General features: G+C 37.5%; 2 protein-coding genes and 1 pseudogene across 2 annotated transcripts; 2 read left to right on the forward strand and 1 right to left on the reverse strand.

Annotated features, from left to right (window-relative positions):
- Nucleotides 1–3475: 3475 nt before the first annotated feature.
- LOC148124318 (vomeronasal type-2 receptor 26-like) lies at nucleotides 3476–12311 on the reverse strand. The gene is made up of 5 exons (XM_087916938.1): nucleotides 12042–12311; nucleotides 11060–11911; nucleotides 9827–10054; nucleotides 9317–9443; nucleotides 3476–4380 (listed from the first exon to the last, which is right to left on the reverse strand). The coding sequence occupies exons 1-5, from the start codon at nucleotides 12201–12203 to the stop codon at nucleotides 3476–3478; spliced, it is 2274 nt and encodes a 757-aa protein (XP_087773064.1). The 5' UTR covers nucleotides 12204–12311.
- A 41924-nt stretch (nucleotides 12312–54235) lies between these two features.
- Nucleotides 54236–71980, forward strand: LOC148124319 (vomeronasal type-2 receptor 26-like). Its single transcript, XM_087916765.1, has 5 exons — nucleotides 54236–54520; nucleotides 55029–55886; nucleotides 58055–58282; nucleotides 61944–62070; nucleotides 71079–71980. The coding sequence occupies exons 1-5, from the start codon at nucleotides 54359–54361 to the stop codon at nucleotides 71978–71980; spliced, it is 2277 nt and encodes a 758-aa protein (XP_087772891.1). The 5' UTR covers nucleotides 54236–54358.
- Nucleotides 71981–98996: 27016 nt separating this feature from the next.
- LOC113452181 (vomeronasal type-2 receptor 26-like) lies at nucleotides 98997–111034 on the forward strand (annotated as a pseudogene).
- Nucleotides 111035–144179: the final 33145 nt, after the last annotated feature.

The raw sequence follows: 144179 nt of genomic DNA on the forward strand, positions 1-144179 counted from the left end.
ACTATATATTTAAAGAAAACTTTAGGTCTCAAAAATGATAATACTGATAATAACAATTGCTGGAAATTGAAAAAGAGTATGGTTTGAAACAATCAGGATATGAGTGGAACCAATGTATAGTTAAAGAATTGACTAAAATAGGCTTTGTAGCTGGCATGGCTGATCCATGTTTGTTTAAAAGAGAAAGTAATGGTGTAATGTCATTATTGTTATTATTTACTGATGACATAGCATTAATCACCAAAACTGAACAGGAAGCTACTGAGATAATTTCACTATTGGAAAAGAAATTTAAGATAAAACAGTTAGGAGAAATCAAACAGTATCTTGGTTTAGAGATAGATAGAATATCACAGAACAGGTAAACAGACAGATAAAATTAACCAATTACTAAAAAGTTTTAAAATGGAACTTTGTAAACTGGCTAAAACACCGATGAGCCAGGAGTTTAGCCATAGTGATGTTCAAAGTCCTGTTTTTGATAACAACATTTATCAGTCCTTGATTGGTAGTTTATCTTATCTCAGTAATTGGTCAAGGCCAGATATTGCATACTATGTTAATCAATTAGCGAGATTTAACGCTGAGCTCACTCAAAGGCACTGGCAAGCTGCTAAACATGTGTTAAGATATCTAAAACAAACAATGCACTATGCATTGTATTTGGAGCCTAAAGATGAACTGAATTTGACTGCATATGCTGATGCAAGTTTTGCTACAGACATAAATACATGAAAATCTACATCGGGTACTGCTGTATTATTGGGAAAAGCATTGATTGGATGGAGATCTATTAGACAGAAACATCTAAGTTTGTCAACAATGGTGGCTGAATTCTCATGTTTGTCTTTACTATGTACAGATTTAGTTTTGTATAAGCAATTATTAATTGATATGGGAATTAATGTAACAGATCCTATTGTTATTTACAAAGATAACCAATCAGCAATACAGATGGTTTCAAATATTGCTGTTAAAACAAGAACGAAACACACAGATTTAAGATACTTAAATGTGAGACAATGTGTGCAAAGTAAGATGATTAAGCTGGAATACTGTATGTCAGAAAACAATATAGCAGATCATTTTACAAAGGCCCAAGGCTCTATAAAGCATAAGGCATGCTGTGAAGATTATGGACTTAGAATGTAAGGTTGTATATATTATCTTACCCAAAAGGGGAGAATGTTAGGAATATGAGTCACTTACTGGCTATTTGGGCTAGAAATATATAAACCAGGATAGACATTTTAATACTGTCCCTTTAAGAGCATGCTAAAAACTGTAATTAGGTGTGGTTTCTCAAACAGCCATAAGATGGAGCCAGAAACCTGGTTTGTCTTAGTCTTAGTCTCAGAAGAGAGTGTGTCTGAGTGAGTATCTCTGTTTCCTTCTGTTGGAAAGTATTGCCGTTTCTCCATTTCTTCTAATTGACTGATATTACTGGATTAATGTAAGTCTGATACTGAACTATTTTTTGACACTGGACTTTGATATTTGGATTATCCCTGGTTTGAAAAATGGACTGATTTACCTTTGAATGACTTTGGATTGCTTATCTTGGACTTTGCTTAAATGTTTATTGGAAGTAAAAACCTGCATTAACTGTACAGTGTATCTGTGTGCTGTGTGTATATTATTCTTCACTACTCTCAAATACGTTTCCCTGTATGCGTTCATTCTCCTAACATGGATTTACCCCAACGGACAACATCTTCATTCTATTGTTATGGAGAAAATGTCTGGCTCTCTCAGTCAAAGAGAAGTTCTGCCAGATAAAACAGGAGGAAGAGAATCTGTGGAAATTAACCTCATGGAGCAACCCCTTTGTGCCCTCAGGTGGCTCTAGAAGTAATTGTATAGGTTGTTTCTCAATTCCTATTCCCTTCTGCTGACAACCTTTGATTGTTTTGCCTAAATGGATAGTAGAGTGATTTCAGCTATTTGTAAGGTATATAATTATATTTGAAACATTGGCAAGCTGGCATTTTTTCTTTCCATAGCTGATCAACATCTTTCTTTCTTTTGGGTCACCTAATAAGTGAATGATGGTTAACCAGTTTTAAAAATATTTGAAGAAGTAGAATTGGGAAGATATTTTGAAGATTTTTTTTTTACTTTTCCCTAGTTCTTCAAATTTATTCAGTAAAAAGTTATACATTCTTTTCTTGGAGGTTTTAATCCCTACTTCTGGAGACTTTAATTTATATGAGTATTTATCCACTTTTTTCATGATGTTCTATATTAGAGAATAACCTGGCAAAAAAAATTTTGGACTCATACTGCCTTCTAACTTTCTGTCTCCAATATGGCAGCAGTGCCTCCCTAATCTTCAGCTTCTGCTTTAACAAAATATAGTGAGCCATTTCAACATAATTATTTCTTTTTAAATAGCTGTGTTTTCAACCCAGTTCAAATTTCCAACCACAGATGACAATTAACAAATACTAGGGGATGCTCTGTAAGTTTCAGTACACCATCAGATCATATATTTTATGAGAAAGTAAGGAAGTGATTATCATACCTCTGCCATCATTCTTCTACAATTATCTCCAAATTTCTCCAATGGTTGTGATTTTCTCACAGTGTATTTGCAGATGATGTTGGATGGCAGCTTGTAGCAGCCAATTATTTTTTAAAAAAAGACATCAACTCTCTCATCATCTCACCTAATGATCCCACATTTTCCTTCATGCTGCAGACATTGTTAAGAGCCCAAATTTTGCTCATTGCACTGTAATTGCTTCTCCCAAAATTTTTGTTGTTGGGACAAGGAAAAACCACAAGAGGTTCTAGTCCTTTAAATTTGGCTTCAGGCCACAAAATGTATTCAGCTCCTGTGTGACTACAAGCATTAGTCTTGTAGATTCACCACTGACCAGGGAATTAATCTTATTAGCCACCATTAGGCATGGCGGCCTAGATGTGATGTTCTAGCATCAAAATAAATAAAGGTGTGAGTTTGATCCTAGGTAGAGACATATATATATTTTTCTAGTAGCATAGGGAAAATATCTGCTATGAGCTCTGTAGAGACAGAAGGAAGGGCATCCAGCCAGTAAATTCCCAACTCTACCCAATGCAAGGGATTACAGGATTCTTAAAACAAAATGACCAGGGCAAAATAAATAATATCAATAGTAATAGGCACTTTGGTTGTAATCCGAAAACATCTGAAGTTTCACGTGAACAACATCAGCATTGACAAATTCACCACTAGTCAATTGCATAAGACAGCATTATTTAGAACAGCTTACACTCTATAAATACCAGTAAAAATTATTCCAGGTCTCTGGAAAGAATTTGATGTGTGAAAAAAAAATCTGCCAAATTGACTCTGAACACTTAACCTGTGTGATGAACCATAACTAAAATAAACCATATGTCTTAAAATGAAAACTACATGATTCCTGTAAAGAGCAAATGTATCATTTATTTTTTATTTTTGTCAACCTTTTGTCAAAACCACATGGTACTAATTTCTTTTTATGAGTTGTTTCTTGAGGTTAAGGTCAGGGCAAAAAACCATGATGTAGCACTTTGGCAGGAATATGCATCCCAGTAATGTAGCACTGGAAGCCAAAATGGAGAAGACCTCCACAGCTACCATGGCTTTTCCTTTTGTGCTCAGATAGGCTGGAAAGAAGGAGATCCACACACTGCAAAAGGCCAACATGCTGAAGGTGATGAACTTGGCTTCATTAAAGCTGTCAGGTAATTTACGGGCAAGGAAAGCCACAATAAAGCTGGCAATGGCCAAGATACCTATGTCACCCAAGACACAGTAGAAGAAGAAAGCTGAGCCCTCATTGCACTGTAAAATCATTTCTTGGAGCTCTGAGTGCATGTCCATCTCAGGGAATGGGGGATGGATGGATGTTGACAACCAAATTATACATATACAGACTTGGAAAACAAAGCAGGAAAGGACAATAGAAAAAGCCAATCTTTTCCCCACCCATCTCCTCATCTGAGATCCTGGTTTAGTGGCCACGAAAGCCACAACCACAGTGATGGTTTTGGCCAGTACACTAGAAATGGCCACTGAGAAGGTGATGCTAAAAGTTGGTTGTCGGAGAAGGCAGGTCACTTTGCCAGGTTGACTGAGGAACAACAAAGTGGAGAGAAAACAGAGCAGAAGAGAGACAAGCCGAGTGTAGCTGAGGGACTGGTTGTTGGCTTTGACAATGGGAGTATCCCTCTGCTTAACAAATGTTCCAAGTACCCAAGATGTCACAAAAAAGAAACAAAGAGCAATCGAGGCCAAACCAATTCCTAAAGTATCTTCAAAAGTTAGAAAGACCAGCAATTTATGGAGACATTCTTTCTTTTCTTTATTTGGATAATAGTCTTGAGAACATTCAAAACAATGATCCATATCTGGAAGAAAAGTGAAGAAGTTGTCATCTATGCTATCCATGCTTTTGAAAATCATAGTGGATCACCTTTATGATTCATTTTGACTTTTCTCCATTAAGCACTAGTATGATTATTTGTCTGAGAAAATTCAGTTTTTCCTCTGCTGTATGATTTAGAATTCGCAAGTAAAGTGAAAAGGGCAATTATACTTTGAAATTATTAAAGACCATGTTTGTTTTATTAATTTTTCCAAAGGATAGAGAAAATTGTTATGGTGATAAGAGGAGAAGTACTAACTCTGAAGTATAAATTTAAATAATCTATTTAACCTCTTCTAGACTTTATGTTCTAAAATGTGAGGAAGCTAAAGAAACACTAGTCTTTTTATGTGAAAATTAAAGGTTGGGTCGTACCAACAAAATGAATCACCTACATTTACTACCAAACCAAGGTATTAGTCTGAACTCTGATCTAATCGTTAGTGTGCTTTGTGTTCCATAGGGAAAGTATTAATTGTTCTACAAACACACATGCTATATCCCTTTGAGATTGGAATATCTAACCCATTCACAAATCATTATTTGTTTGCTGAAGCTCCTTTCCTTTCTCTTACTTTCAGGTTTTTGTGGAAGAAAAGGTCTAGAAAATGGCAGATCAATAGGAAAAATGTCTTAGTTCCCTCATGGTTAAATGGACCTCAGCTGATGAAATGGTTGTTGTGGAATTTTACATTATCATTTGTAAAAAAAAAAATGCTGTCATTGTTTATTTAAATTTGAAGTGGAGGTTGTCTTTGAAGAGTGGAGAGTAGTAGTCCTTTAATCATGTTTTAATATGGGCCAGAACAAGGAGGAAGAGGACGAAGAGGAGGAGGATATGGAGGAGGAGGAGGAGGAGTTGGAACTTTTCAATTAAATCAATGCCCATAGCCTCAAATGATATGTTCATGTGAGATTTTCTGCTAATTATAATCCTCCTCAAAGAATATATAATTCCTCAAAGAAAGTTTTGACAATATATTTTTTTCTTTACTGTATTGTACTGTACCGTCGGCATCTTTCAACTGTTGGATTGATCCTCTCTCCTTTTCTTTCTTTAATTTATAGGTTAGCCACCTTTTCAGCTTGTTCTTGTGTTCAAAGTAATTTTGTTTCATCTTTCTCATATTTGTATCCATTCTTCCTATATCAGCATATTCAGTTTATGTTTAATCATAACTCTTTCTTCATTTATTACTTTATTATGTGGTTCTTTTTGTAGTATTTTTTCTAATTCCATGAGTGTTTTTTGCAACCTGGTTTGTTTTTCTTTTTTTTATTTACATCTTTGTGCAGTGTATGAAATTGCTAAACCTCTTATGTATACCTTTGTGGAGTCCCATAGGTTCTGAACTGATGTTTGTTGTTTTTTAATTTTCTCTTAGGAAGTTCTCTAATTCCCTTTCCATCATCCTAACACATCCTTTTTCATTTAGAATTTCCTGATTTAACATCCATCTTCTCTTTTTCAACCCTTTCCAACTTATTTTAATAGGGTCTGCCCATGTATTTATGTCAATTTCTACTTCCTCTATATTTTGCTCTATTTCCACATTCATCCATATCGTATCCAATCAGGATCATCATTTATGTGGTATCGAATAGTAAGTATGTTGTTTTTTTGTCTGGGTTCATTTCCCTCCTTATGTCTCTTAGTCCCAATTCATTTATCATTTGATATAATATTTTCAGTACTGTTTTCCTTTTTTTTCTTGTTTATGCTGTTACTAACATAATCTTTTTGGGAGGTTCACTATTGCATTGAAATCGCCTACCAGACATATGTTTTCATACTCCAATTCTAATAATTTCCTATATAATATATTATAAAATCCTTCCTGTTTCTCCTTCAGTGCATATATGACTGTTAATAATACTTTCTTATAGTTTACAAATATTTCCAGCATTAGAATTCTACCCTCCTCATCTGCATAGACCTGTTTAAATTGTGGCTGCTTTCTAACATATACCACTATGCTCCCCCCCTGGTTTTTTTGTTGAGCCAGACATTCATATAATTCCCCCAGTTTTGTTGATTCCAATAATTTGCTATGGTGTGCTTGTATATGCATTTCCTGAAGGCATATAATATCTATATTTTGTTTCTGTAATTTAATTAACATTTTTGCCTTTTTATTGGTGAGTTTTAAGCCAGTGGTGGCTAACCTTTCCCCTGTGTCAAAAATTGTGCATGTGCTTGCATGCTTGTGCTTGCATGTCAGCACCCAGAAGGCAATGTGCATCCCCCCATTCCCCCTACACATGTGCACGCAATCCCAACCCCCACTCCACCACCCCCTTACATGTGCCTCACCTCACAGCTGATTTTCTTCAGGTTTGAGGCCTTTTTTGGCCTCTGAAAGGTTTGAAAAAGGCTTCTTCAGGCTTCTACAAACTTTGTAGGCCAAAATCTAGTTCCGTTTTGTCACTTTCGATTTTTTCATAAAAAGAGGAAATGATGAAACAGGGCTAGATTTTGGCCTACAAAGCTTGTAAAAGCCTGAAGAAGCCTTTCTCAAGCCTTTGGCAGGCCAAAAAAGGCCTCAAACCAGCCAAAAAACAGCTGTGAGGCACACACATGTGCAGTGAGAAAAGTTTGCCTGCAGCTCACATGCTGGCACAAATGGCTCTGTGTGCCACTTGTGGCATGTGTGTCATAGGTTCACCATCATTGGTTTAAGCCATTGACATTAATGGAGATTAATTTAATTCCTTCTTCCATCCTACTTTGTGTGTATGTCTCTTTGCTCTTGTTTCTCTTTATTGCCTTGTTCTTACACCCTATCTTTTTGATCTTTCAGTTTCTTCTTGTTCCCTTTCCTCTTGCTTTACTTCTCTTCCCTCCAAATGTTGTTCTTCCTGGCTCCTACTTTCAACTTCTTCTTTATAGCTTGAACTTCTTCTGATATTACATAGAGATTGAAAACTTCCCTTTCCTTGATGCAGGATTCATCTTCTTACAGCTCAGGATACCCTCAATTGAGCATTGTCTTGCTGGTGATGCTGTTGTCGGTGTTGAGTTGGACACCGTTTTCTTCCCAATTTTGGTAACAGTTGTGATAGTACATATCTTAAGACTTCCAAATTTCCCAAAGTTTCTGAAAAGATCTTTCAATATTATTATCAATTTTATCAGCTGACCTCCAGAAAATATCAAACTATGCCAGTTTTTTCAATCTAACTATCATAAACTAATCACTATAGTTCAGGTATGTATTAGTTATTAAGTATCTAAAAAATTTTTTAAAGTATTTGAGGAATATAAAAATATTATCCAAGTCAATCTTACTACTATGCCTTTCTGTATATTATATCTCCCTTTGTCTTTGTTTAGCTGTATAATTCTATCATAAATTTAAGGAAGACCATAAATTTAAGGTACTTACATATAACTTTCCTTATATAAATATAAAAAGTATAAATATAAATGTATTTGTATAAATATAAATATAACTGTAATTTATAACAAATTATCAATTGAATAATAAGGAAAAATAGACAATGTATTTCTATTAACTATCTTATTTGACTATTAAGATTGTAATTAATAATTTAACATATATAATAAATAGGGTAGAATAAATAAAGAATTTATTTATATAAATAAATGTGTGTTTGTGTGTGTATGTCTGTATGCATGTATATGTATTCACTTCAATGGCACCAAAACCCTAGCCACAATGGAAAACCCCAGCTACAGAATTATCAGAAGTGCCATAAAGATTGAAAAATGACCTTACAGCATGAATAAAATAAATCACTCCACCAGACTGTCAATTATCTGGAAGCCTGCACTTACAAACAAACAAAATCTCTACACCACAAACCAAGCAAGCACCTGGGCACAAACAGGCACCCCCTGATACCTCCAGCTCAAACACACCCCAACCAGCCACCCAGATGAAACCTAGCTTCTTAATAAACGACATTCACCTGAAGCCAAGCCACACTAAAAGCCCCCAATACACGAAACACAATGTTGCCAGCTAATCAAAACAAAAAATGCTACAAAACAGATATTAAAAACACCAATCAAGCAGAAAGCCAACTCCAAGACCAATAAACACAGAGCAAGACTCCCAACCAATCAGGATGAAGAAAAAACCATTCTGGCACAGCAGTAGGCTAGCCCCAAATTTAAAACAGAAATGGCTGTGAAAGTCTGTCTCACAGACGAACACTATACAGAAGCCTGATGATGGCAGATGAGATTCTTCCGAAACGTTGCTACAACTTTAAAAGCACAACTATAATGACGTGGGAAAATACCCGAACAAAGCTGAATACCATTCATGTACCTGCGAAAACTTAAGAACACATACACACACACACATAAGTTTAAGTGTAAATAATTATCCTATATAAATTGTATGTCTAATAGATAAATCAATTCATTGAGTATAAATATAGAAAACAGAATATATGGTATAAAATAGATACTGGTACAGATATTTATATATACTTTTTAAATATTTAAGTACTTAATTAATCTGCAGATATTAGTCAATTCCCACTTCTTCTTCCTACTCCTTGTCCAACTGGCTGTCATGGCTTCGGACCCACCGTAGATCCTTGCATGTATTTCCTGCATGCTGGTTTCAAGGGATTTCCTCTCATCGTAGCAAAAGGTTGCCTTTCTCCTCACTACCCTTAAGGCTCCCCATCTATTTTGTGCTTCTCTCCAGGATCCACAATGCCCCAAATAGCTCCCAAGCATGAAAAATCAGGCACAGAAGAATGGAGTTCACTCTCCTTGCTCCGCACCACCATGACGTCACCACCAGAATATCCACTACTGAACATTAATCCACAGTACAGAAATGTATACCAATTTGTGAAACAATTATATGTATGCGAAAGTAATGCATTACAATTGGCTTAAATCTATTTAATAAAACTTAATGGAATGTCTAACTTACCATTTTGATTTGAAATCTTCCCTTCTGGACATGGAACACAGTTGTAGCAACAGAATAGTTTTCCTTCCATCCCTTTTTTCCAATATCCAGGGGAGCAATGCTCATTACATAGAGAAATTGGAAGTACCTAGTCAGAAATACAAAAGGTTTTGCAAAGAGATATTTTTAAAAAGAGTTTCTAATTCTTCTTCAATATGGCAGGAAGCTATATTTGACTTCTCAATAGGCTACTGAATTTTATCAAACTTTATATAAATTATGTAGAATTAACCTCTTTTCAATTGATAATTGCAACCCAAATATGAAATGTTTTCTCATTGATAGTTTTGTAAATGCCTAAATATGGAGAGTATTTTTTCCAGAATATGCCTTTCTTCTTTCAAAAACAAAAATTAGATTTATAAATTATATAGATTCATACAGAGACAATGTTTAATATGGCTTTACAGGCAAAGACATATTCATGATATCATAATAAATCACTATATAGTCCATTCAATGTGTCCATACCTGGTTAAAAGCAGAATGCCAGATAATCATATCTTCATCAATGAATAATTCATTTCCTTTTGGAGCCTGTAGATCCATCTCTCCAACTCTAACTCTTTGAAAGGATCTGTTTGGAAAAGTAATCATGTTGGTGATGTCAAATCCCCCTGTTGTTTCCCCTTTCTCATTCAGGAACACTCTCTCCCCAGCTGAATTGTTAAAAGAAATGCCTTGAAGAAATGGATGGAGCTACTTCAAGGGAAAAAAAAAAGAGAGTGTATATAGAACAATATAATAAGAGACGAGACAGTCATATTCAAGTTTCATTCACTCATTCTTCCCATTCCTACGGTAATGCTCAAATAGCTACCTTGAGAAACTCAATAGTCTATATTATACAGAACTGTATAGATTTTCTTTATTAATGATTTTAAGGAAAGATAGGAAAAAATGTCTATCAATAAAAACAAATTGAAAATACTTTATTTTGAATATGATTTAGATTTACATTCACTATATAAACAATCAACCAAACCCATAATCATATCCTCCACATATCTTTCTTCATTGCTGCAAAGCTATTTGAAAGCATAGGATATGATAAATTTCCTTTAACCAACTTTTAGAATCTGAGACTCAAGAGGGTCTTCACAGACTTATATGGAGCAAAAGTATTCTGTCCCCCCTCATCTGTCTGTTTGAATGTCTGTCTGTCTGTCTAGATCTATCTATCTATCTATCTATCTATCTATCTATCTATCTATCTATCTATCTAATATGACCCAATCTGAACTGATTTGCAAATAATAAAGGTATAATAACAAAAGTCTTCATAAATTTCAAGTCCCCAGTCTATAAGCCCTGACTTAAGTAAATTGCAAAAAAAAACTATTAAGAAGAGTGAAACATTCATATTTCAGAACAAACAAGCAAAAGAAAGAAAAAAGATTGCTTTCAGAAATATTTTCATTGAATTCTTCTTGGAACGAGGCTGAAGAAATCTAAAAGAGAGGACAATTCTACATACAAATAAAATGGTTATTTATGGAAACAAGGATGATATAAAACCCCTATTGACGAGACTGAAATATGCAAAAGCATTTTATTTTCATCTCCTTTACTCTGTAACACCAAATGACCTCTTAAATTAATAACACTTTTTCTTTCATATCTGTAGCAAACAAGTCATATGATAATGTGGATGACAATGTCTATATATTGAAAGACAATATAGTTGTGGTATGGATGAATCACCTGCCAAGGCTGCAGGGCTTGAAATTCAAACCTTTGGATTTCTCTGTGTGGGGCTCTTGATCTCACTGCCTCGTGCAAAGAATGTGCCACTGCATAAACTGCATTGTAGATAGTGTAGCTTTGACCACTCATCTGCAACTCAAACAGAGGTGCAGGCAGAGTCTCCAAATTCTCTTCTCCACTACAAATGTCATTGATCATTGAGGGTGATTCTTCATTTGAAAATGAACAATCAAACAATTGCTCCCAAATCTCTTGAATAAATCCATCTTTGTGGGTTGAAGGTTTGATGACTTGAAGAAATTCTTTGAAGTCTTGAACTTCTCTTGAGTGCACTGTAAAGGAAAGAGCCCCATGGAACAATAGGAGATCCCAAGCCCTTTGAAGTCCTGTCAATATGAAATCAATTGGAAACATCAGGATCCAAACCTTTCTAAATGATACACTCTCTTTGTTTCCAAAATTATGGAGAAATACAACATTTCTGAGCCACAGAATTGTGAATGAGTCACCATAGACAAGAAAAACATTGGCTTTCTGATCGATCAGTATATTAAAAAGAGTTGAGATTAGATCAAAGAATTCTGATAGTTTTTCAAATAGGGCTTGTGGTGGAATCTTTTGGATGAAGGCTGAACAAATCCCATTTTGGGAAAGCAACAGATGCATTTTCTCTAAGAAATGTTCTCCTTTATTCTTAGCAAAAGTAAAGACTCCAATCCATGTCCATCCAAAATGGAGAAGAAGCTGTATAATTCCAGTGTATTGATGCTCCTCTTTTGGAACCATGCAATAAAGTGAAGATAACTTAGTAGCCTGCAACTCTTCTTGGGAAAAAGAGCCATAGGTCAACTGAAGAAAAAACAAAGAGAAACAAACTTATTATTCATGATAATGAAGGGAAAAATATGGAAACTGAATTATCTCCAATGTTCACTACAAAAGAAGACCAATTTATCTCTTACTGCTCTGCCCAAATTACCTGTGGAATCTTGAAGAGATTTATACTTTCTGCCATATAGGAAGATGTAGAGGCATCTAATCCTCCAATAATGGCCATGAGATTCTTTTGGTTATCGCATTTGTAGTTTGGAAAAAATCCCTTAGATCTGAAAAGCAGGTCCAGAGTGGTGCGGTAGGTCATCCTTGGATTGTAGTAACTGTCATGGATGTGGAACCCAAGGGTGATGTTAGGTAAGATCTGGGAGTCTTCATTGATCTTCTTCACAGCGAAGGCCAAGGCAAGGACATGTTGATACAATTTGGTGACTGCACTGCCAATAAGTTTTTTAAAAAATCCTATTGATTAATACTTTTAAACATTGTTAAAATTTGGCATCATTTCTAAATGTTATTCTAAATGAATAACAAACCTTTCTGTTTCTGATGGAAGTAGGATTTTGAGAATTGCAAATAATAAAATACTAGAGTAATTTGGTAGAATGTTTCCATGTATTTCTATGCTTTACAATAAAAAAGTGGATGGATTACACCTCAAGGTTCTGAAGGAACTGGCAGACAAGATCTCAGAATCACTGAACTATATCTTTGAAAGATCCTGGAGCACCGAGGAACTGCCAGAGGACTGGAAAAGAGCTCATGCAGTTCCCATCTTCAAAAAGGGGAAAAAAATAGATCCAGGAGACTATAGACCTATCAGCCTAATCTCAATACCAGGGAAGATTCTGGAAAAAAATAATCAAGAACAAATCACTGAAAACCTAGAAGCAACAAAGTAATAATCAAAAGCCAAAATGGTTTTGTTAACAAAGATGTTAGCCTCTAGAAAGAGTGCAGAGAAGAGCAACAAAGATGATTTGGGGACTGGAGGCTAAAACATATGAAGAACGGTTACAGAAACTGGGTATGTCTAGTCTAATGAAAAGAAGGACTGGGGGAGACATGATAACAGTGTTCTAATACCTCAGGAGCTGCCACAAAGAAGAGGGAGTCAAGCATCTATTCTGTTCTGTTCTGTTCTGTTCTATTCTATTCTATTCTATACTATGCATTATAGGAAAGAGAATAATGACTTTTTTCCAAGGTACTACTTTTATTGTCTTTCAGCTTAGCATAAAACAAAATATGAACAGCTTCAGCATTCATTTACTGCTTGCATGTTTTGTGAGGAATCATAATGCAGACCTATTTTTTTAATAAAAAAAATACATTCAGTTCACTGAAGATTCTTCAAAAAAAAAAAACTTCTTTTGGTGAACATTTAATGTGTCACTGAAAAAGATTGTAAGACATTAAAGTATTTTCATGAGAGATTAACTTAAAGAAAATATTTCTTCTCCCACAACTAGATACACGCAAAAGACAAAGAAATTACATTAATTTGCAATACACTCATACAGATTTAATCATATAAGAAATATTTGGGGAGTTCAGTAAAATTGGAGAACACATCTAAAGGAAAAAATAATATTACATTGGCAAGGGATAAGGTTTTAGAGAAGGAGGGTCCTTAAATTCAATTTCACAGAAGTTGTAATATATTTGAGACACCATCCCACCAATGACGAGATCTCCAGGCTGGAACCATTCATGTGGAACAGGGAAAGTAGGACTTGCAGGGCAGCTCAGAGTAATGGCTTTGGGAACTAAGAACATCAGAATGGACAACATCTTCATTCTATTGTTATGGAGAAAATGTCTGGCTCTTTCAGTCAAGGAGAAGTTCTGCCAGATAAAACAGGAGGAAGAGAATCTGTGGAAATTAACCTCATGGAGCAACCCCTTTGTGCCCTCAGGTGGCTCTAGAAGTAATTATATAGGTTGTTTCTCAATTCCTATTCCCTTCTGCTGACAACCTATGCTTGTTTTGCCTAAATGGATAGTAGAGTGATTTCAGCTATTTGAAAGGTATATAATTATATTTGAAACATTGGCAAGCTGGCATTTTTTCTTTCCATAACTGGTGAACATCTTTCTCTCTTTTGGGTCACCTAATAAGTGACTGATGGTTAACCAGTTTTAAAAATATTTGAAGAAGTAGAATTGGGAGATATTTTGAAGATTTTCTTTCACTTTTCTCTAGTTCTTCAAATTTATTCAGTAAAAAGTTATTGTGAGAAGTACATAAAAATGAATCAACAGACTTTTGATAATCTGATCTATAGGATGCTTTATTAGAGAAAATACTGCAGTAGGGACCCCCTCTACTCAAGAAAAAAACATTTTCTAGGAGGAAGGAGACACTCCTATTTAGTGAATACAGCTTATATAGGTTTTTCAAATCACGTGGTTACATAACAATTCCTGTTTCCCATATATGGACATTATATAATGTTTTCATAAAAAAATTCCAACCTTCCATGGAAAACTTCCAACCTTCTCATTATATTCAGACTTTGGCACATACTTCCTTCTAAATTTCTGTCTTCAATATGGCAGCAGTGCATCCCTAATCTCCAGTTTCCCCTTTAACAAAATATAGTGAGCCATTTCAACATAATTATTTCATTGGCTTCAAGACATCTAACAAATCCTCATCCGCTTGTCCTTCTGGTTTTTTTTTAAATAGCTGTGTTTTCAACCCAGTTCAAATTTCCAACCACAGATGACAATTAACAAATACTAGGGGATGCTCTGTAAGTTTCAGTACACCATAAGATCATATATTTCATCAGAAAGTTAGGAAGTGATTATCATACCTCTGCCATCTAGAATTGTCGTGATTTTCTCACAGTGTACTTGCAGATGATGTTGGATGGCAGCTTGTAGCAGCCAATTATTTTTTAAAAAAGACACCAACTCTTTCAACATCTCGCCTAATGATCCCACATTTTCCTTCATGCTGCAGATGTTTCTAAGAGCCCAAATTTTGCTCATTGCACGGTAATTGCTTCTCCCAAAATTTTTGTTGTTGGAACAGGTTCTACTCCTTTAAATTTGGCTTCAGGCCACAAAATGTATTCAGCTCCTGTGTGACAGCATTAGTCTTGTAGATTCACCACTAGGGAATTGACCAAGTAATTAATCTTATTAGCCACCATTAGGCACAGTGGCCTAGATGTTGAGCTCTAGCATCATAATAAATAAAGGTGTGAGTTTGATCCTAGGTAGAGACATATATATTTCTTTCTAGTAGCACAGGGAAAATATCTGCTTTGAACTCTGTAGAGGTAGAAGGAAGGGCATCCAGCCAGTAAATTCCCAACTCTACCCAACGCAAGGGATTACAGGATTCTTAAAACAAAATGACCAGGGAAAAATAAATAGTATCCATAGTAATAGGCACTTTGGTTGCTATCCGAAAACATCTGAAGTTTCACATAAACATCAGCATTGACAAATTTACCACTAGTCAACTGCATAAGACAGCATTATTTAGAACAGCTTATACTCTATAAATACCAGCAAAAATCATCCCAGGTGCCTGGAAAGAATTTGATGTGTGAAAAAAAAAATCTGCCAAATTGACTCTGAACACTTAACTTTTGTGATGAACCATAAGTAAAATAAACCATATATCCTTAGGCCAAAATGAAAATTACATGATTCCTGTAAATAACAAATGGTCCTTTAATTTTTTATTTTTGTCAATATTTTTTTTGTAGCAAGAAAAATCACATGGGTACTAATTTCTCTTTATGAGTTGCTTCCTGAGGTTGAGGTCAGGCTGCAAAACCATGATGTAGCACTTTGGCAGGAATATGCATCCCAGTAATGTAGCACTGGAAGCCAAAATGGAGAAGACCTCCACAGCTACCATGGCTTTTCCTTTTGTGCTCAGATAGGCTGGAAAGAAGGAGATCCACACACTGAGAAAGGCCAACATGCTGAAGGTGATGAACTTGGCTTCATTATAGCTGTCAGGTAAAAAGGGATTCTGTGAAGGTACATAAGATGGTATTTTTATATTTGTAATAGAAATAATGTTAGAAAATTGGAAACAACATATGATTAAAAAGAGGGATAAAATAGTCAGTGTAATTTAGTGAAATTTTTTGTGAACAAAATAAGTGAAATAAAATAAATGAGAGAATTGAATTAGGAAGGAATGGGAACATGTTAATTACTCAATGTCTTATAAAATATAAGTGAAGTGGGGGAGAATTAACTATGGAAAGTTAATAAGTGTTCCCATAGAAGTATGATATTTATCTGAAAAGTAATGTGTAAAATGTTAAGATTTAAATGAATATTTTTTAAAAAAAACAGTTTTATCAATTTTAACAACAAACAAAAACACCTAAAACATAACAACATCATCCTTTCCTTCATAAGTTTACAGACAGTGTGTCGGTTGGTTTACCACTTTTTTTGTGCATCCATTTCATAGTCTCCATTGTAGTTATATTACATAATAGCTCATATTATCAATCAACAATTATATAGCCTGATATCATTATTAAACAATCATTTGACTATAATTTTATTGATTCATACTTTAACGAGATAACTATAGTTTACTAAATTTATTTTATAACAAATCATAAAGTCATACCAAGTCTATCTTAATAAAATTTTATAAAGATAGTATCAAAGAAAAAAAAAAGAAATATGTATTAATTATTTCCTAAAGTTCTAAATATTCTATTATTATATTTTATTATCTAGCCACTGATAGAAAAGGTCTCAAACTTCATAGAATTGTTTATCTTCTTGTTCTCTAATTTCAAATGTCAATCTACTCATTTCAGCACATTCCAATATTTTCTTAATAATTTCTTCCTGTGATGGTATTTTCTCACTCTTCCAATTTTTAGCAAATACAATCCTAGCCGCTGTTAATACATTTACAAACAAATATTTCAAATTTTTATTGTATGTATCAGGTAAGATTCCCAATAAAAAATCTCTGGTTTTAAATCTATATGTTTCTTTGTCATTTTTTCCAACCATATGCGAAATTTAGTCCAATATTTTCTAGTGTCCTCACAAGTCCACCACATATGGTAATATGAACCAGGTATCTGATGACATTTCCAGCATTTTTCAGATTTATTATTGAACATTCTTGCTATTCTTGTCGGGGGGAAATGCCACCTATAAAACATCTTATACAGATTTTCTTTATATGTTGTTGACATTGTCATTTTATAATTTTGAGACCACAATTTTTGCCATTTCTCTAAATCAATCCCATATCCAAAATTCTTCCCCTAAACAACCATAGTTTCTTTAACATGTTCTTCTTCTAGTTTAATTTCCAGTAAATAACCATATAATTTTTAAATCACTTTTTCATCAGTACCTGTCAAAATCTCATCTAAGTCAGTCAATTTATCATAGAATCCCTCTGTTTTAGAATCTTTAACATACCTTGAGTGTATTTGCGCATATGAAAACCAATTCATCTTTATACCTTGTTCTTCTAGATTTTGTATCATTTTAAGTTCACCCTTTTCATCCAATATTTCCCCATATCTAACTGTTGTTCCTTCTTGTATGTTATAGGATAAGAAAAAGCTTCAATAGTTGATAACCAAACTGGGATTTTCAAATAACGTTGTCTCTTAATTTTCTCCCAGTTTAATCATAAAGACTCCCATATATAATGCCTTCTAAAATAGCCCTGCGATTTAGTTCCCTTATACCACAGAAAAGCATGCCATCCCAGTAATAAATCATGTCCTTCTAGTGTCAACAATCTAGTCTTTCTTAATGTTATCCATTCTTTGGCCCACATCAAATTTGCAGCTTGATAATACAACTCCCAATTAGGAAGGCCAAATCCTCCTCTAGTTCTAGCATCTTGTAAAAGTTTTTATTTTATTCTCGCTTTCTTGCCTTGCCATATATACTTCAACACAATTTTATTTAAGTCTTCAAAATAATCTTTGCCAAGCCTAATTGGTATTGTTTGAAACAAGTATAAAATTCTGGGTAAAATATTCATCTTGATTGTTGAAATTCTGCCTATTAATGACAGTTGTAGGTTTTCCCATTTCTTCAGATCAAGTACTATCTGCTGTTTGAGTTTAATATAGTTATTCTCTTTCAATGTAGTACATCTTGACATCAAATATATCCCCAAATACTTAACCTTATTCGTGACTTGAATTTTCAATAGGTCTGCCAGTTCTTTTCTTTGTCTTAATAACATGTTCTTTGTCAGAATTTTTGTTTTATCTTTATTTATTTTCAAACCAGCCATCTCACCATACGTCTCTATCTTTTCCAATAGTTTTAAAGCTGTCTCTAGAGGATCTTCCAGAATAAAGACCAAATCATCCGCAAAGGCTTGTAGTTTAAATTCCTCCTTTTTGATTTTCATTCCTTTTATATTTGGATCCTTTCTAATATTTCTATTCAACACTTCCAAAGTCAATACAAATAGCAAAGGTGGTAATGGGCATCCTTGTCTTGTGCCTTTTCTTATGTTAATAGAGTCTGTAAGTTCTCCCTCTACCATTACTTTTGCCGTTTGCTTATAGTATATGGCTTCTATTACTTGAATAAATTTTCTGGCAAAACCCATCTGTTCCATTAGTAGTAACATAAATCTCCAGTTCACATTATCAAATGCCTTTTGGGCATCTAGGAATATCAAAGCCATTTGTTTTTCAGGATGCACCTCATAATATTCCAATGTGTCCAGAATTACTCTCATATTGTCTTTGATTTGTCTCTTTGGCAGAAATCCATTCTGATCAGGATGAATAAAATTATTTAAGTATTTTTTAAGCCTTTCTGCCAAAATTGAAGCAAAGATTTTATAATCTGCATTCAATAAAGAAATAGGTCTATAGTTCTTGATTTGTATGATTTAAATGAATATTAATATTAATGATAGAATTGAATTGGTACGGATTGTTGTTCTAATTATATTATACATTTATATTTTTTTCTTTCTATAAGAATACAGTGTGTAGTTTTAGAAAGTACCAAGCAGAATCCAAAAGGAAGTTAAGTATTATATTAAGTGTTATAATTTTAGGGGAAAGATATAAAGGCGTCATACTCCAATCAGTGATTACAGGAGAAATTCTGTTTAATGAGAAAAGATGGTAGACAGTTGAAATAGGATAGACAAAGAATATAAATATAATTATTTGAATTGAGATGAAATAAATAAAAGAAAATTAAGAAAGTTAAAAGAGGGGAGAACCTATATTCGAAAATGTAGAGTAGTAACAAGATATGGAATCGAATATAAAAATGAGCATGAACTTGAATTTGTGTCTGTATGAAGAGATGTAACCCAGGACTATGCTGCTTTCAAAAAAGATGTTTTATGTTTTTGTTTTGTTTGTTTTCAAAAATCAATAAAATTTTCAAAAAAAAAAAGCCAATCTTTTCCCCACCCATCTCCTCATCTGAGATCTTGGTTTAGTGACCACAAAAGCCACAACCACAGTGATGGTTTTGGCCAGTACACTAGAAATGGCCACGGAGAAGGTGATGCCAAAAGTTGGTTGTCGGAGAAGGCAGGTCACTTTCAAAAGTTGACTGAGGAACAACAAAGTGGAGAGAAAACAGAGCAGAAGAGAGACAAGCAGGGTGTAGGTGAGGGACTGGTTGTTGGCTTTGACAATGGGAGTATCCCTTTGCTTAACAAATGTTTCAAGTACCCAAGATGTCACAAAGAAGAAACAAAGAGCAATCAAGGCCAAGCCAATTCCTAAGGTATCTTCAAAAGTTAGAAAGACCAGCAATTTAAGGAGACATTCTTTCTTTTCCTTATTTGGATAATGATCTTGTGAACATTCAAAACAATAATCCATATCTTGAAGAAAAGTGAAGAAGTCGTCATCTATGCCATCCATGCTTTTGAAAATCATAGTGGATGACCTTTGTGATTCATTTTGACTTCTTTCCATTAAGCACTAGCATGATCATTTATCTGAGAAAATGCAGTTTTTCCTCTGCTGTATGATTTAGAATTCACAAGTAAAGTGAGAAGGGCAATTATACTTTGAAAGCATTAAAGACCATCTTTGTTTTATTAATTTTTCCAAAGGATGGAAAAAAATTGTTATGGTGATAAGAGGAGCAGAAGTACTAACTCTGAAGTATAAATTGAAATAATCTGTTTAACCTCTTCTAGATTTTAAGTTCTAAAATTTGAAGAAGCTAAAGAAACACTAATCTTTTTATTTGAAAATAAAAGGTTGGGTCAAACAAACAAAATGAATCACCTACATTTACTACCAAGACATGGTATTAGTTTGAACTTTGTGTTCCATATGGAAAGTATTAATTGGTTCTACAAACACACATGCTGTATCCCTTTGAGATTGGAATATCCAACCCATTCACAAATCGTTATTTGTTTGGTGAAGCTCCTTTCCTTTCACTTACTTTCAGGTTTTTGTGAAAGAAAAGGTCTAGAAAATGGCAGATCAAGAGGAAAAATGTCTTAGTTCCCTCATGGTTAAATGGACCTCAGCTGATGAAATTGTTGTTGTGGAATTTTATGCTATCATTTATAAAAAAAAATGCTGTCATTGTTTATTTAAATTTGAAGTGGAGGTTGTCTTTGAAGAGTGGAGAGTAGTAGTCCTTTAATCATGTTTTAATATGGGCCAGAAGGAGGAAGAGGAAGAGGAGAAGGAGGAGGAGGATCTGGAGGAGGAGGAGTTGGAATTTTTCAATTAAATCAATACCCATAGCCTCAAATGATATGTTCATGTGAGATTTTCTGCTAATTATAATCCTCCACAAAGAATATATAATTCCTCAAAGAAAGTTTTGACAATATGTTTTCTCTTTACTGTATTGTACTGTACCGTCAGCATCTTTCAACTGCTGGATTGACCTTCTCTCCTTTTCTTTCTTTAATTTATAGGTTAGCCACCTTCCCAGCTTGTTGTCATGTTCAAAGTAATTTTGTTTCATCTTTCTCATATTTTGTATCCATTCTTCCTACATCAGCATATTCAGTTTATGTATAATCATAACTCTTTCTTCATTTATTACTTTATTATGTGGTTCTTTTTGTAGTATTTTTTTCTAATTCCATGAGTGTTTTTTGCAATCCGGTTTGTTTTTCTTTTTTTTTCTTTACATCTTCGTACAGCATATGAAATTGCTAAACCTCTTATGTATCCTTTTGTGGAGTCCCATAGGTTCTGAACTGACGTTTGCTGTTTTTTATTTTCTGTTAGGAAGCTCTCTAATCCCCTTTCCATCATACTAACACATTCTTTTTCTTTTAGAATTTCCTGATTTAACATCCATCTTCTTCTCTTTTTCAACCCTTTTCAACTTATTTTAATAGGGTTGTGGTTTGCCCATGTATTTATGTCAATTTCTACTTCCTTTATACTTTGCTCTATTTCCACATTCATATCCAATCTTGGTCATGATTTATGTGGTATCAAATAGTAAGTAAATATTTTTTTTCTGGGTTCATTTCCCTCCTTATGTCTCTTAGTCCCAATTCATTTATCATTTGATATAATATTTTCAGTAGTGTTTTCCTTTTTTTTTTTTTTTCTATGATGTTACTGACATAATCTTTTTTTGGGAGGTTCACTATTGCATTGAAATCACCTACCAGACATATGTTTTCATACTCCAATTCTAATATTTTTCTATATAATTTATTATAAAATCCTTCCTGTTTCTCCTTAGATGCATATATGACTTTTAATAATACCTTCTTATAGTTTATAAATATTTCCAGCAGTAGAATTCTACCTTCCTCATCCACATAGACCTGTTTAGATTGTAGCGGCTTTCTAACATATACTACTATGCCCCCTTTTCTGTTGTTGAGCCAGAGATACATATAGTTCCTCCAATAATTGTTGACTCCAATAATTTGCTATGGTGTCTTTGTATATGTATTTTCTGAAGGCATATAATATCTATATTTTGTTTCTGTAATTTAATTAATATTTTTGCCTTTTTATTGGTGAGTTTAAGCCAGTGCTCAGCATACCCTCAATTGGATGTTGTCCTGCTGGTGATGCTGTTGTCAGTGCTGAATTGGACACTGTTTTGGTAGTACACTAGTTGTGGTAGTACATATCTTAAGGCTTCTAAATTTTCCAAAGTTTCTGAAAAGATCTTTCAATATTATCATCAATTTTATCAGCTGACCTCCAGAAAATATCAAACTATGTCAGTTTTTTCAATCTAACTATCATAAACTAATCGCTATAGTTCAGGTATGTAGTTCAGGTAGTTATTAAGTATCTAAATTTTTTAAAGGATTTGAGTAATATAGAAGTATTATCCAAGTAAGTCAATCTTCTACTATGCCTTTCTGTATATTATATCTCCCTTTGTCTTTGTTTAGTTGTATAATTCTATCATAACTTTAAGGAAGACCATAAATTTAAGGTACTTAAATATAACTATGCATATATAAATATAAAAAGTATAAATATAAATGTATTTGTATAAATATAACTGTAATTTGTGACCAATTAGCAATTGACTATCAAGGAAATATAGACAATGTATTTCTATTTGCTATCTTATTTGACTATTAAGATTGTAATTAATAATTTAACATATATAATAAATAGAGTAGAATAAATAAAGTCTTTATTTATATAAATAAATGTGTGTGTGTATGTATGTATGCATGTATATGTATTCACTTCAATGGCACGTGTTTGGGCTGGAGGTATCGGGGATGTCTGTTTGTGCTCAGGTGTTTGCTTGGCTTGTGGTGTGGAAATTCTTTTGTTTGTGAATGCAGGCTTCCAGATAATTGACAGTCTGGTGGAAACATCTCTTCTATTCATGCTTTCAGGTCTTATTCCAAACTTTATGGCTTCTCTGATAATTCTGTAGCTGGGGTTTTCTGTAATGGCTAGGGTTTTGGTGCCATTGAAGTCAATGCTATGACCTGTGGCTTTCATGTGTTGGACTAGTGAGGAAGTGTGTTCCAGCTTTTTTAATGCATTTTTGTGTTCATCCAGGTGGGTACTTATTTTTCTATTGGTCTGTCTGATGTATGTGGCAGGGCATGATGCACAGGGGCATTCATATATGCCTTGCTTTTCCAGGTCAATTTTATCTTTGGGGTTTCTTAGGATGGCTGCTATTTTTCTGTCTGTTTTGAAGGCTGTCTTGATGTGATGCCTGTGTAATACCTTACTGATTTTGTCTGTAGAACCTCTTATGTAGGGCAGGACAGCTGTTCCATAGGTCTGTTCATCATCTAGGTCTCCATTATGTCTCAGTGTGTTTTGGCTGGTAACTCAGAAGAGTAGATGATGCTGTACTGAAATTGATCCACGTCTAATGATTGTAATTTTTAAATATATTTTTATTAAATAAAATTTTACAAAAGATTAACAAACCACAGAAACAGAAAGAGAAAAGAGAAAGAAATGTCTCTGTCTTTCTGTCCCCATTTATCTGTATTTACTCACATTGTCTTGTTTATGTTCATACAGATACTTGTTATCTTGTACATGTTTGACAAATAAATACATAAATAGATAAATAAATAAATAAATATTAACAAGGACCCCCAGTCAACACATTCTCAACATCATAACTTTTTTCTCTTATGAATAATCTTTGATTTTCTTCATCACCATGGTATTTGTGCTTGGAACATTCATTAAGCATAAAGATATTGCAATTGTCAAAGCCAACAATTAGGATCTCTCCTACATTCTTCTCATGTCTCTTCTCCTCTATTTATGCTGTTCTTTGCTCTTTCTTGATCCACCAAGGAGAGTCAATTATCTTCTGCAATAAACACAACTGAGCCCCAAATTTTTGTTGCTAAAAGAGACAGTTGTTAAGTAAACTTCACCCCATTTTACTATGTTTCTTGCCACAGTTGCTAAGTGCATTACTGCAGCTGTTTAGTTAGTAACATGGTTGTTAAGTGAATATGGCTTCCCCATTGACCATGTTTGTCAGAGGTGGTAAAAGGAGATCACACAATGGCAACTGTCATAACCATGAATCAGTTGCCAAGTGAATGAATTTTGAGCATGTGACCATGGGGATGCTGCAACAATTGTGTGAAAAATGATCATATGTCATTTTTTTCAGTGCCCTTGTAAAGTTGAACAGTCACTAACCAAACTGTTGTAAGTCAAGGACTACATGTACTTGCAGCTTCCCAGTTATGTGATTACCATTTTTTACCTTCCCAGCTGGTTTCTGACCAGCAAAGTGAATGATGGAAGCCAAATTAAGATAAGATGAGATATGAGATAGGTGTTCTGACTCAGCTCCCCAAACATGACAAATCCTCTGAAGTTAACTCAAAGATTCCTTTATTAGGAGTGCTGGCAGCCCCAGGAAAAAGTTTCTCTCGCGCGCAGGCTAACAAATCAATCCAACTGGAAGATAAATAGTTGTCTGCCACATCTATTCATCTCCACCCACTGCCTTTTATCCCCAGATATAGGATGGTGCTTCACTAGCAGTGGTGGCTCTTCCTTTCCAGGGATTGGCCCATAGACTTCCACTGTTCTCCTCTCCTCTGCCTTCTGCACATCCACGCATCAGGCACTAGACCCAGCTATTCCTCTCTTTCTCATCAGCCCTCCATCTGAGGGCTGACAGATGGCTCAGGCTCAGCTTCTGCCTCTCTTCCCCCTCTCTCTAACATCTCCATTCCCTCTTCCCCCTTGGAGTTCTCAGGTTGCCTTGATGCTGACCCAGACTCCCACAGTCTCCTCCTCCTCTGATTTGTCTGCTGGAGGGGCTGGCGGCCAAAAGGCCATAACAAGATGAGAGATGAGATGAGAGATGATGAGAGATGAGATGAGATATGGTGAAATGAGATGAGATGAAATAAGCACTCTGCAGGTTCTACTTAAATCACAGAGATTTGTCCTCAATTACAACTGTAGTTCCCAGAAGAATATGATAGCTGTGGTTGCAGGATTATCTTCTGATATTTCATTCCAGGTGGCAGACATTTTAATGATTTACAAGGTTTCTCAGGTCAGACCTCTGTATGTTGGGAGCTTTGAGCTACTTTGGTTTGATAGATTTACACATTTCTTCAACTATTTTTGTGTACTTTATTTCCTTGTCCATGCATTGTGTGTATGTGGTATTCAAACAAGAACCAGATCACATCCTACACATTACAGAAAGTATATGGGAACATGATAAACTTAGGACAGTTTTAAGCAGAACTGTCTTCACTTCTGGATTGAGAATGGTGGTGATGTCTGGAGTGAGAATGGCATTCACTTCATTGAGACATTCAACTCTCTGCCTTGCCCATGCTGACCTATTTTCAATGACTGGAATGAAGCTTCAACCTCAATAGATAGGGAATATAGCACATATGAAGCCGGTTCATCAAGCCAAACTAGAAAATGCAAATCAAAGTTTGGATTACTTTTAAGAGTAGACAATGGGAACAGAAATCACAATGTTCAATTAATATTTTGAGCAGACCTAGTTTTCCCTGGATGATGAAGTCAACAAAATAATGACTTATTGATGACTCATTCTTTTAATATGTCATACATATAACAGTACCTATGTCATGCAAAACTTGTAGAGTAGATCTTATCTATAACAGAACAAAATAACAGAATGACAGAGTCAGAAGGGACTGTGGACATCTTTTAATCCAACCTTCTGCTCAGGCAGGAAACCCTACTCCATTTCAGACAAATGGTTGTCCAATCTCTTCTTAAAAACCTCGAGGGATGGAGCACCTACAACTTTTAGAGGCAAGTTGTTCTACTGATTAATTGTTCTAACTGTCAGGAAATTTCTCCTTAGTTTTAGGTTGCTTCTCTCCTTGATCAGTTTCCATCCATTGCTTCTTCTCCTGCCTTTAGGTGCTTTGGAGAATAAAAGACCCTCCCCCACTCTTCTTTGTGGCAGACCTTGAGATATTGGAAGGATGCTGTCATGTTTCCTCTAGCCCTTCTTTTCATTAAACGAGACATACCCAATTCCTCCAACCATTCTTCACATATTCTAGCTATTAGCTTCTCATTAGGTTTTAAATGATGGTCTAGCCTGAGAGCTCATTCCTGTACTTGGGCGGGAGTGGGAGTACAAATCCAACAATTTCCTCCATGGCATTTAACATAGATTTTGAAAATATAGAATGGGAAAACTGAGGTTTATGACCTGAAACCATCATGCCATTATTTCATCAAATTGTAAGATATGTAACCAATGGCTACAGATGGACTTTTGAGTTTGCCTCTAGGCCATGATATGCTACATTTCTTATTTTGATAGTATTATTGATTTTAATGTTTGCTCATAATTTTGAAGTTGTTTGTTTCTTTTTACTGAATGGCTGTGGTAAAACTCTTTACTTCTTCAAGATTTAAAATACTTTTGTATTTATATGTCCTCTTCCAGTTTCTCTCTGCATATCTTTTCATGGAGGCCAAACATTTCCAACAACTGGCACAACTATCTCCAATTGAAAGAATAGATCTTCACAATTTATTTCACAAATTCAGAATAGATCTTCACATTTTGCTTGTTGCTGCACATTCACTGTATAGTCAACTTTTATTCCAGTTTTTTAAAACAAGACACCCAGAAAAAATGAGAGAAAAACTGTATTTAGGAGAACAACCCTTAAAAATTATCTCCAGGGAAGAAAATTTATCAGCAACCTGTGTGAAAGAGATGTTCTAAGGGGGTGCTCTCCTAACCAAGGAATTGGATTGGATGAACTTTACAATCCATTTCACCCACAGAATGTTATGTTTATAAGTACTGTTAAGCAGACAGGAATATCTATGTTTTCTATCTCATCAGCAGTGAGATTAAGTCATACAGAATAGTCTCCCAAGTGACAGGTTGGTTCACAAACAAATAATGTTAAGGACACACACACTCACACAGACTGGCAATTATACTTCTTCTACCTCATTTCTGAAACATCTCTCCATTTAGCTGGCATATGATTCCTTTCCCTTTGAAGGGAGAAATGGATTGAACCCTTCCTCCTTCTGTATGGCCCTCAATGAAGACCACCAGGTCCAAGGCATCATTTCCCTGCTAAATAATTTTGGATGGACTTAGATTAGACTCTTTGCTGAGGATGGTGACAAGGGAGAGCATTTTCTAATCAAACTGGAATATCTGTTCTCTCAGAATGGAATCTGTTCAGCTTTCACTCAATCAGTGCTACAACAGGAACAACAAAGGATGAGTGATTGGTATAAAGTCAGTACCTTGGCTGGAAGAATTCATCTCCATTTTATACAGAGTAGAGCAATGGTTGTTTATGGAGATACAAGAATCCTGATGTGGCTGAACATTTTAATATCTACAGAAAATGATAGATGTAATGAAAAGACATGCAATGGAAAAGTGTGGATTTTGACAGCCCAGTTAGATGTTGAGTTCATGAATCAACAGTTGAATCTGTTGAATTGGATCTGTTCCAAAGATCTCTTTCCTTCAGACTTCATTCCATGGAGATTAGTGGGTTCTAAAATTTTCTGAAGTTCCTCAAACCTGGTCAGAATCCACAAAATATGATTCTGAAAGTGTTCTGGGAGGAGGCTTTCAAATGCCAGTTTCTAAATCTTAATGATGTACTTACATATGCACTGGGATGGAGGGCTTGGAGTTGCTTCCTGCCTCAACTTTTGAAATGACCATAAATGGACAGAGCTATGGCATCTACAATGCAGTTCATGCTGTGGCCCATGCTTTGCATTCTGCAGGCTCATCTCAAGTCATATCCAGGAGAACTCTAGGCAGTAAAAGACTTCAGCCAGGGTAGGTAATGTTTATTAGAACTCTCAGCTTATCATGGTACATATCTGCCTACAGTCATGGTATTAGTGAGGTGACCATCACAGATATCCCATAACTATTTATATTTGTTAATATAAATGGTGATAGTTCACCAAGATTATTAGGTGCAAATAGAAATAGATACTATTTCCACAGCAAGGAAGGTAAAGCAGAAATTGTTAAATTGATTATTTTATTCAAATAGGATAATATATTTAAGTACATTGTCAGTTGAATATCACTTCTGGATTTTGTACTTGTGATGAAAAAAATAAAGCTTTGACTTTGTTTTTGTTGATTAGATAGATTTGTCATTATAGAAAAATCTAGTTATATATTAATGTATAAAAGCAAAAAGTTGAGGCTAGAGTGTTTTTGTCTTGCATTGTGTTAAAAAGAATTGGAAGTCAATTCCTTTTTATCTGTTTTTTCTTGTACCTTATGTTTTCTTTTCCCCTCTCTTTTTCCTTACCCCAATTTACCATTTCTACTTTTCTTTGTATTTTACATATAGATAAAAAACAGAGTCAAAAGAACAGCAATTAAAAACAAGATGATCATTACAATTTGAGATTGCTGCATAATACAGTCATTCAGAAATCATATTTGTGTTCAGTTTGATGTGGTTTTTCAAAATCACTGAAAGTTTTTCAAGAAGTAAGTATTTTGAAAAAAAACATTTTCCATCCAATCAAACATTTATGCTCACATGTGTATGGCTAACAGGATTCAAATTAATGGTGGGTAGTTGGAAGTTCCTTCAGCAGACTTCTGGTTGTGCTACCAGTGGCATCGGAAGTGAGGACTGTGAGCTCCATGGCCCCACTTTGAATTCTCCCTCTTAGAGGGTTCCAAAAGGAGCCATAGCCAACCTGTAAGGGTGGTGAAGCAAAGAGGATCCCTTGCAGGAGGAGGAGAGCCACATCTCTCCCTGCAACTCAGAAAATCTCCCTTATCTAAAGATGAGCAGCAGCAGCAGTCAACATGGCTTCCATGAAGCCAGGGACAACTAGAACACCTAAGAAAGTGCAGGAGCAAAGAGAACAGTGAGAAGAGATTGTTGCTGAGTGAGACAATTTTTCTTTTTTGAAAAAAGTACCCCAAGGAAAACAAAAAGAAGAGAAGAGATTCTAAAAATATAAATGTTTATGTTGAAAGAAAATACTTTTAATAAAGAGATTTATGTTGAAAAGTAAATCAAGAGCATTAGTTACAGCTGAAAGGAAAAGTGAGTTTTAGACTCCTGGAAATTTACAGAGGAGGAAAGGAGTATTTGATATCTGGTGGCTGTGACTTTTAAATGTTTATTGTCATACACCTATCAGAGATGGAAAAAAGAAAGACATTTTATAAAAGAGACTTAGTAAATGCTGGAACTGGCTTATCTAAATAATTGACTTTGTTTTGAAAGAAATGGTTTTTTATTGAAATTAATACTTGCTGGAAAAAAGGAGGACAGCACCATCTACTAATGATTGGAGAAATTTTGGACTTCTGAACTAAAGTGAGACTTTATTGTTTATTCCACTGGTATCGCTATTAGTTGAATGAGTTGAAGGAACAGCTGTGGGAATGAGAGAACTTTTTAATGAGATGACTTTGTTGTTCTGAAATATTCATGATTCAGTCGATGGTATAAGTGAGAAAATGGAAAACATTCAGCAAAGAAAAATGTATATACAACAAACTGTCCATGAACTGGTGGAAACAACATAAAGATTAGATTAAATGGATTACTCAAGCCAGCAAATTGAATACAAATAGAAAAAATATAGGTAAGAACAATCAGCAAATGAAGCAAAAGCTTGACAATGATGAAGACCAGACAAAAGGCAAGTGAATAGGACTGACAAACCACCTGATAAAGGAAGAACTTCTTTTTCAACTTTTCAACTTCAACTTCAACTTTTTTTAAGTTATATTTTTCTATGGAACAGGATTACTCTATATTTAGAGGAAACAATATTTCTAGTTTAACCTGGAAAGGGAATATGGGTGGGAATAAGGGAATATGGGTGGGAATAAGGGAATATGGGTGGGAATAAGGGAATATGGGTGGGAATAAGGGAATATGGGTGGGAATAAGGGAATATTTGTTTACAAGCAAAGCTATTACTCTCACTTGACCTTGGTTGATGCAGTTATCTTTCCTTCAATTACTGAAATCATTTATTTTTCTTGGCCATGTTCAGATGGCTTTTAAAGACCATGATAAAAGAATGACTACATGTGCAGGGTGATTAAAAAAACCCCTTTAGTGTTAATATTGAACACTGGAGCAAAGATCCTACTCAGATAGGTTAATCAGCCTCCTATTCCCTTTCCTGGTTTCCATAATTGCCTCTTGCACAATGTCTCCTGCATTGTGCTCCCTGCTGATGAGAGACAGACAAGAAGATTGTTTCATGTTGATGATCCTGTTGATGAAAGAAAACAGTGTGTCGGTTTGGGTGAGAAACTTTTATTTTAAAAAATAAAGAGGAGTACCTCAGATAAAAGACTTATCAAAGGAAGGGAGGACAGGAAAGCTAAGAATAGCAGTGAATGGCAAGAATTGTCAATCTTATTTGGACTTCTTTTTAATTCTGTGGTGGTGGGGGGAAGGATTATTCTGACTGGTTTCTTTGTTTAAATAACTGGACTGGACTGAGTTTAATAACAAGAAGAAATTGAATTCTTTCTGCTTTTTCAGCTTAAACATATGAAGTACTTTTCCTTCTTTTTTTTCCTTTGTGACTTTCCCTTTTTACTTTTCACTTTCACTAGTATAGAGATACAGCTAAGGAACAATTATAAGGAAAACTAAGCAGCACTGCCATCTGGAGGTCACAGGAAAAATCTTCTTCTTAAGAATAACAGATTAATTACTTTGACTACAGAGAAGTAGAGAAAGATAAGAAGTCAGTGCTGAAGACAGGTGCTGCTTTTAAAGTTGAATAAGATTAAGAGAAAGAAAGAAAGAACACTGTGATCTTGAACAAGTTATTGGCTTTTGACTCTGGCTTTCTGGACTTACTGAATGTTATGGTAAGACTTTGTTTTATTTAGTTACAATGGATTTATAAATTATAGCTTGCACCTTTCCTTTTTTTGTGCTTTGTCTTTGTTTTGTTTTTGACCACCCTATTTTTGCTGTGGTACATTTTGGATTTATCTTATTTTTTCTCCTTCCCCCTCTACTGGCTTATGTTATTTTTTGGTCCAGTTTTTTTAAATATAGATTAATTTTGGATTTTTTTAAAAAAATCTTTTTTTATATTTCTCTTTCTTTTACTTGATTGATTGATTTTTTTTTATTGATTGATTGACTAGTAAGTGGATGATCCTTGGATTTGTGGCTCCCCCGCCGTCTCTTGGCATTTCTTTTTTTTTTCTTTTTTCTATTTTAAGTGGATGGATTTGCATTGTTATTTTCTTTTCCCCTCTTATTTTTTGGGGGAATTTTTCCTTTGATCTCCTTATTGGGCTTTTTGATTTTTTTTTTTTGGACTTCATCAATTCCATCATTGTTTCTTTTTTGTCTTGACTTCTTTTTCTCTTTTTTTTCCTTCTTCTTTTTGATCCCCTTTTTTATTGGATAAAATTGGATTAAGGTAGAGAAGAATTTGAAGATTGGTTTTTATCTTCCCTTGGGTTTTTGCGAGTGGATTATAATTTGATTTGACATGAGTAAGAGAATGCCTATGGGATCATCAATTCCTTCTTCCTTGTCACTGAGCCCAGCTGGTCAATGATCTATTACTACGATGTTACGATAGGAGAAGGAAAAAGAAAAGGAGACTTCCATGCAAGAAATTAAATTGATGTTACAAGTAATACAAGAACAAAGGAAGCATACAGAAGATAGAATGGAGAAGTTAGAGGAAAGGATGGAGAAGATTGAAGGAAACATACAACAGGTATTAATGATATATGGAGAAAAAATACAGAAGATAGAAGAAAGGTGGTAAAACAGACAAGAAAGTGGGAGAAATAGATAATAGACTGACAAGGATTGAAAGTGAGAAAGGGAAAGATTCAATATTTTTGGAAATGGAAAAAGTTGATTTCTATCTAAGATTTCAAAATATTGAGGAAGAAAAGGGAGAAAACCTCAAAGAAATTAAGACAGAAATACTAGCAGAACCCTTGGAGATGACAGAGGGAAAGGTGATGGATAGAATGGATGAAATATATCGAGTATTTACCAGATATGCAATGAGAAAGAAATTAGCCAGAGAAGTACATTGGAGATTAACCAAGAAAACAATAAGAACTGAGATACTGCAGAAGGCAAGAGACAATCTATTGAAGTACAAAGGAAAAAACATTATAGCTTTGAAACAAATACCAAGAAAAAAGATTGATTTAAGAAGAGAATATCAATTCTTGACAAAGATGTTAATCAAAAAAGAAATTAACTATAGATGGTTGTTTCCGGAAGGTTTGACATTTATTTGGTGAGAACAAAGACACAGAATTGATTCGGTGGAGAATGCAGAATTATTCTATGATGAATACTTTGGAGGAACAGAAAATGAGAGAGCAAGAGAAGAGGAACTTAAAATGTGAGCAGAAATGGCAAAGGAAATGGAGAAGGAACAAAGGAAGGAGAGGAGACAGGAGGAGGGAGCAGTAGGTGGCCAAATGATAATTACAGAACCAAGGGAACAGAGGACAACAAGAGCAATAATTCCTAACTATGAAGTATAAATAATAATGGAAGATGAAAAGAAACTGATTTCGATAAATATAAATGGATTAAATTCAGCTATTAATAGGAAAAAGATATTCCACAGACTAGGAAAGTTAAATTTGGAAATAATTTCTTACAAGAAGTGCATATCAAAAGACAACATGCACATTTGTTGAATTGCTCTAGAATTGGGACTATATTTACATCACTGGCACAACAAAATAAAAGAGGAGTCATCTTATATATTAGAAATACAATTAAAGCCAAGCAAATATGTAGATGAAGAAGGAAGAATATTGATGGTTGGAATAACAGATAATAACTCAAAAGTACTTTTAATTGCAATTTATGCTCCCAATAACCAGCAAGACCAATTCTATAAAAAATCTACATAATAAAATAATTGAACTGGATTATGATAAGATATGCATTCTAGGAAATTTCAATGCAATTGTAAATATGAACTGGACTATAAAACAAAGAAAACAAATAAGAAGAAAAGGAAAATATTACCTAAATCTTTTTTTAAGATGGTGGAGGAGCTGAGTATTAAAGATATTTGGAGAGAATTGAATAGCAAAAATAGACAATTTACATTTTACTCAAATAGACATTTATCATGGTCAAGAATAGACATGATCTGGATGTCAACAGATTTAATACCTAATATTCAAGAAGCAAATATTGATACAAACATTTAGGCTGACCACAACCCAACAAGGATTATATGGAAAGGACAAAAGAAAAGATCAAGATGGACTTTGAATAATTCAATTTTGAAAGAAAAAGAATTTATTAAACATTTGGAAAAAGAGTTGACTTTCTTCCTTAAAGAAAACAAACCAGGAGAAACCTCATTACAAAATGTATGGGACATTATGAAAGCCTATACCAGAGGGATAATTATAACCTATACAAGAAGAAAGAACACTAAAAAGAGACAAACACAACAATCTTTAGAACAAGAGTATAAAAAACTGGAGAAGGATTTACAAAAATATCCACAACATAAAAATGCTAAAAACCAAATGGATATAATTAAACACAAAATTGGACTAATGGAAAAAGAAGAACTTGAACAAAAAATTAGAGGAGCTAAACAGAACTATTTTGAAAATGCAAATAAACCAGGGAGATGGTTAGCATACAAATTAAAGAAAGAAAAAGAAACAAAGAGAATACCACAACTAATGGATGAAAATGACATGTTATGTTATGAAAATGAAGAGAAAAAAAATAGTACAGAAATTTTATGAGAAATTATATGATCAAGGGACAATAACAGAAAATAAAGTACAGCAATATCTACAAGAGGCAGAACTACCAAAAATACCCGAGGAAGTAAAGACCATGCTGTCCATTATCCCCACTATTATTTGTATTGACATTGGAAGTCTTGAATAGAAATATTAGGAAAAATGGAGAAATAAAGGGAATGAAAATAAAAAATGAAGAGTATAAATTACAAGCATTCACAGATGATTTGGTTTTTATATTGGAAGAACAATAGGAAACAGGCCCAAAGTTGATTAGAGAAATAGAGGAGTTTGGCGAAGTAGCAGGACTGAAAATAAACAAAGAAAAAATAAAAATTATGGTGAAAAATATGACAGAAAAATAAAACAAAAGACTAATGGACAAATTAAATATTCAAATTACAAAAAAATGAAACACTTAGGGATACAAATGACAGCTAGATGTGGAACACTTGAAGAAAATAACTGACAGACTATTATAACAGATTGCGATAGATCTAGAAAAATGGAAAAATCTAGAACTATCCTTAATAGGTAGAATAGCAACAATTAAAATGAACATACTGCCAAAAATATTGTATCTATTTCAAATGATGCCAATAAGATTGAAAAAAATATTTTTAAGATTTAAATAAAATGATGATGAAATTTATCTGGCAGGGAGAAAGGCAAGAATCAAGATAAAATTACTACAGGAAGCAAGGTTGAGAGGGGGTTTTGGATTACCCAATTAGGAATTATACTATCAGGCAACAATATTGATGTGGATGAAGGAATGGATTGTATTGAAAAATGCCAGATTACTAACATTAGAAGGACATGGTTTACAATTGGGTTGGCATGCATTTTTATGGTATAAAGAAAATAAGGCATATGGATATTTTAGGAGACATTATATTAGATATACTTTATTAACAGTATGGGAAAAGATAAGTGACTATCATTATTTGAAAATACCAGTCTGGTTATCAACTTTAGAAGCCTTTTCATATCCACAGCTATTTAAAAAGGAACACATAATTAGATATGATGAAATTTTAAACAAAAAGGGTGAACTCAAAACAAAGCAAGAATTTGATTTACAAGGGATAAATATAAATTGGTACTCGTACTTGCAAATACATACAAGGTATGAAAAAGACATTAAGGTGACTGGGATTTATAAGGAATTGACTGAATTAGATAAAATCCTAACAGGCACTGATGAGAAGTTGATTAAAAAACTATATGGTTATTTATTAGTAGTGAAGTTAGAGGATGAAAAGTAAAAGAAACAATGATTGTGTGGCGGAAAAGTTTTGGATATGGAATAGATCTTGATAAATGGCAGATATTATGATCTAGAAATCATAAATTAACTATGTCAACGGCCTATAAAGAGAATTTGTATAAGATGTTTTACAGGTGGCATCTATCCCCAATGAAAATTGCTAAGATGTTTGAAGATAAGTCAGTGAAATATTGAAAATGCCAGAAGTTACCAGGATCATTTTACCACACGTGGTGGACATGCACAGAGACTAAAATGTATTGGGCTAAAATACACATGTGGCTGGAGAAGATGATAAACAACTTAAAACCAGAGACTTAAAACCAGAGACATTTTTATTGGGAATTTTACCTGAGGGTTATAACAAAAAAATAACGTATTTGATTAATATTTTAACAGCAACTGGGATTGTATTTGCACAAAATTAGAGAAATGAAAAAATTCCAACAGAAGGGAGCTCCGGTTTGAAGTCTCTCCAGTGACAGACAGAAATCTGTGTTCGTGCATGGTTTCGGTCTGGGCTCGTCGCTGGAGCACCCCGAGCCAGCTGGTTTTGGGGCTAAGCCATCCCATAGAGGGGGTGAAGAGGGGGGAGACCACCAGCAGGGTTGAGGAGAGCCACATCTCTCCTCCTCAGCTGGGTATTACTCCCTTTCCTGAAAGCGGTTGCAGCAGTGGTCAAAAATGGCCACCACAAAGAAGAACTCAACCGGAAAAGAATGTGCAGGAGGAAGATAAGAAGTGAAAGTTTTGGCTGACTGGGTTAAATTGTAAAAGCAACAACTAAGGTACCCTGGAATTTAAACTTACAAAAAAATAACATCGTTCCCAAAGAAGAGTCAGAAGCAGCGAAGGAAAGTGAAAAGGGAAAGGTTTGGCTTTTTTTCTCTCTCTCTCCTTCCCTATACTGACAACTAAGAGACTTAAATAAGAAATCAGAAAAATCCGCTTTGACATTAATAGGCAATTAAGCTGAAAATAAAACAAAATACCAAAGAGATAATAAAGATTTCTGGACACTATTTTTTTTTCATAAGCAGGAAGGGAGAGAAAAAGAATAAGGGCAGGATCTGGAAGAGGGAGGAGACTGCCTGGAATTAAAAAGAATCTACAGTAAAACTTCAACAAGACTTCTAAAAGATACATTTTAACTGAAACTTTGTAACTAACCAGTAACCTCAGGAAGAGAAAGTGGAAAAAAAGAGTAAAAAGAAACAGCTTGTGTGTATTTGGATTATTTGGTGATCTTTGGATTCTTGGTTATTACATTTGAATGACTAAATTAATTGAGTGGTTGTTTTAAAATTTATACAAAGGCACCACTTCTGGATGAATTGAAAATGGAACTTAAAAAGTACAAAGAAGATGCACAAGAAGGGAAGGGTTCTTTTGGCTTCGTTTTTCAATTCTTAGGAATGGAGATTTGGAACTATGAAAAACAACAAGAAAAGACTGCAAAACAAGAAGACTGGGACAAAGAAGAAGCCATCTTTAATGAACAAGTAATTCTATGTGGGGAAGAAAAAGGAAGGGGGGGGGGAAAGAATGGAGAATTTAAGACTTAAAAAACAACCAAAGAAAAGAAAAATAATTCGAAAAATAAGTATGATACTGGAGGGCAACAGAAAAGGGGAATACAGAAGAGAGAAATAGAGGTAGAGAGACAAGGGGGTAGAAAGGGGAGAGAGAGGAAGAGAGGGAAGAAGGAAAGGAAAAAAAGTTACAAAGGACCAGAGCAAGATATAGAGAAACAGGACCTATTTAGAGATAATGGGTGAAAATCTAACTGAAAAAGGGATTCTGTAAAGGTACATAAGATTGTATTGTTATATTAGTAATAGAAATAATTTTAGAAAATTGGAAACAATGTATGATTAAAATGAGGGATAAAATAGTTAGTGTAATTTAGTGAAATGTTTGTGAATAAAATAAGTGAAATAAAATAAATGAGAAAATTGAAGTAGGAAGGAATGGGTACATTTTAATTAGTTAATGTTTTATAAAATATAAGTGAAGAGTGTATTTTCAGAATGTACCAAGCAGAATCTGAATGGAAGTTATGTATTATATTGAATGGTATAACTTTAGGGTATCTATTGAAGCCTAAATAAGGGTTAAATGGATAAACTTAAAAGATATAAAGGCGTCATACTCCAATCAGTAACTACAGGAGAAATTTTGTTTAATGAGAAAAGATAATAGATAATTGAAACAGGACAGACAAAAAATATAAATACAATGATTTGATTGAGATAGATATAAAATAAAATTGAGAAAATTAAAAGAGGGGAGAAGCTATGCAGAAAATGTAAAATGGTAATAAGATATGGAATAGAATATAAAAATGAGCATGAACCTGAATTTGTGTCTGTACAAAGAAATGTAACCTGGGATTAGGCTACTTTCAAAAAAGATGTTTTATTTGTATTTTTTTTCTCTTTGTGAAAACTCAAATAAAATTTACAAAAAAAAAATCCGACAGAAGAGGGAATAATTAAGAAAATAATGGAATGTGCAGAAATGAGTAGATTAACAATGGCGATTAGAGAACAAGAAGAAAAAGACTATTATAAAATTGGGAATCTATTTTCCAAATTGGTTAGATAGAAGAGTAAAGAATTGAATTATATAAGTAAAGTATAGTATAGTATAACATATTGTTACTGATAAATATATGAGTTAGATAGAGTAAGAAAATGAACTTGAAATATATTATTGAAAGTTAAGGACTTAATATGTATGATATTATTTTGTGCACGAAGAAATATGTACTCAACTGACACACTGTGGAACATAAAGAAGGTTTTATGTTTGTTTTTGTTGTGATGAAAATAAAAAAACCTTTTATTTAATATAACTTTTTTTAAGTTATACTTTTCTATGGAGACAAGATTACTCTATACTTAAAGGAAACAATATTTTTAGTTCAACCTGGAAAGGGAATATGGGTAGGACTAAGGGAATATGGGTGGGAATAAAGGAATATTTTTTTTACAAGCAAAGCCATTACTCTCACTTGACCTTGGTTGATGCAGTTATCTTTCCTTCAGTTACTGAAATCATTTATTTTTCTTGGCCATGTTCAGATGGCTTTTAAAGACCATGATAAAAGAATAACTACATGTGCAGGGTGATTTAAAAAAAATCCTTTAGTGTTAATATTGAACATTGGAGCAAAGGTCCTACTCAGATAGGTTAATCAGCCTCCTGTTCCCTTTCCTGGTTTCCATAACTGCCTCTTGCACAATGTTTCCTGCATTGTGCTCCCTGCTGATGAGAGACAGACAAGAAGATTGTTTCCTGTTGATGATCTCTACTTAAAAGAATAGCAGAGTTGGAGGGAAAGTTACATTTCATGTAATCCAACCCATTTCATAGAGAAGGGACTTTTGCACCTTCTGGTAGAACAGCATCCATCTTTTGCCTAAAGACTTCTGTGGACGCCTTTTAAGAATACAATATATACCATAGGATTCCAGAAATGTATCTAAAGAGTAGAAGGAATGTTCAAATTGTGCACCACATGATATTCCTACTCACATTGCATCACATGGCATGCAAAGTAATGGGTGGGATTGAGCTTGTTTCTTTTCCACATGAGTCCTTTCAGCCTGGGGATTATGTCATTGGTGGGATCACATCTCGGGTTATTCAAATCTATCCCTTGCAAAATTTCAAGTTGTCTCCTTCATCAGAAAATATGATGATGAACAGGTAAGGATATTCCTTTAAATTCCTTGCATAGGTTTTACTATTTAAAATACCCTTGGCCTTCTAACATTATGCTTGGAAATCTCCTTACCATTTTCATATATTGGTGTTACTAAATGAGATATATTTTTTCTTTAAGTGCATGTGAACTGAGATATACATTGATGGTACAACATAGAACCTTTACTGGGATATTCATCTCTATATCTTGTCCATGCTGACTTGACTTTTCTTAATGCTTGGAACCAAGCTCCAATCTTCATCAACAAGGAAGGTATCACCCTTAAAGCAACTCCATTAAGCCAACTCAGAAGAGATGAAATTTCAACTAAACATTTTGTTTGGATTGTTTTAAGATAAATTTAAAATATAGTGGGCAATGGGTGTAGAAGTTATGATGTTCCATTAATATTTTGAGTAATGACTTATGGATGACCCCTTCTTTCCATGTGTTATATGTATGGTAGCTCCTCTATCATACACTGATTGGTGGAGTAGGACTTATCTACCTCTTGTTCATACATCCTTCTTGTTGCTTCTCTTATCTGATACCTGTTCTGTTCTATCTGGGTGTCTGTCAGTCTCTGTCTCCCTCGCTCTGTGTAAAAGTATTTTTAATGTATGTAGGTGTGCGTGTATTAAAGGAAGGGGTATATATTCCTGACTGGAAGGTTGCTCCTGAGACAATTTCTGAAAGTTTAATATCTTTTTCTCTATACGGGTTTGCTTAACTATTTTCGTCTCTCCATTAATTCCCTGAACTTAAGCTTCAGAATAGAAAATTTGAATCATCTTCCAAAATCAGTATGTTCTGTCATGGAAACTCTCATCTCTCCTGACTCTTCTGCTACAGAAAAGCCCAAGGCCTGCAGAATTTCCAGTCTCTCCCAGGTACAACTGCAGACAGCCATTTTGTCTGTTAAACTATGGGCAAAAAAGGTATGTTATGATTTTATACCAAAAAAGGTATGTTATGACATTGATGCCCCCAATATTTTTGAGGGGAGGAGCTTGTTCCAAACACATGTTATATTGCACTTACCTATGCATAAAACATGGAATTATTAAACTGTTAAGAGAGCAGGTAAATAGAATGCTTAGATACAGTAATATTTTCAGTGATATGCATATAGATAACGTGCAATATCTTTGTTGCAATTATTATCATGTCATCATGAGGATCAAGCTAAGAAGCCTATCCCTAAACCTCGGTTGGAATGTGAGCACAAAGTCAACAATTGCTTTGAAGGAATGCGTTCTAGACTCTACAAAAAAACCCAGAAAGCAGAGATTTGTGAGTGGACATCATTCTACTAGAATTTCATTCAATTGTAAAGAGATATGTAAGCAATGATGATAGATGAGCCTTTTTTGTACACCTCTTATGCTCTGCAGTGCCTGATTCCTTATTCTGACGGTAGTATTCATTTTTAGTTGCTTATAGTTTTGAAGTTCTTTCTTTGCCATACTAACTTGGGTAAAAATATTATTTCATGTTTCCTCAAAATTGTCTAGCTACATTTCTCCTCCCAGTTTTCCTCTTGACTTGTGTTCATAGGAGCCAAACATTTTCCACAACTGGCACAACTACCTCCCACTGATGGAGCAAACTTATTTCCTCTGTTTGCTGCTGCACAATCTTTTGTAGATTGTGTTATTTCTTTTGTAGATTTTGTTATTTACAAAATATCACAATCTTTTTAGATTTTGTTATTTCCATTACAGCTGCTTCTCCCTACCTTTTAGTTTTTGCAACAAGGCAACCAGTACAAAGCAAGAGATGCTCTACTCCTAAAAATTGTCTTCAGGTCAGCAAATTTATCAGGATCCTGTGTGAAAGAGATATTTTATGCATCTATTTATTTATTTGATTTGATTTGTCAATTGCTTACAAGATAATAGGTATAAGTATAAACATAGTTATGAATACATGAAATGGATACATATAAGAAAAGTAAAAAGAATCAATAGGACAGGGATGGTAGGCACATTGGTGCGCTTATGCATGCCCCCTACAGACTTCTTAGGAAAAGGGTGAGGTCAATAGTAGAAAGTCTAAGGTTAAAGTTTTGGGGTTTGGGGGAAGAAACCACAGAGTCAGGTAGAGTATTCCAGACATTGACCACTCTATTGGTGAAGTCGTATTTCCTGCAATCAAGTTTGGTGCAGTTTACCTTGAGTTTATATCCATTGTGTGCTTTTGTATTGTTATGGTTGAAGCTGAAGTATTCATTGACAGATAGGACATTGAAATATATGATTTTATATACTATACTTAGATCGGATCAAAGGTGGCATAGTTCTAGGTTTTCTAGGTCTAGAATTTTGAGTCTGGGAACATAAGGTATTCTGCAACAAATAACTCTTTTCATGAAATATTTCTGGACTTTCTTGAATGTATTAATATCTGTTATGTAATGTGGATTCCAGAGTGATGAGCTGTATTTCCAGTGTGGCCCCGCAGGCAAGTTCTAAGCATCCCGCAGGCTGGATCTACCCCCCAGACCTTGAGTTTGACACCCCTGTGCTACATATTCAAAATGGACAGTGATTAATAGACATGTATGTATGTATGTATGTATATATGTATGTATGGGTGTAGGTATATATGTATGTATATAGCATGTGTGTTATGTAAGTGTTTGGGTAGATATATATTTCGCTTGAAATCAGACAACAGAATTTTATTTTTGGTGTAGGCCAGTGGGCTCACAGTAAAAAAAAGAATGACAATAAAGTTATCTTATATCTTATTTCAAGTTCATTTTGGGTCAATTATTATATTTTAGACAGATGTAGAGAGTAAGAGAGTAAGATGATCAAGTTACTCTCAGTATTGTGCCTTTGTGAATATTCAAGTATCAGCTTTTTAATAACCATTTGTCTGAAGTAATGTAGGGTTTCCTGCCTAAGCAGGGGGTTGGACTAGAAGACCTCCAAGGTCCCTTCCAATTATTCTATTCTATTCTATTCTATTCTATAAATAATTGTGCCTGCCCCATTTTTACAATCTTTTTGTATGATCTCAACTTTTTCTAGACTAGCTTTCAAGGATCTCTTTTAAAACCTTGCATTTCTTTTCTATGGAGACAAAATGACCCCATGTTTAAAGACATCATTATCATTATCATCATCATCATTAGTTTTTTTTCTACCCACAAAATTTATTTTAAAAAGGGGAATAGTATGAGATATGAAAAATTGCTGTGTCATTATGTATGTCATTCTTTTCTACCATCATCATGTTAATATTTAAACAATTCTCTGGGGTTAATTGACTTCTCTTTCAAATGTTTTGATATAGTCTCAACTTTGAGGTGTCCTTGGTGCTCTCTGAGCTTGCTTCTTTTCTTGCAGATATTTCACTACCCTAAGTATTTATTTATTTAATTTGATTTGTCAATCGCTTACAAGATACAGGTATAAGAATAAACATAGTTTTGAATACATGAGATGGATACTTATAAGAAAAATAAAAAGAAACAATAGGACAGGGACGGTAGGTGCAATTGGTGTGCTTATACATACCCCCTACAGGCCTCTTAGGAAGGGGGTGAAGTCAATAGTAGACAGTCTAAGATTAAAGTTGCTGAAACTTTGCTGAAGTCATATTTTCTGCAATCAAGTTTAGTGTGGTTAACCTTGAATTTGTATCTATTGTGTGCTCTTGTATTGTTATGATTGAAGCTGAAGTACTCATTGACAGGTAGGACATTGCAATGTATGATTTTATATACTATATTTAGATTGGACAGAAAGTGGCATAGTTCTAGGTTTTCTAGGTCTAGAATTTCAAGTCTGGTGGCATAAGGTATTCTACAATAAGTAGAGGAGCAGAGAACTCTTCTTGTCAAATATTTCTGGACTTTCTCAATTGTGTTAATATCAGATACATGATATGGGTTCCAGACTGATGAGCTGTATTCAAGTATAGGTCTAGCAAATGTTTTGTATGTGCTAGTTAGTAGTGCCATATTACCAGAGAAGAAGCTAGATTAACAACTCTTAATGCCTTTTTGGCTATGTAGTTACAGTGGGGTCTAGCACTTAGATCATTAGAGATGAGTACTGCAAGATCCTTGACAGAGTTTGGTTCATCAACAAGGTATTGACTATTTAGGTTGTATTTTATTTTCTGGGGTTTTTTTTGCCAATATGTAAGACAGAGCATTTATTTGTTGAGATTTAAAGTTGCCATTTGATTGACCATTCTGATACATCGTCAAGGTCTTTTTGGAGGGTAGTAATATTGTCTGTGGTGTTGAATAGCTTTACTTCATCAGCAAAGAGAGTGCAGTTGTTCTTCATATGATCACAGAGGTCATTTATGTAGAGTATGAAGAGAGTTAGTCCTTGAACACTGCCTTGGGGGACACCACTGTTGACAGGTACAGAATTTGATAGGATGCTCCCAATTTTGACCATTTGTTGTCTGTTTGACCGGAATGCTTCTATCCAGTTATGTCGGTGTCCAGAGATATCATAAGATTTTAGTTTTAGTAGTAGTTTGTCATGTACCAAGGAGAACAGCAAGGAGCTGTTATTGGTGGGCTCACATCTCAGCTTGTTTCAAGTTATCTCATGTATTTTTTCAGGGTTTCTCCTTTGTCAAAAGATGGGGACAACAAAAGGTAGGAATTTCACCTAAATTCCTTGCCATTGCATAGAATTTACTGGGATTAATACTATCGATATTTTTGATGATTAGAGGCTTGGAGGCTAAAACTTATGGAGAATGAAGAAGATATTGGGTATACTAGTTTAGTGAAAAGGAGGACTGGGCTGACATGATAGCAGTGTTTCAACATTTATAGAATAGAATAACAGAGTTGAAAGGAATCTTATAGATCTTCTAGTCCAAAACCCCTGCTTAGGCAAGAAACCGTACACCACTTCAGACAAATGGTTATCCAACATCTTTTTTAAAACTTCCAGTGTTTGAGCATTTACAACTTCTAGAAGCAAGTTGTTCCACAGATAATTGTTTAAACTGTCAGGAAATTTCTCCTTAGTTCTAAGTTGCTTCTCTCCTTGATTAGTTTCCACCCATTGCTTCTTGTCCTGCCCTCAGATGCTTTGGAGAATAGCTTGACTCCCTCTTCTTTGTGGCAGCCCCTGAGATATTGGATCACTGTTGTCATGTCTCCCCAGTCCTTCTTTTCATTATAGTAGACATTCCTGCAACCATTCTTCATATGTTTTAGCTTCCATTCCCCTATTCATCTTTGTTGCTCTTCTCTTCACTCTTTCTAGAGTCTCAACATCATTTTTACATTGTGACAACCAAAACTGAATGCAGTATTCCAAGTGTGGCCTTACCAAGACTTTATAGTGGTATTAACACTTCATATGATCTTGATTCCATCCCTCTGCTTATGCAGCCTAGAACTGTGTTGGGTTTTTTTAGCAGCTGCTGCACACACTGCTGGCTCATATTTAAATGGTTGTCCCTCTCACAGTTACTACTATTGAGCAAGATACCACATATATACTGTACCTGTACATTTTGTTTTTCATGCCTAAATGTAGAACCTTATTTGAGAAGCTGCCATAAAGAATAGAGGGTTGACCTATTCTACAAAGCACCTGAAGGCATGAATAAGAAGCAATGGATGAAAGCTAAACAGGGAGAGTAGCAACCTACAACTTTGGAGAAATTTCTTAACAGTAAAAACAATCAGTGGAATGACTTAACTTCAGAGGTGCTCCAGCAATGCAGGCTTTTTTTTTTTTTAAATATAGTTTATTAATTTTTACAATTAAAACCAGTCACAATACATACACAAATAAGCAAAAGAAAGAAAGAAAGAAAAGAAAGAAAAGAGAAGAGGAAGAGAGGGAAAGGATTTTAAGAAAAGAAAGAAAGAAAGAGGTTACAGGATTAAAAGTATTCTTATTTTAACAGTTTGCAAGATCTTCTTTTGTTTTCATCACCTTAACTTGTGTCATATAACCACACCTGTTTTTAACTTATATCGCTACCTCGTTATTATATATTGATACTTTTCTTTTATGCCTTATAATATATTATTTATCTTTGGTCAATCCAATTATACCAACAATTCCAGCTGTCATAGTATAGTGAAGTGTCTTTGTTTTTAGCGCCAAAGTCAATTTATCCATTTCTGCACATTTTGAGATTTTTCAATAATCATTTCTTCTGATGGAATTTGGTGTTGTTTCCAATGTTGAGCGAAGGCTAATCTGGCCGCTGTTAAAATGTGTATTGTTATGTATTTGGTTTTTTTGGAAATTTGCTTATCAAAAATCCCTAGTAGGAAGGACTCTGGTTTGTATTCGATCTGCTCTTTGGTGATTTCTTCCAACCAAGTTTTGATTTTCTTCCAATACTTTTGGGTTTCTGCACAGGACCACCACATATGGAAAAAGGTTCCTTCTTTTTTCCTACATTTCCAGCAATGTGAACTCATGTTGGGGTGCATCTTCGCTAACCTCGAAGCGGGGAGATGCCATCTATAAAACATTTTATAAAGATTTTCCTTGTATGCTGTCGATTTGGTAATCTTATTGTTTCTTCCCCAAACTTTCTCCCATTCCGCTAATGTGATGCTGCGCCCTACGTTCTTACTCCAAGCAATCATATTTCCTTTTACGATTTCTTCTTCTAGTTCTGTTTCTAATAAGTAGTTATAAAATTTTGTTATGTTTTTTTTATTTGATCCTAATAAAATTTTATCTAACTGTTGCAGTTTGTTATTAATTCCGAATTCTTTTTTGTCTTGTTTATATCTGCTTTGAATCTGAAGATAAACCCATTGATCAATTTTATGTCCTTGCTCTTGAAGATCCAGCCTCGGTTTCAAATTTCCTTGTGGGTCTAATAAGTCTTTGTATTTAATCATTTTGGTAAGCTCCAAATTGTTTGGGTGAATCATTGCCTCCATTGTTGAAATCCATACTGGTACTTTTGTATAATGTTTTTTTCCTTATTTTCCTCCAAATTGTTAATAGTGCGTCTCTAATTAAATGTCTATGGAAATATTTTTGACTGGTTTTCCCTACGTCCCATAGAAAGGCGTGCCACCCCCTTTGTAAATCATGGCCTTCTAGAAATAGTATTCTTTTATTGGTTAAATTCACCCAATCCTTCAACCAAACTAATGAGGTGGCCATATGGTATAACTCCCAGTTTGGAAATGCTAACCCTTCCCTGCTCTTCATATCCTTAGCAATGCAGGCTTTTAAGAAGAGACTGGACAGCCATTAATCTGAAACTAGAAAACCTCCAAGGTCCCTTCCAGTTCTGTTATACTGTTATGCTGATATCCTCCTTTTCATTTTGGAATATGAATATGACAAAGAGGAGTGTATTTGAATTCAGATACATTTTGGTGCATCATAGAGTTTTGCTAGACATATCCATGCATTATTTCATGGAAATAATGCAGAAGGAGTTTTACACAGGATATTGTTTTTCTTTTCATTTTAAAACTCTTGAGGGTCCTTTGTTTTCCCCATTCATATATCAGACAGTTCTGATAGTCTTTGGGTGGGGTTAAAATTTCAGTAACTTCTAAAATGATTAGAAGCCATTTCTAGTTACAATAGTTAAGCAAGGTTTTTTATGCTTAGGCCAAAAATTTTAAGTTTTTGTTGCAGAATGGGGAGGATGTTTTTAAAGAATACATTTTGCATCTTCATTTCAAATATGTCTGCAGATCTATCGACCGAATGATCCCATTTTTTTACCAGCACAACTTAGCCTTGGCATTTGCAATAAATGAAATAAATAGGAATTTGAAGATCTTAACTAACATCACTCTTGGATTCTACATCCTGGACAGCTACCACCAGGAAAAAATGTTCTATCAGAGTGTTCTGCACCTTCTCTTCAAGTCACAGAGATTTGTCTCCAATTATAATTGTGACTCCTGGAAGAACATGGTAGCTGTGATTGCAGGATTAAATTCTGATCTCTCCCTCTATGTGGCGGACATCTTGATGATGTACAAGATTCCACAGATCAGGCCTTTTTAGGGAAAGGGGCAGTTGTGCTATGGCTGTTTGATATATTTACATCTTTGTTCTGCTGAGTCTTTGCATGGCATACTCAGAAAATGGCATTTAAATATCAGCCAATATACATCTAAGGCATTACACGAAGCATATGGAAAATGTTATTGTGAGGCACCTTTAAGCAGAGAGGTCTGTCAACTTGTAGAGCATTCCTCTTGAGTTGCTATACATAGGAGGGGGAGAAGCTTGGTTGCTATGACCAGAAGCAGAGGTGGTATTCAGCAGGTTCTGTCCAGTTCTGGAGAACCAGTAGCGGAAATTGTGAGTAGTTCTGAGAAATGGCAAATTCCATCTCTGACTGCAGATTTTACAGTATCCTTCCCATGCCACACCCACCAAGCCATGCCCACAGAACTGGTAGTAAAAAAAATTTTGAATCCCACCAATCACCAGAAGCACATTCCATGCATAAATTTCTCCAAATTGTGTCCCAGATTACCAGAGCCAGACAGAGAGATATGTTTTCTACAGCCCACGAAAGTGCTCCGTTGGAGAATGTGATTTATGACACACCCTGGGAGGAGGTGAGAAACAGTGTCATAGGTGGGCAGTAAATTATGTGGGGCAGAGTCGACTGCACTTGGGAAAGTGCCGGCATGTTGCTCCTAATAAATAACTGGATTTCTTTTGGAACTTGGCAAAAGTCTCATGAATTAATTAGAGCATTCGTTGGAACCTTGAAAAGGTCTTTGTTTGTTATCTAAGTGCTGCAAAATGAAAAGTGTATCTACAGGGAATGCCATGGATGAAACAATCACTGCAAAGGCTGTGTTGCTTGAACACATTAGTCTAACAGTTCTTGCTAGTGAATATTTTGGAAGGAGGTTTCAATTTTAGGAGGAAATAGGAGGAAAACATTCTCTTTCAAACCACTTCATCAAACCACCTGATGCCTGGAAAGAAATGGTATTGAGAACTTTATTAAGAGTAGAATGCCATGTGCAAAGGGAGTAGAATTTGCAGAATTTTGTTAATATTCTGAGCGCCTCGATCTCACCTTCAGCTTCCCCATAATTGCATCATCGCACCAATCAAATAATTCTTCTGCCTTTTTAATCTGCTCTCTTTAGGTATTACTAAAATATCAGAACAGTATGTAGGCTATTCTGTATTTGGTTGTAAGAATAACCTTGAGAGGAAGAAGAAAAAGCCACACCTTCGACAGTTATCTGATCAATGAATTGTAAGCCCAAACCAGAAATACAAATTGAGAAAGTGCCTCAGAATTGACCCTCCCTAATCCTTTGGAACATAAAGTCAGGGAAGAAGAGAAGGGCTTTCAGATTTGCAAAACTCTTGTTAGTATCACTGTTGTGACTCCGGAGTTGGAATCTGTTCCATTAGCAGATGTGAGCTCGAGCGAAGAGGATATAGCAGTGAATTATGAGCCAGCACTGCTGAGTGATTTGGATAATAGTCAGGATGAGGAAATCGATTTAACTAGGAGAGACGAACCTGATTTAATAGAGATGTCAGGACCTTCGACCTCCTCTGATTCTTCTCCTCTGGCTGAGCAACAGCTGGGAATAGCTAACCAGGAACACATGCGAGAGTTTTCCAGCGAAGAAGAGAATTTGGAAAGATCCTGGTTAGATGTAAGAAATAGACGGAGAATGAGACATCTATCTCAATTGGGAAGGAGGCGTCGAGCCAGTGACTAATTAAGGAGATTAACACGCCCCTTAGAGGATAAAAGGAAACAGCTTGGCTGGCGAGCTTTGCCAGAAGCAAAGTGATTTATGGGAGTGAACACACGAAGAGAACTCTTTGAGGCATTGGGATTTATAGCCACATCAGGTTTGTGGGACAGAGTTTGGATTTATTGCTGAGGACTGAAAATACTTCAGCAGTCCTCTTGTGAGGGTTTGCTTTTTGGTTTGTGATATTTCTGGAACTGCTTTGTTTCGTTTTGCTCACCTGCAATTAAAGGGGAGACATAACATATCACCTTACAATAAAAGGAGAGTTCCTATTATCATATCCATGGTTCTTAGTCTAGATAAACCTGAATACAACCTCCTGGGCTATGCTTAAAGTACAGGGTGAATGGAAAACTTCCACACATTCCACTGCTTATGTGTGAAAGAAGAAACCCAAGGTTCTTGTTCACATTGAAATACCATGCATGAAATGTTTTAATGTGAGCCATTATCTTTATGCATGATATAAGTGGGTGCTTCCATGTAATCCATATGTTAATAGAGTTTGATCACTTGTTTTTACACCTACCCATTTCCAGAATAGCTGAAGAAGGCTGATCTATATCTAACATTTATCTGGCAGTCTCCATCCATCCATCCATCCATCCATCCATCCATCCACCCATCCATCCATCTATCCATCCATCATCTCTCTCTCTCTCTCTCTCTCTCTCTCTCTCTCTCTCTCTATTTATCTATCTATTAGAATTAGAATTCTTTATTGGCCAAGTTTGATTGGACACACAAGGAATTTGTCTTGGTGCAAATGCTCTCAATATATATAAAAGAAAAGATACATTCATCAAGAGTCAAGAATCATAAGGTACAGCCCATAATAATAGTCATAGGGTACATAGGTACATAGGATATTTATTCTCTCTCTCTCATCTCTCTAGCTCTCTCTCATCTATGTTATCTGTTTATCTATCTATCATCTATCATTTACCTACCTACCTACCTATGGGGGAAATAGCCATTTCAAAAACTTCAGACATCATTTAATTTAAATGTTTAATTTTCATTGTTTAATGAAGTAAACCTAAACCTGATCATTTATCCATCCTAGGACACCCCTGAGGAAAAATTAACCTCTGATGAGCAGTTAGGACAGGACAATTCTCTCTCTTATTTTCTGAAACTATTCCATTTATGCTTAAATCATTAGGCAGGAATAATGCCATTTTTGGTCTCATCAGCAGGGAGCTTCAATCATGCCCTCCTTTTTTTTTTGAGTATTTTTATTTTTATTCATAAACATTTTGAATATAGTGTATTGTCAGGGCATATCATTTGCAAAAAAGCAAAACAAAACAAAACAGAAATATCAACATATATTCTAGTAACAATGGTGATAAGTGTAACAAAATGATTTTAACTGAATTTCTTCTGATAGCTTATTTATAGTTCTATTATATTAACATATTTCTAATTGTCGACCCTCTTTATATTTAATTTTTACATAACGATAATCTTTCTTCTCCTAATTTTTTTACCTCTAACCACTTATAAAATTTGCTCCATGTTAAGTAATATTCTGTATCTTCTTTATGCTTCATTTTTAATGTCAATCTATCAATCTCTGCATAGTCTAGTATTTTCCAAGTTACATCCTCATCTGATGGGGTGTTCTCATTTTTCCAATATTGTGCAAATACAATCCTTGCAGCTGTCAGTACATGCAAAATCAGATACATAGTTTATCATATCATTCTAGCATTATACCCAACAAAAACATTTCTGGTTTCAAATCTATGTGTTGCTTAACCATTGTTTCCAACCATATATGTATTTTTTTCCAGTATTTTCTAATCATGCCCTGCCAAAGAGCAGAGATTCCCAAGATATAAATATTTGGCTTCACAAAGGAGCTTATATTGCAAATATTAAGGTCACACTCTCACACAGACATGCAGAGCCTACTTTTAATCCATTCCTGAAACTTCTCCTTTTCTATCAATCCTCCCATTTTTCTTTTCACCCATCTCCTCCCACTTATGACTGTATGACGGTAACCTTATTGCTTGTATCCTAATGATTTTCATTGACTGTTTCCTACTATGATTTGATTGCTTACTGTACCCTATGACTATTATTAAGTATCCTTGTATCCTTGTATCCTATGATTCTTGACGAATGTATCTTTTCTTTTATTGAGAGCATATGTACCGAGACAAATTCCTTGTGTGTCCAATCACTCTTGGCCAATAAATAATTATATTCTATTCTCTTAGTTGGTATATGGATCCTTTGCCACTCAGGGGAAAACCTCTTTCTACCGTATGACCCTCAATGATGACTACCAGGTCCAAGGAATTATTTTTCTACTTAGGAAATTTGGATGGACTTGGGTTGGCTTCTTTGCTAAGGACACTGATAGTTCAGAACATTTTCTACTCTTCCTGGAAGCCCTACTGTCTCAGAATAGGATCTGTTCAGCTTTCACGCAAAGAATACCACAGAAGAAAAAAAAAGTTGTGAATAGTTGGGAGAAAACAGTGGTGGGATTCAATATTTTTTACTCCCGGTTCTGTGGGTGTGGCTTGGTGCGCTGGCAGGGGAAGGATACTGTAAAATCTCCAGTCAGAGGTCTCCATTTGCCAGTTCTCCAAACTACTAAAAAAATTTTGCTACCAGTTCTCCAGAACTGGTCAGAACCTGCTGAATACTGCCTCTGAGAGGAAATCAGTAAGTTGATTGCAAGAGTCATCTCCATTTTACAGAGAGCAGAGTGAGTAGTTTGATTGTTTTGAGAGACACCTCAGCCATAGTGTGGCTGAGGACCTTAATACCCTCAGAAGAAAATGAGAGCTGTGATGAAAAGGCATGTGGTGGAAAGGTGTGGATTATGACAACACAGATCAACTTTGCATTAGTTACTCAACAATTTAAGGCCACATTCCAAGGATCATTTTAGACTTGTCTTGCCACAGTAGTTAAGTGAATCACTGCAGTTGTTAAGTTAGTAACAAGGTTGCAAAGTGAATGTGGCTTCTCCATTGACTTTTCTTGTCAGAAGGTCACAAAAGTTGATCAGATGACCCCAGACACGGTAACCATCATAAATATGAGTCATTTTCCAAACATCTGAATTTATAAAATACTTTTATAATAGTCATATGCACAAACTATAGTTTCAGGTGGTGATGATTTAACAAAAAAGATTGGATCTCTATTCATTTGATGGAACAGAATTTCTTCTTGTGTGGCTTACTCAAAGTTATTTTACTTTGTTCTCTTGGGGAATGATATTATTCTTCTGCCCCATGTAGCAGAAGACTTGCAATCAGCTACTACATATTTGTTATCAAAATTGCTGTTCAGTATTCAAATACTGAAGAAGTAATTATCTCCCTGGAGTTCACCAAGTCACTATTGGTCATCCAGCCAATTCTTCACCAACCTCTCAGTAGAAAATAAGAAATAAATCTGAACTTGTCTATTGGGGCTGGGCTGTGTGACAGTGAGAGCAGGAGCCAGCAGGAAGCAGCGTTCATAGGATTTGATCTATAAAATTCCACTACCCCCTTTTCCTCTTTTAACACCTATCTGTAAAGGAAATTCTGATATTATCAGTATGTATTCATATATTTGCATGTCCACCCTTTGGTGGCCAAAATCAGGTACCACTGGAGCTGGCAGTTGAAATCATCTAGAAAGACAACTCTTGCTATGAGATGGTGACATATTCAATGCTTTGGGGATTGGTTCTGATCATAGTGGGAAGAACAGGGTATCTGAAATGTCATTTAAGTAATGTTCTTCATGTTCCTCATGAATGGAACCAGCCAGGTGACTTCCTCATCGGCGGGCTCATGTCTCAAATCATCTACGGATTCAGAGAACTGTTATTTGATGATGAGCCTTCTCAGCGCCAATTTGAATTTTCAAAGTAAGGAAATATTTTGTGTCCCTCTGCATTGGCTGATATTAGGCAGGTTGTCAAGAACAATTTAACTAATCATGCTTGTGTATGTGAAAGAACAAGTTATGGAATGCTTCCCCCACAAGTTTTATTTATTTTATTATATAACATATAAACATTCAATTTCAATCCAACATTGTGTTGTCTCAATACAATTGTTTTTAGGCCATCATAATCAAAATATTTACAATTAGTATTCATCACAATAACATTAATACTATAATAACAAGAATATTTGACTTATCTACTTTAACAAATCTCCATGTTAACATTTATTCTTTTTATGTCCCCACCTTTCTAACTTCCATTTCTATTGTCAACAAGTTATGGAATGTTTAAGGGAATTATAGATAGATTGGGTTGTTTTATTCATTTTTAGAATATTAAACATGGTAGCAATTAATTAACCAGAGTATGCGATGACCCTTAAACACTGTTTTCATTTTGCAATACTGACCCAGTTTTCTGAGGAAAGAAAGCAAGATATGATGCATCTTCTCTGTTCTTGTACGATGGATTAACATGCTATCAATACTTCAAAGGAAACCAAGTTTTTATCAGAGACAGTCTTTCTTGTTGCTGTAGTTGAGTATTGATATGTGTTGGTGTATAATTCCTCCCATTTATTTAGTGTATAAAGTCTGTTGCAAACTTTGTGTGTGACATTTTTACATTATATTTTTCCCCTTTTTTATTTTATTCAAAAGATAAGAGTCAAAATGTGTTTCTGCCCAAAGAGAACTTTCTAACCAACATCTGTTCTTCTCCTTAGAATAAAAAAAACATTTTTTTCTTTGCATTTTTGTGCTTCTTCACATATTTGAGTCATTCATTTTATTCCATTTTGATGACCCCTTACGGATTAATTACTGGAGGAAAGTAGAAACACTTTATAATTATACATTTCAAAATATATATATATATATTGAAATCTTTTAAATTGTTAGAAACTCTCTCAACACACAAACACACACACACGCACGCACGCACACACACACACAGAGAGAGAGAGAGAGAGAGAAATATGGCTTCTGTGATTCATCTCTTTTGCTTTCTTTCAGTTTACAGTTTTATTTTATTTTATTTATTTTGATTTTTCAATCGCTTACAAGATAATAGGTATAAGTATATACATAGTTATAAATACATGAAATGGGTACATATAAGAAAAATAAAAGAAACAATAGGACAGGTATGGTAGGCACATTGGTGTGCTTATGCACACCAACATTATATGTAGTAATGTGTAATTAATTAATTATGAATAACAAATAAAAAGGAGAAAGCTTTTTAAAACAGATAATGGTATATATGTTGTTAATAAACATTTCACAACCCAACTAGGGAACATCATCAGTGCAAGAAGTTTACTCAAACCTCCGTCCCTTCTAGCATTGGTGATCTTATCTAGTTTGTGTCATGAAATGTCTGCAAGAAAACAAGCAAACTCAGAGAGCACCAAGAACTCCTCATATCTATCTCTCTGCCTAACCCCATATGTCAGCCATTTATTAGATAGATAGATAGATAGATAGATAGATAGATAGATAGATAGATAGATAGATAGATAGATAGATAGATGATAGATAAAAAGTTAGAAAGATAGAAATGAAATTAGATAAAAGTCCATAAAATAATAAGAAACTGAATATTGTTCCATTCTCCACTGTATGTTCTAAGTTACAGTTGACTTAAGAAATGCTTGGAATTTTGACCACAAATTCAAAAGATGCAACTTTTTCTTTTAAAATAAATAAATAATCAAATTTCTACTCAGTTTATGTAGCTGTCTTTCTAATCCAGACACAATAGTTCATCATCAATATTTAGGGGGGTGATTTGAGAAGTGGCATGTCATGGGAAAAAGAGAGAATATCATTGCAGTCAAGGTGTTATTGACTTTGGACAGTGACTTTTTGAATGATGAATGCATTTGTTCTCTCTGATTTAATGAAAAAAGTTGAATCTTTATTTTCAGTGTAGTCACAAAATTCCACCAACATGCCCTTGCCCTGGCTTTTGCTGTGAAGGAGATCAATGAGAATGCCGAGATCTTGCCTAATGTTACCCTTGGGTTCCATATCTACGACAGCTACTATGATGCAAAGATGACTTATCGAAGTACCCTAGACCTGCTGTTCAAATCAACTAGCTTTCTTCCCAACTACAAATGTGCCCAGCTAAGGAATCTGATAGCCATCATTGGAGGACTTGGTTCTGATACTTCTTTCCATATGGCAGACATTCTGGATCTCTACAAGTTACCACAGGTAGGATTTTGCTTGCAATAGGCAAAAAGCAATAGAAGGAAAGGGCTGGACTAAAAATAAAAACAATTGAAACTGAACAAGAGAATAACAGAGTTGGAAGGGACCTTGGAGATTTTCTAGTCCTAACCCCTGCTCAAGCAGGGACTCTACACCATTCTGGACAAATGGTTATCCAATCTCTTCTTAAAAACCTCCAGTGTTGGAGCACCCACAGCTTTGGAGGCAAGCCATTCCATGGATTAATTGGTTTAACTATCAGGAAATTTCTCCTTAGTTCTAAGTTGGTTGTCTCCTTGATTAGGTTCCATATATTGCTTCTTGTCCTGCCTTCAAGTGGTTTGGACTATGCGGCATTATGCTCTAATGCCTTTAAAATATTCTCCAAAAAACCTTATTCATTTTAGTTCTCTGTACATGAACAAATGCTTAAAAATTATCTCTATAGCATAGAGATAAATATTATACCACTGTTTTAGCTTATTGTTTTTCCCGTTACATTCTGTTTTAGCTTACTTATGGATCATTGGTCCCTCAGAAGATTTATTACACCCAAGTGCCTTCATTTTATTCCATGGTCCCAAATGAAGCTCACCAATACTCTGGAATCATCCAGTTGCTCCAGTATTTTGGGTGGACATGGATAGGGCTCATGGCCCTTGATAATAGCAATGGAGAGAAATTCTTGCAAACCATGGAATTATTGCTTCCCCAGAATGGAATATGTACAGCTTACACAGAACGAATCCCACATGAAGTTAGTTTGGATAACTTGGAACCAATTATTGATAAAGCATCACATATCCACATTCCATTAACTGATCATAAGGCCAACACATTTATAGTTTATGGAGAATCAGTGGCAATAGCACGGCTGAGAGCCATTGTATTTGTGCAAGACCCTGCAAATAAAGAAAAAGACTCATTCAGAAAGGTCTGGATCATGACAAGTGGGATTAATTTCATACTGCCTGGTCTTCAGAGAGGTTGGGATCTTGATTTATTCCAAGGAGCCATTTCTTTTATGGTTCACTCAAGAGAACTTCAGGGATTCAAAACTTTTCTCCAGATGGTAGAACCTTCCTGGGCCCAAGAAGATGGTTTCTTTAAGGACTTTTGGGAGCAAGCATTTGACTGTTTTCTCCCAAATCCTGATATGTCGCTAAAGCATGATGAAATATGTAGTGGGAAAGAAACTTTGGAAGATCTGCCTGGACACCTGTTTGAAATGCATACCATTGGACATAGCTACAGTATCTATAATGGTGTTTATACAACAGCATATGCTTTGCATGCCATGTTCTCATCTCAGTCCTTCCAGAGATCTATCAAGAGGTCTGTTGAAGATGTAGAACTTCAACCATGGCTGGTAATGGCACTCAAAACAGGATTGTTTTTGTTTCAATGACAGAACTTTTCCTGAACTTTATCTCTAGCTGAACATTTATAAATCCCACGTTTCCCCCAAAATACGACCTACTCAGAAAGTAAGCCCTAGTTTGATTTTTACATGTGCATCCAATATAAGCCCTACCCCCCAAAACAAGCCCTAATTAAGACCTCTGTCCACTCCAGGGTGCACAGATGAAAATTAAGCTGGGGGAATGGGGAGGTGGAACTGCCCTGCTACTTACCTTCGGATAGTTGCAGCCAGGCCTCACACACCTCAGCCATTTTTTTTTGCAGCCAGCAATGCTTTCCTGAAGGCTTCTATAGCTGATAACAGAGCTCTGGATTGATCTGGAGCTCTGTTATCAGCTAGAAAGGCCTTTAGGAAAGCCTTGTTGGACTTGCTGGATGAAGAAGTTCCTGAAAGCCTCTGATAGTGAAAAAGAGGCTGGGAGCTATGTGCAGAGGTGGGATTCTACTGGTTCAGACTGGTTGTATAGAACCGGTTGTAATGATTCTGCACAGTTCGGAGAACTGGCCAATCGTGCTCCTCGCTGGCCCCTCCCCTCTCTGCCTGCCTCTCCCCACCCAGTCAGTTCTTATCCCTCATGAACAAAATCACACACATGCCCGACATAGCTGGCTGCATTCTTCCCTGCCATCACTCCTTAAGGTATTTCTTTTTTTATTCCTCCCCAATAATCAGCTGTTCTTATGATCAGTTGTGCTGGGATTCCCCTCACTGTTTTACTGCTTTGCCCAGGAGGCTTCCCTGAGGCCCAGGAAGACAAAAAATGGAGGGGGTACAGTGCTCCCCTCCCTGTGCTTGGTTTTTTTTCTTCCTGAGCCCCAGGGAAGCCTTCTGTAAGCAAAAAACCCATCAGGAGGCTTCCCTGAGGCTCAGAAGGCCCCCCAAAATGGAGAAGGTGCTGCAAAAAGAAGAAGCCATGACTACCTAGTCACATGGCCATGTCCACCTAGCCATGCCACCTAGCCACACTCACCTAGACATATCCACCTAGCCACACCCACAGAACAAGTTGTTAAAAAATTTGAATCCAACCCTGGCTACGCGTGCAAGTGAGATGAGTCAGTGGATGACATTCCCCCCTGATAAGACCTAGTATCTTTTTTTCATGGCCAAAAAGTATAAGACAGGGTCTTATTTTTGGGAAAACACATTAGTCATAAATGTCCTTTCCATGGGTACTTGATGAATCTATATAATTTCACAGATTTGGTGTCTTAAAAATATTCTGAAAGATCAAAAAATGAGTATATTTTCTATATCAGGCTACCTGTGAGAGTTGAAAAATATGATAGTGAAATCAGGATCCTAGTGGCTTAGCTATGGAAAATGTAACAAACTGCCAATTTGTTATTAGCCAGAAGAACATGTACAACCATTCTATATTTGATTCTGCTTATTTGAAAAAAAAACTGAAACTCTTAAATATATCTTAGTTAGTTTTTTTTTAATCATTATGGGCAAGAGCTGAAAGGGTGGGTAAAAAAAATCTTATCCTGAAACTAATTTGAGTTTCTGAGGTCCTAATATTTCTTGATGGAAAATCACCAATGGAATTAGTGTCACCATAACTTAAAACAAATTCTGGAAAGAGTGCAGAGAAGAGCAACTAAGATTAGGGGGCTAGAGAGTAAAATATATGAAGAACGTTTGCAGGAATTGGGTAAGTCTAGTCCAGTAAACAGAAGGACCATTGTTGACATGATAGCAGTATTCCAATATCTGAGGGGATGTCACAAAGAAGAGGGAGGGTCCACCTATTCTCCAAAGCACCAGAAGGCAAGAAAGAAACAATGGATGGAAAGTAATCAAGAAGAGAAGTGTCCTAGAATTAAGAAGAAATTTCCTGACAGTGAGAACCATTAATCAGTAGAATGGCTTGCCTCCAGAAATTGTGGGCACTCCATCATTGGAGGCTTTTAAAAAGAGACTATATGGTCATTTGTCTGGAATGTTATAGGATCTCCTGCTTGAACAGATGTTGGACTAGAAGACCTCCACACTTCCTTCCAACTGTATTACTTTGTTAAAAATAATGAAAACTTAACTTCATTGTTAAGTTCTTTTCTTTTCCTCTTTCTAAATAATATATGCTTTCTTTCTCTTGGTTTCTCAATCAGCTCCACCCATATCTTCAAAGGATTTCTTTCAACAATTCAGCAAATGATATGGTGTCCTTTAATGACCGAAAGGAAATAAGAGGTGGATTTGACATTGTGAACATGGTCACTTTTCCGAACAGGTCCTTTGGAAGAGTGAAAGTTGGATGGATAGATCCAGATGCAGCCGGTGGAAAAGAATTTAGAATTAATGAGAATATGATTTTGTGGCACAGTGTCTTCAATCAGGTGTGGCTCTCTGGGTTTGTGCACTGGCACAAAGCCAAAAGCACCAGCCTGAGGATGGCGAGTGGGACCTTGCCAAAAGGTCGCCAAGATAGTCTTAATCTTACATGGGAAAAGACCCAAACACACCTAGACCTACATACCTGTACCTGTGAAAATATATACATATATATAACCAAAATAATAAATATATAAATATATATATATATATATATATATATATATATATATATATATATATATATATATATATATATATCCAAAGATCCATATATGTATGTATGTATGTGTGTATGTGTGTATGTATGGTATTCAGCTTTGTTCGGGTATTTTCCCACGTCATTATAGTTGTGCTCTTAAAGTTGTAGCAACATTTCGGCAGAATCTCTTCTGCCAGCATCAGGCTTCTGTATAGCGTTTGTCTGTGAGTCAGACTTTCATAGCCATTTCTGCTTTAAATTTGGTGCTAGCCTACTGCTGTGCCAGAATGGTTTTTTCTTCATCCTGATTGGTTGGGAGTCTTGGTCTGTGTTTATTGGTCTTGGAGTTTGCTGTGTTCTGCTTGATTGGTGTTTCTAATATCTTCTGTCTGTTTTGTAGCTTTTTTGTGTGTGTCTTGATTGGCTGACAACATTGTATTTCCTGTATTGGAGGCTTTTAGTGCAGCTTCTCTCTGAGTAAACAGAAGGCTATCATTTATTAGGAAGCTAGGTTTCATCTGGGTCCCTAGTTGGGGTGTGTTTGAGCTGGAGGTATCAGAGGCAGTCCGTTTGTGCCCAGGTGTTTGCCTGGCTTGTGGTGTGGAGATTTTTTTGTTTGTGAGTGCAGGCTTCCAGATAATTGACAGTCTGGTGGAGTCATCTCTTCTATTCATCCTTTCAGGTCTTTTCTCAATCTCTATGGCTTCTCTGATGATTCTGTGGCTGGGGTTTTCTATAGTGGCTAGGGTTTTGGTTCAATTGAAATTGATGCTATGACCTGTGGCTTCCATGTGTTGGACTAGTGAGGAAGTGTGTTCCAGCTTTTTGACTGCATTTTTGTGTTCATCCAGTGGGTACTTATTCTTCTATTGGTCTGTCCAATGTATGTGGCAGGGCATGATGAACAGGGGCATTCATATATGCCTTGCTTTTCCAGGTCAATTTTATCTTTGGGGTTTCTAAGGATGGCTGCTATTTTTCTGTCTGTTTTGAAGGCAGTCTTGATGTGATGTCTGTGTAGTATCTTACTGATTTTGTCTGTACTACCTCTTATGTAGGGCAGGACAGCTGTTTCATAGGTCTGTTCATCTTCTACATCTCCATTATGTCTCACTGTGTTTTTGTGGATCAGGCCAGTGATTCTGCTTTTGTGGAAGCCATTGGCTGTCAGTACTTTAGTCAGGGGCATAGTTCAGTCTTTATGTGTGTCTTGTCTGCCAGGCGTTTGGTTCTGGCAATTAGTGTTTTGGCCACGGAGTTTATCTGTGCTGGGTGGTGGTGGGATTGGGTGTTGAGGTAGCAGTTGGTATGTTTTTTCTTCTGGTATATGGTGTGTCTTAGTGTGCCATGTCTTTTTTTGTAGATTAGTACATCTAGGAATGGTAGTTGTTTGTTCCCATTTCCATGGTGAATTTGATTTTGGGGTGTGTGCTGTTTAGGTGTGTTTTATATATATACTGTATATATATATAAAACGTAAGAAAAAAATTATATTTCCTCTTTGTTTCCATTTAATCAAATTTAGCCTATAAAATTATATTTAGTTTCCATTCCTCACTTTTAATCATAATATAATCATCTCATTACAAATACTTTATAACATAATCATTTCTAATATCATTTGTATAATCAATTGCATTTCAATTTCCCATTAAATATAATATGTTAAAAAAAGAAAAAATAATTTAATAACAATAAAACCATTTTAATTTATCTCATTCTATCATCATTTTTCCCCATATACAATTATGTAATGATCTTACAGTGAGATCTTCTTCCCTTTTAATTCCAATGAGGCTTATTTCTTTATTTTTAAATATGATTCTCAATAAACTTTAAACTTCAAAACCCCCCAGTCTATATTTCTAAAAAAACCCAAACCACCCCAGTACATTTCCATGTGGTATCACCCCTTTATTTTATCCTTAGCCTTCATCTCTAAATCTCTTGACCCTAGAGTTTCTTCCAATTTTAGCCAATTTTCCCTTTTCTAAGTTTTCCCAGTCTTTTCTCTTAGCTCGCTTTTTTCCCCTAATATTATTTTTACTTTCATCTCCCATTCATTTGTTTTGCCCCCTCCCTTTCTTTTGCAATTTTTCTTGTACAGCTTCTTCTTCTTTTGTTTAATCTTGAAAGTATTTCCCTTTTTATTTATCACATCTATCATCAATGTCTTATTTTTAGTTTTTTTCTTGTCTTTTTCTAATGTCCATTGTTCTTTTAGACAGACTTCTTCTTTCTTTAACTCCTCCTCCTTCGTCTTTCTTTGTTCTTCTGTGCACTGCATCACCATTTCTAATTTTTCTGCTAATATATCCCATAGTTCCATGCTTACTTTTTTCATTCCTCTCACATTTTGCAGTTCCAATCTGAGTTATTTGCATATTTCACTCATTTTACTTAATCAATCAAGTTATTCTCTGTTTTATTGAAAGCCAACATCTTCTATTTTAATCAATTTCTCTTGTTAATCCTTCTGTTTTCTTGTCACAGTCCCAATCCGCCAAACAGTCCCAAGATACTATCTTTGCTTGTCTCTTTGTTGCAATCTTCGTGTGTGTGTGTGTGTGTGTGTGTGTATGTGTGTGTATGTATGTATGTATGTATGTATGTATGTATGTATGTATGTATATATTCCAGGGTTATTGTTATATTATACTCTTTTATTTCATTTCCCACTAACACATTTACAAGATCAGTAGTTTTCCATATAATCATAGGAAAAAGGTACATTATACCATTGGGTGGCACTCTTGTGTCACTTTCCACTTTTTAAAGTTCTTTTATTTTTTTCCCTATTTGCTTATATTTATTCCACTAATTTTCAATCATTAGCTATTGTATCTGTATATAATCAATTCCAATAAGTCTAGCATTCTAGCCAATGCCTGATTAATGCCAATTTCTGTATCTTATTCCAAATTAGTCTCTGATTCCGTTATAGTCCTTTTATAATTCAATTTTGTTTTCCTTATAATTTCCTCTTACTTTCCATTCACCGCTGTCACGAATTTCAACAAGAGTTCTTTCCTTCTGTTTCTCGGGGTTATTTTGCAAAAAAACAAGGTATTTTGCCTGGTCACATGTTACTCACCACTTCACTGCTCCAGCACTCACTTAGGTCCCGGGTAGCTTCCTGTCTTCAGGGCAGCCAGTCTGCCACTACCTCCTGTATTCAAGGGGAGTATACCGAGCCAGGGAGGGGAGATGTAGCTCCCCTCAACCTGGCTGGTGGTTTCCTTCTCTTTTCCCACCCCTCTGAGGTGGATCCGGTCCTGTTTGAGACCCTTCAACAGTTTAGAAGCCATGCACAATCCCGGTCTTCGGTCCATCTTCGATGGAAGCACCATTGGAAGTCTCCTGACACCTTATTATGTCTTACTCAAATATTGGGGGTAGGTGAGCTTACAGAGACATATGGGGTGCACTTTTTCTTATCCCAGTTCATTTTCTATTTATATTAGGCCTGGCCTCTTTCAGAATGTAATGAACAGTGCCATCCTGGAAATCAAAAGGAAAAGAAGGAAGGAGAGAAGTTTTGTTGCTATGATTGTGTTCCCTGCCCAGAAGGGGAGATTTCAAACAAGACAGGTACATTATTACAGTGTCTTACTTCTCAATTTTACATCAATAACATAAATTGCTACCTGAGCCAACAAATCAGAAGTGCTAAATTGACATTTCTGCCTTATTACTGTTTTTCTAGCCAGTTCTTAAGAATGTGCAACCATTCCTAAAACAAGGGGTCCTTGGTACTCTCTGAGTTTGCTTATTTTCTTGCAGATGTTTCATTACCCTAACTAATTAACATCATCTGAAACCCCCTTTTGCAACCTTCTGATAAGCAAAGTCAATGAGGAAGCTAGATTAGAGAATAGAGGATCAGAATGGAGTTGGAAGGGATATTAGAAGTCTTCTAGTACAGCCCCCTGCTCAAGCAGGAGACCGTCTACCATTTCAGACAAGTGACTGTCCAGTCTCTGCTTCAAAACCTCCAGTGATGATGCACCAACAATGTCTGAAGGCAAACTGTTCCACTGGTAAATTGTCCTCACTGTTAGGAAGATTCTGCTCAATTCCAGGTTGCTTCTCTTCTTGATTAGTTTCCATCTATTGTTTCTTTTCCTGCTTTCTGGTGCTTTGGGAAATAAATTGATCCCCTCTTCTTTGTGGCAACCTCTCAAATGCTGTAATAGTGGTATCATGCCCCCCCCGCCATCCAGTTATTCTTTTCTCTAGATTAGCCAAACCCAAACCCTGCAACCATTTGTTATATATTTTAGTCTCCAGGCCTTTAATCCTATTAGTTGCTAAACAACTGTGCTACTAACTGAATACATGCAGTGTATTGTGGCTAGACAACTCTTGTCTCTTGACAACTGTGGCTAGAAAGATCATAAAATTGAGCAAAACTCACTTAACAAATGTCTCACTTAGCAATAGAATTTATGATTAATTTACGATTAACCTTTATATATATGAATTTATCAATTTATCCCTAAGGTTATCCCCAAGAGATAACACTGCTGGGTTTTATTTTCAGACATGGAGGGGCTGTAGTAGTGCTAATTTTTTCACTAATACAGGGAAACTTTTTTTTGAGGAGGGGGCGATTTGTCCCTATGAAACCCTCTGATGGCAACATGAATGGATATGGTGACGATTTAGCTCAAGGGTCCACAAACTTGGTAAGTTTAAGACTTGTGGACTTTAACTCCCAGAATTCTTGACATGACTAACATGACTGAGGAGGAATTCTGGGAGTTAAAGTTCACAAGTCTTAAAACTATCAAGTTTGAAGATCCCTGATTTAGCAGCAAGGCTACTAATAGGAAAACATCTGAAATGACCTAAAATACTTATTGAAAAAATATATTTTGGATTTTTCTGCAGGCATAACAATATCTTGCTGCTGTTTATTTTTTATATTGGCATGTAAGAACTTGAAATAGAACATGCTGTTGCTTTCTAAGTTGCACATCTATAATGGACAGAGTCCTTCAAGAAGCAACAATGTTTTAATAAGTCATTTACTTATGTTTATGGAGATTCTCAGTCATCCAAGTCATGGTTGTCCCAAAGGTGATGTTGAAGATGTTTCACTTCTCATCCAAGAAGCTGAAGAAGAGCTAAAGAAATTTCTTAGATGAGAAGCAGAGCATATTCAAACAAAAAACAGAAAGTCCAGTTGTCTCTTGAAAAAGCACCTTGGGTCTTCTACCTATGGGAAATCCAAAGTGGTCCATGTTATGTTTGGTGCCTCTGAGTGAAGATGGCTTTCTGTCTAAGGTGGAAGTAGAACTCAATCATCTGGTTTCTTGCCAAATTTCATAATCGTGAGGTCAAATTGACTCATATATATATATATGTTTGTATGTTTGCATGTGTGTATGTATGTATGTATGTATGGTATTCAGCTTTGCTCGGGTATTCTCCCACGTCATTGTAGTTGTGCTTTTAAAGTTGTAGCAACATTTCAGCAGAATCTCATCTGCCATCATCAGGCTTCTGTATTTGTTCGTCTGTGAGTCAGACTTTTACAGTGGTTTCAGTTTTAAATTTCGGCCTAGCCTATTGCTGTGCCAGAATGGCACTTAAGAAAATATATATAAACTTAAGAAAACACACACACACACACACACACAAACATATATACATACACACATACATACATACATACATGTTGTGACTTGGAGGTTTGAGCCTGCTCTGTTAGAGGACACAGACCTGGATTATGAGGAAGAAGAGGAGGATTTGGCTCTGAGGTCTGAGACTGCTTTGTTAGAGGACACAGACTTGGTCAATGAGGAAGGGGAGGATTTGGCTCTGAGGTCTAAGCCTGCTTTGTTAGAGGATTTGGAATTACCTTCCTCCCTGGTTGTGCCTCAGGTGTCGGCAGATAATCAGGAGAATGTATCAGAGCCTTTGACTGAGGAATGATGCAGGCAAAAGCATGAAATGCAAAGTAAAAAGAAAGGACAAATCAGAGACTGAGATGAGAGAATGACACACCCCACAGGGAATAAAAGTGGGTGTGTTAGCTCTGGTTTTTTGTTCGGGACAATGTGTTAATTTAGTGTGAGTTTTCCTGTGGAGCTTCAGTGCATTCTGTTTCCTGAAAGCCTGTGTGTTTTATGTTGCTCTTATCTGGCCGGACTTGGAAGGCAGAGTGTGTGAGACTGCCTGCTTCAAAGAATTAATTATATAACTACTGAATCTTCTTGCCTGCCTGTATTTTGTCAGAGTTGTGGACTTTCCTTCCTCATTGGAAAGCTGAGACAGAACACATACATACATACATACATATGTGTGTGTGTGTGTGTGTGTGTGTGTGTGTGTATCTTTGGTTATTCGAGTTTTCTTCCACGTAAGATTGGAAGTATCTAGGCAACATTTCGATGAAGTCTCATTCATCATCTTCAGGCTTGTGTCTTGCCTGTGCTTCTCAGAGGTCTCTCAGAAGCACAGAGCAGAGACACAAGCCTGAAGATGATGACTGAGACTTCATCGAAACGTTGCCCAGGTACTTCCAATCTTACATGGGAGAAAACCCGATAACCAAAGATACACATACAAATACTCATGAGAACCTCAGAAATATATATATATATATATATATATATATATATATATATATATATATATATATATATATGTATATGTATATGTATATGTATATGTATATGTATATGTATATGTATATGTATATGTATATGTATATGTATATGTATATGTATATGTATATGTATGTATATGTATATATATATATATATTCCACTTCTTGAAAATGATCAAAGATCTACATGTGGAGCAAGAAGATCTGCTTGTAAGTTTCGACATGGTTTCACTATTCACTCAAGTCCTGATAAAAGAGACCCTTGAAATCATCAAAAATAAAAACCAACCAGATAAACACCTCATGGAACTAACAGAACACTGCTTAACCAACACATATTTCATATACAAAGGACAAAGATACAAACAAATTGAAGTAGCCCCTATGGGATCACCACTGTCACCTTGTCGCGTTGAGCGACCGGTCTGTTGTTTCGCCTTTCTGGTTGATTGCTGAATTCCTCTCAGAGAATAACCCTCGCCAGGGTGAGATTTAAAGTAGCCCTCGCAAGGGCAAGACAGTGGGACCCTCGCAAGGGTGAATTAGTCCTCGCAAGGACGAAGTTTAAAGTAACCCTCGCAAGGGTGAGAAAATAGCCCTCGCAAGGGCGAGATAGAGTGGGACCCTCACAAGGGTGAGGCTAGGCAAGACTCTCACAAGAGTGATTGCCAAGCAAGCACAAGAAATAAAACACACAAAACACAAGAGATCTTAAAATGAGGCAACGCTTTGAGCCTGGGGGAGATGGGATTCCCTGGCTGCCCTGGAACAGATGGAAATGTTCGGGCTTCTGGCTTTCTTGCTCCTTCCTCCCCCCTGGCTTTTTGCTGTCCTCTTTTATTGTGCTAATTCAAGGGAGGGGGTCATCACCTGTCATTGCAAACCTGTTCATGGAAGAATTCGAATCCAGACCCCTGGCCATGCCATCCACAAACCCAAACTATGGTTAAGATACATCGATGACACATTTGTGATTTGGCCCCATGGAAAAGAAAACCTAAACAATTTCCTAACACACCTAAACAGCACACACCCCAAAATCAAGTTCACCATGGAAACAGAAACAAACAAACAACTACCATTCCTAGATGTACTAATCTACAAAAAAACAGATGGCACACTAGGACACAATGTATAATACCAGAAGAAAACACACACTAACCGCTACCTCAACGCCCAATCCCACCATGACCCAGCACAGATAAACTCCGTGGCTAAAACACTAATTACTAGAACCAAATGCCTGGCATACAAGGCACACATTAAGACTGAACTATGCACCCTGACTAAGGTACTGACAGCCAACGGCTTCCACAAAACCAAAATCACCGGCTTGATCCACAAAAACACACTGAGACATAATAGAGACCCAGAAGATGAACAGACCTATGGAACAGCTGTCCTGCCCTACATAAGAGGTACTACAGACAAAATTAGTAAGATACTGCACAGACATCACATCAAGACTGCCTTCAAAACAGACAGAAAAATAGCAGCCATCCTTAGAAACCCCAAAGATAAAATTGACCTGGAAAACCAAGGCATATACGAAGTCCCCTGTACATCATGCCTGGCCACATACATTGGACAGACCAATAGAAGAATAAGTACCCGCCTGGATGAACACAAAAATGCAGTCAAAAAGCTGGAACACACTTCCTCACTAGTCCAACACATGGAAGCCACAGGTCATAGCATCAACTTCAATGGCACCAAAACCCTAGCCACTATAGAAAACCCCAGCCACAGAATCATCAGAGAAGCCATAGAGATTGAAAAAAGACCTGAAAGCATGAATAGAAGAGATGATTCCACAAGACTGTCAATCATTTGGAAGCCTGCATTCACAAACAAAAAAATCTCCACACCACAAGCCAGGCAAACACCTGGGCACAGACAGATCCCCCCTGATACCTCCCGCTCAAACACACCCCAACCAGGCACCCAGATGAAACCTAGCTTCCTAACTAATGATAGCCGTCCATTTACCCGGAGCCAAGCTGCACTAAAGGCCTCCAATAAAGTAACACAATGTTGCCAATCAAGATCAAAAAGATACAAAAAGAGCCAAAAAACAGACAGAAGATATTAGAAACACCAATCAAGCAGAACGCAGCAAACTCCAAGACCAACTCCCAACCAATTAGGGTGAAGAAAAAACCATTCTGGCACAGCAATAGGATGCCCCAAATTTAAATCTGAAACCACTGTAAAAGTCTGACTCACAGATGAACACTATACAGAAGCCTGATGATGGCAGATGAGATTCTTCCGAAAGGTTGCTACAACTTTAAAAGCACAAGTACAATGACGTGGGAAAATACTGAATGCCATACATGTAAGTACCCATGAAAACTTAAGAAAAAAATATATGTATGTATGTATATATGTATGTATGTGTGTATATGTATGTATGTATGTATGTATGTATGTATGTATGTATGTATACACACACACACAGGCACATACACATACACATAATGATGTTACAAATTGACCTGAAATCTATCTTCCTTCCTTCCTTCCTTCCTTCCTTCCTTCCTTCCTTCCTTCCTTCCTTCCTTCCTTCCTTCCTTCCTTCCTTTCTTCCTTCCTCATGTGAGATGAACAGACGAACACAATACAGAAGCCTGATGATGGCAAATGAGATTCTGCCGAAACGTTGCTACAACTTTACAAGCACAACTATAATGACGTGGGAAAATACCCGAACAAAGCTGAATACCATACATGTAAGTACCTGCGAAAATTTAAGAAAACACACACACACAAACACACACACACAAACACAAACACACACACACACACACACACACACACAGAGAGAGAGAGAGAGAGATATACACATCCTAAAAAGAACAGAATTGGCCCTAATTAGAAACGAACTTCACACAAAAAGATTCCTCCTAGACCAAATCAACAAAGATCTCCTCACACTTCACCTCAGACTCAGCAACAACATTCACCACTTACTTTGGGACAAATCCAAACAACTTGCTGTCTGGAGAGCTGAAACACCGACCACCCTCAAGACAGACACATACACCAACAAACTCAGAAAACTACAACAACACCAGAAACAAACTCCTCCCCCCTGACAGCCACACATGAAACAAACAGTGCACAACATCTCATTCAAGATCGTCACCGAAGCCAAAACCAATGCCCTTTCGAAAGGATTCAACTTTGCTGTCGCTCCCAAACACATCCCCACAGAAACCATCATATGCGGAGTTGAAACCAGCCTGACCAAAACCAACCCTGATGATGCTAATAGAATCAGACTCAAAATCACCAACATTCTCTGCACTAGCAAACCACCCAAAAGCAACTTATCCAAAGAAGAACAAACTGCACTACTTAACCTGAAAGAAGACACCAGCATAATCATCCTACCAGCAGACAAGGGCAACATGACAATGGTTATGAACACACTTGACTACCAAACCAAGTTAATCAACCTACTCCAAGACCCCAAATACAAACCCCTAAACACAGACCCCACCACCTACCTAGAAAAAACCACCAGATCCAAAATAAAAGCCTCCCCCATCAGCGAAGAAATCCAGCAAAGAATCATACCCAGAGAGAAATCATCCAGATGCCCTAAGCTTTATCGTCTCCCCAAGATCCACAAAGAAGGAACCCCACTCAGACCAATAGTCAGCTCCATAGGCTCACCTCTACAAAACCTAGCCAAATTTCTTGTCAAACAACTACATCCCTATGCAGAATCCATCAACTCACACGTAAGAAACTCATTCCAGTTCATCGAGACCATAAAGAAACAAAACTTACAACCCAGCGACCTACTAGTGAGCTTCGATGTCATATCCCTCTTCACCCAAGTGCCAATAAAAGAAGCCTTGACAGCCATCCAAAACAAATACATCCACCCCCCAGCACATCCTAGATCTGACCAACCACTGCCTATCCAATACATACTTCACCTACAATGGACAAAAATAAAAACAGGAGGAGCACCCATGGGATCACCCCTCTCAGCTGTCCTCGCAAACCTCTACATGGAACACTCTGAAACAAAAGCTCTAGAAAAATATGATCACAAACCCAAATTCTGGCTCAGATACATAGATGACACCTTCACAATCTGGCCACATGGGAAAGAAAAACTGAACAACTTCCTCACACACCTCAACAGCCTACACTCCAAAATACAATTCACCATGGAAACAGAAGCTAACAATCAACTTCTTTTCCTAGATGTCTAAGTATATAAAAAATCCAATGGCTCCCTAGGACACACAACCTACCAGAAGAAAACACATACAAACCACTATTTACACACACTCTCATACCACCACCCAGCACAGATCAATTCCATACCCAAGACACTCATCTCCAGAACAAAATGCTCAGCCGATGAACAACACCTAAAAACCGAACTACACACTCTCACCAACGTACTTACAGCCAATGGATTCCAAAGAAAGAAGATTACCCACCTAATCCCAAAAGAAACCCCAACCAAAATCCAAGACAGAGAACAAGAAAACGGCAAAGCCCTCCTCCCATATATAAAAGGCACTACAGACAAAATCAGCAAGATCCTCCAAAAACACAACATTAAAACAGCATTCTGCACAAACAGAAAAATATCCACCATCCTAAGAAACCCTAAAGACAAAATCGAGTTAGAAAACCAAGGAGTATACAAAATCCCTTGCACCGCCTGCCCCACCACATACATCAGACAAACTTACAGAAGAATAACTGCACACACTGAAGAACACAAGAACTTAATCAAAAAAGAAGAACCGACCTCTTCCCTGGTCCAATACCTCAAAGCCACAGGACACGAGCTTGACTTTAAAAATAACAGAACTATCGCCAAAACTGAACACTTCAACAACAGAATAATCAGAGAAGCCATAGAGATAGAAAAACACCCACACAATATGAATAAACAAGATGACACCTCCCGCCTACCAGCCATTTGGAAACCCGCCCTCATGAACAGACGAGTACCCAACATGAAGAATGACACCAGACCCACACCTACAAGGGCCACACAAGATGCTACCACCACACTTACACATAGAAAGCAGACTCACACCCACACAGAAGATGAGACACGACCATGGACCAGAAGCCACACCGCAGCAGTGTCACTACCTGCTTCAAACCCCTCCAACCTATACATGAAATGAACTGAAGAGGCGGCACAATCACGAACATGAAGCCAAACAGCAGGATCACAGCTTACCAGCTCAAATTCCCCAGAAACTAAGACTAACCTGAGCAGAACCGCAATCCCCCACCTGAACAGAATACACCCCCAGGCAATCAGAACACAGCCAAGCCCCCACTCAATGAGAACACATCCTCAGGCAATCAGAACACAGCCAAGCCCCGACCCAATGAGGTCAAACCCCCACTAGCAGTTAAAAGGAAGAAGCAGCTGCAAGCTCACATTACTCTGAGAAGCACAGAGCTGAAGACACAAGCCTGAAGATGATGAATGAGACTTCATCGAAATGTTGCCTAGATACTTCCAATTTTATGCGGCAGAAAACCCGAACAACCAAAGACACACACACACACACACACACACACATGTGCATTCAACAAAGCTGAATGCCATACACACACACACACACACACACACACACATATATGGCGTTCAGCTTTGTTCAGGTATTTTCCCACGTCATTGTAGTTGTGCTTTTAAGAAAACATATATGTGTGTGTGTGTGCGCGCGCGTGTGTGTGTGTATGTATATATATGTGTATATGTGTATATGTGTGTGTATGTGTATACACACACACACACACACACACACACACACAGGCACATACACGTACACATAAACATAATGATGTTAGAACAGCAATGTTTGGGAGACAAAGTACTATACACAAATTGACCTGAAATCTATCTTCCTTCCTTCCTTCCTTCCTTCCTTCCTTCCTTCCTTCCTTCCTTCCTTCCTTCCTTCCTTCCTTTCTATCTGTCTTAAAGGTATGGAAAAATGCTTCAAATGTCCAGAAGACCAATACCCAACCAAACAAAAAGATGACTGCATCCAGAAAATCGTAACATACCTTTCTTACAAGGAACTTCTTGGGATTATTTTGGCCTCCATTTCTGTTTCATTGTCTTTGATCACTGTTCTCATATTAGGAATATTTCTTAAGAACAGAGATACCCCTTTGGTCAAAGCCAACAATCGGGACCTCATGTATGTTCTCCTTATTTCCCTCCACTTCTGTTTCCTGTGTCCTCTCCTGTTCATTGGTCAACCCAATGAAGTCACTTGCCTTCTTCAACAACCAACCTTTGGCATCATCTTCTCTGCAGCTGTTTCTTGTATTTTGGCTAAAACCCTCACTGTGGTTGTAGCCTTCATGGCTACCAGGCCAGGCTCCAACATAAAAAAGTGGATGGGGAAAAGAATGGCAACTTCCATTGTCCTTTTTTTCTCTCTCATTCAAGTTAGTCTTTGTAGCATCTGGCTAGGATCTTTCCCTCCATTCCCACAGTTGAATATGCATTCTGTGGCCCATGCCATCATCATTGAATGCAATGAAGGCTCTCCAGTCATGTTCTCCTGTGTCCTAGGCTACATGGGTTTCCTGGCTCTTGTCAGCTTCTTGGTGGCCTTCTGTGCTCGCAAATTGCCAGACAGCTTCAATGAAGCCAAATTCATTACCTTTAGCATGTTGGTATTTTGCAGTGTTTGGGTGCTGTTTGTTCCAACTTACCTGAGCTCCACAGGAAAAGCCTTGTTGGCTGTGGAGATCTTCTCCATCTTGGCTTCCAGTGCTGGATTATTGGGATGTATCTTTTTCCCTAAATGCTACATCATTCTGTTGAGACCTGAGTTGAATACCAAGAATCAGCTAGTAAGAAAAAAGAACTGAAGAATTCAATTCTTTTACTTTCTGGTACAATGTTGATTAGTTTTGTGTAAAATTTTGGGATAAAAAATCATTATAATATCATTTATACTTGCTTAATGTTATTCAACTTTCTTTTAGCCAAGAGTTATGAGTTGATTATCAAAGTGAAGATAATAAGAATAAAGAGTTAAAGTATTAGATTTCTTTCCTTTTTGATGCAACGTTTATTAATATGAGTAAGATTTGGGGATGCAAACATTGATTATTGTCAGTGCTGTTTGCCTAATAGTATTTAGTTTTGATATAGGATATACAAATGATATACAAAGCATTACAATCTCTCCTCTGAGGCAGTCCAGGCCTATAAAAAGCTTGGCACTCTGACTTCAAGGGGTTTTCTAAGTTATTTTTCACATGTTTGTGGATTTGCTTTAGTAATAACTCCAAGGTAAGTCTTTTCTGGACATGGTCAGATGATCTGGGAAGATCTTTGAGCTTTTCTATGAATATGGCAGCTTATGTTTGTTTTACAAAATGCCTCTTCAAATGTTTCTCCCAGCTTTTCTCCAGTTTTTCCTTTTATTGGCATCAATGCATTTTTAGCAATGTGCCTCTGGAAGATATTTCTGGTCAACAAAACTTCACATAATCATGCCCAGTTCTCAAATCCTCTTTGCTTCAGGGCTCCCAAACCTCCAAATACCAAATTATAGACAAAGACAAACATTTTTGGTGGAGTTAGGGGTGATAAGATAGCCAGTGTTCCAAAATCTAAGGGGCTGCCATAAAGAAGAAGGGGCCATCCTATATACCAAAGCACCTGAAGGCAGGACAGGATACAATGAATAGAAACTAATCAAGGAGAGTGTCAGCATTCCAAATAACAACCTCCTTCAAAGAAGACTCTGAGGCTAGCAATTCCTCAAAGTTCCATTTTATTAGAGATGTTATATTGGCATATCTGGGGAAACCCAAATGTGAGATTTCCGGGTTTTCTCCCACCCAAAAGAAAGTCAAAATCCATCCCGTGCCCACAATTCCATCACAGGGTCCAATCATGTTATCGTCCTTACTGGAGACTGCCCCCAGTCACTCCCCTCCAGGTGCAGGGTAAACATCCTTGACTCCCAGAGAAAGGAATGTTGTTGTGGCTAATCTTCCATAGCTCCTTACAATCCCCCCTCCCAATTTCTCAGATATTAAATATGACAGCCTCAGAGCTCCAAAGGAAAAAATTGCTTCTAAGGCTAACACAGAGAACCAGCCTAGAAGAAGAGATTTCCTGACAGTTAGAATGATTAATTAATGGAGCGACTTGTCTCTAGAAGTTGTGTTGCTCCAACACTGGAGGTCTTTAAGAAGAATTTGGACAACATTTGTCAAGCAGGGTTTTCTGCTTGAGCAGGGGGTTGAAATTGTTCAGATTTTCTGAGGCTGTCCAGCTGCTTCACTGCTGACTAGATCTTAACAAGTACTGAGGAGACTGTTTCATTCCTCTGCGTAATACTACTCATCAATTCCTTCATGAATGAATGTTTTTCCCTACTGAGTGTCTGAGACAGGCTATCAGAAGTCTCAAAGCAATCAATTTGTGATGGTCCCCTGGTTATCACTGATGGAGGAGACAAAAAATAGTCTTCGCTGATAGATTGGGCCCAATCCGTGGATCACTCATTTAAAGTTGTTCAAATTAATAGTGGTTATAAGGCCCAAGGTGATGCCATATTATGAGAAGCAGAAGGTTGAAATTGATATAGAAAAAACTCCAGACAAAGTGGTGTACATGCACAAAAGTACACTGAAATAATCTGACATGACAGGCAAGAGCAATGAGTCCCATTTCTGAGCTAAACTGAATAAAGAAAATGATGCCAAAGGTGTTGGAGGGTCACTGACACAGCAATAGGAAATGCTATTATAGTTTATATACCACTCCATAGTGTGTTACATTACTCTAAGGGTGGTTTACAATGTCAGCATTTGCCGCCAACAATCTGAGTCCTCATTTTACTGGCCTTGGAAGAGTGGAAGTCTAGGTCAACCTTGAATCAACCAGGATCATCTCTATCTATTGGACTGGACAAAATATGTGCCTACTTCTTTAAAAAGCTTTCTGCTGCCATAGCTGAACCTCTAAGCATAATCTTTGAAAAATCTTTCAGGACCAGTTCCTTTCCTAACCTATGGTCACAAGCCACAGTCATCCCCATCTTCAAAAAGGGAGACCCCAGCCTAGTTGAAAATTACAGACCAATCTCCTTATGCTGTAAAGTCATGGAATCAATTATTAACCAATCCATCATCCTCCACTTAGAGACAAACAGCCTATTCTCTAATAAACAATTTGGTTTCAGAAAAAAACTATCCTGCAATCTGCAACTCTTACACTGCAAAAACATATGTACTCCACAACTCAACCAGGGCAAAGCAATAGACACAATCTACATAGACTTCTGTAAAGCCTTTGATTCAGTGATACATGGCAAATTGCTACTAAAACTAAAATCTTATGTTATCTCTGGACACCTGCATAATGGATAGAAGTATTCCTGTCACAAAGACAACAAATGGTCAAAATTAGGAGCATCTTATCAATTTCTGTACCTGTCAACAGTGGTGTCCCCCAGGGCAGTGCTAGGACCAACTCTCTTCATAATCTACATAAATGACCTCTGTGATCATATTAAGAGCAACTGTGTCCTGTTCACTGATGATGCAAAGCTATTCAACACCACCGACAATACTGATACCCTTCAAAAAGACCTCGACTATGTATCAGAATGGTCAAACAAATGGCAACTTCAAATCTCAACAAATAAATGCTCTGTCCTACATATTGGCAAAAAAAAAAAAAATCAGAAAATAAAATACAAGCTGAATAGTCAAGATCTTGTTGATGATCCAAACTCTGACAAGGACCTTGGAGTTATCTCTAATGATCTAAGTGCTAAATCCCATTGTAACTACATAGCCAAAAAGGCATTAAGAGTTGTTAACCTAATCCTAGATAGCTTTTTCTCTGGTAATATCACACTACTAATGGTCTACCATTTGCTAGACTAATACTTGAATACAGCTCATCAGTCTGGAACCCGCATTACATATCTGATTGAGATATATTGAGAAAGTCAGTTGAGAAAGTCCAGAAATATTTCACAAGAAGAGTTCTCCACTCCTCTACTCATTGCAGAATACCTTATGCCACCAGACTTGAAATTCTAGACCTAGGAAACCTAGAACTACACCACCTTCAGTCCGATCTAAGTATAGTATATAAAATCATACATTGCAATGTCCTACCTGTCAATGAATACTTCAGCTTCAACCATAACAACACAAGAGCAAACAATAGAAACAAACTCAAGGTTAATTGCAACAAACTTGATTGCAGGAAATATGACTTCAGCAACAGAGTGGTCAATGTCTGGAATCCTCTACCTGACTCTGTGGTTTCTTCCCCAAACCCCAAAAAACTTTAACCTTAGACTGTCTACTATTGAGCTCACCCCTTTCCTAAAAGGTCTGAAGGGGCGTGCATAAGTGCACCAACGTGCCTACCATCCCTGTCCTATTGTTTCTTTTTTATTTTTCTTATATGTATCCATTTCATGTATCCATAACTATGTTTATACTTATACCTGTTATCTTATAATTGCTTGACAAAATAAATAAACAAATAAAAATAAAAGGATCAGATTTCTGACTGTGGGCATAGTTACCCTGCAAGTCTGCATTCTAAGCAGTGTGTCACCAAGCAATGATTGACCATGAAGGGCTATCCAAAGGATTTGCTGGAAACCCCTATCCATGCACATAGCCATCTTTTCCAACATCTCTTGCAATTGGAGTGGGGCGACTCACAACTGCCATGTGGGAATGCCTGGGTGGGCATGGCTGGGTGGTTGCAGTTGGGTCAGCACAACTAGGTGGGCATAGGTGGATGGCATGGCCAACACGCACTCTTCCTTCCAAACTTGAAGGAAGAAAATACAATTATTGTCAAAAAAGTTGCTTAGGATTCCAAACATAGCATTCAAAGAATTATTGTTTGAATTATCTCTCTTGGGATTTAGACAAATAAATTTTGTTTCAGCCAACCTATTTTCATCTATTTCCCAGGAGAAAATAAGTCTGAGCATGTCTATTATGTCTCTGATATTTAAAACTGGGAGGAGGGACCTAAAGTGAGTTTCTGAAAAGTTAATCTATCAAATCTTTCCCTTTTTAATTTTCTACTATCCATCTGAATTTAAATATTAACAGGCTCTGCTGATACACATGGACTTGCATTTATCTTTTTGTTAACGATCAAGTAGTAACCAATCTATCTATTTTTCTCAAAAATGATAATGGTCCCAATCAAGGGGCTGCTGAAATTGGCAGTTGAAATGAACTAGACTGTACAGATGCAGAATTTCTGTCAGACGATGAAACAATCTATGGTTTTGGCTCTGATCCTTAACTTAGTGGAAGATACAGTCAGTCTGAAATGTCACAAGAGTGATCTTATCCCTGTTCCTCATGAGTGGAACCAGCCAGCTGATCTCCTCGTTGGTGGGATGATCTCTCAGTTTTTTTATGCATTCAGAGAAGACCTATTTGAGGAAATGCCTTCACAGGTCTCAATTGAGTTTTCTGAGTAAGTGTTTTTATCTATGGAGATTCTCAGAAATTCAGGTCACAGTTGTCTCAAAGGTGTTATTTTTTCTTTCAAAAGGCAACTGGACTTTTTTTTAATTTGGGGAAGAAGATGGAAGACCATCACTTAAGGCATTCAAAAAGAGACTGGACAACCAGATGTCTAAAACGATACAGGGTCTTCTAAAGGTGCTTTTTCAAGAGGCAACTGGACTTTCTGTTTTTTTCTTTGAAGAGCATTCACTTCTCATCCAAGAAGCTTCTTCAGAAAATCCAATTGCCTTTTGAAAAAAAGCACTTTTGAGGCAACCATGACCTTGATGACTGAGAATCTCCACAGGCAGATATAGGACCTCTTGCTGAAGCAGGAGATTAGATTAGAAGACCTACACAGTCCCTTCAAACTCTATTGTTCTATGTTCTAAGACGTTTTGCTTCTTATGCAAGAAGCTTTATCAGTTATAATGCTATATGTTATATAACAGTTATAATGTTACATGTTAAACATAATGTTCATTGGTGGTTATTATAACTGATGAAGGTTCTTGGAGAAGAATCTCAAATAATTTCAAAAAGTAATTGGACAACTATGTCAACTATGATCTGGATAACTGAGAATCTCCACTGATATCTTGGATAATGATGACTCAAATAAAAAAAAGTCCAATTGCCTTTTGAAAGAAAAAAAATGCATCTCTAAGATTCAGTATTTGTGTGTGTGTGTGTGTGTGTGTGTGTGAGAGAGAGAGAGAGAGAGAGAGAGAGAGAGAGAGAAAGAGAGAATGTGTGTGTTGGTCATTATACCTGCAAATATTATCCAGACTTCCAAGAAAGGTGGAACTGAGTAACCTTTTCTGTGAGATATGTTTTATAGGCTTGTATCACTATAATAGCTTTCTCAGTATTAACCATACTGTTAAGTAACCAATGCATTGGTCCATCCTTAAGGAGCATTCTTTTTATTTTGAAACATTGGTCTAAGAATTGAGAGTAAAATAAATGGCAAGGAAACAGCAAATAAAATAAAAATCAGAAAGTATTTTTTATGTGGTGAAAACAGTCACAATATCCAGTTTGCAAAATAAAATAAAATAAAATAAAGTGTGACTATATTAAAGATATCCTTTTTTCTGGTATATTTTATAGCCAGTTGACTTTAGGTGTGGTTTTTTTACATTCATTTATAATAATGCAATAAACTTGACCTAAGTTACAATTTTCTATGCTTATGGAACTTTCTATACAACATTTCCTTGTCTTCTTGCAAACAATTAACAATTGTGTTTTTGTCCTTCCAGTCCCATTTTTGCTAAACTTTAAAATATATTGATTTATTGATCGATTGTTGAACAACCACTCTTTGCAAGTAATTCTGAATGATGAACAATGTTTTTCTTTAAAAAACAACTATGATTAAAAAGTCAATTCAATTAAAAATAAAAATTTCTTATAGTGTTGTTTTTAACTGATTCTAATCTCATCAGTTCTTATTGCAAACCATATTTTTAAAACTAGGAGGCTTATATAATTGAGTTTAGAAAAAGAACATCAAGTAAAAGAACGTTTTTGCAAACAAGAATGGGGTGGTGGTTAATGAAGATTTGTAACTTTTTGAACTTTTATTTTCAGAATGGTTACAAAATTCTACCAGCATGCCCTTGCCCTGGTCTTTGCTGTGAAGGAGATCAATGAGAATCCTCAGATCTTGCCTAATGTTTCTCTTGGATTCCAAATCAATGACAGCTACTATGATGCAATGATGACTTATTGGACCACCCTGGACCTGCTCTTCAAATCAAGTAACTTTCTTCTCAACTACAAATGTACCAGACAGAAGAACATGATAGCCATCATTGGAGGACTTGGTTCTGATACCTCTTTTTACATGGCAGATATTCTTGGTCTCTACAAGATTCCACAGGTAGGGGTTTTGCACGATGAAACATGGAAATTATTTTTCTCACTTTAAACTCCTGGTGATTCCAAAAGAGCAAAGGATAATTGACCAAAAATTATTCCTAAAAATGCATTTAAAAGCAATTCCCAAACCAATGCATGAGTCTCCATGAACGACAAACCAATCTGTGGTTTTCTATGCACTGAAAAAAAATGTTTCAAAAATTGTAGGAAAATTAGACATAGAGAGATGAAAATGTCCCCTGGTTTTAAAAATTATATTATATTTGTAGTTCACATATGGTGCACTGGTCCCTGGGAACATTGATTCCACTCTGGTCCCTTCATTTTATTCCATGGTCTCAAATGAAGCCCAACAATATTTGGGGATTCTTAAATTGCTTCAACATTTTGGATGGACCTGGATAGGGATGTTCATTCATGACAATGACAATGGACAGAAGTTTCTGCAGACTCTGGAAGATTTGCTTTTCCAGAATCGAATCTGCACAGCTTACAGACAGAAAATTCCACAGTGAATCCATTTGGATAACTTTGAAGAAATGATTGAAATAACATCATATATTGAGGTACCTTTAATTGATCACAAAACAAAGGTATTTCTCCTCTATGGAGAATCAGTGACCCTGGCACAGCTGAGAACCACCTTATTCATACAAGACCCCGGAAATAAATTGAAAGATTCATTTATAAAAGTATGGGTCATGGCAAGTGGAATTGATTTCACATTACCATTATTGCAAAGGAATTGCGACCTGGACTTTTTCCAGGGTGCCACTTCCTTTACATTTCACTCAAGAGAACTTCCTGGGTTCAATAAGTTTCTTGAGAGTATAAAACCATCCAAGACCAGAGCTTCCTTAGGAAGTTTTGGGAGCGAGCATTTGACTGTACTTTTCCAAACCCTGGTATGAAAATAGAGGAAAATGAAATATGTACTGGAAAAGAGAGATTACAAGATCTCAAGTTTGAGATTACAAGTTTGAGATGGGAACCACTGTATATAGCTATAGTATCTATAATGGTGTTTATGCAGCAGCACATATTTTGAATGCCATGTTGTCATCACAGTCCCATCAGAGATCCTTCAAGAAGATTAAAAACGCCAAACTTTTTGAGCTGCAACCTTGGCAGGTAATTAAAAAAATAATGGAACACTTTTATTTCAATGTTCAGATTATGTTTTCTCTTCAGCTATTTGTAGCGGTGCAATTCAACTGGTATAACAACTGGTTCGGTGAGCACATGCTTTGTGCATGTGTGCTACATTTTTTAAAAGCCCATTTTCAACTCAATTACTTACCTTCTACTGCAGCTCCTAGGACTAAAACGGCTAAAGCATAAGCAAACTGCTTTGCCACACGAATCAGCTATACTAAAAAACCAGGAAATAAAGCACAGGAAAAAGCAAGGGTGAGTGGGTGGGGCCAAATGTTCACCAGAACTATTGGTTCACTTGAATTGGTCCAAACCAGTAGAATCCCACCTCGGTTATTTTCACTGCTAGCTGAAAATTCAGTTTCTCATAGGCACTTTTGACTGCATACAACTTCCTGTATTTGGAGCCTGAAAATAACTATACCTTCTGCAAGGTGAAATAATATGCTCATTTTCTATATTGCGCCATCTCTGTGATTGTGTTTACTTGAACTTGAAACTTTAGATAGAAAGAGAAATAGGGACCTTTTTTTAAAGAAGGGACTGGGCAGCTACTTGTCTGAAATAGTATAGGGCCTCCTGCTTGAGCAGGGTGTTGGACTCGAAGGCCTCCAAGGTCCCTTCCAGCTCTATTGTGAATTGAAATTGAAATCTTACAGGATGAACTATGAAACAATGAAAGGGATTGCACATTTTTCTTAGCCATTGCATATGAAGTAGGGAAAATGATCAAGACTCATTCCATATTTTTCTACCCCTTGAAAAGCTAAAAGGATTCCACAACTTTTTGAAAGTTTGGCTCCATTAGAGGTAAGACATAGAGAAGAAATGAGACTGAGGCTTATTTGAAATCTATGAAGTCATAATATTTCTTAAGCAGTATTAATGACTGGAATTAGTGAAGTAGAACTATGTCACCATATCTGCAAGGAGAAATGAAATCTAATGAATATTCATCCCTTTTGTTTTCTTCTAAACACTGTAAGCTTTTCTTTTTCCTCTTGGCTTTCCATTAGCTCCATCCCTATCTTCAAAGAATTTCTTTCAATAATTCAGCTGGTGACACAGTGTCCTTCAATGAACAAAAGGAAATGAGAGGTGGATTTGATGTTGTGCACATGGTCATTTTTCCAAACAGGTCCTTTGAGAGGTGAAAATTGGATGGATAAATCCAAATGGACCCCAAGAAAATGAATTTGTCATCAGTGATATATGGTTTTGTGGCATAGAGCTTTCAATCAGGTATGTATTCTTGTAGCTTCTTGAGAGAGTCCATGTTCTCCATGATAAAAGAATCACAACAACTCCATGCCAATGTTGTGTAATGTCTTTACTAGGACATGCAAACTTTTTTTTGAGGAGGGTGCAATTAGTCTCTATGAAACCCTCTGAGGACATCATGGATGGGTATGGTGAAGATTTAGCTACTAGGGTACTAAGATGTAAATAGATCTGAAACTACTCAAATACTTCTTGGAAAAGGGTATTTTGCACATTTCTGCAGGCATAACAATATCTTGTTGCTGTTTATTTTTCCTACTGGCATAAAGAGCTTGAAAATAAAATGTGCTGGTGCTTTCAAAGTTGCACATCTTTAATGGATGAAGTATTTCAAGAAGTGGCAATGTTTTAATATGTCTTTTACTTATGTTTTTTGGGAGATTCTCAGTCATCCAAGTCATGGTTGTCCCAACGGTGACATTGAAGATGCTTCGCTTCTTAAGAAGAGCTGAAAAGACTTCTTGGATGAGAAGCAAAGCATCTTCAAACAAAAATGAGAAAGTCCAGTTGCCTCTTGAAAAAGCACTTCTACTTATGGGAAATCCAAAGCAGTCCATGTTATGTTTGGTGCCTCTGAATGAAGGTCACCCAGCAAAGTCTTCTGGTTTCTTGCTGAATGTCATAATCATGAAGCCAAATTGACACACACACTCAAATACTTTAGCCACCTAATGAGAAGAAGGACTCACTGAGAAGAGCCTAATGCTGGGAAAGATTGAGAGCAATAGAAGAAGGAGATGACAGAGAATGGGGTGGCTGAATGGAATCAGTGAGGCAGTAGGTGTGAGCTTAAATGGACTCCAGAAGATGGAAGAGGACAGGAAGGCCTGGAAGAACATTGTCCATGGGGTCACAATGGGTTGAACACTCTAAACCTAACAACAACAACAGCAGCAACAGCCACACACACACACAAACACACACAGGTGCATATACATGCATACTTAAACATACATGATATTACAACACTGCTTGGGAGACAAAGTGTTATACACAAATTCACCTGAAATCTTCCTTTCTTCCTTTTCATCTGAAAGATATGGAAAAATGCTTCAACTGTCCAGAAGACCAATACCCAACCAAAGAAAAAGATGACTGCATCCAGAAAATTGTAACATGCCTTTCTTACAAGGAACTTTTAGGGATTATTTTGGCCTTCATTTCTGTTTCATTGTCTTTATCACTGCTCTCATATTAGGAATATTTCTTAAGCATGGAGATACCCCTTTGGTCAAAGCCAACAATCAGGACCTCATGTATGTTCTCCTTATTTCCCTCCACTTCTGCTTCCTGTGTCCTCTCCTGTTCATTGGTCAACCCAATGAAGTCACTTGCCTTCTCTGACAACCAACCTTTGGCATCATCTTTTCCGCAGCTGTTTCTTGTAGTTTGGCTAAAACCCTCACTGTGGTTGTAGCCTTCATGGCTACCAGGACAGGCTCCAACATGAAGAAATGGATGGGGAAAAGACTGGCAGCCTCCATTGTCCTTTTTTTCTCTCTCATTCAAGTTAGTCTTTGTAGCATCTGGCTAGGATCTTTCCCTCCATTCCTAAAGTTGAACATGCATTCTGTGACCAATGCCATCATTGTTGAATGTAATGAAGGCTCTCCGGTCATGTTTTCCTGTGTCCTTGGCTACATGGGTTTCCTGGCTTTTGCCAGCTTCTTGGTGGCCTTCTGTGCTCACAGATTGCCAGACAGCTTCAATGAAGCCAAATGCATTACCTTTAGCATGTTGGTATTTTGCAATGTTTGAGTGCTGTTTGTTCCAACTTACCTAAGAAGAGATTGGACTGCCATTTGTAAGAAATGGTGTAGGGTCTCCAGCTTGGCCAACAGGGGAGGTTGGGCTAGATGATCTACAAAGTCCCTTCCAACTCTGTTAATTCATTATTTGAAATCACTGTAGCAATCCATTCCAAGGAAGGCAACAGTTAGTGCATTAATTAGAACTGGACAAAAAGACTTCCAAGTTATAGTGTAGAAAGTTAGCACACACTCCTCTCCTTGAAGAATGAAATATTCCAGGAAATATTAAAAAGGCAGAATATTATATCCCCCTGGATGAGAAAAGGAGAAACATGCTCTTGGAAAGAAGCTCCCACCCTTGTTAATAGCCCCAAAGAGAGTGGGCCATCCTATCTACAGACAAAAGGCCTTCAGCTCCAGGTGATAAAATTAGCCCTCACTCAAAATCCAAACCAGGACAAAGCCATTAAGCCATAATAGGAATTACCCAACACGCTTTCACAACCCTCTTCATTACATCATCCCCAGCAAGATTCAATCAAGCCTTGGACACAGACAGCCTACAAAGTTAGCTAAGATTCCCTCCCCCTGGGAGTCTAACAACCAATAGAATATATTTCTTGCCACAGGAACAGGAAGCAAGTTCAAAGCCCAAGAGAGGGTATAAATCTCTCTCCCTTTCCCTCTCCCTGCCTCTCTCTTTCCCCCCCTCCCCGCAAGTGCTCAATGTCCAGGACCTCAAACCACTATGTCCACCATTAAACCATCTTTCCAAACAGCCTCCATGTTTCCAGTGTCTTTCTCCTCAATTGGAACTGAACCCAGGTGGACATTTCTTCCAACAGCAGCTTCCACCCGAATTTTTAGTAGTAGTCATGAATCCAGGGAGAGACCCAAATCATGGACCTCCTTCTTCTGAATGAAAAATGGAAGATTTGGTCATATGTGTTTTCACTCTTATCTACTAGAATTTGATGTCACAGTCGATGAATACTAAATCATTAAAGACCCATGAAATTCCACTTCTACCACTGCTGGTCCTATCATAAATTTTATGTGATTCTGCCTAAACTCAAATTCTCCTATGGCCATCAATCTGGTCATCCTAATCTTTCTTCTTTATCTTAGCCCACAAAGACAAAAGTGGCAATTATTTAATCTTTTGCTTTCTTACTGCTGTGCTATACGATAGGGATTCCAAGTTACAGTTTTCATTGCCTTCCCTGCAATTACATAAATAATTGCTACTTCTCAAGCGCAATTCCAGCAGATTTCCCAAAATTAAAAAAGAAAAACAGCTGATGTGCACGTTCAAACTTCTTCTTCTTCTTCTTCTTCTTTTTCTTCAGCGTTTGTCTCGCTACCGGGCGAGGTCCGCTAATGTCCTTGAGTACTGCTTCCACACCTCTCTGTCTGCCACGTGTGTCGGGTCTGCCTTTGCGATCTCTAGATCGGCCTTGATCGTGTCCATCCAGCGTTGTTTAGGTCTACCACGCGGTCTCGCTCCTCCGACAGTCACCTTCATTACAGATTTGATGATGGATTTTTTCTTGGCGCGGCTCACGGGTCGAACCATCGTAGCCGGACTGCCTCATGACCGTGGGGATGGGCACGACGCTGAACCGCTCACGCACTTCTTCGCTCCTGACGCGATCGAGTAGGGTGAGGCCTACCGACCATCGGAGCATTCTGCATCTCCATTATCTGGAGTCTGCTTTCGACTTCTTGGTCGCCGCCAGCACTCTGCGCCGTATATGGCCACGGGGCGCACCACAGAGTTAACGTTCAAACATGGTTATAAAACCCCTTTACTCCTTGTCATTCAAATCTGGGCTAACCAAGGGGAAGAATCAAATGTGGCTCAGTTTTTTTATTTTATTTTCCCTTTCCATCCACCCTTCTCATTGTGAAATGTTGCTGGAACACTTTGCTTAAATCAATTCAGTGGCAGTGATAAGGTTCTTGATGGGGATATGACTACCTAATCTGCAGCTAGATGATGATATTAGGATTTTTGTTTTTATTTTTATCTTATGTGTGAAAAAATATCAATGCATGAGATTGCTTTCCACCTGATTCCCTTCCTATTCCTCATGAATCCTATCAGCCAGGTGACTTCCTTATAGGTGGGATTACTTCTCAGATGTGGTACTTTTTTCATAAACTTTCCTTCCAAAAACAACCTTCACAGGACCAGTGCTTCCAATCTGCAATGTAAGACATTCTTGGAGCTGAATTTTAGAATAGCTCCATTCTCTTTTCTATGAAAGAAAAGAGTTGGTTGGGCAACTCTTCAAATCACAAGGTTTGGTGATATGTAAATTTAATGAATTTATATAGGAGTGAATGAACGAATGCATGAGTTGTATCTTCTAAGGATGAATGAAAGGAAGTGGGGAAATGAGTAAAAGACTAACCTCTCTTGTGTTCTCTCCAATTCCACTTCTAACATATTATAACTGGAGTACCTATGATTGGAATAACTACGGTATTTTCTTTTTTTTTTTTTAGAAAAACTTTATTAATTTTACTTTTAAAAACAACAACACAGCTACAAATTATATACAACAAAAAGATAAACAGGTCTTGGCATAGGCCAAGAGGGAAAGAGAGGGAGGCTTGAGAGAGGAAAGAGGGAAAGGTAAGGGAAGGGGGGAAAGAGTAGGGAAAACAATTATAATAAAACCATATTTTTGTGACTGTCTGTAAGGTCCTTTCTTCTTCAAAACTATCGTCGGCGGTGCTTTACTTTATCTCTGCTTCGGAGGCCCTCGGCCTTAATTTTCCTAGAGGTGATCTATCTTTGGTTTAGCCAATTATACAAAGGATTCCAATTGCTATAATAGGTTGAGGATTCTTTATTTTTAACGCTTGGGTTAGTTTGTCCATTTCAGCGCATTGTAAAATTTTCTGAATAACCATAAGTTCAGTGGGGATAGAGGGTAGTTTCCAGCACTGGGCAAATGCCAGTCTGGCCGCGGTTAAGATATGGATTGTGATATACTTCTGATTTTTGGATATTTGTTTATCAAAAATTCCTAGAAGGAAGGACTCTGGTTTGTACTCAGTTTGTTCCTTGGTTATTTCCTCTAGCCAGTGCCTAATTTTTTGCCAGTACTTCTGGGTTTCCTTGCATGACCACCACATGTGGAAGAAGGTACCTTCTATATTTTGACATTTCCAACATTTGGGGCTCGTGTTGGGGTGCATCTTCGCCAATCTCGAAGGGGGCAGGTGCCATCTATAAAACATTTTATATGAGTTTTCTTTATAAGCTGCTGATTTTGTGATCTTAATGTTCCTGTTCCAGATCTTTTCCCATTCGGCTAGGGTAATGCTCCGACCCACATTTCTGCTCCATGCAATCATATTTCCTTTGACAATTTCTTGTTCTAGTTCTGTTTCTAATAAATGTTTGTAAAATTTAGATATATTTTTTTACTCGGTCCTAATAGAATTTTGTCTAAAGTCTGTAATTTATTGTAGATTCCAAATTCCTTAATGTCTTGTTTGTATCTACTATGAATTTGAAGGTACACCCACTGATCAATTATAAATCCTCGCTCTTGTAATTCTTGTCGTGTTTTCAGCTTTCCTTGTGGGTCTAATAAATTTTCGTACTTAATCATTTTGGTTATGTCCAATTATTAGGTGTACTATCGCTTCCATTGGAGATAGCCAAATCGGTATTTTAGATAAAGTTTTTACGTACTTTTTTTCCAATTAGTTAATAAAGAGTCCCTGATAAGATGCCTATGGAAATATGATTGCCTGGGTTTCCTAGTTTCCCACAGAAAGGCATGCCATCCTTTCTGCATATTGTGGCCTTCAAATACTAGTGTTCTTTTGTTGGTTAGATGACAGCTATCATTTGTTAGGAAGCTAGGTTTCACCTGGGTGCCTGGTTGGGGTGTGTTTGAGCTAGAGGTATCAGGGGCAGTCTGTTTGTGCCCAGGTGTTTGCCTGGCTTGTGGTGTGGAGATTTTTTTGTTTGTGAGTGCAGGCTTCTAAATGATTGACAGTCTGGTGGAATCATCTCTTCTATTCATGCTTTCAGGTCTTTTTTCAATCTCTATGGCTTTTCTGATAATTCTGTGGCTGGGGTTTTCTATAGTGGCTAGGGTTTTGGTGCCTGGGGACAGAGAAAGTGTGAGCAAGCCAAGGCCTTTCCCTCCAGCCTTTGCCCAACACCCCTTGCCACACCAGGAGGTTTAAGTTTGAATTTCTTCACCCCCTCCAATCCGCGTATACCTTGGCAATGGGAGTTTCATTCCACCCCTTTTCCAGCTACTAGATCAGGGGACAAACCTAGCTTTGCTGCCCATTGCCTTGAAAATAGGAATCTAAAAGCTGAAAAAGAAAGGGAAGTTCCTGCGCAGTAAGGCTGTCAATACTGCCCGCCAGCTCTGGGGGTCTCGTGTAAGCTGCTCCAGCAGCACTTTGCACAAACGCCCCCCAAACCTCTTTTTTCTTTCTCTTTTCTTTCTTTTCTTTCTTGTCCTTCTCCCTTCCTCCCCTCTTTCTTTCTTTCTTTCTTTCTTTCTTTCTTTCTTTCTTTCTTTCTTTCTTTCTTTCTTTCTTTCTTTCTTTCTTTCTTTCTTTCTCTCTCTCTCTCTTTCTCTCTCTCTCTCTCTCTCTCTCTCTCTCTCTCTCTCTCTCTGCCATGGCTGGCCACACGCTCTTCACTACTTTCATTTCTTCCTTTTGGAATCAAGACTGGCTGAACAAGGATCGCCAGCTGTGCTGGAAGCATCCCTTCAGGTAACCTCCTCCTCCTGATCCTCCAGGCCCGGCCACAGCTGCCATTCACAAGAGAAGGGGGAGGGGGAGACGGGCTGCCCCAAAAGATGCTTCCAGCGCAGCTGGCGATCCTTGTTCAGCCAGTCTGGATTCCAAAGAGAAGAAATGAATGTAGCAATGAGTACCAAGGAAAGCCCAGCAACAGCTTTGAGGGACACACATACACACACACACAGAAAGAGAGAGAGAGAGAGAGGTGGGGGGAGAGAGGGGAAGATAGACACCTGGCCACTTCGCTATCCCCTACCTTCTCAGGCCAGGAGAGGGAGGGGAGGTTGAGGGGCAGATGGACCAGCTGCTTCAGGCAAGTTGAAGAAGTATTGACCAAACATGGGAGAGTAGAAACCTGGGAACAGCAGCTCCCAGCTCAGCCAGCCCAAGGGGCTGCTGCAGGCATATTGGGACAAAGGCGGTGAGAAGCCCCAGGACATCTGCCCACCCACCTGCTGACTGACTGGGCCAGGCTGGGCTGGAAGAGGCATGTCAGCCGGGAGAAGGAAGTAAATGTGCGGGCAGGCAGGCGGATGTCCCGGGGCTGTTGCACAAGCATACTGCATGTGTAGCAGCTGCACATGCAGTGCGCATGTGCAGCAGCCCTGGGACATCCGCCCAAACTGCACCATGGCCACCACATGGTCAGGAAAGCTAGGAGAGCAGCCCTGGGACATCTGCCCAAACTGCACCATGGGCACCACGTGGTTGGGAAAGCTAGGAGAGACACCGGGACAAGTGGGCAACTGGGCAACAATGTGACCCAGTTCATGGGAGTTGCCAGCCAGGGGTCACCACCAGTTCTGTGACCCATGCCAAATCACTGCTACTGGTTCTCCCGAATAGGTACGAACCAGTTGAATACCAACTCTGATTGTATCCCTCTGTTAATACAATTTAGGTTTACATTAGCTTTTTTGGCTGCTGCTGCACATTGCTGGCTCATATTTAGCTGGTTGTCCACTAAGACTCCAAGATCCCTCTCACAGTTACTGCTATTGAGCCTGGTTTCACCCAGTCTATATGTGTACTTTTGATTTCACATATATACTCTAGTTTTTTATTAAAGAACATTTTAAAAGAATAAAAACACTAGAAGGATGTCCTATAGATTAAATTAGTTAATTAAAGAAAAATAATAATTGATTTCCAATCTTCTGAAGGATGGTTTCAATTGCAAGGATAATATAATGCTAAAATTGATGAACATGCTGAATGAAGGGACTTACAATCTATACTTGATGTTACGGCAATTGCAGCATCTTGGGGATGACATGATGAAGATTCAGGTGCTTGCTAGCTTTCCTACCCTTAACCACAAGGTCATATCCTCATCCCACATTTTTGGCACTTCCAAAAATGGATCTATTGCACCAACCGACATTCAGTATATTACAGGACTAGCTCAATACCCGTGCTTTGCTACAAAACTTAGTTTTGGGCTTAGTTTTTGGGGAGGAAAATAAGGGTGTAAGGTCTGGCAGTATGCTTAAGCCAAAAATGAGCCAAAACAAAGACTTAAATGGAGGCTTGCAAATTAAATAAAGCAGATTTTTATTCTTTGATCAAAGTTAAAGAATCTGGGAAGAAGTTCCTAGTACATTACAAGGGACATGGGAGGAAAATTCTACAAAATACAGAATGATGTCTTGTCCTTCTTATACACGGAAAAGTCTTTGTTCTTAGTTCTCTAATTACCTTGTAATTCTCTAGTCATGTAATCTAACTAAGATTTACGTCTTCCTGCAACAGACAGATTTCAGTCAGGCAATATTTACCTCTCTTCATGAAGGAAAACAGATGGATTCAGATTGATTTAGATGGGACAATCATGTATCATGAGTTATAAACATTTTACAACAAGTGAAAGGTTAAAGGAATATTCTCCATAACAGCAAGATAAGAAATGCCTATGGAGATAAATACTTCTACATATATAAGGAAACAACTGTCTAACATCAAAATAAGACATGCCTATAGAGTAACTCTCTACTTAATGCTATAATATATTTTATTTCTTTATTTATTATCCTTCAAGGGGGAAAAAAACTGCTTCTGCTTACCAGCATCTACCGGTATTCATCTGGCTAGTGTCCTGTCAGTGTGTGAGAGAGTTCAGGGCTGTTTGGAAACTGAAACAGTATTTGCTGTATGAGCAAGGAAGGGACAGCAAGGAGCCTGGGCATGGCTTAGCTCAACTGTTCTGTACTAAAGCTGGTTTCTGCTGTGAAACTAAAACTGAAACTCCTCTCCTCTGCTTGTGTTTTGCATTTGGAACATATTTCTTTTCAGGTGGGGAGGCGAAGTAGAACTCCTCAGCATCAGAACATGTTAATAATATATGAAATATTAATGCTCTGATGGTCATTTTGAAAAAAAAATCCTTTCTTGGCGAGCACCTAGAAGCCAGGAGGAACATACGTGCCAAATATCAAGTTTGCAGGTTTTATGGTTCTGGAGATTTTGTGATAATGGGCAAGTAATATTTTTCTTTTATATATATGGATAACAGAGTTGAAAGGGACATGTGTGATATAACAGTATTCCTCCACACAGATATGAGGTATATGCACCACCAAACCTGTGAGATACCTATTTATCTCCCACCATGTGAATTGCTTAAAGTGCCCTTCTAAGAAAACATTCACAGCAAGCTTCATTGCCCTTTGTAAGAGATGACCTGTCTGAGCTAGAGGGAGAGGTCAAATGCATCATAAGCCAAAAGTCCCTGCATGCACTCAAGAGAAGTCCAGCCCATCTTGAATGCCTTTCTTATCTCCCACACAGTTAACTGTCACTTGACCAGATTATTGTAGACAGCTTATCTTGTAATAAATCTTTATACTCATTTGAACTGCATGAATTTCCTGATTTTCTGGGCATTAACACCCAGGATATAGAGCTATATAGCTGACACCCAGCTATAGAGAGAAGACTCAGTCAGAAACCTGTAGCCCAGAAAGCTCTTATTCCTTAACCATATTGCAAAGGAAATATAGCTAATATGCTGGCTGGAAGGGATAAAGAATAAACAGGTCACCCAGCTGGGTTTGTCAAAAACATTCCAATTTCATGTTGTAATTCCAGATGAGATGGGTGGCATATGAATTGAATTAATAAATAAAATTCACAATGCCTATTTTCTATTAATTTTCTATTAAGTTTTCTTTGAATATATTGTAAGCTAGATTTTGGTTCCAACAGATGCTCGCACTCTACAGCTACAGTGCAATTTTGGGAAATATCTGTTTGGCTTGAAGGGTTGCCAACAGGTCCAGTGAAGTTACCCATGGACTCCACAAAGCTACTTTTATTTTCTCTGGATTTGAAAAGTTACACAGCTCTATCTGATAATAGCAGTCAGGAAAAACATGTGAATAGTCTAACTCAGTCTTAACTCCACCATGTCATCTCCACAGAGATCCAAACGAGATTTGGAATAATGATCTTCCTCCATTGATTAATATCTTTATATTAATTTCCCTTGGAAGAAAAAGATAATAATGGAGGATCACATACCACTTGTAATCTACAGAAGGTTTACATCTGTTTGGTTTCAGCCCAGGCCATATTCCCTTTGTTTTTGTCAGATGACTGATCCAGAGTCAAATTTTCCTACAGAGTTGTAAGTCAATGTGAAAATCATATGACTTACCCACCCCCTCTGAAACCAGAAATTATTATTTCTATGCAATTATCAGACTCTCATGATCCACCCAACCTCCAATTGCTTCCCAATAGCTATCAGAAAAACTATTTTTTTTAAAGCCACGAGTCTGAAATAATTAATTTGAGGTTTTCATTCAGGGCAGGTGCAGAAGAAAAACAAGACTCTTCATTATTTGATCCAGGGCACTTTTATTCCCAATCCCTCCACTGTATGCAAATGGAATTTGTTAAGTCTGGAAGGATGGGTCCAAGAATGGAGACGAGACTCAGATAGCAACAACAGCTCTTTATTAGTGACTTCAGATCTGCGTGAGAACTCCTAGCCACAGCAGCCCCTTATATAGGGCTGGCTGCGGCTAGGCAGCCAATGACGGCGATTTGAGTTTGCTGTGCTTGGTTAGTCCAATCGCGGCAGCCCGCTAACTAGCCAATCGGTTCATTCTGAGGCGACCAATCATGACCCGCTGCTAGTGGACCACTCCGATTTGCAGGCTTTCAAGCCTGCTAGTCCGGAACACCCCTCCCCTCTAGGTTCTGTCTAAGGGGTGGGGTTATGTAGTCTCGCAGGTAGGTGGGTCTTCGCACCTGTCTACCTGATTTGCGTAGTTCCAAATATCTGTGTTCAGTCTCGGGTTCTGACGGGCTGCTTGCTGGGATTGCCTGGGACGGTAAGCCAGTTCCATAGCTGTGATTCCCATCTGGCGACCTCAAGATGGTTGAGTCGCCCGCTTCGTTGCTACCACTTGGGCTCCCAGGGCTCGCTGAACCTGCTCGGCTGCTGTTTCTAGGTGAAACGTCTGTTTGCCAAGGCTCTACTTCAGCTGGTGAGTATTGTAAGCTTTGATGTGGTGATCATGGGGTTTGTTCTTCTAGGCCAGATGTTGGTTCTATTCCAGAACGTGTGGTTTCCCCTCCCCCTCTGGTTTCGTGGTTGGGGTCACTGATGGGAGATACGCTCAGCCTGGAGCATAGCTGGTCGATGTGGCGTTTCCACATTCTGCCATCTGTGGTTATTAGGCGGTAGGAGTGGGGGCCTGTAATCTTGAGTTATTTTGGCAGGGATCCACAGTGGGTCTCCTGAAAAGTTTTTTGCAAATACAGGGTCTCTTACCTTAAAGGTGCGGTGCTTGCTGCTGGAACCCAGGGGTTTTTCCAGGGTGTACGCAGGGTGCAGGTGGTCTAGAGGCGATCTGAGCTTCCTGGCCATAAGAAGTTCAGCTGGGCTCTTGTTGGTCATGCTGTTGGGTGTGATGTGCTGGAGAAGGAGCATCCTAGTGACTTTATCATGGATGTTACCTTGTTCCATTTTTTGTAGAGTTTTTTTTTGTGAACTGAACTATTTGTTCAGCTTTACCATTCGCTGCTGGGTGAGCCGGCGATGTCAAGGCATGTCGGATGCCTCGGTCTGCTAAGTATTGTTCGAAGGCTAAAGCGGTAAATTGAGGGCCGTTGTCGGAGACCAGGACATCTGGCAGGCTGTGCGTTGCAAAAAGTCTGTTCAATTTCTTGATGACTGCATCTGTGGTGGTTGTCTTCATTTTGTTAATCTCGAACCAGTTAGAGTATGCATCTACTCTTATTAGGAAAGTATGCCCTTTTGTAGGTCCCACGAAGTTGATATGAATGCGCGACCAGGGGCCTCTGGGCGTTTCCCATTCGGCTGGTGGAGCTTTTGGTGGGGCTGAGCGTGTTTCTTGGCATCTGCTACAGGTGGCGACCCAGGGTTCAATTTGTTTGTCCATACCTGGCCACCAGGCGTAGCTCCTTGCCAGCACTTTCATACGTACGATGCCCGCGTGCTGGTCGTGCAGCAATTGTAGAATTTTTTTTTTGTAGTTTTGCTGGTATGACCACTCGGTCTCCCCATAACACGCACACTCTTTGTGAGAAGAGTTCTGTTTGTCTGTTCTTGAAGGGTTTAAAGGTTTCGTTGGGCTTGATTTCTGGCCATCCCCTCTCCACCCAGCCAAGAACTCGTGCCAAGCATAAGTCCTTTTTGGGTTCTAATGCGATGTCCTGTGCTGTTAGTGGAGGTGAGGGAATCATCTCAATTCATAGTATTGGTAGTGTGGGAGCTGGGTTATCTTGCAGTTCGGGTAGTGGAGAGCAGCTCAAAGCATCTGCGTGGGGAATGGTTTTCCCCGGGTGATGTCTCAATTGATAGTCGTAAGTGGCTAGGAACTCCGACCATCGTGTCATTCTAGAGGATAGAATATGTAGAGTAGGTTTGTCACCTGCCAGGATGCCAAGTAATGGTTTATGATCTGTGATGATGAAAAATGATCTCCCATACACATACTCGTGGAACTTTTTGATTGCAGATACAATGGCAAGGGCTTCCTTGTCTAGGTGACTATTGTTCCTTTCTGTTTTTGACAAAGTTCTTGAAAAAAATGCAATAGGTGCCTCAGTACCATTTGGTAGGACGTGGCTCAGGATGGCACCCACCCCCAAAAGTGAGGCGTCACAAGTCACAGTCAATAAAAGTATTTCATTATATTGTATGAGTACTGCATCTGAAGTTAAAAGGTCCTTTACTTGTTCAAAGGCATGTTCCTCCCATCGTCCCCAAATCCAGGAAGCCTTTTTATCGAGAAGTCTATGAAGGGGTTCAGCAACGGTCACCTTCTGGGGTAGGAAAATGTTATAAAAGTTAATGAGTCCCAGGAAGGCTTGAAGGTCTGTTTTGTTTTTTGGTCTTGGGGCATTTTTGATGGCTGCCAATTTCTTTTCTGTAGGGTGAATTCCTTGTTTGTCAAGGAGGTAACCAAGAAATTCAACCCTTTCAGTGCATAACTGGCACTTTTCCTTTTTTACCTTGAGGCCAGCATCTTTGAACCTTTGTAGGACTGTTCTTAGCCATTTCTCTAACTGACTCTTTGTTAGGGCAGCTATTAACACGTCATCGAAATAGGGTACGACCCCTTTTATGCCCTGCAATAGTCTCTCCCTCAGACTTTGAAAAATGCCTGGTGCTACGCTGACTCCAAACTGGAGCCTGTTACATTTGAACGTGCCTCTGTGTGTAACTATAGTTTGGGCTTCGGCGGTTTCGGCATCTACTGGCAACTGTTGATAAGCTTGGGCCAGGTCAAGCTTTGCGAATATTCTGCCACCCCCAAGTAAGTGTAGGAGATGCTGGACGACTGGTACTGGATAGGTGCTCTGCTGCAACGCGTGATTGAGGGTAGCCTTGTAATCCCCACAGATTCTCAAAGACCCATCAGGTTTTATGGGAGTAACAATTGGGGTCTCCCATCAGGCGTGATCAATGGGTTCTAACACACCTTGTTTGTCCAGTTGCTCGTCAATTTTGGGTTTGAGAGCAAAAGGAACTCGGCATGGTTTTAGGCGAATGGGCGCGATGTCAGGGCAGAGATTAAATGAGATAGGGGACTCCTTGTACTTGCCTATATTTTCACTGAAGACTTCTTGGAAGTCCTGGACAAGGCCTGCTTCCCAGTCTTCGTCTTCAGTATGGTTGATGCCTGCCATTCCAATTCCTAATGGCGTGAACCACTGTAGGCCCAGTAGGCTAGGTCGGTCTCTATCAACAATAGTGAGTGGTAGTATTGCAGCGTGGCCCTTGAAAGAAACCTGGAAATGACTGGTGCCAGCAACTGGAATCCAGTTGCCTTGGTAGTCCTTTAATATAAGTCTCTGGTTGCTGAGGTCTCGGCGGCGGATGTTTGGAATCAGCTGCTTTAGGGTTTTCCAGGAGACCATGGATAGGGAAGACCCGGAGTCCACTTCCATGATGTAGGGTTGATTTTCGATGGTGACCTCTACACGGATTTTTTTGGTGTCCAAGGATGAAGTGTGGCCGATGGTGATAGTCTGATGTGCTTCTTCCCTTCTGGGTGTGCCAGTAGACTTTCGGGGTCTGTTGTACTGGTTCCACTGGTTGCTTGGGCAGTCCCTATTTGTGGTGGGGGTGCCCTCGGTTTTTCTGGGGCTGATTCCTCTCCATCGGGGGCTGGGACCTCTTTTGTTCCTGCATACCTTAGCAATATGCCCTCGTTTCTCACAAAAACGACAGATGGCTTCTAGGAATCTGCATTCGGATCGTGGTGATTCCCACCGCACCCGGCGCATTGGAAGTTCGACTTACGACCCTGCTGGTCTTGTTGCTTGCGTTCTGACCAGAGTCTGTAGACTTCTTCCTCTTCACTGTCTGATGAAGATTTGACGTCCTCGTGATGGGTGGCTGACATGTATTTCTCTGATGGTGACGCTGTATCGTTGGTGGGCTGGCTGCTGGTCCCATGTGCCCAGCGCATTCATGCTGCTGATTTACGGGTGGCTTCAGCTTCAGTGGCGTTGGCTATGGAATCCGCGAGGGAGATGTCTCCTTTGGTCATGACTTTGCTTTGGACTGTTGGATCTCTTAGGCCAAGGACAATTCGATCCCACATGGCTTCTTCTAGATTAGCGAAGCCACACAATCCACCTAAGTTCCTTAGGTCAGCCACGAAATCCCCGACACTCTCACCTTCACGTTGATCTCTTTGGTAAAATTTGTGTCTGCGAATGAGAGTCGGTACTGCTGGGGCGTAATGATTTTGAAGGATGGGAGCAAGGGTATCCCAGTCCATTGTTTTGACTTCAGCCGGGTTCACAAGTGCTTTGGCCATCTTAAAGACGGCGGGTCCGCAATGCATCAGGAAAACTGCTCATTTTTTGCCGGGAGTAGCATCCTTCAGTTTGTTGGACTCCAGGAACACTTGAAACCTGTCCATATATGAGTCCCAATCCTTGCTGGCTGGGTGGTATAGCGTTGCTGGCCATTTCGCCGACGTCTGCACGCTGTCTGCCATGTGCTCTGTCAATCCTCTGCGAGTGCTCAGTAAGCTCTGCTGTCTCCGTATCCCATCCTCATTGCCAGTGTTAAGTCTGGAAGGATGGGTCCAAGAATGGAGACGAGACTCAGATAGCAACAACAGCTCTTTATTAGTGACTTCAGATCTGAGCGAGAACTCCTAGCCGCAGCAGCCCCTTATATAGAGCTGGCTGCAGCTAGGCAGCCAATGACAGCGATTTGAGCTTGCTGCGCTTGGTTTGCCCAATTGCGGCAGCCCACTAACTAGCCAATCGGATCAGTCTGAGGCAACCAATCACGACCCGCTGCTAACAGACCAATCCAATTTGCAGGCTTTCAAGCCTACTAGTCCGGAACAGAATTAATAGCAATCATGCATCTGTGGAGAAGGGGATCATCACAGTGAGACCTCTAACATCTGATGGTGATGCTAGCCTTGGTTTTATTTCTTTTACCACCCAGAGTGTGCAATTTTGCAGCAGAGACATGCTCCAAAAATGATCCTCTCCCTGTTTGAAATGAGTGGCAGCAACCAGGAAATGTTCTCCTTGGTGGAATGTCATCACAAATCACTTATATTTTCCACCCACTTTCCTTCAATATACATCCTTCAGAAGAGCTGAAGAATGATATTCCCATGTAAGGATTTCATCCCCCACCTTTTTTTTCTTTTTTTGCTCTTAGGTGTCCAAATGCTTTGACAGTTTTATTGAATCAGAAAGGTCTACTGTGAGTTGTAGGAATTGGGGTATATCTAGTTTAATGAAAAGGATGACTAGGGGTGATACGTTAGCAGTCTTCCAATATCTAAGGGGCTTCCACAAGGAAGAGGGGGTCAACCTATTCTTCAAATACCTGGAGACAGAATAAGAAGCAATAGATGGAAACTAATCTACCTACTGTAGAACTAAGGAGAAATTTCCTCTGATGGTGAGAACAATTCTCCAGTGGAATGGCTTGCTTCCAGAAATTGTGGGTGCTCCAACACTGGAGGTTTTTAAGAAGAGATTGGACAACCATTTGTCTGAAATGGTTGCTTGAGCTTGAGCAGAGCATTAGAGTAGAAGACCTTCAAGGTCCGTTCCAACTCTCTTATTCTGAGTGAGAAGTCTTCAGAAGAGCTCATTATCTATTTGAATGAGCAAAACTTGTGTTCTACTTGTTATGTTATCTAAGTTTGCATCTCAGTTGTTTTGCCAAATCTTATTCTGAACCACCAAGTTCACTATTTCAACCTTTTATCATAGGTTAGAGGGAAATCTAAGAATCAGAATGATGTAGTGGTTACGGCACTGGGTTAAAAACTGAGAGACTGTGAGTTCTAATACTGCTTTAGACATGAAGCTAGCTGAGTGATTTTGGACCAATTCCTCTGTATCAAACCTAGGAAGACAGCAAGGGAAAATATTTTTTAAATAATGTTGCCTGGAAAACTACATAAGGTGTCCATCTAGCCACCAGGAGTGCCATGGGTGAATAGGCGGCAATATAAATCAAATAAATAAATAAATAAAATGACATGAAGGCAAGTAAGCAAAAATAAAAAGTAGTATTTGTTCATAGCCTACCTATGAATCATTATTCTTTTAAAAGAAAAATATAACCGTGGCCATTGATTTTACTAAACCTTTTGGAAAGAGGCTGAAACATTTGAAATCTTTTCAAATCATGCCTTCTGTTGAAGAATATTTTGATACAGTTCAAGGTATGCTTTAGAGTTTTCATCTATTTTTCTATCTCTCTTTGCTCTCTTTTTTCTAAATTTGGTGGCATGAATTTGAGATTTAAATGTAGTTCATCCATTTCTTACAGAAAATTTTGAAAGATTTCCCTGTCCCAGGTTTTATATTCATTATATAAGTTGTGTATAGATAGATAGATGGAAATATAAATATAAATACACACACACACACACACACACACACACACACATATACACAGTAGTATATGAATCATTTTCATGATGTATTTGCAAGGTCAAGGAACAAGGCAGAAAGCAGTGAATGGCAACCAATTAACCTCAATGGGCACCACTAACATGTTTAAATATTGATTCCCTAGATATTTATGACCCAAATACTTAAAATGCCTTAGATTAAATAGATACTTTACTAAACTTCCTTCCTTCCTTCTTTCCTTCTTTCCTCCCTCCCTCCCTCCTCATTCTTTTTTCCATCCAATTGAGGAAGAAATTGGAGAAAATTATATTTTCTTCTGAAAAAAGCTTTGCAAAGAAGGCAAGGAATATTACTTTGATTCAGGACAGAAGGTATAGATTATATTAGACAGAGTAGGCTGCACTTCCTATTTCTAATTCTGAGCAGAGAAACAAATTGTACCAAATGTATATTCCAAGTGACCCTTCCCTTTGTTTCCAAAACCTGTGTTCTCCTCTTCCCAAATTCATAATCAAGTGTCTTCTCTTTTCTCTTGGGAATTTCTCCCTCCCTCTTTATCCCTAATCTCTTCATGAGTTATCTGTAAAGTTCTTGCTCAGGTATGTCTAGTTTAAGGAAGACAAGGACTAGGGGTGACGTGATAACAGTCTTCCAACATATGAGTGGCTGCCATTAAGAAGAGGGGGTAAATCTATTCTCCAAAGCAGCTGAAGGCAAGAAACAATGGATGGAAACTAATCAAGGAGAGAATCAACCTAGAACTAAGGAGAAACTTCCTGACAGTTAAAACAATTAATCAGTGGAACAACTTGCCTCCAGAAGTTGTGAATGCTCCAACACTGGAGATTTTTAAGAAGAGATTGGACAACCATTTGTCTGAAATGTTGTAGGCTTTTCTGCCTGAGGGGGCATTGGACTAGAATACCTCCCAAATCCTTTTCAACTCTATTATTCTGTTATTCTGCCTTTCCATCAGTGATGAAAAACCATGACTATTGCTTGCAATGACTCTTATTAGAGTACTGTAGTATTTTTTCCTTCAATGTTAGTCAATGCTAGGACATTTTGCTTTGTGGCATCTGCCAGTGAAATGAGTTTGTCACTTTATTGGCAGCATGACGACCAAGTTCTACCAACACATCCTGGCCTTGGCATTTGCCATATATGAAATCAATGAGGATTCCAAGATCTTACCTAATATCATGCTTGGGTTCCATATCTGTGACAGCTACAGTGATGCAATGAGTACTTATCGGACCACTCTGGACCTTCTTTTCAAAATGGAGAGAGTTATACCTAACTATGAATGTGATTCTGGGAAAAAGCTTATTTCTGTGATTGGTGGACTTGGTCCCACTGTCTCATTCCATTCCAAACCTTTTAAGTCTTTATAAGATCCCACAGGTAAGATCTGTTCATGGAACATGGATATGTTTATAGGTTATGATCTATTTTTCTTCTTGCTTTGATTTTGCAGTTCATAAATGCATGATAGATGGACAGGAATGTTTCCCCAAATGGGAAAAGAGATAGGAGAGTAATACTAAAATTATGTCAGAAAAAAAGGTGTAAGGGACCTTGGAGGTCCTCTAGTCCAACCCCTTACTTAAGCAGGAGACTATATCATTTGAGACAAGTGGCTGTCCAGTCTCTTTTTAAAAACCTCCAGTGATGAAGCACCTACAACTTCTGAAGGCAAGCTGTTCCACTGGTTGATTGTTCCAGGAAATCACATTTTTTTTAACATGCAGAAACATTCAAGCAGAAAGAAAATAGATGTTTATCTTTGAGCTTATGCAGACTAAGATACATTTTTTTAACCTCTGACAATTGCACAAAAAATTTCTTGCGTGCAGATTTATTTATCCATTCCTTCCAGCTTAGTTATGGCACATTTGCTCCAGAGAACAGCTATATTACACAGCCCCCAATTCTATACCGTATCCAAATGAAGCTAGTCAATACATGGGAATTATCCAACTCCTTTACCATTTCAGATGGACATGGATTGGGTTCTTCATCATTGACTGTGACAGTGGAGAACATTTCATGCAGGTGTTAGAACCACTGCTTTCCCAAAATGGGATCTGTTCAGCATTCACAACAAAAATCCCCAAAGCAGAGTTGAATGATATCCTAAGCATTAATAGGAATGTCTGGAATATTTATCTACCGATGACTAATACCAACATAAATATAACTGTTATTTATGGAGAAACCTTGTCCATTATGTTACTTAGCTGTTTTATGCTTCAAGCAACTCATGGTAATAGTTCAGATGTATTCTTTCAAAGGGTATGTATTATGACTGCCCAGAGTGATTTTGCAATGACTGTACTTCAGATGGGCTCAGATTTGCAAGTGTTTGAAAGAGCCATTTCTTTTGCTATTCACTTCCGTCAACTGCCCAAGTTCCAGAAATTTCTTCTGGCCCTAGATCCTTGTCAGGCTGGAAGAAATGATTTTCTGATGATCTTCTCAGAGCAAGCTTTTAACTGTTCATTTCAATGTCCAAAGATTCCAATGGAGGCCACAGAAGCATGTTCTTGGGAAGAGAGCTTGAAGAAAGTTCCTGGATCTCTGTTTGAAATTCACATGGCCAGTCACAGCTATAGCATCTACAATGCAGTCTATGCTATAGCACATTCTTTACATTCCATGGAATTATTTAGATCCAATCTCAGATCAAAGAATGGTATGAAAAGAGCCAAACTTGAGTGTCTTCACCCTTGGCAGGTAATGGCTGTTGATTTCTCTTTCCACCATAAAAAATTAGTACAGACTCATATAGGTAAAGGTAAAGCTTTCCTTCGCACATACGTGCTAGTTATTTTCAGCTCTAGGGGTTGGTGCTCATCTTGTTTATAAAGCTGAAGAGCCAGCACTGTCTGAAGATGCTGAGCTTGTTGATCAGAAAGGTTGGCAGTTTGGCAGTTCAAATCCCTAGCGCCACATAATGGAGTGAGCTCCCATTATTTGTCCCAGATTCTTCTAGTTTAAAAGCATGTAAAAATGCAAGTTGAAAAATATGGAGCATTTTGGTGGGAAGATAACAGTGTTTCATGCATCTTTGGCATTTAGTCATGCTGGCCACATGATCACGGAGATGTCTTTGGACAACGCTGTCTCTTCAGCTTTGTAACAAATATGAGAACTGCCTCTTAGAGCCAGAAATGACTAGCACACATTGCAGAACAGGAAGGAGGGGAACAGGGGTGGGATTCTACCAGTTCTATCTGGTTCTATAGAACCCCTTATTAACTTTCTAAGCAGTTCGGAGAACTGGTCATTAGAAGCAATCTCCTTTTGTTTTTTTCCCACCCTTATTACATTCTTGGAAGACAGACTTCCTGTCTCTGGAGTTTTAGGGGCTTGGCTTTCTTAAAGGGAAAGGGTTGTTTTAAGATTTTTACACTGCTGTTGGGAGGAAATACTTCCCTGGACAATCAGCACTTTGAAGAAATAATTGAATAATGAAGCAGAGCTTTTAGTGACAGGGAACCAAGATGAGTGACATTCAGCAAGGCTTCTTGGCTAATAGAAAGATTAACATTCAAACATGAGTTTACATACTCTTTCTGAGTTTTGGTGTAAAACTGGTTTTCAATGAAAGTCAATTCTGTGCTTGGTGAAGTTTAATCCTGTGTTTATTGATGGGATAATTTTTCCTATTCAGCTTCAACAAGCAACATCTACTGTTGTGATTTAATTATTTGTACTGTGTCTGAATTTTTTCCTGTCTCATGGTTTCTTTTTCTATCTGGGGAGGGGGTCTTCCTCACTGCTTTTAGTACTATCTGGCACTGTCCTTTGGGGGTATACTTCCAAGAGGTAGGATGCAAACTTGGCACTGATTTTTTTTTACTGCCTTTCTGGGGTCATGTGACCTTTCCTTAAATCTGGATGATTTCCTTAGGATTTTTAAGTGGTGCAAATGGATCTAAGAATTGCTTTTCCTGGGTGTGCTTTTTTTTTGGAGAGCTTAAATGACCTCTCTGCTAAAGGGTTTCATTTTATGAGCAAGAGTGGGCTGCTTGACAGATATCACTGCATTTTAACTATTTTCATTCCTCAAGGTGCTCTGGCACCCTGCCTGATTTGTTACGTTGGCTTGCAGGTATTTTTAATCTAATGATTGGTATTTAGGGCAGCTTTTTTCAAGCAAAGAAGCTTTTTTTATTTTTGTACAGGTAGTCCTTGACTTACAACAGTTCATTTAGTGACCATTCAGAGTTACAATGGCACTGAAAAAAGTGACTGATGACCATTTTTCACACTTATGACTATTGCAACATCCCCACTGTCATGAGAGGCCAGGCAAGGAGAAGTGTCCCTTGACATGAGTGATGTCGAGTTGGCCAAGCCCACCCAGTCACATGACAACCAAGCCACACCCACTAACTAAGCCACACTCACAGAACTAGTTGTTAAAAGAACCAAATCTCACCTCTGGAGGGGAACCTTTACTTTACCTATATAATGCACTGAAGAACAATCATGTTTATTTTTCCTTCATATGTGAAACATGACTTATGATGTATGGTGGGACATGCTTTATTTTTAAAAGCATTTGGATACTGTAAAATAACTATAGTTTAGAGTTCTAATAAGTTGATACTACTACTCTTGCTCTCTTGTTACTGTAGTTCCACATTGGAAAGCTTTAAATTGAAATGCCAATGTGTGCATCTCCACTGGCAGTCAATGAACCACAACACTCTTGCAAAATTGCACATTGTAGATTGAACATTCACATTGAACATTGCAGAACAGGAAAGATATGCATTTGGAAACACTTCCAATTGAATTTTTAATGCACTGTTTTCCTTTCTCTGTATCTCCTCTGTATGTCGGATGTAGCTTCACTCAGTTCCTCAATCTATTGTGCTTAACATTTCTGCTGGAGAGACAGTGTACTTCAATGGAAAGAAGGAGATGGACACTGGATTTGATATCATAAACTTAATCACCTTCCCAAACAATTCCTTGATTAAAGTGCAAATTGGAACATTGGATCCTGAAGGGGAAAAAAATCAATTGATGATTCAAAAATTGTGTGGGCCCAGCATTATAATCAGGTATGATCTATGATTCATTTTCAGAATGGTTTTTTTTTCATCTTCACCTGTAACTAAGCATTTGCTTTTTCTGAAAGGGCTGACCCCATCATGGGTGACAATTTCCCTTCATAAAAATTAGATAGATACCATTGAGTTGAGTCTGAAACTATGAATCAATCAGAATAGAGCTGGAAGAGACTTTGGAGTTCTTCTAGTCCATCCCTCTGCTCAAGCAGGAGACCCTACACCAGAGGTGGTTTTCAGCAGGTTCTGACTGGAGATTTTATAGTATCCTTCCCCTGCCATGCCCACCAAGCCATGCCCACAGAACTGGTAGGAAAAAAAAATGAATCCCTCCACTACCTTTAGTTGCAATTTTTTGCACTTTTTTCAAAGTCTCAACATATTTTTTGTAATATGTTGACCAAAACTGGATACAGTATTCCAGGTGTGGTCTTACTAAGGCTTTATAAACCGGTACTAATACTTCACATGATTTTGATTCTATGCCTCTGTTGATATGACATAAGGATTGAAAACTTGAGACTTTGTGGATGGAAGGCCTTCACCTTGGACTGTTCCTGTTATCTTCAGTTCTTCAGAAGACCTTTGACTAATACCATCTACCCATCTTTTCCTCTATCTTTCCATTATTCTGCTTTGCTCAGCCTTGTAAGGGTACTATAGGTAGTCGTGGATGTAGAACTACAATTGAACCCAAATTTTCTATTGCTAAGTAAGGCAATAATTACTTGAGTTTTGCTTAATTTTATGACCTTTCTCATCACAGTTTTTAAGTGAATCACTGCATTTATCAACTTAATAATGTAGCTAAGTGAATCTGGTTTCCTCACCGATTTCACTTATCAGAAGGTCACAAAAAGTGACCCCCTGATTCCAGGACACTGGAACAATCATAAATATATGCCAATTGCCAGTTTTGATCCTTTGACCATGGGGATGCTGCAATGAATTCGTAAGTGTGAAAAACAGTCATAAGTCACTTGATTTAAAACATTGTAACCTCCAACTAACTAAATGAATGTTTGTAAGCCAAGGACTAATTTTTAAATAAGGAAAATGTCAACAAAAGGATAGAGAATTACTGAGGTTCTACAACTGATATTGAATATAATATGAAAAAAGATAAACCATACCCCATGTAATATATTTTAAGTTATATCTATGATATAAAAAAGTAGGCCTTTTTGAGCTTAGTGCCAAAATCTCCACTATCTTATTATTTATCAATGATAATGAAAAAAAGAAACAAGAATAGAAAAACACTTCTAACAATAATATAGATAAGCATTGAATTTCTGACTTTCCTTCTTATACTCCAAAACTGATTTACAGTATTTATTGGTGCAAATGAATAGGTCAATCTATTCACCAAAGCATTGCAAGGCAGAACAAGAAGCAATGGATGGAAAATAATCAAGGAGAGAAGCAATCTAGAATTAAGGGGAAAAGGTGCTGACAGAACAATTAATCGTTAGAATGACCTCCAGAAGTTGTGGCTGCTCCAGTACTGGATGGTTTTAAGAAGAGATTGAGCAATCATTTGTCTGGAATGGTATAGGGTTTCTTGTTTGAGGAGGTTGTTGGTTTGGAAGATCACCATGGTCCCTTCCAACTCTGTAATATTTTTACATTTTAGAAACCATGCTATCCGTGTTTCTACTTGAAGTTCCAATCTGTTCAAACATATCTGATTCTTGGTGATTTTATGGACCAGATCTCTCCATGATTTCTAACATTTTACACCTTATTTCAACTGTTTATGGTCTGGCTGGTGTCTACTTTGATGGTGTCTAAATACTATGGTTTACAGATGTCTCATTTCCTTTTACTGTTTCCTGTTCCAATCATAATAGCCTTTTCCAGTAAGTTTGATTGGGTGACGTGGCTGAAATAAATAAGCAGAATTTTGTGATTTTGCTTTTCAACAATATGTCTGCTTTTATACATTCCAATACTTGCTTCTTTGTCAACTTTGCTGTCCAAGGGATGTGCAAAAACTTTCACCACCATCATAACTAAAATAAGCCAGCTTTCCTCCTGTCTAGTTTTTCATGGTCTTGTTTCATCATTTATATTTATCTTTCTGTATAATATATAATATATACAAAAGCTGTTCTTAAATTTAGATAGATAGGTAGATAGTTTCATCGCATTTTCCATAATTGAATTAAACTTTGATTGAGTTAGAAGAAACATTGTCATCATCATCAAAGAATATTACTGCTAGTCTCTTCATTTTATAAGTTTTGGATTGCATCAATTGATTGATAGATTGATTTGTTTGAGCTCCAGATTTTTATTATCTGGATTGTAAAAATAATAGCAATGTTCCTTCATATCAATTACTAAAGGGGAAAATATTGTGTGAGAGAGTGAATATGGCCTCATATTTCACTATCCCCATGACTACCTAGATGTCATTTCATTTGTAAATAGTAGCTGTGAAAAGCTAAATTTTGTGAAATATTTTCTTGGTTTGTTTCTCCTAAAACCCGTTGTTACTTCTTTCTATGTAGTAGGTACCACCTGATTCTGTATGTACTGAATCTTGCCCTCCAGGTTATCAGAAGAAAAAAAGAGAAAAAGATAAATTCTGCTGTTATGACTGTTCACAATGCCTAGAAGGGAAGATCTCAAAGTTGAAGGGTAGGCAATGCATTATATTCAACAGCACTACCTTCAGCATTATTTCCAGGGGTGGGATACTACTGGTTCACACCGGTTCAGGTGAACTGGGTGTTAATTTTACATCTGGTTCACTGAACTGGTAATTGCAATGACTGGCTTGCCCCGCCTCGCCCACCCCACCCCACCCCACTCCTCCCAGGAATCTCCATGCAGCCCATTTTGGATCCCTGGTAAGTGAAGGGCCTGTACTGGAAGGCTGGAAATGGGCCCATTTCCAGCCTCGAGATGGCCTCTGGAGACTGGGGAGGCTATTTTCATTCTCCTAGAGGCTCAAGGGAAGCCTCTGGGGCCTAGGGGGTGAAACATGAGCCTCCCTTCAATAATTTAAATTGGCAATTTTTAATCCAAAAAATTTATAATATGAATTTAGGCACCAAATTTGAAAATATTATAACAACCATTTATGATACACAACAGGCTAATATTATAATAAACAGGGAATATACCCGCCCAATAAAAATAGAAAAAAGAGTCAGACGGGGCTGCCCACTCTCACCTCTGCTCTGCATATTATCATTAGAAGCATTACTAATGTGAATTAGACAGAACCCAGACATATAAGGATAAAAGGTTAAGAAAGAAGAATGTAAGTTGCAAGCGTTTGCGGATGATATGATTTTTTTCATTGAGGAACCAATAGAAAGAGGACAAAAACTGATGAATGAATTAGAACAATTTGGAGCAGTAGCAGGACTTAAAATTAATAGGAAGAAAACAAAATTAAAGACTAAAAATTTAACAGAAAAACAGAAAATAAGAACTAGAAGAAGTTATGGGAATACAAGTAATAAAGAAAGTTAAATACTTAGGAATATGGTTGACAGCATATTGTAAGACACTTAAGGAAAATAATTATGATAAATTGATGCAACAGGTAAAGAAGGATTTAGAAACATGGGGCAAGCTGCAACTTTCATTATTTGGCAGGATTGCTGCTATTAAAATGAATATTCTTCCAAAATTCCTATATATATTTCAGATGATCCTAATCAAAGTACACAATTTTTTTTTGAAAAACTTAATAAAATAACTGTAAAATTTATCTGGCAAGAGAAAAAACCTAGAATAAATTCAAAGGCAATGCAGGATATGAAGAGCAGGGGAGGGCTGGCACTTCCAAATTGGGAGTTGTATTATAGTGCAGCCTCTTTAGTATGGTTGAAAGAATGGGTGAATTTAACCAATAAGAGAATATTATTCTTAGAAGGCCATGACTTGCAAAGGGGGTGGCATGCTTTTTTATGGGATGTAGGGAAAACTAGTCAGAAATATTTTCATAGACACCTAATCAGAGACTCATTATTAACTAACTGGAAGAAAATATGGAAAAAACACTATTTAAAAATACCAATTTGGATTTCAACAATGGAGGTGATGATTCACCCAAATAATCTGGATATCACTAAAATGATTAAATATAAGGATCTACACAAGGAAATTTGAAATCGCGGCAAGAACTTCAAGAGTGGGGACTAAAAATTGATCAGTGGGCATATCTTCAAATTCAAAGTAGATATAAACAGGACAAGAAAGAATTTGGAATTAACAATAAACTCCAGCAATTAGATAAAATTTTATTAGGATCAGGCAAAAAAATATAACAAAATTTTATAATTATTTATTAGAAGTAGAATTAGAAGAAGAAATTGTAAAAGGGAACATGATAGCCTGGAGTAGGAATATAGGACGTAGCATCACCATAACAGAATGGGAAAAGGTCTGGGGTAAAAATAATAAAATTACAAAATTGGTAGCATACAAAGAAAATGCCTATAAAATGTTTTATAGATGGCACCTTCCTCCTTTGAGATTAGCAAAGGTGCACCCCAATATGAGTCCAAATTGCTGGAAATGCAAAAAAAAAGAGGGAACTTTTTTTTCCATATGTGGTGGTCCTGTACAGAAGCTCAAAAATATTGGCAGAAAATTAGAAATTGGCTGGAAGAAATGACAAGAGAACAGATCGAATTCAAACCAGAGTCCTTTCTGTTAGGGATCTTTGATAAACAAATATCAAAAGAAGTGAAATATATAATAATACACATTTTGACAGCAGCCAGATTGGCTTTTGCACAATGTTGGAAGCAGCCTCATGTTCCATCAGAGGAGATGATCATTCAAAAAATTTCAAGTTGTGCAGAAATGGACAAATTAACTTTGGCATTAAAAAATAAAGACACTTCAATATACTACAATAGCTGGAACTGCTGGTACAAATGGATAGACCAAAGATAGACTTCACACTAAAAGGCAAAAGAGGATAGGATAGATCCATAGTAGTGATACACACCTATATTAGGTGTGTGTATATGGCATAAAATAAGGATTAAAAAGAGGTCTTACAAACTGTTGAAGATGAGAATGTTTTTAATTGTTTTCTATTTTTTTTCTTTCTATTTTCTTCTCCCTTTCTTCTTTTTCTCTCTTTCATTTATGTATGTGTTGTTGGTTTGTTTTAATTGTAAAATCAATAAAATTTATTTAAAAAAAAAGAAACATGAGCCTCCCAGAAGTTCCAGAAGGCTGGAAATAGGCCCATTTCTGGCATCCACAGAGCCTCCAGAGTCCAGGAAGACCATTTTTGCTCTCCTGGAGGCTTGAAGAAAATCTCTGGAGCCCAGGGAGGGTGAAACCAGCCCCCTGCCATGGTGCAGGAGGCTGACTAGGCCATGCCCACCATGGCCACACTCAACCAGCAACAGGGTAGACAACTGGTTGCTAAGTTTTTTGAAGCCCACTCCTGATTATTTTAGATAAAGAAATAGCAACTGTCCTCTTGTTCTTGCATTCATGAGATCCTCTGGATTTTTCTACCTCACATCAAATCAAAAGGAAAAAGAAAAAGAAAACTAAAAGAAAAAAAACCTCATGCTCCCATGCTTCATGTGTATCTCTGTGGTCAACTGATACTTTTATTAATTCACACAATAATAGAATCTTAGATTTATAAACTTGTAGATCTGGATGAGGACATAATGTTGATCTAATCCAACTCTCTGGAATATGCAATGCAAATAATGAAACAAATTTGAAAGGAGGTTGTCCAATTGCTTTTTAAAAACCTTCAGCAATGGAGAAGCCATAATATCTGTAGATAGATTCTTCCATTGTTGAACAGAGATGTTTCTCCTTTATATAAAATCTAGAAAGCTGCAACTTATACTCAGGGTTTTGGTAGTAGTTTGAACTTTTGACATGACTCCCTTTTATGCATTTGAGGACAGAAAGCACGTTCTTCCTTAAGGCTAAATTTCCCTCCTTTCAGGATAAATTTCTCATATGTCATGTCCTCAAATCCCTGTATCAGCTTGAAGGCTTTCAACATCTGTCTGGAAATTTGGTGTCCAGAATAGAACATAATACATTAGGTGTGGTCTCACCAGTGCCAATAAAAGAGGAATAAATTGATAGACAACAAAGAATAGCATTTATAATGCCTACAAGAAAAAAAATTGTTGAGGAGCAAAGTGTTCCTCAAGCTTGAGGAAAGGACATGACAAGTTGAGATGTAATTCAGTAACAACAAATGTCATTATTGAAAATATTGAGGCATATGCCCTGATGGAGATTTCTATTATTTTCTTCATGTCCTAGTACAGCTGTGCAGCAATAGCAAAACTGAGAATTTACTGTGAAGGAAAAAGGTTGTTGTTATGAAATCTAATATAGTAATTTATCATTTGTCCTTGTTGTATTTCAAGAGTTTCAACTCTTCAAATACAAGGACAAATGATAAATTACCATATTAGATTTTATAACAAGAATATTCAGCCCAGGCAATATTAGCAGTAGGAAATCTTCTTTAGTGCTGGCTTTTCAGAATATTGTTTATTCTTTATATATTCAGTTGCAGATGAATTGATGCTCAAACACAGTTTTCTTTTGTTTTTTTTAAATCTATTTATATTTCATTCAAAATAAAGTTAAAACTCCAAAGGCAAAACTCCAAAGAATCCAGAAAGGGACAAAAAGGAAAAAAAACAGTCAAGATATTAAAAAAGAAAAAAAGTGTATAAAAAAGCCAAACACATACACAGACGATATTATCCCCCTAGTTGAATACTGATTAGTACATTACATTACTACAATATTGGTTCCCACCCTTGTGAAACAGCCCCCCCATTTTAAATTAGTATATCTATTTGCAAATTATTGACCTACATTCTGTATATTAGTGATAAAATATTTAACAGGAAAAATAATGACAATTAAAAAAAAAACAAGATTAAAATTTCAAAACTTTCTATTAATCCACTCAAAGAAAGTGGATTATCTATCCCAAATCATCTGAAAAAATTAAAAATAGTTTGTCCTGGATCAAATATCCATGTTTGTTTCTTAATGTCATAGTTTATTAACTGTTGTTTAATTAACTGTAATAGATTCAGTCTCCACAGTAAGTCTATTTTCTCATTAAGGTTCAAATAGAAGTGGTTTACAGTTAGGTATAATAAATCCATCCAATATTTTTTTCTTTTCTTTTTCAGAAAGATTGATTGTATTGAATGCCCAGAAGATCAGTATCCTACCAAGAATAGGGATGGATGCATTCCCCAAACAATAAGCTTTCTTTCTTATGATGAACCTTTAGGAATTGGTTTAATGTCGCTGGCTGTTCTCTTTTCTTTGATCACAGTGTTGGTGTTGGGAACATTCATTAAGCATAGAGATACCCCTATTGGCAAAGCCAACAACCGAGATCTCACCTACCTTCTCCTTATCTCCCTTCTTGTTTGCTTCTTGTCTTCTTTGCTCTTTATTGGGCAACCAAGGAAAGCAACTTGCTTTCTTTGACAATCTGTTTTTGGCATCATCTTCTCTGTTGCTGTTTCTTCCATATTGGCCAAAACTATCACCCTGGTGGTAGCGTTTATGGCTACTAAACCTCCAAGATGAAGACATATATGGGAAAAAGACTGTCAAACTCTATTGTCATTTCCTGCTCTCTGATTCAAGCCATTATTTGTATTGTATGGGTGGCAGCCTCACCTCCATTCCCAAATTTAGATATGTACTCAGTCCCTGGGGAAATTGTAGTAGAATGTAATGAAGGAACCACCATGTTTTACCTTGTCTTGGCTTACATGGGTTTCCTATCCATTATCAACTTTATAGTGGCTTTCCTAGCCAGGAAGTTACCAGATTCTTTCAATGAAACCAAGTTTATCACTTTTAACATGTTGGTATTTTGTAGTGTTTGGTTGTCTTTTATTCCCACCTATTTGAGCACCAAAGGAAAATATATGGTAGCAGTGGAGATCTTCTCCATCTTAGCTTCCAGTGTTGGGTTATTGGGTTGTATCTTTTCCCCCAAATGCTACATCATTCTTCTAAAGTCTGAACTGAACACCAAGGAACAGCTGATAAGAAGTAAGAGATGAGGAGTCTTTTGTTACCATATCTACATTTGTGTACTAAAATAGGATTGTTTCTGATTTTATATGAAATTATATAGGGCAGTATGCCTAATCAATCAATTATCATTTGAACCAACCCACTTAAAGGTATTCAGTTATTTATACAATTATTGTGGCAGATTTATTTGAATTTGGAATGAAAAAAAAATCTGGGATAACCTGTTCATTTATTTGTCATTCATGTAGTATCTAAATGTCATTGGAGTATTCATTTGGAACAATTCCTCTCTACTGTTGCCACATCATTCACATTTTCCAGAAACTAAACTCAAAGGAGAGCTTTTTATTGCTTGTTTTAAGGCAGCCCATTCAGTCTTTAAACTAAACAAACCCAATGTCAACTCGTAAAGCATTGCTGGTTTGCTCTCATGTTGCTATAAGGAGCGGGCAGATATGATGGAGTAGTTTGTTGCTATGATCAGAAGCACATTCCACAAATACCTTTCTCCAGATTGTATCTCAAATTACCAAACCCAGCCCAAGAGGCATGTTTTCCACAGCCCACAAAAGTGCTTCATTGGAGAATATCATTTATGACACACCCTGGGAGGAGGGGGGAAACAGGGTCATAGGTGGGCAGTAAATTAGAAAGGCAGAGCCAACTGCACTTGGGAAAACAAGAAGCCAACATGTTGCTCCTAATAAATAATTGGATTTTTTTGAAACTTGGCTCAAGGCTCATTAATTAATTAGAGCATCCATCAGAATCCTCAGAATCAGTCAGCTCTGTCCAACTCTAACGTAAATTACACCAAATCTGTAATGATATATTTGGGGCAAAACTTGTCCACAACTGCTTCTCAAATACTTGCTGCTGACTCATTAAAGCAGCTGTGCCCTTTATTTGTGATCATGTGGCTGCTTTAAAGAATTGCAGAGAGCTGCCATTCTGAACCTGAAGTCCAGCTTAGATTTATTGATTAATAATCAATGCAATTGAAAGACCATTCTTTGAATGATGTCGCAGATTCTTCCTGTAAAAAGGGGTTGAATTAGCTGACCTCTAACAGGAGGAGAGTGATATATCATGGTCTAAAATAGATATGATATGGATGTCAACAGAATTGTTCTTTAATATACAAGACATAGAAATAGAAGCAAGTACCTGGGCAGATCACAATCCAATAACAGTTGTATGGAAAGGACAAAAAGGAGATCTAGATGGACTTTAAATAATACGATATTAAAGGAAAAAGACTTTAAACAGAAAATTGAGAGAGAATTGACTTTTTTCTTTAAAGAGAATACAAAAGAGGATGAATCATTACAGAACCTCTGGGACACGATGAAGGCTTATACAAGAGGCTTGATAATGGACTATACAAGGAAAAGAAATATAAAACAGAAAAAAATCCTTAAAATATTGGAAGATGATTATTGGAAGATGATTACAAGGAGTTGGAAAAAAAACTACAGAAATTTCCACAAAAAAGAACATTAAAATTAAAATGAACATAGCTAAACATAAAATGGGGCTAATGGAAAAAGAAGAAGTAGCACAAAAAATTAAAAATTCTGAGCAGAACTATTTTGAAGATGCAAACAAACCAGGCAGATGGCTAGCATATAAATTGAGAAAGGAAAGAGACTTGAGAAGAATAAATCAATTGATAAATGAACAAGGACATGTATGCTATGGAAATGCAGAGAAAAAAAATATTCAAGATTACTATGGAAAACTGTACCATCAAGAGAATGCTCAGGAGGGTAGAGCTGATGTCACGATGATACGGCTTGCAATCTCGGGGCTCTGAGATTGCTCTGAGATTGGTCCAAACAGACCTAAACCGTCCCGTAGAGATGGTGATAGTGAAGGGTACATCCTGTGGATCCCAGGGACATCGCAAAGTCCCTGGTTGATTCAGGAGAAGCCCTTTTGCCAGTGGCGGAGAAGCAGCGATTGAAGCTGCTGAAGTTGGGACAGCTTGGAACGGAAGAGACTGAAAGAGAAAGTGTGTCGGCTCGGTGAGAACTTTTCTTTTTACTAATATTCCGAGATTTGAAAGGACACCCTAAGAATAAGAAGAAATCTGTAAAAGTTTTGACAGAACTGAATAAGTGGCAGTTTTTAAAGGGAAACGTCAAAGTGAGGCTTGGCTTTTTACTTTTTTTACTTTCTTTATTACTGGACTGCTATCGCGACTTAGCATTTGTTAATTGGACTGTTTTTTCTTTTATATATATCTTTTTTTTTTCTTCCCCTTTTTGATTTTTTAACTTTTTAGATTAGAGGCTCCCTTTAGTTATTTTTCCTATATATATACACACACACACACACACACACACACACACACACACATACATACTCTCTCTTTTTAAAAAAACTTTTATTACGTTTTGTCTGGGAAAGGAGGGGGAAAGTGAAACTTTGTAACACTGCCAACTAGAGACTTGAAAACATTTTAGTTGAAGTTGAGAGAACTCCTTGAAAAGACTCCTTTTCAAGGACACTGCAATTTGATAAGATAGAGGGAAGAGCACAGAAGAATGTTATTACAGGTGTTCTTCTGGATTTCTATCAACAATTGAAGTTTGGCTTTGAAGTTTGTGGAGAAGAGAATTATAACAAGAGCCTTGGATAAAGTGCAGTATACTTTTTTCCCATTTTATATTTTGCAAATCTCTGCTGATGTTTTTTAGGTATGCATGTCTCATATTGATGGGAGAGAAATAGAGGGAGGGAGAGAGGGAGAAAGAGAGAGAAGTTGATCTCTGCTTAGAATCATAGAATCCCAGATAGGAAGGGACATTAGAGGTCTGCTAATTCAACCCCTTTTTACAGGGAGAATCTACTACATCATCACTGCCAAAGAACTGCTCAGCATCTGTCTGAAAACTCTAGCAACTGAGAATTTGCTACTTCATGTGACAGTCATTTAAGAAGCCAGCAACATCTCATTCATAAAATAGGCAGAGATGTGTTCAGAAAGAAGATTGAATAACAAGATGGTGCAGACCACGATATTCCTACTTATGTACCCCCACTCGGTGTGTAAATTCATGGTTAGAACTAAGCGTCTCCCTTTTTCGCACACATCCTATCAGTCTGAAGATTATGTTATTGGTGGGATTACATTGCAGATTCTTCCTTTTATAATGTGTTTCCTTTCAACTGGCCTCCTTTGTTAGAAGAGGGGCATATCAAAAGGTAGGACATTCTTGTCTTTTTTGTTGTGATGGCACAGGTTTAATATCCAACATCCTACAGTCTCTATCTTCAACCTTTTTGACACTTATCTTATTCAGTCTCCATCTTTTCATTTATAATTTTCTTCTCACTGTTTTGTCCCAAAGATGTTTGTTCCAAAATACAATTGAACTAACTTTCTTTCTTTCTTTCTTTCTTTCTTTCTTTCTTTCTTTCTTTCTTTCTTTCTTTCTTTCTTTCTTTCTTTCTTTCTTTCTTTCTTCATGGATTTAATATCCATAACATTTTGCAATCTCTATCTTCAACCTTTGTGACACTAATCTTATGCAGTCTACATCTTTTCATTTACAATTTTGTTCTCACTTTTGTTCCAAAAGGCAATGGGACTTCCTTTGTTCCCAATTTGCCTTCATCGAAGAAGCTTCCAAAGTTCTAATTGACTGATAGGAAATGGAAGAATTTATATTCTTTGCAATCATCTATCCTGAAGACTGCAGATGTCTGCCAAGAATATAAATCCTTCCATTCCCCAACTGTCAGTTTGAACTGAAGAAGCTTCTTGGATATGAAGCAAAAGGGGAAAGGGGAAAAAACCAATACAATCCAGTTGCCTTTTGGGGAAAAAAGCATCTTTGGACTGGATGATTGAGAATCTCCATAAACATTTTCTGTTCCAGACTAGCAGGCTCGAAAGCCTGCAACTCTGATTGGCCCGCGAATAGCCGATCGTGATTGGTGGCCATAGACTGATGTGATTGGCTATTAAATGGGCTGCCGCGATTGGCCCTGCCAAGAGCGGCAAACTCAAATCGCCTTCATTGGCTGCCTAGCCACAGCCAGCCCTATATAAGGGGCTGCTGCAGCTGGGATGGTTTGCTCAGATCTGAAGTCACTAATAAAGAGCTGTTGTTGCTATCTGAGTCTTGCCTCCATTCTTGAACCATCCTCCCAGATCTAACACTGGCGACGAGGATGGGATGTGGAGGCAATGAACTCTATTGATTTGAACTAGCTGAAGGAGCATGTGGCTGACAGAGCACAACAATGGCGACATGGCCAGCAGCGCTATACCACCCGCCCCATTCGATCCAGCTAGCGAGGACTGGGACTCATATATGGACAGATTTAAAATGTTCCTGGAGTCCAACAACCTCAAAGATGCCACGCCCAGCAAGAAACGAGCTGTTTTTCTAACCCATTGTGGGCCAGCCATTTTTAAGATGGCTAAACCCTTAGCGAAGCCAGCTGAGGTTAAAACCATGGATTGGGACACCCTTGCTCCCATCCTGCGCAACCATTACGCCCCAGCCGTGACAACTCTCATTTGCAGACATGAGTTCTACCAGAGGGGCCAGTGTGAAGGTGAGAGCGTTGGGGATTTTGTGGCAGACCTGAGGAACCTGGGTGGTTTATGTGGCTTTGCCAATCTCGAAGAAGCCATGAGAGACCGCATCGTCCTTGGCCTCAGAGTCCCAACCGTCCAGAGCAAGATCATGGCCAAGGGAGACATCTCACTTGCAGATGCCATAGCAGACGCCACCTCAGCTGAAGCCACTTGTAAATCAGCAGCACGAATGCGTTGAACCAGCGGAATGAACCGCCAACCCACCAACGATCCTGGGAAACCTTCAGACAAATACACATCGACCACCCATCATGAAGATGTCGAGTCATCCGCAGACAGCGAGGAGGAAGAAGTCCACAGACTCCGGTCAGAACATGAGCAACGGGACCATCGGGGTCATAAATCCAACTACCAATGTGCCGGATGCGGGGGAAACCATCCTCGATCCGAATGCAGATTTTTAGACGCCATATGTCATTTTTGCGAGAAACGAAGGCACATCGTGAAGGTATGCAGAGACAAGAGAAATTCCAGCCCCAGACGGAGAGGGAGCAGCCCAAAGAGGAATGATGGCAACTCCACCATGCAAAGGGACTGCCCTAGCAACCAGTGGAACCAGTACAGCAGACCCCAAAGGTTTAATGGCACACCCAGACGAGAGGAGGCTCATCAAACCATCACCATCGGCCACGCTTCATCACTTGACGCTAAAAAAATCTGAATAAAGGTCACCATTGAAAATAAACCATGCATCATGGAAGTCGACTCTGGGTCATCACTATCCATGGTATCCTGGAAAACACTCAAGCAGCTGATTCCCAACATCTGACGCCAAGATCTCAGCAGTCAGAGACTCATACTGAAAGACTATCAAGGCAACCGGATCCTAGTCACAGGTACCCGCCATTTCCAGGTCTCTTTCAAGGGACATAATGCAATTCTACCACTCACCATCATAGACAGAGACCGGTCTATTGGGCCTTCAGTGGTTCGCGCCACTAGGAATCGGAATGGCTGGCATCCATCATACTGAAGACGATGACTGGGAGGCAGCCCTTGTCCACGACTTCCGAGAAGTGTTCAACGAAAGCCTAGGCAAGTACAAGGGGTCCCCTATTTCGTTTAATCTTCGCCCCGACATTGCACCCATTCGCCTAAAGCCACGCCGAGTTCCCTTTGCTCTCAAATCCAAAATTGATGAGCAACTGGACAAATTAATTGCACAAGGCGTGTTAGAACTCATTGACCACGCCCGATGGGAGACACCAGTTGTCATCCCCATAAAGCCTGACGGGTCCATAAGAATCTGCGGTGACTACAAGGCCACCCTCAATCACGCGCTACAGCAGAGCGCCTACCCAGTACCAGTTGTTCAACATCTCCTGCATTCACTTGGGGGTGGCAAAATATTCGCAAAATTAGATCTGGCCCAAGCGTATCAACAGTGGCCAGTTGATCCCGAGACTGCAGAAGCCCAGACTATAGTCACACATCGTGGTGCATTCAAATGCAACAGACTCCAGTTTGGCGTAAGCGTAGCACCAGGCATCTTTCAAAGCCTGATGGAGAGACTATTACAAGGTATAAAAGGGGTCATGCCCTATTTTGATGACGTATTAATAGCATCACCCACAAAAAGTCAATTAGAGAAATGCCTCAGAACAGTCTTACAGAGGTTCAAAGATGCTGGCCTCAAGGTTAAGAAGGAAAAGTGCCAGCTTTGCACAGAAAGGGTGGAGTTTCTTGGCTACCTTCTTGACAAACAAGGAATCCACCCTACAGAAAAGAAATTGGCAGCTATCAAAAATGCCCCAAGACCCAAAAACAAAACTGACCTCCAAGCTTTCCTGGGACTTATTAACTTTTATAACATCTTCCTACTCCAGAAGGCGACTGTTGCTGAGCCCCTTCATAGACTACTCGATAAAAGGGCCTCTTGGATTTGGGGACGTCGGGAGGAACACGCCTTCCAGCAAGTAAAAGACCTCCTTACCTCTAAAGCAGTGCTAATTCAATATAATAAGACACTCCCTTTGACTGTTACTTGTGATGCCTCACCATTTGGGGTGGGGGCCATCCTGAGCCACATCCTACCAAACGGCTCAGAAGCACCAATTGCATTTTTTTCAAGAACTCTATCAAAAACAGAAAGAAACTATAGCCATTTAGATAAGGAAGCCCTTGCTATTGTCTCTGCAATTAAAAGATTTCATGAATATGTTTATGGGAGACCATTTTCTATTATCACAGATCATAAGCCACTACTTGGCATTCTGGCAGACGACAAACCTACTCCACACATTCTCTCCCCCAGAATGACGCGATGGTCAGAATTTCTCGCTGCCTACGACTATCAATTAAAGTATCACCTGGGGAAATCTATTCCTCACGCAGATGCCTTGAGCCGCTCGCCACTACCCGAGCCACAGGAAGACCCAGCTCCCATGCTCCCAGTACTGCAAATAGAGACAATGCCCTCACCTCCACTAACAGCCCAAGACATCACCCTTGAAACCAAAAGAGACTCTTGTTTGGGATGAGTTCTTGGCTGGGTGGAGAGGGGATGGCCAGATTATGACCCTAAGGAAATATTTAAGCCATTTAAAAACAGACAAACAGAACTTTTTTCACAAAGAGGGTGCATCTTGTGGGGAGACCGAGTTGTTGTACCAACTAGGTTACAAAAAAGGGTCTTGCAAATGCTACACGATGGACACCCGGGCATCGTGTGTATGAAAGTGTTGGCAAGAAGTTATGCCTGGTGGCCAGGTATGGACAAACAAATCGAAACCTGGGTCGCCTCTTGTAACAGATGCCAGGAAAACCACTCAGCCCCACCAAAAGCTCCACCAGCAGAATGGGAAACACCCACCCTGATCTCGCATTCATATTGACTTTGCAGGACCTACGAGAGGCCACACTTTCTTAATAACTGTAGATGTGTATTCTAACTGGCTTGAGGTCAATAAAATGAAAGCAACCACTACTGAGGCAGTCATCAAAAAACTGAACAGACTCTTTGCCACACACGGCCTACCAGATGTCCTGGTCTCTGACAATGGGCCCCAATTTACTGCCTTAGCCTTTGAACAGTATTTAGCGGAATGGGGCATCCGACACGCACTCACATCGCCGGCTCATCCTGTGGCGAATGGTAGGGCTGAACAAATGGTTCAGTTTACAAAGAAAACCCTGCAGAAAATGGAACAAGGTAACATCCACGACAAAGTCACTAGAAGCTGCTCCTGCAACACATCACACCAAACAGCTTTATTTAAAAGTAGAGTTTGATTCCTTTGAAGCAAGCTCTACTTTTATGAACTTATTAATCCTGTTTCCATACCTCATATGGAAATGGGATATCATTCTAGAATGTGCTTTTTGTTCTCATCCATCTGTCTATTCTTCCTGATTGACTGCCTTACAAACACAGGTGTAAGCCCTGGAGAGCTAAGTACTGTATTAAAAAACTAAAGAGTAAGAAAGAAAGAAAGAAAGAAAGAAAGAAAGAAAGAAAGAAAGAAAGAAAGAAAGAAAGAAAGAAAGAAAGAAAGAAAGAAGAAAGAAGAAAATGCCATTTTAAATAACAATTTTCAGAGTTTTACACAAAGGTGCTTTTTCAAGAGGCAACTGGTCTTTCTGGAAGTCCAGTTGCCTCTTGAAAAAGCACCTTTGGAACATTCATGACCTAGGATGCTCAGAAGCTTCATAAATGTTTGAAGTTTTTAATCATTTCATGTGAAATATGTATGTACCTTTATTTTCAGCATAATGACAAACTTTTACCAGCACAACTTAGCTTTGGCATTTGCTATAAATGAGATTAATAAGAATCCGAAGATTTTGTCCAACATCACCCTTGGATTCTACATTCAAGACTCCTATAACTATGAGAGAATGTTCTATCACAATATCCTGCAGATTCTTTTTAAGTCACAGAGAACAGCCCTCAATTACAACTGTGAATCCAAGAAGAAGATAATAGCCATGATTGGAGGATTGACGTTTGATATCTCCTTCCATGTAGTGGACATCTTAACTCTTTATAAGATTCCACAGGTGAGGTTTTGGTAGGGATTGTGTGTACTTGAGATGCTTTTGCTTAATATATCTGGGTTTTTTATTTCTACTGATGTTTTGATATGGCATTCATACAACATGGTATGCAAACAAGAATCAGAGCAAATCCTAGATATGATTCACAATTACATTGTTGTTGATGTTCAATCACTAATCACTTGTTGATGTTCAATCTGACTCTTCAAAACCCCATGGATCACATCACACCAAGCTCCTTTGGCACTACCTCCTGGACAAATTCATGTTCGTTGTGTCTAATCATCTCATAAAATAGGCAGAGATGTGTACAGAAAGAAGATTGAATAACAAGATGGTGTAGACCATAATATTCCTGCTTAGGTACCCTCACTTGGTGTGCAAATTCAGGCTAGAACTAAGCCTGTCCCTTTTTTGCACGTATCTATCAGTCGGGAGATTATGTAATTGGTGGGATTACATCTCGGATTTTTCCCATTTATGCTGTGTTTCCTTTTAATTGGCCTCCTTTGTTAGAAGAGGGGAAGATCAGAAGGTAGGAGATTCTGATCTTTTTGTTGTGACTGCACAGCTTTAATATCCAACATCCTACAATCTCTATCTTCAACCTTTCTGACACTTACCTTATGCAGTCTCCATCTTTTCATTTACAATTTTCTTCTCACTGTTTTGTCTCAAAGGTGTTTGTTTCAAAATGCAATTGAACTTTCTTCTTCTTTTTTTCTACATGGCTTTAATATTCCTAACATTTGCAATCTCTATCTTCAACCTTTCTGACACTTATCTTACGCACTCTCTTTCTTTTTATTCTCTGCTTTCCCTCTCTCCTTTTTCCTTCACTTTTCCCCAAGATCAGGGGTTTTGTAAATGGGGATGAGGTAAACAAAGTATTTGAGCTTTAGCTTCATTTTAGGTCCTGCCAAAGAAAACTCAGTTGATTTCCTTTAGCATCAACTGATTTTATCTATTTGCATAGGAAATGTTAAAAGTGAGTGAGTGCAATGTTAAAGAAAACAATCTTTTCTTCCTCACAAAATGCCTGGACAGAAAAGTGTGTTTGAATAGGCAGTGAGATTTTCATCAATGGAACAACTGAATAAATTGTCTGCCTGCCTGCCTGCCCACCACTAATCCATCTATCAGGACAATATTGAATAGGAGATAGTATCTTGTTGCAGACTTAGAAAGCAATCTGCTTTGAGGGGGGAAAGGATTGAAAAATTTAGAAATAGCAATAGGTTCCAGGTATAAATTAGGACCATTTTATTTGTTTTATGGGTTGTTTTATTTGTTTTATGGTGCTGTATTTCTCTTTTCTGAGTGAACCCTACCAAAATCAGACCTGTGCTTGTGTATTTGTTGTTGAGTTGGGTGTTCATTTCTGCCTGGAATTTGGCCACTGAGCTAGCCTTCAGTACTAATGATAGTACACAAAATTGTCTGGTACAATGTCTTGCCTGTCAACAACTTCTTCAGCTTCAACCAAAATAATACACGGGCAAATAATCAATACAAATCCAAAGTATTTCTTCAAGCTTATTGAAGAAAATATGATTTCAGCAACAGAGTGGTCAATGCCTGGAATGATCTACCTGACTCGTGGTTACAGCCTCAAATCCTCACAGCTTCAATCTCAAATTGTCTACCATGGACCTCACCCCATTCTTAAGAGGTCCTTAAAGGAGGCATGCATAAGTGCACCAGCGTGCCTAGCATCCCTGTCTTACTGTCCCCATTTATCTGTATTTACTTCCTTTGTTCATGTTTATGTTCATATCTATACTTGTTATCTTGTTTGACAAACAAATAAAATAAATAAATAAATGTTTACTTGTCCTCCTTTCCCCTACATTCAACTTCAGTTGGTCCCCTTAGTTTAATCTGAAATGAGTTTGAGTCATGTTTTAACAAAGACATATAATGTCACAAAAGAGGTTGAACCAAAAATACTAAGACTTCACATTGGACATAGAATTACAGAGAATTTTCTCCTAACTTATTTCTGAAACATCTCTTCACCTCTTAGATAGTGTATGGATCCTTTGCCTCTAAAGGGAAGAATGGATTGAGGCCTACCTTCTACTGTATGGCTGTGAGTGAAGACCATCAGACCCGAGGCATCATTTACCTGCTAAAATATTTTGGATGGATCTGGATTGGCCTCTTTGCTCAAGATGGAGACACTGCAGAGCATTTTCTGGTCTTCCTAGAGGCCCTATTTTCTCAGAATGGAATCTGTTTGGCTTTCACTCAAAGAGTGCCACAGCAGGAGAAACAAAAGCAAGATAACTGGAATAAAATCATTGTCTTATATGAAAGAATTAATCTTCATCTTACACAAAGCAAAGCGAATATCCTGGTTGTTTCTGGAGATACCGTCACTATGGTATGGCTGAACACTTTAATAACCTCTGACACTAATAGCTTTGTTGCCTCTCTATAAGTGACCATAGGATAGATAAGCTATGATGACTGAAACTCAAGATAGGTATGGCACAAAATGATTACCTGCCAAGGTTGCAGATCCAGAAATTCAATCCTTAGAATCTCTCTTGATTGTATTGCCGCATGCAAAGAATATGCCACTGCATAAACAGCATTGTAGATACTGTAGCTTTGGCCAGTCATCTGAAATTCAAACAGGGGGGCAGGCAAATTCTCCAGATTCTTTTCCCCACTACAAGTTTCATTGATCAAAGATGCCTTTGAAAGCAGACAGTTAAACAACTGTTGCCAAACTTCTTGAAGAAATCCATTTTTGTGGGTTGAGGGTTTGATGACTTGAAGAAATTCTTTGAAGCCTTGAACTTCTCTTGAATGCACTGTAAAGGAAAGAGCCCCATGGAACAACTGGAGATCCCAACCCCTCTGAAATCCTGTCAATATGAAATCAATTGGATTCATCAGGATCCAAACCTTCCTAAACAATGCAGTCTCTTTATTTTCAGGATCATGTAGAACCACAACAGTTCTGAGCCACACTATTGTGAATGAATCTCCATAAACAAGAAAAGTATTTGCTTTCTGATCTATCAATTTATTAGAAATGCTTGTGAATAAAACAAATAATTGTTGGAAGTATTCCAAGTTGATACGTTTTGGAAGTTTTTGTGTGAAAGCTAAACAGATCCCATTCTCTGAAAGCAATGGATGTAGTTTCTGCAAAAAAGTGTTCTCCCTTTGTTTCAAAAGCGAAGACTCCAATCCATGTCCATCCAAAATGGAGGAAAAGTTGTATAACTCCAAAGTATTGACAGTCCTCATTTGGGACCATCCAGTAAACTGAAGATAACTTAATAGGTTGGAACTCTGCTTGGGAAAAAGAACCATAGGTCAACTAAAAGAAAAGAAAAAAAGGAAGAAAAAGAAAGGCATAAAGCAAGCAAGGAAGGAAGGAAAAGAAAGAAAACAAAAAGGGAATATACAGTAATGGAAGGAAAGTTATTATTTATTAGAATAAAGAAAGAGTTTCAGAAAGCACATCCTCATGAACAGCTGGATATTTTCTCACTACCCCAATATGTCAATTCTACCCACCCTAAAAATTATTGTTGGATAACACTCTGTCCAACTCTGCAGTAGATATAATAAAATACTTAAGAATGAAAGACTATGCATGAAATTCTTGAAGAAAAGAAAGTGTCAAGCATGTTCTCCTTTACTGCAATTATTATAGTGATCTCCAAAAGTATCACATAGCCCCAATCCTTCCAGGCAAATCGAATTATTATTCAAATAAGTTTAATTTGTTGTGTAATGTTTGTTTTAGATTTTCTGATCTATCATCATAATTCATTTTTTGTTGATTGGATTACCTTGAGTGAATTGTGGGTAAAATAGCAATAGTACTTAGACTTACATACTGCTTCACACAGTGCTTTGTAGCCTTCTCTACATAAGTGGTTTACAGAGTCAGCATAATGCCCCCAACAATCTACATCCTCATTTTATCAAATTTGGAAAGATGGAAGGCTGCATTAACCTTGAGCCAGTGAGGATTGAACCCCTGGCAGTCAGTAGAATTATACTGCAATACAGCATTCTAACCACTATGCCACCACAGAAAATGTAGAAGGGACAGCAAAGTGGATTTAATGGATGTCTTGCAGAAAGGCACTGCAAAATAATCATCTCTGATATTCATTAAAAAAAAGAAGTCAAAGTTTCTCTTTCAGCCTCCTGAAAAAATTACCTGTGGAATCTTGAAGATATTTATAGTTTGTGTCATGTAGGATGAAGTCAGAGCATCTAATCCTCCAATGATGGCCATGAGATTCTTCTGGCTATCACATTTGTAGTTTGGAACAAATTCCTGGGATTTGAAAAGCAGGTCCAGAGTGATGCGATAGGTCATCCTTGCATTGTGGTAACTGTCATGGATGTGGAACCCAAGAGTGACGTTAGGTAAGATCTGGGAGTCCTCATTGATCTCCTTTACAGCAAAGGCCATGGCAAGGACATGCTGGTAGAATTTAGTTATTACACTGCCAATGATTTAAATACTCCAGTTGAAAAAAGATACTTCATCCTTTTTATAAAGTAGCATTATTTTTATATGATTAATAAATAATTTTATTCTTGTTGGAACTACAAATAATTCTAAAATATTCAATAACTTGTACAGAGTTGAAATATACTTTTCAGATAGTGTTTTCATGTTTTTCAACAATGTATATATTATATCAATTAAATGACATTGCCTTTTTTGCAAGCTTCCACATTTATTTTTATTAGTTTACTAAAAAATAGAATATGACCATATACGTGTATTTGTTTGTTTGTTTATTCAATTATTATAGTTGCTCATTAAAAACCAGTGAACAATCATAAAAAACAATTAGTTAATTTAAGCTAACTAAATGTTCTTCAAAAACATCTTCCACCGAAGTTTCATACATTTTGTGATGAATACTAGTAATGTACTAGGATAAAATATAAAGAAAATCATTTCTTCCCTCACAACCAAAACAACAGAATAACACAGATGGAGGGGACCTTGGAGGTCTTCTAGTCCAACCCCCTGCTCAAGCAGGAGACCCTATGCCATGGCAGACTAATTGCTGTCCAGTCTCTTAAAAGCCCCCGTAATGGAGGACCCACATCTTCTGAAGGCAAGCCACTCCAAAGGCTATTTTTTCTCACTGTTAGGAAATTTCTCCTTAGTTCTAGGTTGCTTTTCTCCTTGATTAGTTTCCATCCCTTGTTTTTTCTTCTGCCTTCAAGTGTTTTGGAGAATGGTTTGACCTCTTCTTCTCTGTCAAATATAGTAACCTGGCTATCATGTCACGCCTAGGCCTTTTCACTAGATTAGACATACCCAATTCCGCAACTGTTCTTCATATGTTTTAACCTCCAGGCCCCTGATTATCTTTGTTGCTCTTTTCTGCACTCTTTTCAGAGTGCAGAAAAGATATATTTGAAACACAAAGCAGCCAGAAACCAGATATATCTGAAATACAAAGAAGTCATAGATTTTATACAAAACTTTTCATTTATGCTCAAAATGCTTTTACTCCTTTAAGCATTTGGGGGTGGGGATTGTGTTTAAGATTATAAACTTCATGGGAAGAAAAAAAAATCCTTACATTGGTAAATCATACTGTATTAGAGATGAATGTTCCTTAAATTCAATTTCATATAAATGGTAGAAAAATTGAGACATCATCCCACCAATGATAACGTTGCCAGGCTGGAACCACTCTTGTGGAACAAGGAAAGCATCACTTGCAGGGCAGCTCCAGACAATTTGTTTGTGACCCCAAAATATCAGAAGGAACAACATTTTGACTCTTTAGTTATGGTAAAATTGTCTGTCTCTTTTATCAAATCCATAGGAAAGTAATCCAATGTTCATCCAATGATTGAACTAAGGTATATATCTGACAGTTCACCTCATAATAAAATCCATCACTATCTATTAGAGATCCATGGTGAGTGCAAATTCACACCTTGGCTAACACCAGGATATGTAAAGACTTTCTGGTAGGAAGAAAAGATAGAAAAGACTATATAGCAATGAATCCAACTGGCTCCCCCCCCCCTTATCCCTCTCTCCCTGTGGTTCAAGAGATAATGAATAAGTAAACAGATGCTTGTATCTTGATTGTTGTTGAATTTTAACATGCTTTTGCTCAGCAAGCCTGGCCCTAAAAATATTGTGATTCCTGTAGGAAATAATTATTTTGTTATTGGTGAGATAATAAGTGTCTGGTGGTTTAATATTGAGTAGAAGCCAATTAAAATAAAAATAAAGGAGAATGACGATAAAAATAGGCTTCATTGTTCAAATTCAAAGTTTCTTACAATGGAGCAGGACTCCCATTTACCAGGTAAAATGAACAACCATTTAATAGAGGAAACTTTTTTTTACCTGTTAAGGAATGCCTATTAAACCACATAGCCATTTGAAGGAGAACTTCATCCACATTTTCAGGGAGAGAATGCTAATGTGAATCCACAGCAATACTAACATCATGGAATAAAAACAGGGCTTCAAAAATTTCAGCAACAATGGAGGAAGCAGAGTGGCAGGACAGGAGAACGGAGGTGAAGAAGTCTGGTGCAGGCTTTGAACACCTTTTCTGGCATCAGGAGTGATCCCCCAGGGATACATGAACCCCGGAGAGGTTCGTGTCAACGTGGAGATCCTCGAGCTGCAGAGGGGGGAAGGCAACTCCCCGACAGTGAAGAGGGTAGCTCCCGAGCTCGGCGCTAAAGAGTAAGCTGTCATTTTATGGCAGCTTCCAATCCGGTCTGCCACTTGAGTTAATAAGCAAAGCAGTGACAGCCTGCGAGATCGAGTAACAGGAACAGAGAAACGGTTTATATCTTGGATTCTTTGAAGTCTGAAGGGAGTAGAATGACAGAAGAATGATAGCATAAATTCTTCTCTCCTGGTTGTGATAAGCACCTCTTGGAAGTCGGGCGGAGAGCGGCCAGAAAAGCAATTGGGAAAATGGAAAGATTATAATGGAGAGCGAAGGAAAACACAGTTTTACCCTGTGAAGGGGAAGCTCTGGGGAAAGAGGGAGATTGCTAAAACCTGGAGATCGGAGGTCCGGAACTGGTGAGGGGCTTTATTTGATTCTTGGACCTTTCTTTTTGACTCTATTTGAGAATAGGGAGGCGGTGGAGGTGAAAGAATATTGACATTGATTGAGTCTTATGAATCCTCAGATCTGAGCACAACATGACTATTACATCTACTTAATATTGGGGAGAAGATAAATTGAGCATTATATTGGACTTTGGAAGATTTGTATGTGGATTTAAAAGTTGGAAAGCAAAGAAAGAAGCAGCAGCAAGAGGAAGAAGGCAGAGGCGAACAGTAGGCTGGGAAAGACGGTTTTGGGACTGCAGATTATTCAGCACATTTCACCATTTGCTCATTGGAAGGCTGAAAAGAAAACTCTAGCTGGAAGATGGAACTTTAGCTCACCCAATTTGCTTTCTTTATTACGTGGTACTACTTAAGTTTACTAAGTGGGCACTATTTTCTCTTTAAGATGACTTCCTTGTTGTTTGTTTGTTGATTTTCTGAAGCTGTGGTAATCTCTCTTCTACCCCTTCTCTTATTATCTTGCCCCCTGCCTCCCTATTGTATCTCCTAAATACTTTACATAATTTTACTTACTTGGGGGGGGGGAGAGGAGGATACACTATTATCAAAGAGTTAAGAGTTTACTGTTGTAAGTATAAATAGTAAAAAGGGATAAACTTTGTTGATATAATCTATTTATAAATTATTTAGACTACTTATGACATTTAAGATTAATCCCTTAAAGTGTTAATTGATGTACTATTGCTGACCAATTTTCTTATTACATAGACTAGAATATTGTTGCAGATATCTATTTATGATATAGGGGAAAAGATTGTGGAGTGAGATATAAAATTGAAATACGTGAATAGTCTTTCAAGTACAGGACCCAAATACTGAATGGTGATTTGGGATAATATATTTAAAATTGTGCATCAACAAAAACAAATACTTAGAGAGATGACATCCACAACAACTATGGCCTTAAAAACAGGAAAGAAGGCTATCCCGACCCTATCGACCACGTTGACAGCCACCCCACCAACATCTCAAAAACTATCGAGGAGTCTTTAATAGGGGAAAAGCAGCCCAATGTCCCCAATATTAATATACAAACTTCCATATTAGCCTTGCAGGAAGCTATATCTAAAATGCAAGAAATGATGATTAAAAATCACAAGGAAACTAGAGCAGATATAAGCGAATTGAAAGATGAGATGGGGAAACTGAAGGCTGAAATGAAAGCGGATATATCGAAGGTGGAGGGTAAGATAGGGTCTCTACAGCAGGCCATGGAGAGAAACGAAGTGAAAATAAAAGATATAGAGAGTAGAACAACACGCATGGAGACTAACTTTGAAAGGATGGATGAGGAATTTAAAAATGTACTTAGAGAAACGGAAGACTCTCTGGTCCACCTCGAGATGGACAAAGCAATGGCGTATTTAAGATTCCAGAATGTGGCGGAAGCCAAAAATGAAGAATTGGAACATTTGATGGCAGAAATATTGGCTGAATGGCTAGGAAAGGAAAAAGATGATCTAATCAAAGAGTTTGATGAGGTATATAGGGTTAGCACAAGCTACGCCAGGCATAACAACTGTCCAAGAGAAATTCATATCCGCTTCTCTAGGAGATGTCTGAGGGATTTAATTTTGAAAATGTCTAGGAGGAAACAATATCATATAAAGGCAGAGAAATTAGGATTTTAAAACAAATTCCAAAGAGAGTGAGGATGATAAGACAAGATTATAAATTTTTAGCTAATGATTTAAATAAAGAAGGAATCCATTTTAAATGGTTAATCCCGGAAGGGATGTTAATTACATGGAAAGAGAGGAAAATCAAAATAGAATCGATAGAACAGGCCCAAGTTTTTCATCAACAGCTCACAGATAAGAATAGTCAACCCACCAAAGAAGAATCTAAAACAAGACCACAGGAGGTCCGATATTATCACAGAACCCAAAAGGAACGACTTTCTCCAATTTCAGGAAGTGATAATCCACAACATGGGAGAGAAGAGCAAATCCCACAACAACAACAACAAGAGAACCGAATCATTACTAGGCAAAAATCTAAGCAGAAGTAGATAAATGGTGGAGGGGAAGAAGTTGCTCTCCATCAATATAAACGGATTAAATTCATTATCTAAAAGAAAAAGGATATTCTCAAAACTTATTCAACATAACGCAGATATAATATGTCTTCAAGAGACACATATTTCGAAAAATGACGAAAGACATCTAATTTGTCCAAAATTAGGTAAACTTTTACAGCACCGCCGACAAACACAAGAAAAAGGAATTGCAATTTATGTAAAACAAGATGTAAAGGCAGAATTAATCTGGTCGGATCCCAAAGGAAGAACTCTGGTTATACAAGTTTGGATAAACCACATCACATTTTTACTTGTAGCAATCTATTCCCCAAATGATGACCAGGGGAAATTTTTAAACATCTTCACCAAAAATAGTAGGCTTTGAAAAAGAAACATTTGCTTGATTGGCGATTTTAACTCCATTGCAGACTACCAGAAAGACCATATAGTAATATGGGGAAAAACAAGAAGGGGAAAAGGGAACTTTCTGCGGCATGTAAGGAAATGTTGAAAGAGCTAAATTTAAAAGATCTATGGAGGGAACGGAATCTTGAAGGAAAAAAATTACATACTATTCTCTAACCCACATAAGACTTGACCAGAATAGATATGGCTTGGATGGATTTGGACTTGGCTAATGAAATAAAAGAAATCAAAATCCTACCGAATGAATGGGCTGACCATAACCCAATACAGCTAATTTGGAGAGATAGGAGACGAATAAAAACAAGATGGACACTAAACAACCAAATTGTAAACGAAGAAGAGTATATTAATAAACTGAAAGAGGAGCTAAACTATTTTCTAAAAGATAATAATAATGAAACAACTTCAAAACAGAACATTTGGGATACTATGAAAGCAATTATAAGAGGCACAACAATTTCCTATAATGCTATGAGAAACAAGAGAATTTATGCCCAACAAAACGTGTTACAACAACAAATCCAAGACTTAGAAATACAATTACAAAAACCCCTAAGATCCAAGGACTACAAAATCAGTTAATACTAGCCAAACATAAGCTGAATTTAATTGAACAAGATAAAATAGAAGTTAGCTTGAAAAGGTCCAAACAAAATTATTTTGAACACGCCAATAAACCAGGAAGATGGCTATCTTATAAACTTAAAAAGAAAAAGAAAAGAGATTGATACACCAATTAATAGACGAGAAAGGCATCCCACAACATGAGATTGAGAAGAAAAAGGATATTATATTAAACTATTTTCAAAGATTATATAAAAAGAAGAAATCAATGAGGATAAAATAAGAACTTATCTGGAGAATACGAATGATAAAACAATAGGGAAGGAGAGAAAGAATTACTAAATAAGGATATTACATGGTCTGAGTTAAAATCTGCAATGGAAAATCAATGTAATAATAAATCCCCTGGTCCAGATGGGATTCCAGTAGAATTGTATAAAGCCACAATAGATTTAGTAGGGCCTCTGATGCTGGAAGTGTTTAACGAAGTACTTTTGGCTGCCAAAATGCCAGACTCATGGAGGGAGGCGTTGATTGCGTTAATTCCGAGGAGGATGTGGATGCCAGATATATCAACAATTATAGACCAATCTCACTTTTAAACGCACGATTATAAATTATTTACCTCAATTATAGCGAATAGAGTAAAACAAGTTTTAAATTTATACATTCATGAAGACCAAAATGGTTTCCTTCCATTCCGCCAAATTAAAAACAATTTAAGAACCGTTATTGATGTCTTAGAATATTATGAAGCTCATCCAGAGAAACAATTTACACTCATGTTTCTAGATGCGGAGAAAGCATTCGATAACTTACATTGGCACTTTTAATACAAAAAATCTATAACATGAATCTGGGCACTAAATTCGAGAATATTACCACAACAATTTACAATACCCAACAAGCCAATATACTAATTAATGGTGAACAAACAGGCCCACTAAGCATTGAAAAGGGCGTTAGACAGGGCTGCCCTCTCTCACCCCTCTTATTTATATTTGCTTTAGAATCATTGTTAACGCGGATAAGACAAAATTCTGAAATCCAAGGAGTTAGGGTCAAAGCAGAGGAATATAAATTACAGGCGTTTGCAGACGATATGGTTTTCTTCCTAGAGGATCCCATGGAAAAGGACATAATCTAATAAAAGAACTAGAACAATATGGCTCAGTAGCAGGATTAAAGATTAACAGAAATAAGACAAAATTACTGACTAAAAATCTAACAGAGAACCAGAGGAAAGAATTAGAAAAACCATGGGGATACAGGCAACAAAAAGGTCAAATATTTAGGCATATGGTTAACACCACATAGTAAATCACTCAAAGAGAATAATTATGATAAACTGTTACAGCAAATTAAGAAAGATCTAGAATCTTGGAATAACTTGCAGCTTTCTCTACTGGGCAGGATTGCCACAATCAAAATGAACATCTTACCAAAACTCCTTTACTTATTCCAGACAATCCCAATAAAATTACCAATTATATTTATATATAATATAAATATAATAAATATAATTACCATTATATTGATGATATAAATAAGATAACTCTTAAATTTATTTGGCAAGGGAAAAAAGCTAGAATCAGTATTAAGGCCTTACAAGATGCAAAAGTAGAGGTGGGCTAGCGCTCCAAACTGGGAATTATATTATTGGGCAGCCAACTTATTATGGTTAAAAGACTGGGTCAATTTACGGAACAAAAGAACTCTAGTCTTGGAAGGGCACGACCTTCAGAGAGGATGGCACGCATTTCTATGGGATGTGGGGAAAACTAAACAGGCGTACTTTCATAGACATCTTATTAGAGATTCACTATTAACTAATTGGAAAAAATATGTAAAAAACATTATTTAAAAATTCCGATTTGGCTTTCAACAATGGAGGCAATGGTTCATCCCAACAATTTGGATATAACAAAAACGACTAAATATAAAGATTTATTAGACCCTTTAGGAAAATTAAGAACTCGACAGGACTTACAGGAACAGGGATTTAAAATTGATCAGTGGTTATATATACAAATCCATAGTAGATACAAACAAGATATCAAAGAGTTTGGAATCTATAGCAAATTACAACACTTAGATAAAATCTTATTAGGATCAAATAAAAAAGAATATCTCTAAATTTTATAAATATTTATTGGAGGTAGAATTAGAGCAAGAGATAGTGAAAGGGAACATGATAATGTGGAGTAGGAATATTGGAAGAAGCATTACATTAACAGAATGGGAAAAGATCTGGAATAGAATCATTAAGATTACAAAATCTGCAGCGTACAAAGAAAATATGTATAAAATGTTATATAGATGGCACTTATCCCCTTCGAGGTTAGCGAAAATGAACCCAAACTCTAGTCCAAAATGTTGGAAATGTAAAAACATAGAGGGAACCTACTTTCATATGTGGTGGACCTGTAAAGAAGCCCAGAAATACTGGCAAAAAATTAGAAAATGGCTGGAGGAGATAACCAAAGAACAAATCGAATACAAACCAGAGTTCTTCCTACTAGGGATCTCTGATAAACATTTTCCTAAAAAGACGAAATATATAATAATTCATATTCTAACTGCGGCCAGATTAGCATTTGCCCAGTGCTGGAAATCATCCTGTTTACCTACAGATCAATTGGTCATTCAGAAAATATGTGACTGCGCAGAAATGGACAATTTAACCATAGTTCTTAAAAATAAAGAGTCTTCAGCATTTGATAATAATTGGAATGCGTGGTATAATTGGTTATCTCAGAGATAAACTGTTCAATGAATAATGGGTAATTTAAGCATAAATAGTGATAAGATGTGTATATTTAAAGTAAGGTAGGAGAATTGGATCTTGCAGACTGTCAAAAAGAATATCTGTCTGGTTTTAACGTATTTTCTTTTTTCTTCCGTCTCTTTGTTTTTTTTCTCTCCTTTATACTTCTTTTTCTCCTTTTTTGGTCGCAAGACCGAGCGTTGTTTTTTTTTTTCCTCTCTCTTTCTCTTCTTTCTTTCTTCTTTTTTTTCTCTCTGTTGTATATGTAATGTTGTTATGTTATTTTTTAATTGTAAATTCAATAAAATTTATATATAAAAAAAATTTCAGCAACCAGTTCTCTACCTGGTTGATGGTGGGTGTGACCATGGTGGGCGTGGCCTAGTTGGCCTCCTGCACCATGGCAAGGGGCTGTTTTTGCCCTCCCCAGGCTCTGGAAGCTTTCCTCAAGCCCCTGGAAGGGCCCCAGAGGCCAGAAATGGACCCATTTCTGCCCTTCTGGAACTTCTGGGAGGCTCATTTTTTGCCCTCTCTGAGCTTCCACATAGGCCCTGTACTTACCTGGCATCCAAAATGGGCCATGTGGGGACTCCTGAGGTGGAAGAGGTGGGGTGGGCAGGGCCAGCCAGGGGTGGGATTTATGGGTTCACTGAACTGTGCAGACTTTTAGCTAGATGATCACTGAAACCTGTGCAAACCCAAAGCAGCCCACACCTCAACTAAAAGACACACACACACACACACACACACACACACACATATCATGGTTTTATTATTTTTACAAATAACTCAAGGCATTGAACTTATCTAACACACTTTTTTCTTCCTATCCCCACCCCCCAATAATGACCTTCTGAGGTAGGTTGGCCTGAGAGAGAAGGATTATCATAAAATCACCCAGTTGGTTAAAGTGAGATTTGAACTTATGATCTCCTGCTTTCTATCATGGTGTGGTATTTTATTAGACATTTTGTTAGCATTTTGTCTCATCCAAAAGACTAGTGGAAAACACACCTAAATCAAACCAAATTAAATCAAAATTTATTATGGTCAATGGTCAACATATATTTCTAATAGGATGAGTTAGAAGGAAGACTACATTTTATATAATGACCCCATATTTGAATATTATTAAAATTGAATGATCAGGTACAGTAGAAAGACATTAGTGGATGGAGATTAAGTGGTCTTGATCCTTTGTGAAACATTTTTAAAAACGTATGTTAAATGTTCAAAACTTTTCTATTGTTTACATTTCAAAGAAGAAGAATCAATCCAAAATGGATCCCCAATGATATTGTGTTAAATACATGTCTCTAAAACATTCATTAGCTTGTCCCCATATTTATACAGTGGTTTATGAAGTGAAGCAATAAAAAGCATGAACTGGCACCTGCAAACCTTTAGGCGTTCTTAAAGTAAATCTTTCAAATCTCCTAAGAATCTAAAGAGATAGACACTTGAAATCTTGTTAGCTTGATATATCCAAAGGGGAAAAAAGGGTTTGGTTAAACAATCTTGGAGAATGTCTGAAAATGTAGCAAAATGAGCACTTCATTTGAATTCAGGACAGCCCTACATAAGAGGTACTACAGACAAAATCAGTAAGATATTACACAGGCATCACATCAAGACTGCCTTCAAAACAGACAGAAAAAATAGCAGCCATCCTAAGAAACCCCAAAGATAAAATTGATCTGGAAAACCAAGGCATATATCAAGTCCTCTGTGCATCGTGCCCTGCCACATACATTGGACAGACCAATAGAAGAATAAATACCCACCTAGATGAACACAAAAATGCAGTAAAAAAGCTGGAACACACTTCCTCACTAGTTCAACACTTGAAAGCCACAGGTCATAGCATCGACTTCAATGGCACCAAAACCCTAGCGACTGTAGAAAACCCCACCTACAGAATTATCAGAGATGCCATAGAGATTGAAAAAAGACCTAAAAGCATGAATAGAAGAGATGACTCCACCAGACTGTCAATTATCTGGAAGCCTGCACTCTCAAACAAAAAAATCTCCACACCACAAGCCAAGCAAACACCTGAGCACAAACAGACTCCCCCTGATACCTCCAGCTCAAACACACCCCAATCAGCCACCCAGATGAAACCTAGCTTCCTAATAAATGATAGCCATCCATTTACTTGGAGCCAAACTGCACTAAAAGCCTCCAATACAGGAAACACAATGTTGCCAGCCAAATTTAAAACAGAAACGGCTGTAAAAGCCTGACTCACAGATGAACACGATACAGAAGCCTGATGATAGCAGTTGAGATTCTGCCGAAACATTGCTACAACTTTAAAAGCACAACTATAATGACGTGGGAAAATACCCAAACAAAGCTGAATACCAAACTATATGTATGCATATATAGAGTTGAAAATGAAGAAGGAGTTATTATAACAATCTATAACATGCTATCAGAAGAAAAGGACAAGTGTACCTACTGCTTAAACCACGCTGTAAAATGTAATTATGTTTTTAATTATATAAATGTTGATTAAATAAATTTATTTAAAAAAAATTAAGAAAAGAAATAATGATGTCTATAATTTCCTGTAAATAGCAGGCTCTCCGCTCTTTTTTGTTAATCATTTTCCATAGCCAGAAGGAACACATGATGTACTAATTCCTCTTTATGAATTGCACTCTATAGTTGAGGTCATGCCGCAAAACAATGATGTAGCACTTTGGAAGGAATATGCATCCCAGTAATGCAGCACTGGAGGACAAGATGGAGAAGACCTCCACGGCTATCATGGCTTTTCCTTTTGTGCTCAAGTAGGATGGAAAGAAGGAGATCCACACACTGCAAAAGGCCAACATGCTGAAGGTGATGAACTTGGCTTCATTAAAGCTGTCAGGTAATTTACGGGCAAAGAAAGCCACAATAAAGCTGGCGATGGCCAAGATACCCATGTAGCCCAAGACACAGTAGAAGAAGGAAGCTGCCCCCTCATTGCACTGTAAAATCATTTCTTGGAGCTCTGCGTGCATGTCCAACTCAGGGAACGATGGAAATGTTTACAACCAAATTATACAAATACATATTTGGACAAGAGAACAGGAAAGAACAGCAGAGAAAACCAATCTTTTCCCCACCAATTTCCTCATCTGAGAACCAGGTTTAGTGGCCATGAAAGCCACAGCCACAGTTATGGTTTTGGCTAGGACACTACAAATGGCTACTGAGAAAGTGATGCTAAAAGTTGATTGTCGGAGAAAGCAGATCACTTTTTCAGGTTGACCGAGGAAGAACAAAGAGGAAAGAAAACAGAACAAAAGAGAGACAAGGAGGGTGTAAGTGAGGGTCTGGTTGTTGGCTTTAACAATGGGAGTATGCCTATACTTAATAAATGTTCCAAGTACCCATGATGTCAAGAAGAAGAAAGAAAGAGCTGCTGAGACCAAACTAATTCCTAAAGTTTCTTTGAAATTTAGAAAGACCAGCAGTTTCAGGATACATCCTTTCATTTCTTTATTTGGATAATCATAAGACATAAGACATAAGAATTTATTTGTCATTACACTCGCAAGCGGGTGCAACGAAATAAGGTGCTCTTCCACAAGTAAAACTGGACAACACCATTGAAAGAAAAATAAAACTAAACACAACAAACCATACAATAATCTCTATACAATTTAAAAATGTAAATACCCCATAACTCTCAGCCATTAAATTCCACAAAAATCTTAAGACGCTGCATTCAAACTCAAAACTGCACTTGGATAAAAACTGTTCTTAAATCTAGTCGTCCTTGTTCTTAATACCCTGAATCTCCTTCTCGATGGTAATAGTTCAAAGAGCTGATGTCCCGGATGAGAGGAGTCATTCAATATATTAAATATCTTCCTCTTACATCTATTCCTATACAGTTCTTCCAAAGAGGGGAGTGAGCAGCCAATGATGTTTTGGGCCATCTTAATCACCCTCTGAATTGCCTTTTTCTCTGCCACTGTGCAGCTCGAGAACCATACACAGAGACAGTAGGATAATATACTCTCAATTGAACTCCGATAGAAGGTAGTCAGTAGACTCTCAACCAGTTGCTGTTTCCTAAGAATCCTTAGTAAATACAACCGTTGTTGTGCCTTCCTAATTAAAGCAGTGGTGTTTGCACTCCAGGTCAGGTCATTTGTAATGATGGTCCGAGATACTTACATTCAACCACCTGTTCCACACGAACTCCCTCTATATACAGTGGCTGAATGTCTGCTCTTTTTTCCTATAGTCCACTATAACCTCCTTGGTCTTCTTAATGTTAAATAGAAGATTATTATTTTTGCACCAGTGGGATAGCTGTAATACCTCATCCCGATATGCAGACTCATCATCCCCAGAAATAAGTCCTACAAGCGTAATATCGTCTGCAAATTTTATTATCTTATTGTTGGGATGTTTATTTGTGCAATCAGATGAATAAATGGAGAACAGTAGTGGACTAAGGACACAACCTTGCGGAGTGCCAATGCTAAGTGTCTTGACAGTAGAAATATAATCATTCAGTTTAACTCTTTGTGGACGATTTGTTAAAAAATCCAGTATCCATAAACAAATAGAATCTGGAAAATCTAGATCTTTGAGCTTGGCTATTAATCTGTGCGGTATGATGGTATTGAAAGCAGAACTAAAATCTGCAAACAACATTCTTACATAATTCCCCGGTGTTTCCAAATGGGATAAGGCCATGTGAAGCACAGTAATAATTGCATCCTCGGTTGATCTATTTTCTTTGTAAGCAAACTGAAGCCCATCAAAGGAATCAGAATATAATTTCGAACTAGCTTCTCAAAGCACTTCATTAAGATAGAAGTTAGTGCCACCGATCCTATAGTCGCTAGGACCATTTGTGGGCAACTTTTAGGCAGTGGAACGATGGTGGAAGCCTTGAGACACACAGGAACCACACTTTGTGTCAAGGATCGATTAAAAATTTCAGTCCACACCCCAGCTAGCTGATCAGCACAATCTTTTACCACATGACCAGGAATTGAGTCGGGCCCGGCTAACTTTCTGGAATTAACCGCCTTCATTGTCTGCCTCACATCCTGCTCATTCACAATGAAGGGGAGGCTCTGCTGAGTAAATGATGGCAAAGGGACAGTTTCAGTTTGATGGATCTCAAATCGAGCAAAAAAATTGTTCAACTCCTCAACCACCGCCGCACTACCATCCAAAGAGACCTTTTTTACTTTATAGTTCGTTAGTTATTGAACCCCCTGCCAAACCTGCCTCATGTTATTACTGAGAAAGCAGTCTTCAATTCTCCTCTTATTTTCGGCCTTAGCTTGCTTAATACCTCTCCTCAAGTTTGTTCTTGCAGCACTATAATCTAGATCATTCCCAGACTTAAAAGCCTTATTTCTTGCATACAACAAGCATCTAACCTTCCCGGTCATCCAAGGTTTTTGATTAGGATACACCCGGATTCGTTTATCCACCGTGACAGTATCAGTACAGTGTGCCATATACCCTAGCACTGCAGCCGTGTGTTCGTTGAGATCAGGATGATCAAAAACTTACCAGTTTGTGCGTTCGAAGCAGTCCTTTAGCTGCTCCATTGCTCCCTCTGGCCAGCTTTTCACCATCTTGACTACTGACCCTGCCTGTTTTCTCAGAGGAATATACTCCAGGGCTAAAAGCAGAGACAAGTGATCTGACTGGCCCAGATGTGGTAGTTGTAATACCCTGTATCCATTTACAGTATTCGTGTAGACCTTATCCAAGGTGTTCGATCCCCTAGTTGCACACCTTATATGTTGATAGAATTTAGGGAGGACCACACGAAGATCTACATGATTAAAATCTCCTGCAATAATGAATACAGTATCTGGAAATTTGCTTTGCAAGTTGCCAATTTCATCACCCAGGAAGCCCAGAGCCAAATCTGCATTTGCATCTGGCGGAATGTAAACAGCAAGAATAATAACAATGCTGAATTCCCGTGGAAGGTAGAAGGGCCTGCATCTAACAGACAGATATTCCAGCTCCAAAGAGCAGTGACGTGTTATAACCTCTGAGTTTTTACACCAAGTCTCTTTAACAAACATACACACTCCACCTCCTCTACACTTCCCCACATTTCTGTCTCTGTCCAGATGATGTAATAAAAAAAGTCCATCTCAATAACAATGTCTGGAATAGTGGGGTTCAACCAGGTTTTGGTGATTAGCAACACACAACAGCTTTTCACGAACTTACTTGAAGAGACCTGTAGCCTTAAATCATCCATCTTATTTACCACGGATCTAGCATTAGTCAGAAAGAGGCTTGGGAGCGGTAGCCGCTTCATTTGTTTTTGCAGCCTGTACAAAACACCAGCCCTGCAGCCTCTTTTCTTGCCCCTTTCTCTTCGTCTTCTTTTCCTTTTCACTGGAGCCACAATCCACAGAGAGCCAGGGAGCCCTGAAATCTCTGACGGTATGTTATGTTTCCAAACAAACTTAGCTGTTATCTCTTGTTTACACTGCAGTCCAATCTTCACAAGCTCACAATTGCTGTAGAGTATGTTCACCCCGCAGGAGGTATTCACAATACAAGATAATCCACACCAAAACATCCATAGAAAACGCCAAGTCGAAGAGTACTGAGCTGCGGCATGTGAATGCGCGGCCATCTTCCTTCACTCCCTTCACTTCCTTCACCTTGTGAACATTCAAAACAGTCATCCATATCTGGAAAGAAAAGCCAATAAATTTATTACCTATCCATTTCATATTTTTGAAAAACATAGTATGAGTGAATGCCAGTTCTTATTCTTTTCTACAATGTACCTTTCTGATATAGAGATATTATCAGATCCCTCTATTTTATCCTGACTTTAGAAAAATATTTTGTTTTCTATATGAGGAACATAGAGGGTGTTTTCTAAACACCCACCCCATGTGCCTTGGGTGGCTGAATATCTGATCCATTCACAGGATTAATGAAACTCCTTTGCTTCCCCATATTTTCAGGTTTTCATGGAAGTTAAAACTTGGAGAACAGTAGATCATATGGAAAAGAAATATTGCATTCATTACAGCTAAACTGAGATTTATCAGTTTACAGGATTCAGAATGTTGTTTCTTCAGCTTTACACTATTTGTTTATTTAAATTTAACTTGATTATTTTATTTCTGTACTGTGTTTAAAGGAGGAGCTTAGTTGCTCACAAATCATACATGAATTCAGCCAAAAAGAACAGATAAAGGAATTTCTCAATTAAGCCCATGCTCATAGATTTAAACAGAAACATAGAAAGCTGAGGGCAGAAAAAGACCTAGTGGCCCCTTTTCTTGATAAGGATAACATATTTTACCCTTGTCTTTTTAAAAAATTTTGAGTTTACTCTACAAACTGTAATAGACTGGTTATCTCCCACTCATAAATTTGTTAGACTAGATATTGCTTAACTGGACTTATTAGTAGGTTGAGGCCCAACACGTAATCCAGGAATCAACATCACAACACTTAGTTTTAATCATAACCTATCAAAATTCCTGTCCACCTAGCACCCAAAGTTCATTAAGATAATGGATGGTCATCAGCATTTGCAATATTTGTTACTTTGCATGATCAGAGAAAACATAGGGGCAAGAAGATCACTGCAAAGGAGAATGCAAGTGTGAACAAAAGCAGCTTCCACTAGTAGTACAAGATAAGGTTTCTGTGGTAAAATAATATCTGCTTTCCTCCTTGTCTTCTCCTCTCTCATCCTCCCTCCCCCCTCTCTCTTTGTCATCTCTCTAATTCTCTTTATCATCTCTATAATCTCTATCTCTCTATCCCTATCTCTAGTTCTATCTCTATCTCTTTCTTTATCATCTCTATCTCTCTATCTCTATCTCTTTCTTTATCATTTCTATAACCTCTTTATCTCTATTTTTTTCTTTATCACCTCTATCTCTCTATGCCTACCTCTACCCCTACCTCTTTATCTCTATCTCTGTCTGCCTATCTGTTTTGGTTTTTTTGTAAATTTTATTTGAGTTTTCACAAAAAGAAAAGAAATACAAATAAAACATCTTTTCTGAAAGCAGCATAATCCCGGGTTACATTTCTTTGTACAGACGCAAATTCAGATTCATGCTCATTTTTATATTCTATTCCATATCTTATTACTATTTTACATTTTCTACATGGCTTCTCCCCTCTTTTAATTTTCTCAATTTTATTTTATTTATTTCATCTCAATTCAAATCATTATATTTCTATTTTTGGCCTGTCCTGTTTCAATTGTCTATTATCTTTTCTCATTAAACAAAATTTCTCCTATAGTTACTGATTGGAGTATGACGCCTTTATATCTTTCCCCTAAATTTATAACACTCAATATAATACACAACTTCCATTTGGATTCTACTGGTAGATTCTCAAACTATACAAAGTATTCTTGAAAGAAAAAAGAAGTAAAAATTATAAATGTATATAATTAAAACAACATTCCATTCCAATTCAATTCCATCATTAATATCAATATTCATTAAAGTCGTAACATTTTTCATGTTACTTTCCAATTAAATATCATACTTCTATGGGAACAGTTATAAACTTTCCATAGTTAATTCCCCCCCCTTCACTTATATTTTATAAAACATTGACTAATTAAAATGTTCCTGTTCCTTCCTAATTCAATTTTCTCATTTATTTTATTTCATTTACTTTATTCACAAACATTTGTCTAAATTATGCTAACTATTTTATCCCTCATTCTAATCATATGTTGTTTCCAATTTTCTAAAGTTATTTCTATTACAAATATAACAATACAACCTTATGTACCTTTACAAAATCCCTTTTTCAGTTAAATTTTCACCCGTTATCTCTAAATAGATCCTGTTTCTTTATATCTTCCTCTGGACCTTTGTAACTTCTTTTCCTTTCCTTCTTCCCTCTCTTCTTCTCTCTCCCCTTGTTTTTCTACCTCTATTTCCCTCTTCTGTATTCCCCTTTTCTGTTGCTTTCCAGTATTATACTTATTTTTCGAATTATTTTTCTTTTCTTTGGTTGTTTCTTTAAGTCTTAAATTCTCCATCCTCTTTCTCCCCCTTTCCTTTTTCTTCCCCACATAGAGTTACTTGTTCATTAAAGATGGCTTCTTCTTTGTCCCAGTCTTCTTGTTTTGCAGACTTTTCTTGTTGTTTCACATAGTTCCAGATCTCCATTTCTAAGAATTGAAAAACGAAGCCAAAAGAACCCTTCCCTTCTTGTGCATCTTCTTTGTACTTTTTAAGTTCCATTTTCAATTAATCCAGAAGTGGTGCCATTGTATAAATTTTTAAACAACCACCCGATTGATTTTAGTCATTCAAATATAATAACCAAAAATCCAAAAGTCACCAAGTAATCCAAATACACGCAAGCTGTTCCTTTTTGCTCTTTTTTTTTCACTTTCTCTTCCTGGGGTTACTATTTAGTTGCAAAGTTTCAGTTAAAATGTATCTTTTAGAAGTCTTATTGAAATTTTACTTTAGATTCTTTAAAGTCCAGGCAGTCTCCTCCCTCTTCCAGATCCTGCTCTTATTCTTTTTCTCTCCCTTCCTGCTTATAGAAGAAAAAGGTTTTAATGTCTAGAAATCTTTATTATCCCTTTGGCATTTAGTTATATTTTCAGCTTAATTGCCTATTGATGCCAAAGCGGATTTTTCTGATTTCTTATTTAGGTCTCTTAGTTGTCAATATAAGGAAGGAGAGAGAAGAAGAAAAAAGCCAAACCTTTCCCTTTTCACTTTCCTTCGCTGCTTTCGACTCTATTTTGGGAGCAATGTTATTTCTTGTAAAATTTAAATTCCAGGGTACCTTAGTTGTTGCTTTTCAACTTAGCCTGGTCAGCAAAAACTTTCACTTCTTATCTTCCTCCCGCACGTTCTTTTCTGGTTGAGTTCTTCTTTGAGGTGGCCATTTCTGATCACCGCTCCTGCCGCCTTTGGGAAAGGGAGTAATGGCCAGCTGAGGAGGAGAGATGTGGCTCTCCTCGACCCTGCTGGTAGTCTCCCCCCTCTTCACCACCTCTACGGGGTAGCTTAGCCCTGAAACCAGCCGACTCGGGGCACTCCAGTGGTGAGCCCAGGCAGAAACCACGCACTATCATGGATTCCTGTCTGTCGCCAAAGCCCTTCAAACCGGAAGTCTTCCCTATCTGCCTATCTGTTAATGACCCTGCAATTATTCACTTTGAGGTGGGGTTGGGGCAACTGATTGCAGCTGAATGCTCTTCCTGGCATCTATCCATAGTCCACAGCAGACTATTACTATAATGCCCAGAGAGTCAAATATCTGCTTCTAGCTATGATCACAGGCTCCTGATTGTGAGGTGAAAGCTCCAACTCTCCACCATGCCATTTTTTTTGAAGTCTATATAATGAATGTTTAATTTATGAAATAAAAATGTGTTGAAGAAAAATATATAGTGAAACTGATAGCCTACCAGTTTGATTAGAAATCTTTCCTTCTGGGCATGGAACACAATCATAGCAACAGAACTGACTGCCTTCAGCCCCTTTCTTCCAGGATCCAGGGGAACAGTGGTTATTACACAAAGAAACAGGAAGAACCTACAGACATAAATATAGCCATTGATATGAAACAATCCTGATCAGACTATGGAAATGATCTACATTGGATTATGTGAATGACCCATAACATTATTAATATTTTCCAGAGAGAATGGATTCCTTTGTATATATGAACAAGATTGAGTCATGATGGCACAGTGGTTAGAATGCAGTATTGCAGGCTAATCCTGCCCTTTGCTGCCCAATCCTCACAGGTTCAAAGTTCCATCATTCCAAGGTCAGAGAAATGTGGACCGAGATTGTTGGGGGCAGTATGCTGATTGTGTAAACCACTTAGGGAGTGTTATAAACCACTATGAAATGGTAAACAAGTCTAAGTGCTATTGCTATTCATACCTGGTTAAAACCAGGGTGCCAAACAATTGTGTTCTCAATGATAACTTCTTTTCCTTTTGGAGCATTAGGGTGTAATTTTCCAACTTTTACTCTCTGAAAGGATCTGTTTGGGAAAGTGATCATGTTGATGATATCAAAGCCACCTGAACCCTCTCTTCTGTTTTTAAAGAAGACACTTTCTCCCACTGAATTGTTAAAAGAAACCTGTTGAAGAAATTCATGGAGCTACTTGAAGGAGAAGAAGAAAGAGGAAGTTAAAAAGGAAACAATGAATTGGGAATTAATTAAAGTTTCTTTTTCTTTTATTCTTTCTTCCAAAGATATCAAACAACATTCCTTGGCTTCAGATAAAGAAGAAGAAAATCTCAACACACAAAGTACGATCAATAACTGAGATGGAGCTCCGTGTATTAATTAATTATCCTAAGTACTTTAAAGTCAGCAAACTCATCAATTCTACTGGTAATTTAACATAAATATAAAAACCAACATCATTTTATCAATAATGCACCTCTATTATCATAGAACAATGGTCATAAACTCTATGTCCCCAGGCTCACAAACCTTCAAAGAACTAATAAAAAGTGAAATGTTCCCATCTAAGAAATATTCATTGGGCAAAAAACAAAATTCAACAGATACTATTCTGTTGAATTATTGGAACCAGATGAATTTATAAGCCAGGTAAGAAGAAATAATGGTTAATGGAATGTTGATTGACTAGATCAAAATTTAGAAAGGCACTGTTACTTT

This window comes from Pseudonaja textilis, chromosome Z (assembly GCF_049901715.1).
Source record: "Pseudonaja textilis isolate UNSWEBS1 chromosome Z, rPseTex1.2, whole genome shotgun sequence".
In the NCBI taxonomy this organism is placed as follows: domain Eukaryota; kingdom Metazoa; phylum Chordata; class Lepidosauria; order Squamata; family Elapidae; genus Pseudonaja; species Pseudonaja textilis.

Bases quoted from the DNA above. Each gene is read 5' to 3' on its own strand.
- LOC148124319 (XM_087916765.1), top strand. From the start codon at position 54,359: ATGACTTATCGAAGTACCCTAGACCTGCTGTTCAAATCAACTAGCTTT. The intron at 54,521-55,028 runs GTAGGATTTTGC...ATTCTGTTTTAG, and splicing joins ATCTCTACAAGTTACCACAG to CTTACTTATGGATCATTGGT. The intron at 58,283-61,943 runs GTGTGGCTCTCT...TATTTATATTAG, and splicing joins GGCACAGTGTCTTCAATCAG to GCCTGGCCTCTTTCAGAATG.
- LOC148124318 (XM_087916938.1), bottom strand. From the start codon at position 12,203: ATGACCTACCGCACCACTCTGGACCTGCTTTTCAGATCTAAGGGATTT. The intron at 9,444-9,826 runs GTATGGACACAT...ATTTCTGACTAG, and splicing joins GGCATTCTGCTTTTAACCAG to GTACTTCCAATTTCTCTATG. The intron at 4,381-9,316 runs GTAAGTTAGACA...CTTTTCTTCCAG, and splicing joins GAAGATTTCAAATCAAAATG to ATATGGATCATTGTTTTGAA.